The 144,179-nt window shown below is 38.9% G+C and overlaps 2 protein-coding genes across 2 annotated transcripts in view; one reads left to right on the forward strand and one right to left on the reverse strand.

Annotated features, from left to right (window-relative positions):
- USH2A (usherin) overlaps positions 1-5,856 on the forward strand; it is a 790,488-nt gene extending 784,632 nt beyond the window's left edge. The window contains exons 71-72 of the mRNA XM_060088664.1: positions 3,920-4,141; positions 5,767-5,856. Coding sequence (XP_059944647.1) covers positions 3,920-4,141; positions 5,767-5,856 — 312 coding nt within the window. The remainder of the gene's footprint in view (positions 1-3,919; positions 4,142-5,766) is intronic.
- Positions 5,857-12,773: 6,917 nt separating this feature from the next.
- On the reverse strand, positions 12,774-83,892 carry KCTD3 (potassium channel tetramerization domain containing 3). The gene is made up of 18 exons (XM_060091436.1): positions 83,721-83,892; positions 79,368-79,421; positions 79,080-79,125; positions 77,358-77,431; positions 71,945-72,003; positions 71,590-71,670; positions 70,471-70,611; positions 69,922-70,012; positions 57,666-57,856; positions 47,418-47,533; positions 38,449-38,536; positions 38,199-38,315; positions 36,130-36,300; positions 32,057-32,212; positions 19,763-19,859; positions 15,813-15,997; positions 15,595-15,733; positions 12,774-14,838 (listed from the first exon to the last, which is right to left on the reverse strand). Exons 1-18 carry the CDS (start codon positions 83,801-83,803, stop codon positions 14,277-14,279), a joined length of 2,451 nt encoding a protein of 816 aa, XP_059947419.1. The 5' UTR covers positions 83,804-83,892; the 3' UTR covers positions 12,774-14,276.
- Positions 83,893-144,179: the final 60,287 nt, after the last annotated feature.

Here is a 144,179-nt window from a genome sequence, read left to right on the forward strand (position 1 = left end):
TTTTATTTGAGTCTTCTCTCTTTTCTTCTTGGTGAGCCTAGCCAGAGGTTCGTCAATTATGTTTACCCTTTCTAAGAACCAGCTCTTGATTTTATTGATTTTTTTCTATTTTTAAAAAAAATCTCTATTTTATTTCCTCGCTGATCTTTATTATTTCCTTATTTCTGCTGACTTTAGGTTTTGTTTATTCTTTTTTTTTTCTAATTCTTTTAGGTGGTAGGTTAGGTTTTTTTCAACTTTTCTTGTTTTATGAAGAAGGCCTGTGTCACTATGAACTTCTCTCTAAGAACTTCTTTTGCTGCATGTCATAGATTTTGCATGGTTGTGTTTCCATTGTCATTTGCCTCAAGGTATTTTAAATTTTTTTCTTTGTTTTCATTGTTGGCCCATTGGCTTTTTAATAGCATGTTGTTTAGTCTTCATGTAATTGTTTTTCTTTTTTCCTCATTTCTTTTTCTGTGGTTGATTTCTAGTTTCATGCCATTGTGGTCAGAAAAGATGCTTGAAATAATTTCTGTTCTCTTAAATTTGTTGAGTGTTTTGTGCCCTTGTATGTGGTCCGTCCTAGGCAATGTTCCATGTGCACTTGAAAAGAATGTGTATTCTGCTTTTTTAAGATGTAATGTCCTGAAAATATCAATTAAGTCTAACTGTTTTATTGTATCATTTCAGAACTCTGTTGCCTTATTGATTTTCTGTCTAAAAAATCTTTCTATTGATGTGAGTGAGGTGTTAAAGTCTCCTACTATTATTGTATCCCCATCAGTTTCTCTCTTTATGTCTGTTAGTATTTGTTTTATGTATTTGGGTCCTCCTATACTGGGTGCATATATGTTGACAAGTGTAATGTCCTCTTATATTGATCCCTTTACCATTATATAGTGTCCTTCTTTATCTTTCTTTTTAGACTTTGTTTTTAATGTCTATTTTGTCTGATATGAGTACTGCGACCCCCACTTTCTTGTCATTTATGTTTGCGTGAAATACCTTTTTGCATTCCCTCAGTTTCCACCTGTGTGTGTCCTTTGCCTGAAAGTGGGTCTCTTGTAGGCAGCATATTGTAGACTCTTGTTTTTTATCCAATCTGCTACTCTGTGTCTTTTGATTGGAGCATTTTGTCCATTGACATTTAAGATAATTATTGATATTTTATTGCCATTTTAAACCTTGTTTTCCCATTGATATTGTATTTCTTCTTTATTTTTCTTTTTCTTTTTCTTCTGTTTTTCCTTTTGTGGTTTGATGATTTTCTTTTGTATTATTCTTGTGTTCTTTTTGGTTTTTGTGAATTTATTGTATGTTTTTTATTTCTGGTTACCTTGTTTTTCAAGTATATTAGCCCCTTCCTGTATCTACTGGTTTTAGACTGGTAGTCATATAGTCTCAAACACATTCTGGAAAAAAAAATCTACATTTTCATACTCTCCTCTCCCACATTTTATGATTTTGATGCCTTCTTTTAATCTTCATGTTCATCCTTTTGGTTATCATTGCTTTCACAGAAATGTTTTCTTTTAATATGTGTACTGGCTTATGTAAGTGATTTAGTTTCAAACTGAGATTTTCTGTTTCCTATAGATTCTTGTTTCTTTTCTATTTAGAGAAGACGTTTTGATATTTCCTTTAGGATAGGCTTAGTATTGCTGTATTTTTTTAGTTTTTGCTTGTTTGAGAAATTCTTTATCTCTACTTCTATTCCAAATGATAAGCTGGCAGGCTAGAGTATTCTAGGTTACGTGTTTTTCCCTTTCAGGACTTTGAATATATCTTGCCACTCCCTTCTGGTCTGCAGCATTTCTGTAGAGAAAGCAGCTGATAGCCTTATGGAGGTTTGCTTGTAATTAACTCTTTGTTTTTCTCTTGCTGCCTTTAGATATTTAGCAGGCCTCCTCTTTGCTCTGTGGTTGTCACTGCCCTGTCAGCGGCAGAGTCTGCTCCTGAGTTGTTGGAGTAGAAGCCCTCAGAACGGTTTCTGAGCTGCAGTGTGAGGTAGACAGGAGTGGAGTGTTCCGCTGGGAGAGGGGCCACTGAGTCTTCCTTTGCTGGAGCTGTCTACCAGGGAGTGTGCTCTGTGGTGTCACCTGTGCAGGCTCACAAAGTACACTGTGGTTGGCACTGCCCTTGGCACCACCTCCACTGTGGGAATTCAGGCAGTTGTCCCTGTTGTCCCTCAGGCACTGTTTTCACAAAGCCACCGTTTTCACAAAGCCACCAGCACAGATCCTTAGATGCCAATCCACTGAAGTTGGGTACCAGGGCCGCAGTAGTCACACACCTGGACCTGCCATGGGAGCTATGGAAACATCCCAGACCCCAGCCCCGCCTCCAAGCATATGTGACCGCAAAACCCACAGCTGCTGAGGCCGGACTTGTCTGAGCCATGGGAGCACCCACTGTCCTGCTCCCAGAGCTCGTAGAGGCAGCAGGCAGAAAGAGGCTGTTATGGCAGGCTTCACCCCTCCCTTCACACGCCCTTTAGCAATGGCACTTTGCCTCTATGGCAGACCCAGGCTTCTTCTGCGTACACCCCAGTTGTGGCCCATACCACACTCCAGCCCCTTCAGGCTGTCTCCATGCTGCCAACCCCAGTCCTCTCCCTGGGTCTGTCCTCTGAAGCCTGAGTTTCATCACCCAGCCCTGCACATACTAGTAGGCATGCATCTTGGGCTGGGGATTGCAACAAGGTAGCACCGATCCTCTGTGCCCATCTCTTTCTGTTCTGCCTGCTGCCAACCAGTTGTTGCACTCTCTTCCGAGCCTCTGAAGCTCCCTTTCTGTCCCAGCTGATCTCCCCACCAGTGAAGGTGCTTCCTAGGATGTAGGAACATTTCCTCTTTCACAGCTCCCTCCTAGGGGCACAGGTCCATCCCAATTTCTTTTTTTTTTTTTCCTTTGCCCTACGCAGTTATGTGGAGTTCTTTCTTGTACTTCTGGGTGTCTGATATCTATTGCCCTAATTCAGTAAGGTATTACATGAGAATTATTCTACATGTAGATGTATTTTTGAGTATTTGTGGGAGGAGGTGAGCCCCACGTCCTTCTATTCTGCCATCTTGATTCCTCCCTCCAAAGAATTTGTTTTAAAATATTCCAAACGCTGATACCCCACTTTTGTTTTCAGTTTGACTCCGTGGCTGATGTATCTGATGTGTCAAGCAATGTTACCCTAAAAAGTTACACCATGCACTTCGAGGTACCTCTGTGTGCTGCATGAATGCACGATCTTTGCATGGTGTGTCGATGGCACGGTGAAAAGCAGAACACTTCACTGATTGGTTAAATCAGCTAAATCAGAATCCTCAGATGTTTAGAGCAGCTACACTTCCTAATGGCACATTCTAGATCCTAATCATAAAGTGCCTTTGTCTTTCTGATGTCTTTGCGTGTCCTCTTTATTTTGGAGTCTGGAATCCTATAACAAGGGGAACAGCACGGAATGAGAAAAGAGGGAGGGAGGAGTCAGGTTCCCTACATAAATCCAGGAATTTTAAAGTGAAATACAATTGTGCTCACTTAGTGACTGACCATGAGAGAACATTGCTCATTTTGCTCTGGGGAAGGGCTGTTCTCAAGAAGGAGGCTCTGTGCTGACACCCATGAAGAGACTACCTTGCTAACCCGACCCCTCACCCTACTGCTTTGCGATGCAGCAGCCTTAGTCCGTGGGGAACAATAGCCAAAGCACCAGTATGTGAACTCTTGGGACACTAAGAATGCTGGCCATCTAACGTGACCATCAGCTTATTGTCTCACCTTCACCAAGAATCCAGGGGCCACAGGATTCCACAGGAGCTAAGTTCCATAGGAGGAGATGGGGACAGCATTGCCTTCATTGATGACATGTGACACATGATTTTCTATCCTACTTCAAGACTATTTTCTTTAGACCTTAGTCACCAACAGTAACTTTTTTTTTCAGGGCTTAGCTGATACCAAAATCCCCCGGTCTGGGACACCTGTGAGTATTAGGAGCAACCGGAGCCTGTCTGTACTGCGCATCCCAAGTCAGAGCCAAGTCAGCCAGACCTACTCCCAAGGCTCTCTCCACCGCAGTGTCAGTCAGCTCATAGACATTCAAGACAAGAAGGTCTTGATTGATGACTCGCTGTGGGAAACCATCGTGGGCCATGATAGCGGACTGGTGAGTCAATTTCCTCATCCAGAGCCTTTGCTAAACATTCCAGAAGTATATTGATAAAGAGGTGGCATGGAGCTTCCTGTACCTCATTGAAGGATGGCCGCACAGCACTCAGTGCATCCCTCTGACCATTTACCCAATTATTTTGCAACAACTTGTTTACCTGCTTGATGAGCAGGGTAGAAACTTTGTCTTGTTCTTCTGGCACAAAATAGATGCTCAAAAAATAAATTCATGCGTAAGTGAATACACAAACAGGCTCTACTTCATTATCTTGGGCAGAACATGACTGAAAACATTGGAACTGGCCTAAAAGAGGCATAAAGTACAAGCACCTGTTTTACTAAAGAAAAAAAAAAAGAAAAGGAAGTGTGTTTTCCTTCTGGTTTATGGTTAGAGGAGAAAAACAGTCTCTCAATAGGATCAATAGTTCCTTTCCAAGAAACTCAGAAAATTATGATAAATAAGGGCATTACTATTTATGAACTTTGTTTTTCATAATTTCAGTCCAGGGGGTACAAAAGAGGTAACGTCATCATTATGTAATATTTATTTTGAGCCCCTAGTGGCTGAAATGAATAAAGTCGTAGAGTTTTTAGCAACCATCACACTTCATTGTGTCAACTACCTCCATGTCTGAGGGAGTACCATTCCTTTGGAATAGTTGGACAATAAACAGACGGCCAACTAAGAACTTAGCGCCTCTGCTTACTCCTCTGAGTCAGAAGTCATCACCTCCATTTCTTTCAACTATCTGCTTCTGCATTTGGACTCTGACTCATGTCTCTCTCCCCACTTCTCACTTTTCTTTCACTGAAAAGTTGATGACTTCCATGAAACCTTAACTAATGGCAAGGAATAAAGCAAGTTTCCTGGCTCCAGGTTCCAATCACAACAAAAAATAAAGTTTACAGTCCTTCTGGTTTGCTTAGAATGATGATAAGTAATAAGCATTTAAAAATCATGGGGCTGTTTGCAGTTGTTACAACTATTGAATTCCATGATTCCATTTTGGATCTAAAGTTTCTAAATATCAGGAATAATTATATTAGGTTGAAACATAAATAATTGTTAATTGATCATATTTGACATGCAAAATGGAAGTTCCACATAGTTCAGCATAATACATTGAGGGCTTAGATGAATGTGTGCCCTTACCCAAGAACACACAGCTAGTAATTTTTTTGTGGAATTGGGATCTTAGAAACATTGTCTGATTACACTGCCCCCATTCTTCACTATTATACTGTATTGCCATTTTGCTTACTTTTGACCATACTGGTAATAGGCAGTATGCAAAGTGATTCAGTGAAAGCTTTTCAAGATGCCCATACGCAGCAAATTATCTGTTCATTATAACATTATAATCAATATTACTAGCCCTATTCAATAAATATAAAATACAGTAAGAGAGTGAGACACAATGGAGCATAACAGCTTGCATTCTGGCTCTTCTGTTTAATTTTGAACGAATTCATATAAAACGTCCCCACTTTACAGATGAGGAAACTGAGGCTTGAAAGGTTAAGATATGGTAAAATGTAACGCTCAAATTATATATTAATACATTTTGCATAAGACTATTGCCAGCAAACATCCTAACCAGTGATGATTGGTTTCTTTTTCAGTATGTGGATGAAGAGGACCTGATGAATGCCATCAAGGGTTTCAGCTCTGTGACTAAGGAACACACCACATTCACCGACACCCACCTGTAAAGGATGGAAACCTGTAAGCTGGATGAGGGCTCCACACCCCATCCCCACTGGGTTATCACACATCATAAATGCTAAAAAGCCATTGCTTGTTATCCTATAATCCTTTAAAGAAATGAGGAGTGTTTTTTGAAATTGTTCCTCCCTAATAGAGGTCTAAGAACTATTATTTGTCTGGCTGTCTGAAATGTGGGGTTTCTGAGATTTTATGTCTGTATGAAAATACTTATTTTGCTCTCCTTATTTTGTGGAAGCTAAATAAGCATATAACTTTTACTTGGCTCATTTGGCAGTGACGCCATTGTTTAAATGAATAATCAGTGGCAATTTCGAGTTGGCCCACAGTTGCTACCGGTAAATGAAGTTACTAATTTAAAAACTAAGGATCCTTCTGAGGGGATGTCATTGCTGCTTCTTTGAGCAGCACAGCACGGCTTCTGCTTTCATTCCCCTATTTTCATGAAAGTTGACATGATCCTGTGAGGAACAGTTCTAATAATAGCTGCAAAATCAAGTCCCAATTCCAGATCAAGCTGAAACACTTAAGAGAAAAACAAACTCTGCATTGAGGCTACACATTTGGCTGTAGGTTCTATTTGATTACAATGTTTAGGGATAAATATTTACCAAACCACATAAACTTGTAAATCAATGTCCGTTCTTACATTTATGAATCTTCTAAAAAACTAAGGAATAAACAGCTAATTTATAGATTTCAAGGAGAAAAATGAAGGGTTTTGATAGATATTTTACATAGTTTTGAAACTGCAATCAGTACTTTACATAAAATTCTCTCAATTCACTGAATACCCAGGAATATTGATATCTTCAACTTGGCACATTTCACATGGAAACTACTGTTTTATTTGCATTTTTTAACTAGCCTACGTGAAATTAAAAAAGGAAAAATTTTGTGTTCCTTCCAGCCTTGAAATTATAAAATTAACATTTATATGTAAATACAGGATTACATATATGAATATGTATCATATATCTGTACTATATCCCTTCATTTCAGAGAACTACTAGAATCACTAAGAGCAGATGATATTTAACAGTACCAATTTCCATGGGTCAAAAGTTTTTGCTATTTACTCTATTTGGATTATAAAGCTATTGGTAAGTCCTACATCAAGAAGCATTTTTTTCCCCAAGTCAACATAAAATGAAATGTATTTAAGTTTGTTCTTTGTGGAAAACAATGGAAGAAAAGCCCTTCTTCATTCCTAAAGGTCTTAATGACTCCAGGAAGTTATTTTGAATATGTATGTCTAAAACACAACTGTCGGACATATTTTGTGAATTACATTCAGAAATAGGTGGATTTCCCCAAAGCTGAGATGGCAGAAACTTGTAAAACAAGGAATAACCTTACTTACTCTGCCTGAAAATGATGAATTACCCTAAATGTCAACAGTCAAAGATCATGAACTTTGGGGGCACTGAGACTTTATCCAAATCTTCAGAAGAGCAGCTCCTCAGCATGACCAACTCCTGGACAAGCCTTGCCAACCGTAAGTGTCAAAAGCACAGACCAGTATTAAGCAGAAGTTCTGCCCCCTTGTTAGAAATGCTACAAGCAAACAAATCTGAAATAATTGTGCACATTTGGCAGTGGATGTTCAAAGTATATTGTCTCCTCGCCAAAAGTTTTATACTTTCTGAAATGGAAACAGGATTGGCTAATTTAGTTTACAGGTTTTAATTCCCACTTGCTGATTCAGTCTTAGCTATTTAAAGCTGGCATAGATGAGCCTTGACCAACCAAGGCTGAGTTTCTGATGCATGTGAGCTACTTAAGGTATATACAGAAAAGTGTTCCTTCCCAGTCCGGTGCTTGCATCCTTATCCTTGGTCTACTCCTCTGCAAATATGACTGGCTAGTCATGGGTGGATTCAGGAGAATGAGCACATCTCACTGTTGAAAAATTAACTAGACACTATTATCACATTCTAAAGCTTCAAAGGAACATAAAAAGAAAATTGCAGGGGGTTTTAAGTTTTTCTCTACTTAATCATCTATTTAGACATCCGGTTATTGCATGAATTCATTTAGCTGAATCATTTACATTTTGATCCCATGGCTCAGAGTAGACAGAAGCCTGCACAGCTTCCACCCACAACACCACCCTTGTAACACTCTGAACTCTACTTGTATTTACTTCAGAGAAGCCCAAGATGTTGTCTTGCTAGTTTTAAATGGTAATGTGTGCCAAGCCCCTGTTCAACAGTTGGACTCACCCCTGGAGATTCTGATTCAGTTGGTCTCAGGTGGTGCTGAGGCATCAGTATCTTTAAAAGCTTCCAGATATTCCTAATGTTGAGACCCAGTTTTGTAAAGAACCTGGAAGAATACATGCTGTGCACAGGGACTCCAGTACTCGCCCACTTCTCCTTTACAGAGACCACAACAGGTGGCTCTCTCTAAATCTGACTCGTGTCCCCTCAACTTGAAGAGGCCACATACTCAGCTTAAATTTTAAGAACTGCTTTGTTATGCCTGATATTAACTGTTTGGTAAGAGTACACACCTATGCTTTTATAAGCTCTACCAAGAATTGTACTTATAGATGATCTATTGCCATTTCTACTAAATGGAAAACCTAAATATGAATCTGTTATAGTACCTTATGCTGATCTAAAAACCATGTTGGCATCAATATAATTCAATCTGAACAACCTGTAAATAAAACATAGGCCAGGTGGAATAATTCAGTGAGAAGGAATTAATTATGTCACACATGAATAGTTTATTTCCAATGCACAAATATCATGTAAATTAATCTAAAGATGGTTTGCTTAATAAATATTTAAATGTGAGCCGTTTGATTTAATATATTTATGAAAAAATACTAACAACTCTGAGTTGTATTTACAGTTTACACATAAATGATAAAGGTGAGTCCACTTAAGAAAAAAGGAGGTTCTGAATAATCTCTCAACCATCGATGAATTAGGTGAACGTTAGAATCAACTGTTAAGACTTTTTTTCAAAACATGAGTCCCAACGACCAGAGATTCAAATTTAGCAGGTAACCTCAGGTGACTCTGATATAGAAGCTTGGATGGGAAAGCCAGGAAAAGACCATAGGCTACTGAAACAGATGTGGGTTCAGAAGGTGGCTCAGTAGCTAAGGAGTCTTATGGTGAAATTATTTATCCTCAGTGAGTCTTGGTGATCTCATTTTGAATGAGGATAACAATACTTATCCTAGTGACATGAAAATACTTGAGTGTTGTTTTGAAGTAATTTCAGAATTCCTGGAAAAACTTTTCATCATGATAATTATAATTCTGTTGTTTTTCATCAATCACACGAAGTATATACGTATTTCTTTTTTTTTTTCTCAATGTATTTGTTTTTTGAAGTTTTTTCTTGTAGTTGATTTCTAATCTCATAGTGTTGTGGTCAGAAAAGATACTTACGATTTCAATTTTTTAAAATTTACCGAGGCTTGCTTTGTGGCCCACCATGTGATCTATCCTGGAGAATGTTCCATGTGCACTTGAGAAGAATGTGTACTCTGCTGTTTTTGGATGGAATGCTCTATAAATATCAATTAAGTCCATCTGGTCTAATGCATCATTTAAGGCCTGTGTTTCTTATTGCTTTTCTGTCTGGATGATTTGTCCATTTAGGTAAGTGGGGTGTTCAGTTCACCCTGTATTATTGTGTTACTGTCGATTTCTCCTTTTATTTTTGTTAACATTTGCCCCATATATTGAAGGGCTCCTGTGTTGGGTGCACATATATTTACAGTTGTTGTATCTTCTTGGAATCATCCCTTGATCATTATGTAGTGTCCTTTGTTGTCTCTTGTAACAGTCTTTATTTTAAAGTCTATTTTTCTGATATGATTATTGCTACTCCTGCTTTCTTTTGACTTCCATCTGCATGGAATACCTTTTTCCAACCCCTCACTTTCAGTCTATGTGTCTCTAGATCTGAAATGGGTCTCTTGTAGACAGCATATATACAGGTCTTGTGTTTGTGTCCATTCAGCCAGTCTATGTCTTTTGGTTGGAGCATCTACTCCATTTATATTTAAGGTTATTTTCTATATGTATATTCTTATTGCCATTTTGTTAATTGTTTTGGACTTGTTTTTGTAGATCTTTTTTCTTCCTTTCCTCTTTTGTCTTCTTGTGATTTAATGACTATCTTTAGTGTTGCGTTTGGATTTCTTTTTCATGTGTATATTATAGAGTTTTCTTTGGTGGTTACCATGAGGTTTTGATATAGCAGTCTATATATGTGTACATGATTGTTTTAAGCTGCTGGTCTCTTAATTTCAAATGCATTTCCAATATCCTGCACTTGCACTCTCCTTCTCTCACAATTTTTGGTTTTGATGTTACATCTGTGTGTGAGTGATTTCCTACCTTTACTCTATTTTTGCCTTTACCGGTGAGCTTTCCCACTTCATAATTTTCTTGTTTCTAGTTGTGGCCTTTTCGCTTCCACTTACAGAAGTTCCTTTAGCATTTGTTGTAAAGCTGGTTTGGTGGTGCTGAATTCTTTTAGCTTTTGCTTGTCTGTAAAGCTTTTTATTTCTCTGTCAAATATGAAGAAGAGCATTGCTGGGTAGAGTATTCTTGGTTGTACGTTTTCCCCTTTCATCACTTTAAATATATTGTACCTTCTGGCCTACAGTTTCCACCGAAATATCAGTTGATAGTCTTATGGGGATTCCCTTGTATGTTATTTGCTGCTTTTCCCTTTGTTGCTTTTAATATATATATATATTTTTTTTGTCTTTCAGTTTTATCAGTTTGATTACTATGTCTTGGCATGTTCCTCCTTGGGTTTATCCTTTATGGCACCCTCTGTGCTGGGTGACTGTTTCCTTTCCTGTGTTAGGGAAATTTTCAGCTATTATCTCTTCAAATATTTTCTCAGGCCCTTTCCCTCTTCGCCTTCTGGGACCCCTATAATGCAAATATTGGTGCATTTAATGTTGTCCCAGAGGTCTCTTAGACTGTCCTCTTTTCATTCTGTTATTTATTCTGTTCCATGGCAGTGATTTCCACCATTCTGCCTTCCAGCTCACTTATCCATTCTTCTTTCTCATTTATTCTGCTATTGATTCCTTCTAGTCCATCTGTTTATTCTTTAGATTTTTCTAGCTCTTTGTTAAACATTTCTTGTGTCTTCTCGGTCTGTGCTTCCATTCTTTTCCTGAGTTCTTGGATCATCTTTACAGTCATTACTCTGAACTCTTTCTCAGGCAGATTGGCTATCTCCACTTCACTCAGTTGTTCTTCAGGGATTTTATCTTGTTCCTTTGGTACATATTCCTTTGCTGTCTCATTTTGTTTAAATTTCTATTTGTATTTTTATGTATGTAGTAGCTTAGTTACGTTTCTCTATCTTGGAGAAGTGGCCCTTGTAGGGGATGTACTATGTGTCCCAGCAGTACACTCCCCTCTTGTCACCCAAGGGCCAGGGGCTAGTTGGTCCCAGGGTAGGTTCTCATCTGTGCTGTGGACTCAGTTCTACAGGCTGCAAGACTGTAGTTTCCTTGCTTCTGGTGTCTGCTCCCTAGCGGGTTAGAATGGTAGAGAGGTTTGTGCAGGCTTCCTGGTGGGAAGGGCTGGTGCCTCCCCACTGGTGGGTGGAGCTGGGTCTTGGCCCTCTGGTGGGCTGAGCCCTGTCAAGCGGTGTGTCTAGAGGTGGCTGTGAGTCCAGAAGTCTTCAGGCAACGCATCTGCTGATAGGTGGGGCTGTTTCCCACCCTGTTGGTTGTTTGGCCTGAGGCATCCCAGCACTGGAGCTTACAGGCTGTTGGGTGGGGCAGGGTCTTGGTGCCAAGGACTCAAAACGTCTGACTCCATCTAGAGTTCACACAGGTCCCCACATCTGCCACCAGCTTTTATGACCCCCGAGAGCCACAGCTGCCCCTGCCTCCCCAGGAGTTGCTCCAAGACTAGCAGGTAGGTCTGGCCCAGGTTCCTACGGAGTCACAGCTTTTGCCCTGGGACCTGGTGAGTGTGGGACCTTGTGTGCACCCTCCAAGCCTGGAGTGCCTATTGCCCCCAGTCCTGTGGAGCTCCTGCAGTCAAGCCCCACAGGCCTTCAAAGGGAAATGCTCTAGAGGCTCCTCCTCCCAATGACTGACCCCTAGGCTGGGGAGCCTGGTGTGGGGCTCAGAGCTCTCACTCCTGCAGGAGAAGTTCTGTGATATAATTATTCTCCAGTTTGTGGGTTGTCCACCTGGGTGGTATGGGATTTGATTATATTGTGAGTGCACCCCTCCTACGGTCTCATGATTTCTTCTTTATGTCTTTGGATGTAGAATTTTGGGGTGGGGGGCGTTGGGGGAAGATTCTAGTCTTTTTTACTGATGGTTTTTCAGCAGTTAGTTAGTTGTGATTTTGGTGTGCCCAGGAGGGGAGGGTGAGCTCAAGGTCCTCCAACTCCACCATCTTGTCTGAAAATCTCTGTTCACGGTTCTGGAGGCTGTAAGTCTGAAATCAAGGTGCTGTCAGGGTTGGTTTCTGGTGAGAGTGCTCTTTGTAGGTGGCCATCTTCTGAGTCCTCATATGGCCTTTTTTCTAAAATCTTCCTATTCTTCCTTACAACGATGGACAGTGTTAAAGATGTTCCTGTTCTCCTAAGAAGTGAAAGAAGTTCACACAGCAGAGGTGAGGAAGAGAGGAGGTTGTGGTGTGCAGGTGGCTGTGGAGGTTTTTCCCCTTTCGGTCTCAAAAACTCTAATAAGGTAATTATCCCTGCTATGCCTAAGTTTTTTCATTATAATCTGCTCAAGGTTACAAGTTAAGTGCCAGAGTAGACTCAAGTTCCTGCTATAACATCAATGTTCAAGCTCTTGTTATGTGAAAGAGAAAAGATTTGTAGTATAATGCAAATATAGTACAGAATAATGGTATAGTGAATTGCCTTTTTATAAGATTTTATTATATAATTCTTTAAAAAAACTTCCAGTGGCCTTTTACTCTTGGAAAAGATTGGGTGAAAACACTCATTTGTAAAGTTTTCTTACTTGCCCACCCAACTTTTACATGAGTATGATAATGAGAAAGAAGGGTGTAAGAGAGAATTACAATCCTTAGTAATAATGAAATTATGCTTTGCCTAACAATATTTCCCCTCATTGGTAATACAAGTTAGCTTTCATACATATAAATTGCTCCCTCTCCCCTTCCCCTTTTTTATTATGGGAAAAAGTAAAGACATGAACAAACTCATAGTAGGTGCACTTTAAACAGGATAACTGTTCCTTAAATAACTTGAAAACACAGTCTTAATCACTTTTATTTGACTTAATTGACAAATACAAGAGAATGGCTGTGAAACCACTCGCAATATAGTAAACTTTAAAGAATTTATTTTGACTTGATCCACTTATACTTCTCAGAATGGGAATATATACATTATTCACCAATAAATGCTTAATGCTTTAAATTTACAATTACCTTATTTGCAGAAACTTGGAAATCATTCCAATTAAATGGAAAAAAATACAAAAATTTTTTTGTTCTTATAATTCAAAATATATTTAAAATATTTCTACAGCAGCCAAAACCTTTAACTAAAAAATTCAGAACTGCAGTCTCAAGCTTAACAAAATGGCCACATTCTAATTTAATTATCTTGATTATTAACACAGGAAAAAAATATGGTGGCTCCTAAAACAAGGGAGACTAGCAACTGGTACAGTTTTCCTTTGTGGGCACTCAAAGCTGTCTTTATTATTTTTATTTCATCTGTTCAAACACAGACAATTGCTCCAACTTTAAGAAAGTTTAAACTGACTTTCGACCAATTTAATATTGGTGATGCTTGCTAAGATTTAAGAACTCCAACAATGAGACTCAGAAAATGACCACAATTAAAATTATCCTAAAGGACTTCCTACTACACAGAGTAATCTGGTATTCAATAGTGTTTTTGAATTACATACTTTTTCACAAACATAGCACCTCATTAAATAACTGGTAAACCACTTTGCAATCACAATAAGGGTTGGGAGACTAAGCTCCAAAGAGAATTATGTAATTCACTTAATATAACATTGCAAGACAAATCTCAGGCATAATCAATCAACATTAGGAATGCAGTCTGTTGGTTCCCACACTCTAAGGGGATGCTCATCTATATGGGCACCATCTTATTAAGACATGGTACTATGCTTTCAAAATCCACAGGGTAAACACTGAAATAGACTCCTGCTTTACAAATGATCTATTAAATGTGCCTGTAAAACTAAAAAAAAATTTCCAAAAGATCTGAAGAGATGATATGCTTATTTTATCTCCTTACCCCAGGTAATTCTGTCAAAAAGATACTGAATGAAGTCCAATCTTAATTTGTAAAGTTTTGGTGTAAAAGCTAATGTGCTGAAATCCAGTAAAGTTTAACTCTCATCTAAATTAATGAAACTACTCATTTTGCTGAGTTTTCACAAGCTGTACTCTTGACCTGAAGAATCACTTTTTTTGTGCCGAGGAGATGGAGTAGTCTTCGTAGGAGATGGGGATGCAGTACCAGGTGAGTCAGTTCCTCCATCAGAGGTACTTGGTGATGATGCCAGGTGGGGGACTTTCTTTCTTCCAAGGAATCCTCCTCCTTCAAATCCTCCTTTCTTCCGTAACTCCACTTTATTTTCATTTTCATCTTCTGATGACCTTTTCTTGGATTCTAGAAAACCTTCAGCTATTTTATGCACCTCCACTCCACTATCAGATTCTCTCAAACTTTTAACTTCGGTTCCAGGAGACTTTCTCTCATACACATTACATTCCCCTGTTGCCCGCTTCACTTCAGCTTGTACTGGACCCAAGTTACCATCTTCAGGGACAGCTCTTTCTACATTTCTGTTCAAGTTCACAGTCTGGAAGTCCCTGTAACTGTGAAAGCTCTCAGTCCTCCTTGCTCTTGCTAACAAGGGACTTTCTCTGTAAGGCCTCATGGAACCATAAGTAGCTGCTTCATGGATGGCTTCATGGTGCTGGAGCTGAAGACTGAAATACAGTTAATAATTACAGCTCACATTTCTTTCTTTCTGGGATTTTTCAGGGGCACATCTCATTAATTAAACTACCAGTTAAAACATGTAAGTTTTATAATGAATACTATATCCTTATTTATATATATAAAAATGTATTTTAAGCACACTATATACTGTATGTGTGTGTAGAAAATTAACAATGCAAATAATACACCATACATATATATTTGCAATGAAGCTAGATTTTTGAATAGCTGAAAAAAGCTGGGGAAAACACCTTTAAAACCAATGTGGAACCAACACAGTTTCAGTATTTGGCCCTTAATTCAGATTTTGGGATTTTTTAAAAAATATGGTTAACTAAAACAATATACTAAGGCATTATGTGCTTTTAATACAATGACAAAGTAAGATTAGACAAGATAATGTTATTATTTTTATTAATATGTCCCTAGGCAATAGGAACACCAGTTCCACATACCATCTAAGGGGACATGTGATTTTTCTAATTTCCTTTGAATGAATTCTTGATCACATAATAATCCAAATTGGCAGCAATTCACAAAATAAGTAAAAGGGTAAAAAATGTTTTTTTATGAAAAGAAACATGCATATAGTTGAGAAATTTAGTAAAAAAAATTAAAAAATTGAATAGCAACATAAAGTATGAATTTAAAATGTACTTTGAAAAATTTGGCTTTAAAGAACTATGTGATTACAATAGCTCAGCCAATTTTCCCAAAGCAATCAATTCAGCTCTTTAACCTACCTAGAATTTGATTCACGAAGACGGCTATGCTGAACCACAGAAGTTGCTGGACTGATATTAGGAGTAGCACAGCGAGATGTGCTCAGATCACATTGATCCAGTAATTTGAGTAGCTCCTCTTCAGTCGGACCACCTACATCTTAGGAAAACATACATCACTATAATCACTTATGTCAAAAGCCTACCCTGTGCCAAACACCTTTCCATATGGAACCTACCCTTATCCTCACTTTTGTTAACCATATCCATGGCAGTGGTCAGATCCCACATCTGAATGCTGCCGTTTGTGTGGCCTGTGAACAAGTAGCGCCTTGGCCTTGAGCCCATCCTACTGGAGCCCTCACATTCTCTCACTGTAAATGAGGATATTGTAGTACAGTCAACAGCTTGGATCTCACAGATTCTGCAAAAGATATTGTACAGTTGTAAACCATGAGGAACAAATTACATTTTATAATTCAGATTTTTAAATTAATTAATTGTCTCTTTGCAAAGTTACAGTTGACTCTTCCACACATATAAAACAGATTTAAAGGAGTCAAAGAAAGTCAACAGGAATAAAATTCAAGCCTGTATTCTCCAATATATTAATATTCAACTTTTTCAAAGCATTTTTATAGCTATCTTCATTGATTTTTTTCATAAAGGATAAAAGAACCTGACAAAGCAATTATCCACATTTGACAAATGAGGAGACCAAGCAATGTCAGTAAATGGTGTCCCAAAGCCATAGAAGGGTTAATAGAATTGTACTTGATTGAAACATTTATCCCAGCCTACTTCAAAACAAAGTTGAGGAAGCTTATTTAAAAAAAAAAAAAAAAAGATTATTAACAATTAGTGCCAGGCAAATGCAAGCTCTGAAAATAAAGGAGGAAGAGGAAAAACAACTCATATTAATGTGAGAAACACAGGAGCAGAATATGAAGCTTAGCTGAGCTTCCTAGCAGGCGGGGAAAAGGATGGTGGAAGGTAAGGGGTGAGTTCATTCCTGCAATGCCCACATATAGCAAGTGACAGAGCCCATCCCAGTCTCATTCCCAATCTCAAGGCAAAAGCTAGTATTTCACCATTCAGTATGAGGTTTGCTACAATTACTTTTGCAGATATTATTTATCAGATTAATGAATTTGCCCTTTATTAAGTGCTAGGATTCTTTTTTAAAAATCATAAATGGTTGCTGAACTGTCAAATGTTTTTTGTGTTTATCAAGATGATCACTTTTCTATTTTTGTTAATGTAGTTAATTATTTTTCAATAATATCTGTGAATTGACAAAATATTTTTAAAAATCTAGATTCCTGTTTCTGTTTAAAACTACAGTCAGCCCTCCATAATGTGGAACCCACAGACACAGAGGGCTGACTGTACTATACCAGTTCATATAAGGGACTTAAGTATCAGGGGATTGTGGTATCCACCTGCAGGGGGGAAGTCCTGGATAAGGATGTCCCACTGTAAATAATAATTAAGAAAACAGTTGGACAGCCCCATGCAAATCAATGACAGTAAAACACGCCCTCACATCATACACAAAAATAAACTCAAAATGGCTTAAAGACTTAAAAATAAGACATGATACCATCACATTCCTAGAAGAGAACACAGGCTAAGCATTCTCTAGCATAATTCATACCAGTGTTTTCTGAGGTCAGTCTCCCAAGGCAATAGAAATAAAAGCAAAAATAAATAAATGTGACCTAATCAAACTTACAAGCTTTAGTACAGCAAAGGAAACCATGAACAAAATGAAAACACAACCTACAGACTGGGAGAAAACATTTGCAAATGATGCACCCAACAAGGGTTTAATTTCCAAAATATACAAACAGCTCATACAACTTAATACAAAAAAACAACCCAATCAAAAAATGGGCAGAAGACCAAAAAGGGAACCCTCCTACACTGAAGGCAGGAATGTAAATTGGTACAGCCACTATGGAGAACAGTATGGAGATTCCTTAAACTAAAAACAGAGTTGCCATATGATCCAGCAATCCTACTCCTGGGCGTATATCCAGACAAAACTCTAATTCGAAAAGATACAAGCACCTCTATTTCACAGCATCACTATTCACAATAGCCAAGACATGGAAACAACCTAAATGTCCATCGACAGTTGAATGGATAAAGAAGATAACCTGTCTACAATGGAATACTACTCAGCCATAAAAAAAGAATGAAATAATGCCATTTGTACCAACATGGATGGACATAGAGATTATCATAAGTGAAGTCAAAGACAAATATCATGTATCACTTTTATGTGGAATCTAAAATATGACACAAATGAACTTATTTATGAACTAGAAGTAGACTCACAGACATAGAGAACAGACTTGTGGTTGCCAAGGGAGAGGAGGGATGGATTGGGAGTTTGGGATTAGCAGATGCAAACGATTATATACAGGATGGATAAATAAGGTCCCACTGTATAGCACAGGGAACTATATTCAGTATCCTGTGACAAACCATAGTGGAAAAGAATATGAAAAAGAATATGTGTGTGTGTGTATGTGTGTGTGTGTGTATATATATATATATATATATATATAAAAAACCAAATCACATTGCTGTACAGCAGAAATAAATACAACATTGTAAATCAACCAAACTTCAATAAAATTAAACAATTAAAACAAGCCTAAGTGCATGAAAACAAACATATGAATATGATTTGGCTCTTTTAATTTTTCCTATGGGATAGACTCCTTAGAATTACTTCTTCCTTTAAAAGTTTTTACAAGTTTTTTTCCCTGCCTACTTATAAAGCCCTTTCATTTCACTTCTCACTATTAAGAACCTGAACTGTCTTTAAACAAAAAGCTTTGCTTCACATTAGCTTCATAAGGGGCTGATTTCCTATTTAATATTACAAAGTAATTTGTACAATTAGTTTTTTTTTATGGAGGGGAGGGGAATAAAGCCTAAGGGCCTGGATTTTAAATGAGAGAAAAAAACATTTCCAACCTGGCTCCTTGGCTTATTATCTTTACAACTATAGCTTTTCCTCTGGAATCATAAACTTAAAAACTATATAAAACTTGTTTTATCATGCAGAAATTGTAGTTGATTACAACACTCTGCTATTGTTTGAAGTGACAGAACAATACTTACGGAAAGAACAACACTGGAGAGGACATGAGCACTGACAAAGAATATGAAAGACTACATTGTTAGAGAACGCTGTTATAACAGCAGCTTTAAACCATTTGGCAGCTTCTTCACCTAACATGTACACCAACACTAAAGCGCAGTGATGCATTTATCCAGATAAAAATCTGGCCTCTAACTACACTGTAGGTTCCTAATAATATTTTCTTAAAAAAATAAAAAACAAGTTTAGAACACAAAAATCATTTTCTGGAATCAATTCATTTAACAATCACTGATGACTACATGCAATGAACTTTGATGGAAAGAAAATTTATCATTCAAAGACTTTTATCATTAAAATATTAAGACATCAGCGATCACATGCTGAAGAAAAGATAATAGAGAAATTCTTTAAAATATCACTAGCATTAGTAACATTAATATAAAAATTTGTAACCTACTTAGTAACTACTAATAGGAATTTTACTTTTTTCACTTTCTTGACATGCAAAAAATTTGTTTTTAAAGAGGAGAAATGTTACAGTGCAATATGTTTGAGGCTGTAAATAATAACTTTAAGTGAAGTACAATTTTAGTCAAATGAAAAAGAGGAAGAAACTAACTCCTACTGAGCATCAATTATAGGGACTATGCAAGGTATTTTGCATGTTTTTCACTCAGTGAAATCTTGGCAAGGTAGTTAAACTTTAAAAGAAACTGAGGCTCACAGAAACAAAGTAAGTTAAGTTGAATTTACATAGCTAGTAAGAGGAAGTGCCAGAATTAGAATTTCACTTGTCTACCATCCAATTCACTGTGTATCTGTTCTACTATCATATCGCTCGTCCTTCCTAAATGTCCACAGCATTAGTGAAAATCATAAGTAGATTCTAGAGAATAAGCACTAAGTATACTGTCTTAATTTTAAGTTAAAACGACCACAAGATAAAGAATAGACGTCTCTCTCAAAGATCTGTTTCTGATACCACTATTTATCAGTGTCAAATGACTTCACATGTTTTGCAACACAAATGTGACTTCTGAATATAATAGCTTTACAGTAAAGTGTTACCTCTTTCCAGTAGATGAGAGTCTTACAAACAGTTTGTTAGTGATGGGAACAACTTTCTGGATAAACACCTGTTGATCATCTCTCTCTCCAAAAGGCCCTTGGGTCAGAAAACAAAATGGCAAAAGTTAATTAAAATTCAACAGGTTTCATTTAAAAAAAGGAACATTAATTTTGAAAAAAAAGAATTCTTCATGTCTGTCAATGTGGCATTGCATTCCATGTCAAAATCAGACACAAAGTGCAACACTACAAGTAGTTCATATTGCATCAGAAATTAAAAAAAAAAAAAACTCAAAATGGATTAGAGACCTAAATTTAAGACCAGACACTATAAAACTCTTAGAGGAAAACATAGGAAGAACACTCTTTGACATAAATCACAGCAAGATCTTTTTTGATCCACCTCCTAGAGTAAAGGAAAAAAAAGCAAAAACAAAAACAAGTGGGATCTAATGAAACAAAAGCTTTTGCACAGCAAAGGAAACTACAAACAAGACAAAAAGACAATCCTCAGAATGGGAGAAAACATTTGCAAACAAATCAACGGACAAAGGATTAATCTCCAAAATATATAAACAGCTCATGCAGCTCAATATTAAAAAAAAAAAAAACCAATCCAAAAGTTGGCTGAACACCTAAACAGACATTTCTCCAAAGAAGAGATACAGATAGCCAAAAAGCACATGAAAAGCTGTTCAACATCACTAATTATTAGAGAAATGCAAATCAAAACTACAATGAGGGCTTCCCTGGTGGCGCAGTGGTTGAGAGTCCACTTGCCAATGCAGGAGAAACGGGTTCATGCCCCGGTCCGGGAGGATCCCACATGCTGCGGAGCAACTGGTCCCGTGAGCCATGGCCACTGGGCCTGCACGTCCGGAGCCTGTGCTCCGCAATGGGAGAGGCCACAACAGTGAGGGGCCCGCGTACCGCAAAAAAAAAAAAAAAAAAAACCTACAATGAGGTATCACCTCAAACCAGTTAGAATGGACATCATCAGAAAACCTACAAACAACAAATGCTGGAAAGGGTGTGGAGAAAAGGGAACCCTCTTGCACTGTTGGTGGGAATGTAAACTGATACAGCCACTATGGAGAACAGTATGGAGGCTCCTTAAAAAACTAATAGAATAGAATTACCTTATGACCCAGCAATCCCACTACTGGGCATATACCCAGAGAAAACCATAATTCAAAAAGACACATGCACCCCATTGTTCATTGCAGCACTATTTACAATAGCCAGGTCATGGAAGCAACCTAAATGCCCATAGACAGACGAATGGATAAAGATGCGGTACATATATACAATGGTATATTACTCAGCCATTAAAAGGAAGGAAATTGGGTCATTTGTAGAGATGTGGATGGAACCAGACACTGTCATACAGAGTGAAGTAAGTCAGAAGAGAAAAACATCATGTATTAATGCATTTATGTGGAACCTAGAAAAATGGTACAGATGAACCAGTTTGCAGGGCAAAAACTGAGACCCAGATAAACATATGGACACCAAGGGGGGAAAGAGGCGAGGGGGTGCTGGTGTGATGAATTGGGAAATTGGGATTGACATATATACACTAATAAGTATAAAATGGATAACTAATAAGAACCTGCTGGGGCGTCATTCAAGATGGTGGAGGAGTAAGACGTGGAGATCACCCTCCTCCCCACAAATACATCAGAAATACATCTACATATGGAACAACTCCTACAGAACACCTACTGAACGCTGGGAGGAGACCTCAGACCTCCCAAAAGGCAAGAAACTCCCCACATACCTGGGTATGGCAAAAGAAAAAACAGAGACAAAAGAATAGGGACTGGACCTGCACCAATGGGAGGGAGCCGTGAAGGAGGAAAAGTTTCCACACACTAGGAAGCCCCTTCACTGGTGGAGACTGCAGGTGGCAGAGGGGGGGAGCTTCGGAGCCACAGAAGAGAGAGCACAGCAACAGGGGTGCGGAGGGCAAAGCGGAGAGATTCCTGCACAGAGGATCAGTGCCAACCAGCACTCACCAGCCCGAGAGGCTTGTCTGCTCACCCGCCGGGGCGGGCGGGGCTGGGAGCTGAGGCTTGGGCTTCGGTTGGAGCGCAGGGAGAGGACTGGCGGCATGAACACAGCCTGAAGGAGTTAGTGCGCCACAGCTGGCCGGGAGGGAGTCCGGGAAAAAGTCTGGAGCTGCCGAAGAGGCAAGAGGCTTTTTCTTGCCTCTTTGTTTCCTGGTGCGCGAGGAGAGGGGATTAAGAGCCCTGCTTAAAGGAGCTCCAGAGACGGCTGTGAGCCGTGGCTATCAGCGCGGACACCAGAGACTGGCATGAAATGCTAAGGCTGCTGCTGCAGCCACCAAGAAGCCTGTGTGCAAGCACAGGTCACTATCCACACCTCCCCTAACGGGAGCCTGCGCAGCGCGCCACTGCCAGGCTCCCATGCTGCAGGGACAACTTCCCCGGGAGAACACATGGCGCACCTCAGGCTGGTGCAACGTCACGCTGGCCTCTGCCGCCACAGGCTCGCCCCGCACTCCATACCGCTCCCTCCCCCCAGCCTGAGTGAGCCAGAGCCCCCGAATCAGCTGCTCCTTTAACCCCGTCCTGTCTGAGCGAAGAACAGACGCCCTCAGGCGACCTACATGCAGAGGCGAGTCCACTTCCAAAGCCGAACCCCAGGAGCTGTATGAACAAAGAAGAGAAAGGGAAATCTCTCCCAGCAGCCTCAAGAGCAGCGGATTAAATCTCCACAATCAACGTGATGTACCCTGCATCTGTGGAATACCTGAATAGACTATGAATCATCACAAAATGAGGGGGTGGACTTTGGGAGCAACGATATATATTTTTTCCCTTTTTCTCTTTTTGTGAGTGTCTATGTGTAGGCTTCTGTGTGTGATTCTGTCTGTATAGCTTTGCTTTTTTACCATTTGCAGTAGGGTTATGTCTGTCCTTTTATTTATTTATTTATTTTAGTATAGTTTTTAGCACTTCTTATCACTGGTGGATTTCTGTTTTGGTTTAGCTGCTCTTCTGTTTTTTTAAATTACTTTTTAATTTTTTAAATTTTTAATCATTTTTAAAAATAACTTTATTTTATTTTGTTTATTTATTTATTTACTTTCTTTTTTTTCTCCCTTTTATTCTGAGCCACGTAGATGACAGGGTCTTGGTGCTCTGGTCGGGTGTCAGGCCTGTGCCTCTGAGATGGGAGAGCCGAGTTCCAGACACTGGTCCACCAGAGACCTCCCAGCTCCATGTACTATCTAACGGCAAACATCTCCCATAGATCTCCATCTCAATGCCAAGACCCAGCTCCACTCAACGACCAGCAAGCTACAGTGCATGACACCCTATGCCAAACAACTAGCAAGACAGGAACACAACCCCACCAACTAGCAAAAAGGCTGCTTAAAATTAAAACAAGGTCACAGACACCACAAAACACGCCACCGTATGCGGACCTGCCCACCAGAAAGACAAGATCCAGCCTCATCCACCAGAACACAGGCACTAGTCCCCTCCACCAGGAAGCCTACACAACCCACTGAACCAACCTTTGCCACTGGGGACAGACACCAAAAACAACAGGAACTACGAACCTGCAGCCTGCGAAAAGGAGACCCCAAACACATTAAGATAAGCAAAATGAGAAGACAGAAAAACACACAGCAGATGAAGGAGCAAGGTAAAAACCCACCAGACCAAATAAATGAGAGGAAACAGGCAGTCTACCTGAAAAAGAATTCAGAATGATAGTAAAGTGATCCAAAATCTTGTAAACAGAAGAACTAAAGAGCAAACAAACAATGATGAAGAACACAATAAATGAAATTAAAAATTCTCTAGAAGGAATCAATAGCAGAATAACTGAGGCAGAACAACAGATAAGTCACCTGGAAGATAAAATAGTGGAAATAACTACTGCAGAGCATAATAAAGAAAAAAGAATGAAAAGAATTGAGGGCAGTCTCAGAGACCTCTGAGACAACATTAAATGCACCAACATTTGAATTACAGAGGTCCTAGAAGAATAAGAGAAAAAGAAAGGGACTGAGAAAATATTTGAAGAGACTATAGTTGAAAATTCCCTAATATGGGAAAGAAAATAGTTAATCAACTCCCAGAAGCACAGAGAGTCCCATACAGGATAAATCCAAGGAGAAATATGCCAGGACGCATATTGATCAAATTATCAAAAATTAAATACAAAGAAAAAATATTGAAAGCAGCAAGGGAAAAACAACAAATAACACACAAGGGAATCCCCATAAGGTTAACAGCTGATCTTTCAGCAGAAACTCTGCAAGCCAGAAGGGAGTGGCAGGACATATTTAAAGTGATGAAAGGGAAAAACCTCCAATGAAGATCACTCTACCCAGCAAGGATCTCATTCAGATTCGATGGAGAAATTAAAACCTTTACAGACAAGCAAAAGCTAAGAGAATTCAGCACCACCAAACCAGCTTTCACTAGGCAGGAAACAGAAGAGAAGGAAAAGATCTACAATAACAAACCCAAAACAATTAAGAAAATGGTAATAGGAACATACATATCGATAATTACCTTAAATGTAAATGGATTAAATGCTCCAACCAAAAGACTTAGACTGGCTGAATGGATACAAAAACAACACCCGTATATATGCTGTCTACAAGAGACCCACTTCAGACCTAGGGACGCATACAAACTGAAAGTGAGGGTTTGGAAAAAGACATTCCATGCAAATGGAAATCAAAAGAAAGCTGGAGTAGCAATTCTCGTATCAGACAAAATAAACTTTAAAACAAAGACTATTACAAAAGACAAAGAAGGATACTACATAATGATAAAGGGATCAATTCAAGAAGAAGATATAACAATGGTAAATATTTATGCACCCAACATAGGAGCACCTCAATACATAAGGCAAATGTTAACAGCCATAAAAGGGGAAATCAACAGTAACTCATAGTAGGGGACTTTAGCACCCCACTTTCACCAACGGACAGATCATCAAAATGAAAATAAATAAGGAAACACAAGCTTTAAATGATACATTAAACAAGATAGGCTTAATTGATATTTTAGAATATTCCATCCAAAAACAACAGAATACACTTTCTTCTCAAGTGGTCATGGAACATTCTCAAGGATAGACCATACCCTGGCTCACAAATCAAGCCTTGGTAAATTGAAGAAAACTGAAATCGTATCAAGTATCTTTTTGGACCACAACGCTATGAAACTAGATATCAACTACAGGAAACAGTCTGTAAGAAATACAAACACATGGAGACTAAACAACACACTACTTAATAACCAAGAGATCACTGAAGAAATTAAAGAGGAAATCAAAAACTACCAAGAAACAAATGACAATGAAAACACGGTGGCCCAAAACCTATTGGATGCAGCAAAAGCAGTTCTAAGAGGGAAGTTTATAGCAATACAATCCTACCTTAAGAAACAAGAAACATCTCAAACAACCTAACGTTTCACCTAAAACAATTATAAAAAGAACAAAAAAACCCTAAGTTGGCAGAAGGAAAGAAATCATAAAGATCAGATCAGAAATAAGTGAAAAAGAAATGAAGGAAACAATAGCAAAGATCAATAAAACTAAAATCTGGTTCTTTGACAAGATGAACAAAATTGATAAACCATCAGCCAGACTCATGAAGCAAAAAAGGGAGAAGACTCAAATCAGTAGAATTAGAAATGAAAAAGGAGAAGTAACAACTGACACTGCAGAAATACAAAGGATCATGAGAGATTACTACAAGCAACTATATGCCAATAAAATGGACAACCTGAAAGAACTGGACAAATTCTTAGAAAAGCACAACCTTCCGAGACTGAACCAGGAAGAAATAGAAAATATAAACAGACAAATGACAAGCACTGAAATTGAAACTGTGACTAAAAACCTTCCAACAAACAAAAGCCCAGGACGAGATGGCTTCACAGTCGAATTCTATCAAACATTTAGAGAAGAGCGAACACCTACCCTTCTCAAACTCTTCCAAAATATAGCAGAGGGAGGAACACTCCCAAACTCATTCTACGAGGCTACCATCACCCAGATACCAAAAACAGACAAAGATGTCACAAAGAAAACTACAGGCCAATATCACTGATGAACATAGATACAAAAATCCTCAACAAAATACTAGCAAACAATCCAACAGCACATTAAAAGGATCATACACCATGATCAAGTAGGGTTTATCACAGGAATGCAAGGATTCTTCAATATACACAAACCAATTAATGTGATACACCATATTAACAAACTGAAGAATAAAAACCACACAATAGGGCTTCCCTGGTGACGCAGTGGTTGAGAGTCCGCCTGCTGATGCAGGGGACACGGGTTCGTGCCCCGGTCCGGGAAGATCCCACATGCCGCAGAGTGGCTAGGCCCGTGAGCCACGGCCGCTCAGCCTGCGCGTTCAGAGCCTGTGCTCCGCAATGGGAGAGGCCACAACAGTGAGAGGCCCGTGTACCGCAAAAAAACCCCACGATATCTCAATAGCTGCAGAAAAAGCTTTCGATAAAATTCAACACCCATTTATGATAAAATCCCTGCAGAAAGTAGGCATGGAGGGAACTTACCTCAATATAATAAAAACCGTATATGACAAACCCACAGCCAACATCGTCCTCAATGGTGAAAAACGGAAACCATTTCCACTAAGATCAGGAACAAGACAAGGTTGCCCACTCTCACCACTATTATTCAACATAGTTTTGGAAGTTTTAGCCACAGGAATCAGAGAAGAAAAAGAAATAAAAGGATTCCCAACTGGAAAAGAAGAAGTAAAGCTGTCACTGTGTGCAGATGACATGATACTATACATAGAGAATCCTACAGATGCTAGCAGAAAACTAATAGAGCTAATCAGTGAATTTGGTAAAGTAGCAGGATACAAAATTAATGCACAGAAATCTCTTGAATTCCTATGCACTAATGATGAAAAATCTGAAAGAAAATTAAGGAAATACTACTATTTACCACTGCAACAAAAAGAATAAAATATCTAGGAATAAACCTACCTAAGGAGACAAAAGACCTGTATGCAGAAAACTATAAGACACCAATGAAAGAAATTAAAGATGATATAAACAGGTGGAGAGACATACCATGTTCTTGGATTGGAAGAATCAACATTGTGAAAATGACTATACTACCCACAGCAATCTAGGGATTCAATGCAATCCCTATCAAACTACCACTGGCATTTTCCACAGAAGTAGAGCAAAAAACTTCACAATTTGTATGGAAACACAGAAGACCCCAAACAGCCAAAGCAATAATCTTGAGAAAGACAAACAGAGCTGGAGGAATCAGGCTCCCCAACTTCAGACTATACTACAAAGCTATAGTAATGAAGACAATATGGTACTGGCACAAAAAAAGAAATATCCATCAATGGAACAGGATAGAAAGCCCAGAGATAAACCCATGCACATATGGTTACCTTATCTTTGATAAAGGAGGCAAGACTATACAATGGAGAAAAGACAGCCTCTTCATTAAGTGGTGCTGGGAAAAGTGGACAGGTACATGTAAAAGAATGAAAGTAGAACACTCCCCAACACCATACACAAAGATAAACTCAAAATGGATTAAAAACCTAAATGTAAGGCCAGACACTATAAAACTCGTAGAGGAAAACATAGGCAGAACACTCCATGACATAAATCACAGCAAGATCCTTTTTGACCCACCTCCTCGAGAAATGGAAATAAAAACAAAAATAAAGAAATGGGACCTAATGAAACTTAAAAGCTTTTGCACAGCAAAGGAAACCATAAACAAGACGAGGAGACAACCCTCTGGGCTTCCCTGATGGCCCGGTGGTTGAGAGTCCACCTGCCGATGCAGGGGACAAGGTTCGTGCCCCGGTCTGGGAAGATCCCACATGCCGCGGAGTGGCTAGGCCCATGAGCCATGGCTGCTGAGCCTGCGCGTCCGGAGCCTGTGCTCCACAACGGGAGAGGCCACAACAGTGAGAGGCCCGCGTAGCGCAAAAAAAAAAAAAGATAACCCTCAGAATGGGAGAAAATATTTGCAAATGAAGCAACTGACAAATGATTAATCTCCAAAATTTACAAGCAGCTCATGCAGCTCAATATCAAAAAAACAACCCAATCCAAAAATGGGCAGAAGACCTAAATAGACATTTCTCCAAAGAAGATATACAGATTGTCAACAAACACATGAAAGAACGGTCAACGTCATTAATCATTAGAGAAATGCAAATCAAAACTACAATGAGGGCTTCCCTGGTGGTGCAGTGGTTGAGAGTCCGCCTGCCGATGCACGGGACACGGGTTCGTGTCCCGGTCCGGGAAGATCCCACATGCCGCGGGGCGGCTGGGCCCGTAGCCCTGGTCTCTGAGCCTGCGACCATGAGTTATCACAATGAGTTATCACCTCACACCAGTCAGAATGGCCATCATCAAAAAATCTACAAATAAATGCTGGAGAGGGTTTGGAGAAAAGGGAACCCTCTTGCACTGTTGGTGGGAATGTAAATTGATACAGCCAATATGGAGAACAGCATGGAGGTTCCTTCAAAAACTAAAAACAGAACTACCATATGACCCAGCTATCCCACTACTGGGCATATACCCTGAGAAAACCATAATTCAAAAAGAGTCATGTACCACAATGTTCACTGCAGCAGTATTTACAATAGCGAGGACATGGAAACAACCTAAGTGTCCATCGACAGATGAATGGATAAAGAAGTGGCACATATACACAATGGAATATTACTCAGCCATAAAAAGAAACGAAATTGAGTTATTTGTAGTGAGGTGGATGGACTTAGAGTCTGTCATATAGAGTGAAGTAAGTCAGAAAGAGAAAAACAAATACCGTATGCTAACACATATATATGGAATCTAAAAAAACAAACAAACAAACAAAAATGGTTATGAAGAACCTAGGGGCATGACAGGAATAAAGATGCAGACCTACTACAGAATGGACTTAAGGACATGGGGAGGGAGAAGGGTAAGCTGGGACAAAGTGAGAGAGTGGCATGGACATATATACACTACCAAATGTAAAACCTATAGCTAGTGGGAAGCAGCCGCATAGCACAGGGAGGTCAGTTTGGTGCATTTTGACCACCTAGAGCGGTGGGATAGGGAAGGTGGGAGGGAGGGAGACCCAAGAGGGAAGAGATATGGAGATATATGTATATGTATAGCTGATTCACTTTGTTATAAAGCAAAAACTAACACACCACTGTAAAGCAATTATACTCCAGTAAAGATGTTAAAAAAAGAACCTGCTGTATAAAAAAATAAATAATTCAAAAATTCAAAAAAATTTATATAACATTTCAAAATTATATTTTATGCACTAAGCCTGTAAAAACTGAAGGCAATTTGCTTGAGATTATACATTAAGAGTACTAGAAGGAGATCTGTTAAAATATAAGCTCTACATTTACTATCTTTCAGAGTGTGCTCAGTTTCTTATCACTTCAAGAAAGGGATGTATACATGAAGTTACTTTATGTATTGATGTTACTTTTTTGGAGAGCTTAACATGCAAAATCTTAAAAAATAAAGTACAACTTCATTAAGTAGAATTTCATTTATCAGAGCCTGCTGTACCCTTCAAGGATTTCAATCTAAATGGTAAATTCAATTATTTTTACTTTATTGTACTTGGCAAGGTAGGAAAATGGCTCATGTGTTTTAGAAAGAATGTGAACAATATAAAGTGTTTTTATGCAAAACTTACACATAAAATTTTAATAATTCTTTCCCGATACTCATTAGCTAAATAAACTCATCATTCACAAAAAGTATGTGATGTACAACACATTTTTTAAAGATAGTATATCCCAAGTTATCTTATGTGAATCATACCTAATTAACAAACAGAATAACACTCTTATTAGTTAGCAAATACTTATGCTTACTATGTACACTACATGCTTTACAAATCACTCATTTGAATCATCATAACAACCACATAAAGGATGCACTATTATCATCTCCATTTTACAAACGAGAAAAGTAAGGCACCAACCAATTAGTTAGTTAGGTTCTACTTGATGGAACTAGAATCCAAACCCAAGCTGTCTGGCTTTTCACTAAGCTATGCAGTTGCCCAATTTCTGCACAACTCTCTGAAGTCTAATTCTATTGAAATGAAAAGACAGTCCTCACTCAATAACCCATAAACAAAGTCAAAATATTGATGACGGGTGAAATAACCAGGAAAGAGGATTACGGGACTATATCTTCCCTCTCCCTCAAACTTTATTACTGATGTGAGATTCTCACATCACTTCATACCTTAAGTAATTATCCATACCTCCCCTCTTATAGTTTCTCCAACACTTTTGCCCAAATTAGCACTTTTCCTTCAGAGAACACAAAAAAATATCCTTACATCTCTGTTATCTTCAATGGGGAAGAAAGGAAGAGGACTCAAACCTATGACCTTTGAATGTGCTCACCTTCTAACTAGCTCCATTTCTTTCTGGCACAGCTGTTTCCAGTATCTGTTACTCCATTCCCCTTTACCATCTACACTCCACCCCTACCACCCCCACCGACACTGGACTTTCTATTCTGTTCCACTAGTCTACATGTCTACCTCTTAGGATATTTTTTTTAAACAAAACTATGAACAGAAAAGAAAAAACATCTCCCTGGCCCCTTTAAACATTTTACATATGACTGTCTTAAGTAATTTACAGGGCTGCTTCTATATATCTTTTATTCACATTACACATGTGCTCCCTGATCTGACGCCTGCCTATCTACCTAGTCTCATGTCCTACTATTCTCAGCTACATACCAACAATTAATGACGTTCTTGACATCTGCCAAACCTGCCAGGTTCTATTGGCCTCTATCCTTTTAACATGCTGTTTTCCCTTCCAGGAATGTCCCCATCCTGGAACTTACACCTTCACATCTCAGTTCAAACTCCTAGCATCACCCCCCGCCGCCTCTCTCAGTTCAAACATTCAGACCTCTGTGAAGTGCTCTGCCTGAACACTGGTTTCTGTCAAAGTTAAGTGGGGGTAAGATCTACCTCATAAAATTGTCAGAAAGATTAAATGTGAGTGTATGTTACAACACCTAGCACACAGACTAGCACCCTCTCCTGGGGGCTTTCCATCCTATGCACTTGAGCAGTGTGCAAAATACAATCGTTTGCTTTTTATTCCCACCGCTCACTATAGTATGAGTTGATGTTCACTGCAATTTTTTAGATTTCTAATGCCTGGAGCAAAAGTACTCAATATCTGTTGATGCTACACCTTTAACTTACATATAACTATGTTATATGTCAATTATATCTCAATAAAGCTGGAAAAAAAATTGTTGTCGAAATAAAACTTTCAGTGCCTATCATCACACTGGGAACTGGGATCACACAGCAATTGATAAAAGTGACAACACTGAGCAGTTCTCTTTCTAAAAATGCTAAGACTGTGGTACTACGATTCTCTTCAGAAGCTTACATTTTTTAAAGATAACTATTTTTGGGGCTTCCCTGGTGGCGCAGTGGTTGAGAGTCCGCCTGCCGATGCAGGGGACACGGGTTCGTGCCCCGGTCCGGGAAGATCCCACATGCCGCGGAGCGGCTGGGCCCATGAGCCATGGATGCTGAGCCTGTGCGTCCGGAGCCTGTGCTCCACAGCAGGAGGGGCCACAACAGTGAGGGGCCCGCGTACCGCAAAAAAAAAAAAAAAAAAAAAAATGCGTTTAGTACACCTAAGCTACCAAACATCATAGCTTACCCTAGCCTACCTTAAGTGTGCTCAGAACACTCACATTAGCCTACAGTTGGGCAAAATCATCTAATACGGAGTCCATTTTATAGTAAAGTATTGAATATCTCATGTAATTTATTGAATACTGAAAGTGAAAAAGAGAATGGCTATGTGGGTACAGACTAATTCTAAGCACATCACTTGTTTACCTTTGTGATCACGTGGCTGACTGGGAACTTTGGCCTGCTGCTGCCTGACACCACGAGAGAATATGGTACCACATATCCCTAGCCCGGGAAAAGGTCAAAATTCAAAATTCAAAGTACTGTTTCTATTAAATGTGTATCACTTTTGTACCTTCATAAAATCAAAAAAATTGTATATTTTGTGACTTTATAGAACTTAATCAGAAAAACATTAAATTTCTGTTTTAAATGAGTTTCAAAGTGAAAATGAAAAATTTATATTTAAAACTCCTTTTTAGGTTTCTACTACAGATAATATACTTCTTCAGCATTGCCTACACAGTCCTTGAAACTGTCCCCCCGAAAGATCTAGCTCACCTATGTCGTTTCCAGAGGAATAGCTTCCATGGCTTTCTGTCTCCTCCAGGGACAGTATCTTGAACGATGCTAGAGGAGTAGAACCTGGCTGAGTAGAGATCATTCCTCTGAATCGTGTTACTGTCCATGTCCGGACATGATTATTATCTGCACAGACTAGGAAAGAAAGAGAGCACACAACAGGTGTTAAATATAGATTATGAGAGCACCAACAAAATCACTTTTATAAACATATTTTAACTTTTTTCACTATAATTTACAGTAAACAGATCGTAGCACATTTTGAGTGGCAAACAGCTTACTTGTCTTAAAATTACACTTAATTTGTACCTAGCCAACAAAAATGAGATAATTGAATATGGTTTACCTTACTGCAAATATAAGGTATATAAGTAAAATCTATGGATCCTTATAAAAGTAGCCTGGGTATGAATTTAGAGAAGGTTAAAAAAAAACAGTGTATGTAAGAGAGAAGATGCTGAATATTTTTCTGTTCTGTGGTTAAACTCCATTGTAAACAAGTTGCCTAGTTTATTTTTTCCAACCATATAAATTGTTTCTGCTTATGTTACTCCAATATTAAACAACCAAGATCAGGAGCTACTGAGAATTTATTGGCACAAATAACATTTGTCAAAAAGCTTATAGGAACCAGTTATCTATTGCTCATTCACAGTTGCATCAAGAAAAATTAAGATTTCAATACTAAAGCTGAGAATTATTTTTATATGAGAGTCTGAATTTAAGAAACATTCCAATTAGCTTTATTTTTTCACGGTAATATTAAGTGGGTATATATTGAGATATCTCCTAACAAGTAATCTATTTCTGCTGTTTTTTCTGTCTGAATAGATACTCTGCTAAAAAATATAAACCAAAAAATGATATCATTAATGTAAAAACTGTACTTTTGTGGCATGCCTTAATAAAAAATGTATTAATTTGCCATTTATTATGAACTCATCAGTATCTACTAGGAAAGTATCCAAAATTTCTTATACACACACATTTCCTACTGGGTAAAATGTCACAGTTGCATATTTTAAACAAAACTTTAGAAATTTAATTTTGGCAAACAGCAATAAGAATAAAAAGTGTACATATATTAGTTATACAACAAAATTCTCAGTTCTCAGGATGCCAGTTTTCTGGTGAAAAAGAAGACATTTACTTCTAGGCTACTGAATCAGCTTCACGGGAAATAATTTCCTAATTTCATTATTAAACTTACTAGGATTCAGAAAAATAACATACTTCTAGCTGACTCAAAAATGCAATTATGGATTGGGATTGACATATATACACTAATAAGTATAAAGCAGATAATAAGAACCTGCTGTATAAAAAATAAAATTCAGGAAAAAATGCAATTATGCAATTTTGTTAGTATTAATCATTATCTAACATTTCAAACCTACATGAAATACTTGTGTTAAAATGCAAATTTAACTATGTAGTTCTTTGACATCACATACAACAATAACATCATTACCATCAAAATAATATCAACTGCTACTGAGTATGGCATTGTCATTTAAACATCAAAACAATCTTGCAAAGAAATAGTCTATTTTCTCACAGGACCAAATTACCTCATTTTATACAACATTTATTCGTAAGGACTAAGCTAAGTGCTGACAATAGGGTGGAGAACAAAAGTTTCTGCTGCTGTAGAAACTTACTATATTCTAGGAGAGGGAAAGAGATGATAAATAAGAAACAAAGTGATAAGTCTGTGAAGAAAACAAATCAAGATACTGATAGCAGAAAGTGTCTGTAGACAGAGGGCTGGCTAGTTTAGACAGGGTGGCCAAGGAGGCCTCACTGAGGAGATATTTGAAATGGGACCTGAATGTCAAGGAGAGACAGCGAAACAAACATCTAAGAAAGAAGATGTCAAATGAAAAGAACAAGTGCAAAGGTTCTAAGGCAATTTTAAGAAATAGAAAAGCCAATGAGTTAGGTATCATGAGCAATAAGAAAAGTGACATGGGAGGCATGGAGAAGTGAGGTGAGCAGGTGAGCAGGATCCAGAACAGGAAGAACCATATTAATCTGTTTATTCTATATACAGTAAGAAGCCATCGGAAATAGATCTGCTTTGCATTTCTTTCTTTTTCTTTTTTTAAAATAAAATTTATTCATTTATTTTTGGCTGTGTTGGGTCTTCATTGATGCACACGGGCTTTCTCTAGTTGCGGTGAGCAGGGGCTACTCTTCGTTGCAGTGCGCGGGCTTCTCACTGCGGTGGCTTCTCTTGTTGTAGAGCATGGGCTCTAGGTGCACAGGCTTCAGTAGTTATGGCTTGCGGGCTCTAGAGCACAGGCTCAGTAGCTGTGGCATACATGGGCTTAGTTGCTCCGCGGCATGTGGGATTTTTCTGGACCAGGGCTCGAACCCGTGTCCCCTGCATTGGCAGGCGGATTCTTAACCATTGCGCCACCAGGGAAGTCCTGCTTTGCATTTCTAAAGATATTTCTGGCTGCTGTGTGGAACATGTACCATAGAGAGCCAAGACAGAAACAGGGAAATAATGGAGTAACCTAGGGGAGAAATGCTGATTTGAGCTAAGGGGCTGGCAGCAATGGACACAAAGTGAAGTAATCAGACTTGTGACGTATGTTGAAGCAGAGAAACGGGACTTACAGATGTATTACACGTATGCGGAGGGTGGGGGGAGGCGGGTGCAGTGAGGAAAAGGGAAGAATCAAGTGTGATTCCTAGATTTTCAGCTTGGGTAAATGAGTAGCAATATTGTGTACTAAGAGGGCTTTTGAGACAGAAATCAAAAGTACTATTTGATCTAGGTTAATTGAGAGATGCCTATTAAACATACAACCAAATACTAAGGACAAGCACTGGATATACAAGTTTGGAACTCTGTGGATGATCACAGGTAAAGGGAAAGTCTGGGAGTCACTGGCATGTAGATAATAATATTCAAATCACCAGGGAAAGTACAGACAAAGAATGGAAAATCTAGAAAGAGATTTGAGGCAATCCAATACTTAGTAACTGGGCAAAAGAGGAGGAACCAGCCATACAGAGTGAGAAAAACTCCTCAGCGAGGCAGATATTAGATGAGTACTGCTCTATGAAAGATTTAAAAAGAGACTGTTTCAGAAAGGCATAATTACATCCAAAATAATGAGACATTCAATAAAAGCATATTCATCCATCTATCCATCCATTCATATATGGACCAGGTATTTCAGCTCCATTTGGTGTTTAATTAGTGAAAGATGCATCACCTTTTTATATTAGGTAGTCTTCATATAAACAAAGCTGATATAGGAAAATGATGTTTATAAAAATTTAAGTTAGGCAGGAACTGATCTACAAAAGATTTAATGCAAGATTGTTTTAAAAAAGCAAACTACTGATACACCTGACTCAATTCAATTTTCATAAACTCTTTCAGAAATCATCTATCATAGACAATCAATCTCATGATGGAATTTTACTTTGTGATCATTTTATTTTGTGTCAGGCTAATTTTGCTTGGAAATCTGTAACTAATTTTTTAAGTATCAAATTAGTATCTAAATGTTAGAAACATCTATGACGATGAAGAACAACAAACCGACAAATGTTATTTTCTTCACATCTCTTTACACATTTTACTAATTTTTAACATTAGTAGTTGATGTTAGTTAGACTATTAACATTCTACTAACTTTAGCATTAAACCTTAAGACAACACAACCCAATTTATATTATATTCATACTTAAAAAATCTCTCTAATAAAAAATTCTTCAACAGGATTATGATAAATATTCTGAAGTAAAATATACCATAAAAACAAAAAATTAAAATAGAGTAAATAAAAGATATGATGCCTTCTAAATTTATGTATACTATAACCAGACAATATCAAAGAAACCTTAGAAGACAATCATAGTATTTCTTCAGTTATTAAACTTTTCTACCACTTTTTCTGGTATGTTTTTCTTACATAAAACACTGCTTTTGTATTCTTTTAATCTGTAGGAGTCTAAAAAATAACACCCAAGGCAAGGATTTACATTACATGAGGTAGACCTCCTTACGAGTACTAATAAAATCACTTTACCTGATACAAGATGCTTCTCTGAGAGCATGATTTTTGTGACGGGACTTCGGTGAACTGTGAAGGTCTGAAAAAGCTGAGGGCCTGACCCAACCGTCTCTGGGTGCTGCACAATTACTCGTACTGCTCCAGAGCTCGTACCATAGGCAATCTCAATCCAGTTACCACTGACACCTAACCAAAATCAAAAATTGAAAGGTGATATAATAGAAGACAATAAAAAGAAAGCTGCCCTTGCAAAGTGTTCCCTGTGACAGAAGAGGCAGAGCTGGATTCAGCACCTGTATCAGCCCCAAACCCAGCTCAGCAAAGAAATCTTAAGACTTCTCTGACCATCTTAAATTCATTATTTCCTTTACAAATCTTTTCCTAACACTCACTCCAATAGAGAATTGTTCACTCTCTCCCTTGTACTTTGTATTAGGTTCTATCAGAGCAACTGTAACACCCCAATTCTCTATTTCCACGTCTATCTACCTCTACTCTTTATTGAAGAGAGACTGAATCATAATCATTTTTTAATCTGTATCACCTTACAGAGTGCCTGAGACACAGTAGGTACTCATTAAATGTTTAAAGAATAAATCTGACATGCTAAGAACACCACTGACACAACACAGTATTCCTAAAGCAATACTCCATATTACTTCTAGCCTCGAATGACCATCTGTTTTACTTCTGCCACAAGACTGAATCCTCTCTTTGAATAATCAAGTAATCCATGTACTATTCAACAGTTTCAAAACTGTTAACTATGGGAAAATATACCCATTACATTGCTTACATCACACTTAGCTATGTTGTTCTCTTCTAATTATATACAACTAGCTCATGACGTCAGGTTCATCTGTGGCTTTGTTTTTTCAAACAAGTGCCCAGATTGCATCATATATTTAAGAAAGAATGGAGTTCAGTGACCTACATTCCTTAAAAGTGTCACAGAGAACCTCTTGGCTTTGATAGCTGTTCTTTCTGATTCACCTGAAAATACTGGAATCTAAGGAAAAGGGCATGCTATGGAAAACACTTCTCAAAACTTAAAAGGCAACTCCATTCTGGTGTCTTAAAAGAAGACACTGCCACCACAAAAGAAGTTTTATTCTCCCTTTTTAATTAGACTGTGGGGGAGGGGAGCATATCTCATTCTAGAGCAGGGTCAGCAAACTTTCTATAAAAAGCAAATAGTTTAAACTTTGCATGTCACACTGTCTCTGTGACAGCCACTCAACTCTGTCACAGTTGCAAAAAAGCAGCCAAAGACAATACATAAAACTATTAATAAAAAGAACATGGTTTGCTGACCTCTGTTCTGAAGCAACATAGTTTAAATCCTACAATTTCAATCAAAATCATCTGTGCACACCAGAATCTTTCTTTCTTTCATACCGAAGATAATGATTCATTACAATGCATTCAATGAAATGATTATTCAAGTAACATATTCAAACTATTAATATTACTAGCCACATGTAAATATTTCCTAGAATTCCTTTCATTACAGATAAATTTTGAATTCCCCATTTATGTTTATCTTTCACTCTAGAATATAAAAATTCTTAATAATTTACAGAGCTATTTTGTTAATTTCATTGCAATGGCCTTTGAAAAAGCAATAAGTTATGGATACTGAGGTTTTCCAAAACTTAAATTTAAAATTTCCCAGAGAAATAAGCTCATTTTTCAATAGAGATTTAAAGTCTAAAAGCTTTCGTTGTTGTTATTGTTGTGAAAAAAAAAATAAAGCTCTTAATTTCAAAATGAAATCAGCTGTCACAGGAAGGTAAATGTGCAGATAAGTTTTAAAAATAATTTTAGTTATTAGTGTAATAGTAGGGCTTAACAATACAATTCAGAAGAGGAAAAGTTCTAACTTCCCACCTCAGATTATGTTTACTGGTCATGTCTGACTTCAGTACAAAACCAAACATAAACTTTAGACTAAAAGAGATTAAATCCTCAGCACTGCAGTTCACCAAAACAAAGGGCTAGATTAGTGTTACAATAAACCAACGAATAAACATACATTCTCAAGAGAACTTCAACAATTTATAATAATTTTGCTATGCACTAACTTGTTTTGGGTGTGAGGTAAACACTCAGAGCAGTAATAGCATCATTTGAAGGATCATGATAAAGTTCAGTTACAAGAAGATCATTATCCTTCATTCGCAAAGGGAACTTCTGCATATCTAAAAAATAAAAAAAATTAAATAGCATTAAAATAAATAGTGAATCTATTTAAAACTAAAAAAGGTAATATTTTCTTGTTCTCATTTTAAAAATCATACTAAATAGGACCATACTAAGTGTCTGACCACTTACCTATATAATATATTGATCCATTGTTACATCCCAGTAGAAGGAACGACCCAGCAGTGTCATAACTAGTTATAGGAACAACGTCTTGAACCTGATGTAGTGAGAATATCGTTAGATGTCAGTTATTAATTACAATCTATATTTTCTGCTCAATTTCCTCAAAATTTTTGAGTCTTTTAATAAAAAGGATACTAATATCCGATTTAAGTAGGGCTTAGAAAATACTTTCTTTACACACACACACACACACACCTCCAAGGGAACTCTGACCTTTTAAAGCTTTTTAAAAAATTTTTTATTTCCAACAGCAGCACTTTCCTTTCAGAATTTACTCATCTCCTTTTTCTGCACATGACTGTGAGGTCACAGCACACTTTAGGACTGGAAAACCAAGTCTGACCAGGCCCCTTTCTCCCTTCTCTCTCACATAGAAGAGATGAAATGACCTGCCCAGAATCAGAACTAGAAAACAGATCAACCGACTTCCAGATAGCCCTCGCTCCCTTGGTAATTCATTACCATTTCTTTGAAAAGGTAGTCTTCTCTACTTTCATATTCCCCACTAAATACTTCACCTCTATTTCCTAGGAAATGGCCAAACAAGTTCTCAAATGCTTTTATTTTTTCAAGTACTAAAGTAAAAAAAATCAGTTTTCCAAGCAAATCAGTCTAGTTACAAATTAATGAATGCCTATGTGTGTGCTAAGAGAAAAGCAAAGGGCATGATTTATAGTAAAAACAAAACAAAAAACAAACAAAGAGTGTTATTGTACTGACGATGAGATCAAACTGAATCATCCCTGTGTACAGCCAGGCCAGACATGCATCTGAAAGTTTACACACAACATTTAAATGAAACACTTTTTATGTACCAGATATTATCCAGGTGAACAAGTACTGGAATGGATAAGGGATGTGAAATATCACTTTTGCTCTGTAGAAGCTCAGAAACTTGTGGGCAAAAAAGAAAAAAAAAGACAATTATAATGTGATAGGCACTAAAACAGGGTGTGCAATACAATCATAGAAGAGGGAGAAAGGATTCCCATCTCAACCCCAGTCCAGGGAGAAGCACAAAGATCAAGGAAAAGTTCAAAAAGAAAGTAAAGCTTGAAAACTAAAAAACTAACTAGGAGTTAGGTAGAGAAAGGGAAAAAGCACACTTCTGACAGAACAGCAAACATAGCAAGAGTCTAACTAAAACCACAAATTTAAAAACAGCTAAAACTTGGAAATAATGATTCCTAGAAGCTGTTCATGTCCATGACCCCAATTTCTGTGTGTGCCTTCTGGTGTCATGCATGGTTACAAGTTACACTAGAAATATATCTGCAAAGACTCAATGACCACCCCCAACCCCAGGTCAGGTTTCTGTCTCATCAGAGCCAACACGTTTTGTAGCAGGTAAACACCGACAACTTCTCAGTGATATGAGTAAAGATGTCTGAAAAATGGAGGGAAGGTTGCTTCACTGACTAATTTTCTTACACCAAGCGCATCGTTTTAGCTCCAGCACTCCAGGAAGAGCTTCAATTCTACCCAGAATCTTCACAGTCAGAGGCTGGGCATAGGTAAGGTCATGAGATTCCTCTCCCTCTGGACCCATTTTTCAGTGAAAGAGCAGCAGCAGCCTGGAGCTTTCCCAGGCATGTCCAAGACAGATATCTGACCTTTCAGTTCTCTGGGAGGATGGGCTCCAGGATTAGAGCCTTCCTACCTCTTTTCCTGCAACCCCTGAGCATGTCCTGCTTTTCTTCTCAAGTCTACCCCTCAGTAAAAGGAGAACAGGGAAAGCAGAGGATAAGTATAGTTAGGTTACAGAGGAGTTGGTACTAAGTTCTTCTCTCCCAGCATAAGCAAGGAGCCAGCCTCTTCTTTACCCCAACAGCTTCATGTCAGGAACCTGAGACACCATACTGATTAGTATATTTGGTTCAGTCATGGTGGTCACAAACCTAAGGCGGAAGTGGGTTTTCTCTCCTAATGTTGCATGCAGTGATTATCATTAACTCCTATGTAAAAATTTAAATGATTTACATTTTGAAAATCACTCTATCTTCCCAAGCAATAGAAGGCCCCTAGAATCCTTTAACCACAATCTCTACCTGGATGATGATCATTCTTTTTAACATCAGTATGTTTTAACCCATTACTTTTTTTTTTTTTTTGCAGTACACGGGCCTCTCACTGTTGTGGCCTCTCCCGCTGCGGAGCACAGGCTCCGGACACGCAGGCTCAGAGGCCATGGCTCACGGGCCCAGCCGCTCCGCGGCATGTGGGATCTTCCCAGACCGGGGCACGAACCCGTGTCCCCTGCATCGGCAGGGGGACTCTCGACACTGCGCCACCAGGGAAGTCCCACCCATTACTTTTTAAAGACTTATTTAGATTCACCAACACATCTACAAATTCTCTGGCTAGTCATGTTTATTGTATTCCACTACTTCCTCTTCTAAGTATAAATAACCTTATCAAAGGGCATTTCTATAGAGGTCCTTCCACTGAAGGTTGTAAGTGACAAACTTTGTCTGTATTATCTGAAAACATCTCTCATTCATGTTTGAATGATAGTTTTGCTGGATGTGAAATCCTAAGTTGAAAGTTATTTCCCCAACTAACTTGAGAATAGCCTGTTGTCTTCTGGATTCTACTGCTGGTGATGAAGAGTCTGTTTTAAGTCTAACTATAGTGTACCTCTCATTACTCTGTGGACACCTTTATGATACTTTTATCTTCTATTATTGGTTGGCCAAAAGGTTCGTTCAGGTTTTCCCATAAGATCCTATGGAAAAACCCTAACGAACTTTTTTGCCAACCCAACACATCACCATGTGTGTAAGTGTGAATCTCATTTTATTTAGCCTTGATGTATTTCTTTAATCAGTAGAGTCATGTCTTTCTTCAATTCTCCAAAATTGTTAGCAATTATCTTTTCTAAATTGCCCCATCTCCACTGTTCCTTTCTGAAAGTGATTTTCTCATTTTTTCTTTTCATATTTTCTCTCTCACTCTTTCTGCTTCAGTGTGAATGATTATTTTCAAATGTGTCTGTCAATTCATTGTCTTTTTAGCTGTCCTTCTATTTAACACATTAAGTAAGAGTTTTGTTTTGTTTTTTATTTTCAATGACCTTTAAATTTCTACTCTTTCACTTTGCTTCTTTTCTGACTGGTCCTATCCCTTCATTATAGTCTAGTCCTTCTTCTATCTCATTAAATAACTTCAGAAATTTATTCTACATTAGTTGTCTAATTGTTCAATTATTTTCAGCTTTGGGGTACATTTGTACTCTAACTGCTAACATTTGATGACTCTGCTAACATTTGATGACTTTCCCTCATTTGCTTTCATTTGCTTTCATGTTTCATGTGTAGTTTACAAATCTGGGGAGGTTATGGGCTCACTTTCAGTAGAAAATATTTCTTCTGCAGAGTCCTGTGCGCCATATCTTGTGAAAGTTCAGTTTCATGTCCACATCTGGAAATGCAAATGGCCCTAGACCAGCTTTTTACATTAATTTCTCAAATTGGAGTTCCCATACTTACCTTTGTGTTTTCAATTCACACATGTGTACTCCTAATTTGATTATTTTGGTGTCAATTTCTCATTGATGGTTTTCCCCTGCACCACCTCTCCCCAATCTAAGACACTAAACACAGGTCAAGCTTTCTTGTTCCAAAATTGTTGAGCAAAATTTTCCCCTTCTTCTTCTCAGGGACTGAAGCAGATCTTTAAAGCTTCAGCTTTTTGCAGGAGGCTGGTTTACACTGTCCCATGAAGCCATGCCTCCTATTCCTGGTAGAACCCCAGACCCCAGAGCCTTTACTCTGATACGTGACATGCAAATAAGTATAAACAAACAAATAAATGTAATTCAATACTTGATATAGATACAATATATGCTGTTTTAATATTTTTACCCAATATTTCTATATGTCAGCTGATTTAGCTATGTTACTGTAAATCCTAAGTAAGCAAATATAACATACTCAGGGTAGTGGTCAGTACATAATAGACACCAAAATGTCAAGTCTTCTTACCAATAATTGATCTAATTCAGCTACATTACTGTAAATCCCAAGTAAGAAATACAACGTACTTGGGATAGTGTTCAGGACATAATAAGACACCCAAATGTCAGTCCTCTCCAATGAATTCTGGGCCTAAGATTCCAATGCCCACCTTATTCTTGTTCCTAACTTGCAGGGGTTCATAAACCTATTACAAAAACATAAAACAAAAAAGTGAATCCCACCAAACCCTACTTGTGACATCAGTGCTACAAGTGCATCAGAGCACAAAAGAAGAGAAGCTACATCAAGTAAGCCTCCCTAGTTCTTGTCCAGCACAGCCCATAAGAGCACAGAAATTCACTTTGACTCCTTGTTCCCACAGCCAGTATTTCCTCCTCAAGCTCGTCCTCCACTGTTCATTTAGAGGCCAGGCTGTGACTCAGATGGTGACTCTGGCTGAAGATCTCCCGTCTTTCAGAATGAACACAGACAGAGCCCTCTGACGCTTTAGGAATCACAATACACAATGACTTTCTAGGACTAACTTCCAACACTGTCTCTCTGTTTTGATATGAGAATGAAATATGTATAATCTATGTTTCCAACATACATCTAAATTTAAACTTGAACTTGGGAAATAACGCCTAAAGTTACGATTCTGCCACGTAACTCAGCCTAGGCCATGTATGTGAAACACTAATTCCTTATTACTAATCTTCTGAAGTCTAATGAAGAGGAATCAAACAAAAAAAAAAGAAAACACTGACACTTTCTTTCTAAAAAATTATCTTCTTTTTTCTTACCCAAATCAGATACAATACTCTTATAAAATTTTCATTAACATTTTATTGAAGCTGTCCTAATAAGAAACTGCTACACCAAAATATCACAACGGCTTTTAGGCTCAAAAACGCTCGCTCTCTCGCTCTCAGGCTCGTTTGTCCGACTCAAATAGCCTCAAATCAATCTTGACTGTACAGCAAAAGTCACAAACCACACTAGCTGTCCTGTGTACCTTCTGTGTCACTCATGGGCAGAACTGTGGCTAAAGGCCAATCAGAACCGCTCATCCAGAGCCCCAGCAGCCAGCCTCAGGTCAGAACTGTCTGCTGAGGTTTGCAGATCAGACACTGAGATTTCATTACATCCTAGCTCTGCACTGCACTACCAAAAAAATACATCATCTATCTGGGCTAAAAGTTATAAGGCTTGTTTGCTGCATGAATGCTCGACTTACCCCAGGTCTTCCTGAAATGTAATAACAAACCTACTTTGTCAGCTATAGTTTTCAACTCATGCATATACCAAACAAGAAGCAACAGGTCATACATACAGGACTAAACGCTTAAGGATAAGTATCCACTTTGAGGATGCTAGTGTAGTTTTGGGGACCTCAAAATATGAAAACTTTTATATGCAGTTGTGACATTAGTAAAAAAAACAAAGAAGGTAATAAAGAAACATGTTCCTGTAGAAACCTAAATGCACCTTCCGAGTTTTATGGCACAGATAGCACAGCTTCTCAGAGGCACTAAAAGCTCACTTGACGTAATTAGCCAAGTAACTTACCTGAGAGCAGATCTTCCATAAATCATTAAAACGCACATTCCTCTTTACAGAAATATCACCAGCTTAAGAATCCCTCTAATCGACTTCCCTCCACCTCAACTTTAGATCAACCTACATCAATCCTTCCCCACATTCCCTGGCCCATCACTTTTATGGTAACAACCTGTATAATGCCTTTTCTGTGCCTATACGGAAGGTCCACTCTTGGCTAATATCTTTTTTCTACAAACATGACTTCCATGTCTCCATCTAGAATGAAATTTAACTTTCTCTGATTGTAATCTCTCTCATCGGAAGTCATTCATTCTCTCACCATTTCCCCAGCACCTCAGGCGCGGCCGTAAGACCTAAGAATGTCCCTCTACAAGCTCAGCCTGATCACGACATTCAATTACCCTATCTCCGCCCAGACTGCAGCTTCCAGATCAACACACCACTTCTGCTGAGGAGCTGGGCACCGGGATCAGTTAGCTTTTTGTTCCATTCTCCATTACTGCTCTGGCACCTAAATGTTCACCCTGATGACCCTTAAGAGTTCTCTGACCACTATTTCAACTACTTTCATCTTTAAGTCAGTTGAACACGATTTAAATGGCTACATCAATGAGAACTGCTCCAACTCCAAAACCTGAACTGCAGTCTTTGACCACAACAGTTCCCGCTCCTTGTGAGTCATCAACCTGCTTTCACTTCCCTCTAGTCCCTTGAATCCCTGCATCCTCCTCTGCTTACCTGGCACTCCTTCACTTCTTGATCTTACAGTTTCAATTACTTTGCCACTTTATGTTTTCTCATCCCTTTGTGTGTCACACCCATTTTATTACATCTCCAATCCTGAATCAGGCTGACCCTGTTTTCTTTTCTCTTGCTTCTGTTCCCAGGACTGAGGATTAAGGAAGAAACTCACACAACTGTACCAGCCAGGTCCACTATGAAGATTTACAATCTCTGCAGTCCTTGCAACACACTCCCAATGTCTTTCTTCTCCACAGTACGCCTTCCTCACTCTTCCGTCGCAGAGAAAGAAGTCTCTCTACTCTGTTGGGGCAACCCCTCCGGCTGTGTTCTAGACCCCATTTGCTTCTATGGCACTAGCAACCATCTCCATTCTTTCAACCTTCAAATGCTTTCTCTGTCAACTCCCCTCTCTGACTAACAAGCATGCTCAAACTTCTCCCGTCCTAGGGAAAAGGAAAATAAAGCACTGAATATCTTATCCTCCATCTAGCTTTGATCCTTAAACTATCACTTTGTTTCTCTGCTCTCCTTTACCACCAAACTTCTTGAAAGGCACTCTGAATTTGCTAACTCTAATCTCTGATCTTTTAATTCCTTAGTTCCTGCAATCTGCCCCCCCCAATCAAAACCTAATTAACTTATTAATACATCTGCAAATGATATCCTACTGACAAAACCAATGTCATTTCTCAATCGCATCATATATGTCACGTTGGCTCTTGGTTTCCTATCTTGTTCCCTTAAGAGCTATGCTCCTCAGGATTTTAACTTTGGCTTTTCTTTCGCTGCAGATACCCTCTCAATGGAAAATCTTACCAATTTCCATTTTTCAATTACCAAGTATTATGGTTTCCAAATACTTTTTTCTAGCTCTTTTCTTCTTCCCTAAATTCCAAAGGGGTGCTTCCAACTATACACTGAGCTCCTGCATATGGATACCCACAGCAATCTCAAAGTAAACATATTTAGTCATTCTAATTATTCCTCACACTATCTACCAGCATATATGATTCTCCTCCTCCATTCCCTATCAATGTAAAATATTACCAGCCACTCAACTGTCAGAATTAGAAATCCATCTCTCTCTCCTTTAATTTTTCTCGATCTAATCAGATACCAATCCTTATCGTTTTAGGAAGGCTTATGAAATGTTTTTCAGATAGTCTCATCTTTGCCGTCTACTCATTTTAGTTGAATCTCTGCCTCTTTTGCTGGATTACCTCCCTGATCTCCAGTCCACTTTTCATATTAGCTAGCACTGTTATCTTTCTAAAACATGGATCTGGTCAAGTCACTCTCTGCTTAAAGTCCTTTAATTTTTCCCCTCTCCTTCAGAATCAGGCAATAACCTTTTTTTTTAGTCTTATCTCCTTCCTGTTCCTCTCAAGTACTTGAAACCATTTAGCTTGCTATCTTTTCCTTGAACAGGCTATGTATTTTCACACAGAACTGTGCTCCCCACTCAGGAGATGAAGTTTGCCTGGACTACTATTCCCAAGGCATGAAACTTAAAACATTTCAAGGAAATAAAGAAATGTCAAACCAGTTTAAAAACTCACTCATTTTCCAAAATGACTTAAAATTCTTGAAAATGTAGTCAAACTTGTATCCAGAAGCAAATTTACCAGTAAATATATTCAATATTCTATACAGTAAGTCCCCTACATACGAACCTTCAACTTGCAAACTTTCAAGGAAGCAAACATGCGTTTGCATGTCCAATTACGTTAAGTTAGTTCACGTCTGGCGTGCACTGTCACGTGCATGCATCCTCTACAAGTGGTTGTGCTTTTGTGTATTTTACTGTACAGTACTGTACAGAGTACAGTAGTACAGTATCTTTATTTCAAGCCCAAGATATCTGGAAGCAAGCGTAAAGGCAGCAGTGATGTAGCTGGTACTGCTAAGAAGAGATTCACGACACAGGAAATGCCAAGGCGATTTTCTTTATTTGAGGAGGCACTGTTAGCTTCTGAGGCACAGGACCCGGAAGTAGAACAGTACACCAAAGTTGCAGCAGCCGTTCAGAATGCATCCAGTGCTACCGTGTCATCTATGAGGAGGAGAAAAGAGCTACTACCCAGACATCGCTGGATCGTTTTTTCGAGAGGGTAGACAGAATTGAATCCAGCAAGGAACCAGAACCTGTGCCATCAACGTCAGGCGTGAGTGAAACTGCAGCTTGCCCTCCATCGCCTATTACTGAGGATCCTTCAGCTCTACCATCTCCCACGTCCTCTCCCTCCTCCAGTCAGGAACTCTTCCTGCCTGTTCACTCGATGGCAGCCCCCGTACGCCAGCTGCTGTATTGTACTACTGTACTTTTCAAGGGACTGTACTGTAAGATTAAAAATGTTTTCCTTATTTTTTGTTTGTTTTTATGTATTATTTGTGTGAAAAGTATTATAAACCTATTACAGTACAGTATTATATTAGCAGATTGTGTTAGTTGGGTACCTAGGCTAACTTTACTGGACTTACAAACAAATTGGACTTAGAAACATGCTCTTGGAACTGAACTTGTTCATATGTAGGGGACTTACTGTATAATCAAAACAGAAACAATGTGAATTCCACAATAAAGCAGATACATAATCAGCGTGAGTTTCAGAAATAATTTCATTTCTGCAATATGCATTAGTTAAAACCAACCTGCCAGTGCTGGGTGACAGCATTCCACACTCCCACTTTCCCTGTATGACTCGTGGCCACCAACTGGTTACCGATGAAGAAGAGAGCGTCTACAGGAACACCAAGGCTGAACACGCCTTAAATGATAATAAAAAACAGAGGTTAATCAGTCACCATCTTTCGAATTAATCAAAACCCAGATTAAAAGCATCTTTTAAAGGCATCTCATTTCTAGAAATTATGTTCCAGACACTTTGGGAACCAGAAATAAGAAACTTGAAAGCTCTTAAGCGGCAGATAAAAGTCTACCCCAAGTAATCTCACTCTGATTGAACAGCTTGTTGTCTGAAGCTGTGGCTCCCAAACCTAGCTGATCATCAAAACAACCGTGTAGATTTAAAGTGAACAAAATAAAACAGAAAGACTCCTGGGATTCCTGGATTCATGTCAGACTCACTAAATCAGAAAACCCACTGCATGTCTATAAAATCCATAGGAGATTTAGCTACAGCCTGCTCATGGACCCGATATCTGAGAATCACTAATCTGAAGACACAGACTTGGCAACCTCAACTATCCAGAATGTATCTAGAAATCTGGGAATAGGCAAAAAAGAGAAAAGAACGAAACAAAACAGCAAGAAGTCACACTGTATTCAAAACAAACATTCAGGCCTTTATCAGAGCTTATTTTAAACCTCCTGTTTCCCAACACTGCAGATCTCAAGTTAATTCACTCCAAAGACACTAACTATACTAGGCCATGGGATTAAAAAATATAAGATAAACAACAGGGATTTACTGTACAGCACGGGGAATTATATTCAATATCTTGTAACAACCTATAATGGAAAAGAATCAAAAACAAGTATATATACATATATATATATATATATGTATATGTATATATCCGAATCACTCTGCTGTACGCCTGAAACTAACACAATATTGTAAATCAACTAAACTTCAATTAAAAAAACAAACGTAAGAAGACTGGATATTACTAGGAACTTAAGATTTAAAAGAAAAAAATACAAACAACCAATTTTAATGCAATAATAATAGAAGGATACACAGAGTACAGTAATAACCAGAGGAGTAAAAGAGGGCAGGAAAAGGAGTTTGAGAATATTTCTTAGAAAAGAAGCCATTTGAGTTGGGTTTTTTAAAAAGGTGAAAAGGAATTCATCAAATTGGGGGATCAGGAATGGGTAAGCCCAGGGAACCTGAGAAAAAAGGGAAGAGGGGTTGCAGGTGAGGGACCTTGTAAGGATAGCCCACATTAATAGCAAAAGAGCCAAGAATGTCTCGGCTCACCTTGGTATATAGCATGTATGGCCCTACATCGTTGTCTCTCTTTAGCTGAGTCCTACACCAGCAGGGAGGAGATTCTGGGCCAGAATCCTGGCTCTGACAGTACCTTTCTTTGCCACCTTCAGGTTCCTACTTCGCCACCTTCAGGTTCTTACTTATCTGATCTATAAAACTGAGTCCAAGCTAAATGTCTCAAGGCTCACTTTCACCTTAAAAATGTTATAATCCAATTTTGACATTTAAATAGTATTCTATTACTTGAAAAGCACCTTATGAGAAATACTTTTTACCTAATTATGCTAGAAAATAAGCCTCACTATAAAATATTGTTTTATGTGGATCTTTAGCTGTTTCAAGTATCAGTTTTATTTTTTAAAAAGTACCTAATGTGTGGCAACAGGAACAATTTTCTCAGCATCTAGCTGAGAAAAACAAGGATTCACAAGGCTTTGAAGAACTCACGGGGAGAAACAAACCAATTAAATGCGACTGTAATATGTTGAAAAGCATAAGCCAGAAAAGATAACTGATTTCTTTTGAATCTTACACAAATGAGGGATATTTCTTTATGTTCAGAAGTGTACTATATACAAGACAAGACCAGTGGCAATAAACAACACCTTGAAAATTCTTAACCCATCTTGAAAAAGCCAGGCATCTAGCAGAAAGAAAAATGATATACACTGGACAAAAATGAAAAACAAACAAATCTGGAAAGTATTGCTAAGAATGTCTTCCATATATACATTTTAACTTTTATGTACTCATAAATACATATTTATACACATGAATAGATCATCTCAGCCCAATCTGTCAACCAAAAAAACCAGAGCAAAATAAAACACAACACACATACAAAAGCTAATAAGCTCTCTGATCAGAACTGGCTGAGAAATTAACTTGCCACTTCAAAGCAGAGAGTAATCATTTCACACACAACTTCAGGAACTCTCATGTATTAGTACTTTAATCTTGATGCTAGACAATTTTTCAGAACATGTTAAGATAACTATATTCAGTACTATGGGCCATGTGAGAGGTAGAAATAAAAACAGGAAAACCAACAAACACTGATTACTCGAGAGAAGAATGAGATTCTAGGAAATCAAGGAAGACATTTTGAATGATCTCAAGAAATTTCAAGTGTCACCCCTGCTTAGACTCAACAATGCTGACCCCTATCCACAAGGAGGACACCGGTATAAGTCATGACGAGCTCCTGTCTTAAGGGGCCCTGCTTATGGCACTAATCCAGCAGCAATGTCTTATGTAAGTTATAATGAAGGCACTCAGCCTCTGGGGAAGCTCTATCACAGATACACCAGCCCTAACAATTTTCTTCCGATGGTGCCGTCAGGTTCTAAAGGATATTTGTAACAACAAATAATCTCTTTTACATGAACAAATTACCATCTACCATCTCATAAGGTAGCTACTGACCACACCCTTTTTTGGGGGGAAAAAAAAAAGCAAGGCATAAAATCTCCTTCACTAATTGGTATGTTACAAGCGGCAATTTGAAAAAACAAACAAACAAAAAGAACCACAACTGATTTCTTTTCTGTATACTTACCAGTATATTATAATTTCAAAATTTTTAAAGTATTTTTTTTCCTAAAGTTTTAGGGGGGACTTTCACTGCCAGTCATGATGGAATAAATGGCATCAGACTATTCCTCACCATAAAAAAAACCTGCCAAAATACATGGGGCAACTGTTTTTAGGCACCGGACAACAGGGAGCAGAAGACCTGAAGCACAGTAAACACACAAGACAAGCCCCACGGTCACACTGGCTTTCTGTATAAGCTCTCCTGACCACAGCGAGGTGAAACCCAAGGGAAAATCAAGTGAGGGTTTCTCTCAACTGAGAAAGCTGAGGTCAGAGTCTAGAGCTGTTGAGGCAGCTAGAATTTATGAACAAGGTATAAGAAAGACAGAAGGGAAATGCACCAGTGTGGGAGTAGAGATGGCGCAGAATTTGTATAGGGGTTTTCCAATGCCTTGGCTGAGACCAGGCTGCACCTGGGCTGGGTGAGAATCCCCGAGGAATAAAAGAGAGAGGCTGGGGCTTCCCTGGTGGCGCAGTGGTTGAGAGTCCGCCTGCCGATGCAGGGGACATGGGTTCGTGCCCCGGTCTGGGAGGATCCCACATGCCGCGGAGTGGCTAGGCCCGTGAGCCATGGCCGCTGAGCCTGCGCGTCCGGAGCCTGTGCTCCGCAATGGGAGAGGCCGCAGCAGTGAGAGGCCCGAGCACTGCAAAAAAAAAAAAAAAGAGAGAGAGAGAGAGGCTGCTGTAGGCCTGGGAGCTAAGTGGAAACAGCAGAGGTCATTTGTGGGTGGATTCAATAGTTCCAGCTCAGTAAGACTCACTCTTCAGGCATTCCGTTAAGACTCCAAAAAGATAACACCACACCCTGAGTAGGAGCCATGCCCTAAAATAAAATATAAAGGTGAAAAAGGCTACCTAGCCTTAACAAAGCAAAAAAAGCAAGGCTAGCAGGATAAAGATCCTCTGGTAATTTAATTGCCTGCCAGAACAAAACTCACATCTTTTAAAAGAAGACAGCATTGTTACTCCCTACATAATAATAATAATTCATACTCCCTACATAATGTATCATGCACAAGCCCAACATATAATAACAACTTCCTAGACATGTGAAGCAGGAAAATGTAACTCAAAATAAATGAGATGGTGCAGATAGTGGAATTAGCAGACAAAAACTAATAAAACAGCTATAATGAATATGTTGCATTTAGCAAAAAATGAGACATAATGAGTGAACAGACAAGAAATCTCAGCTGAGAAACAAACTAAAGCAGAATCAAAAAAGGCAACCTTAGAGCTGAAAAGTCCAGCGTCTCAAATAAAAAACTTACTAGATGGGCTTAACTGCAGATTAAATGAATTCCGCAGCAAAAGGGCAAAAGACAGTAAAGATATTGATCTAAACTGAAGAAGGGGGAGAAAAGAAATTGGAAAAAAAAAACGCTTCAGTGCCGTCTAGGCCAACATGAAGTGGCCTAAAATGTAACTGAATTTCAAAAAGAGGAAGAGAGAAGAGGGAATGAGGGAGGGATGTTAGGGAGAGGGAGTGAGGTGGGGGGAGTTGGAGAGAAAGAGAGAAGAGTCCTCCCTCAGTGGGGTCAACCAAAAATGTCTCCAGACATTTCCACGGGTCCCCTGGAGGACGACACTATCCCTCGTTGCAAACCACTAATCTATGTACAGACCTATTACAAATCAATAATAGGATGACAATCTCATAAAAAGAGGGCAATGATTTTAAGACACGTCTCAAAAACACAGTACAAATGGTCAATAAGGACAGGAAAAGATGCTCAATATCATTAGTAGTTATGGAAATGAAATTAAAACCAACATTAAAATCACTGCACACCCATTAGAATGGCTCAAATTAAGACTGACAATAAAAAAGTGTTGGTAAGGGTGCGGAGCAACCAGAACTCTCACATGTTGCTGGCAGAAATGTAAAATGGTAATAACCACTTGGAAGACAGTGGCCCATTTTCTCATAACATAAACCATACACTTTTCATAGGTCCCAGAAATTCCACTCCTAGATAATTAAGAAACGTCCAAAGACGCAGACGTAGAGAATGGACTTGAGGACACGGGGAGGGGGAAGGGTAAGCTGGGACGAAGTGAGAGAGTGGCATGGACATATATACACTACCAAATGTAAAACAGATAGCTAGTGGGAAGTAGCCGCATAGCACAGGGAGATCAGCTCGGTGCTTTGTGACCACCTAAGAGGGGTGGGATAGGGAGGGTGGGAGGGAGGGAGACGCAACAGGGAGGAGATATGGGGATATACGTGTATGTATAGCTGATTCACTTTGTTATAAAGCAGAAACTAACACACCATTGTAAAGCAATTATACTCCAATAAAGATGTTTAAAAAAAAAATGTCCAAAGAAAGATTGCTACCTTCATAGCAGCTTTATTCCTAATATCTCCAAACTGGAAATAAACCAAATGTCTACCAACAGATGAATGGATAAACAAATTCTGGAATATTAATTCAATGGAATACCACTCAACAATAAAAAGGGATGAACCACCGATACACTCAACACCATGGATGAATCTCAAAAGCATTATGTAGAATGAAAGAAGCCAGAGACAAAAGGACACATACTAACTACGTAACTCCACTCATGAAATTCTAGACAAAAGAAATCTAATCTAGGCTGACAAAAAGCCTAAACTGCTGTGTAAACAATGGCCTTTATGCTGAACATCTGCTTCCTTTTGGGAACCTGGAGTCTTGGTACAGGCTAGGCAGAGGGTACCTAAGTGACTAGCCTCTAGTAATAACCTTGGGTACCAAGTCTCTAGTGAGCTTCTTCCCTGGCAGATGTCTCACAACTTTGTCACAATTCACTGCTGGAGGATTAAGCATGTCCTATGAGATACCACTGGAAGGGAACTCTTGAAAGCTTGTACCTGGTTTCCACTGAACTTCACCCCATGTGTCTTTTCTCTTGTCAATTTTGCTTTGCATGCTTTCACTGTAATAAACCATAGCTCTAAGTACCTCTATGTGCTGAGTCCTCTAAGTCCTCCTAGCAAATCACTGAACCTGGGAATGATCTTGAGGACCAGACACAGATATAAAGGAATGAAGTCCAAGGACTGAGCCCTGGGGCATGCCAAGATTTTGAAATTAGGCAAATAAGGAAGAACTATCAAAAGGAACTGAGAAGAAACAAAGAGCTATAAAAAAAGTCAAGACAATAAGGTGTCCTAGAAGCCAAAGAAAGAAAGTCTTCAATAGGAAAAGAGTAGTCAACTGTATCAAATATTATCAAATGACAGTTCTAACCAGATGAAGACTATAAACTGATCCTAGGATATAGCAGAGTACAGATCATGGGTCCCACTAAGAGGAATAGTTTTATAGAGTGGTTGGGGGCACAATTAGAGCAACTTCTAAAGAGAAGAGGAGGATATAGAAACAAGATCAGATAACTACTCTCTCTTGCTTTAAGAGGAACAGAAAAATGAAGTAAAAACTGGAAAAGACCATAGGGTAGTTTTTGCTGCTGATTTTAAGGCGGAATTAAAGCACAGCTGTATGATGATGGAAATGATCCAACAGAGTGGAATAACTTCTAGGGCAATGTCTCCAGTAGGTAGAAGGAAATAGAACATAGTACACAGCTGGAATATAAGGAGTTGGCCTTAGATAAGATCAGAGAGAATTTAACCACAGTAATAAATGTGGTAATAGATTATATGAGCACAGATACACGTAGATGGGCAGATGTGATTGAAGGAATTTAGGAGAAGTCTCTCCTGGTTTTCTCTATTCTCTCAATGAGAATGGCAGAAGATGTTGGAAGTTTAAGGAAAAAGAAGAAGGTAAGAAACAGTCATCTAGGAGAGTGGCAGAGCTGACAAGGGTAATGTAGTGGGATTTCTGGGTAGCCTTCAAAGGCCCACCTGAGAGTAGAGGTCACGGACTGAGACTATTGTTTTGTGTGCATATGCATTTCTTTTTCCTCACCGCCTTTAATATTCAGGGGGAAAGGTCGATTTGGCCAGGGATGTGGTTTCTCCAGGTAGGTAAGGCAAAGGGAAAGATACAAGAAAACTGAGGCTCTATGCTAGAGTGATTATAATGATGGAATCCAAGTCTATAAAAAGGGAAGTAATAAGGGAAGTTCCCAGTGGAGCTAAAGAATTTTTGAGTTGGAAAATCAGAGTTAGTAATTTCAAAGGCATGAAGGATAGTAATCTAGAGGGAAGCTGAGGACTCCATCAAGCGTAAATTCGGATGGCATGAGATTCGAAATGTGGGCAGGCGTGGGGATTGGGGGAGTAGCTGGGAGAGAAGGGAAGGAAAATGGTCTAGAACAATGATTCTGTTTAAGTATGGTCTAGGAATCCTTGGTCTCTGAGAACCCTCTGGAAGTCTGAAGTCAAGACTATTTTCATGGTGATATTAAAGCACTACTTGCCTTTTTTTTAAACAAACTCTCATTATCTCAAGAATGTACAGAGGAGTTTTCCAGAGGCTACATGACATGTGATGAGGTCACCATTTAGACAATGGCATCTGCATGTGTTCTTATATTCTCTAGAATGGTTTATGATGGTAGGCTAGGGTATAACTAAGTTTCCCAAGACTAACTTAGTTTGGCCTAAATACTTCCACTATGCTTTCATTAGTTGTCTTCAGTTACATGTGCTATAATTATTTTAAAATACAAGTTTTCCTTGTGCCTACAAAGAAACACAAGAAGTACACTTTGTTGTTTTGCAATATTAGTTTTTAAAATGTTCTGAAAACCTTTCTTAATTTTTAAATTTTACCTAAAACTGCTTAAAATATTTTATTCTAAAATAATTTTTTTTTTTTTTTTTTTTTTTTTTGCGGTATGCGGGCCTCTCACTGTTGTGGCCTCCCCCGCTGCGGAGCACAGGCTCCGGACGCGCAGGCTCCGGACGCACAGGCTCAGCGGCCATGGCCCACGGGCCCAGCCGCTCCGCGGCATATGGGATCCTCCCAGACCGGGGCACGAACCCGTATCCCCTGCATTGGCAGGCGGACTCTCAACCACTTGCGCCACCAGGGAGGCCCTAAAATAAATTATTTTTAATGTATTTTTCTTATACTTAAATTGCCTTTCAATCCATAGCTGCACCATCTAAATCTAACAGTGCTGGGAAAGATACATATGACATAGTAGAGTTCTTTGATTCAAGGAAGGGAGGACTCTAAACAAACTGAGCAAAACTGTATATAAAAATTTTAAATAACAAAAGTAATCTTTCCCTCAACTTTACAGATATTAATAACTTGCCTTATTGTGCCTATGCAACAGAACAATTTTGAACAGTATTATAAAGCCAGCTGTGGGTTCCTTGAGACCAAATACTCAGAGTTTAAAGAAATATTTTAAATGAAGATGGAAAAAGTGCTTTAAAAGCCACAAATTGTTACAGATTTTCAAACCAGAAATGAAAAAGCCACTAATCATCCTACAGTGTAAGATATGGCATTGCACTGGCTAGAGGAGGGCACACAATCACTGGGAGACTAGGAAAGCTAGGACAGATGGCGATGGTGAATGCCTGCTAGATGAAATGTCAGTAAAAGAAACCACAACACTGGCACTTTTCAATGACACAGTAAGTCCTCGAATTAAAGACTGGTGCAGACAGTAGGTTGTCTGCAAAATTGCATTTTTGTCTTACAAAAATGAATACACAGATGTGGCTGGACCTGGTGTTCTGTTTCTGTTCATCCAGTATCAGTACCAGACAGTCATCAGAGATCTTTTACCTGAGTATCTGGCCACAAACACACATGGTGCTGAAACATTCAAAGTCTTGAAAACTTATGAATATCACACTTTATCCTAGAATGTTACTGTTGATCTTTGCACTAATGGTGCAAAGCAATGTTGGGTAAAAAGAGCAAGCACCTTAGCATGAATCAAAGCAGTGGCAGTAAACTGTACTGGTAGTGATGAAATTCTTCTCTGCCGCACACTTTCAATGAAAGAAAAAAGGCCAGTTTAACTTAAGAATTTCCTGGATGAAGCAATCTGTGTAAGAATATGTATTGACTGAGTGTCAATTTTGAGTGTATGTCTTCTGAATACTCTGTGTGACTAAGTACCATGACTGTGTCGAGGAGAAGCATCTCCCCAATTGCTGGAGCTGAAAGGAAACCAGCTGCTCTCCTCATAGCGTAACATTTTCATGTGAAAGCACGACTAACAAACTATGGTAATTCAGATTTGGTTATTTGGTAGACTTTCCTAAAAGCGAGAAAAGTGGATCTGTTACTTTAATGATACAAACTCAGTGTTTCAAGTGAATATCAGAATTCTGGAAAACGTTTATCTGCCACAGTGAGCATGACAACTTCCTAACACAACAGAGTTCAGAGATGTGATCAGTGGTTATAGTAATAAATGTGATTTTTTTTTTTTTTACTCTATTGTACAATGAAAGGTATCAACACTTGGAAGATCTACATGACTCAGAATAAACCAACACTTTCCAAATGACCAATGCATCATGTTATAAAATTATGTAAGGACAAAAGATCCATTCAAAGTACAAAACAGATTGATGGATTTTAATTTAACAGAGTATGATCTGTATGAACAGAGTTCACCGATATCATTTCAAAATTTTGGGATAGAAGCAAACACTATCCACAATTATCTGAAAAGACTATATAAAAATATGTTTTTTTCAACTGTGTATCTGTGTGAAGCCAAATTCTCTTCATGTAGTTCAACCAGAGTAACAAAACGTAGCAGACTGAAAGCAGAAATAGGTATCAGAATTCAATAAAACATTAAAGAGGTTTACAAAATTGTAAACCATTGCTACTCTTCCCACAAAAAATTTTGGAAATATAGTTATTCTTCATTAAAAATGTTATTCATGTTACCATGCAATGGGCTTATTTATGTTATTTTTTAAATTAATAAGCAGTTATTAAAATTTCAGTTTTAACTGCTATTATGGTAAATATCATTAGATAAAACCTATACAAACAAAAACTCTTAATGGTCCTGAACTAGAATGTCACGTGAAATTTAGAAGAGATTTAAAAGCTTGAGACTTTCTGGCCTAGAAGCAACAAATGAGGAGGAACAACAAGGTTATTCACCCAATCCTCAGGCCCAGTGGTATGAAAGAGGTGGAGAGAAAGCAGCCACCACTAAACAGGATTCAGGAAAAGCACATTCTTGTAGAGCAGTCCGGTTTCAGTTCTTTTCCCTCCTTACCAGATCATTCCTCTCACAATGAGCAGCACTGTATATTACTGGACCCCGAAAATAAGATGCAGCAGCTCTAGCTAACTAATAACTAGTCCAATAACTAGTTTTGATATTTACGGGCAATCCCTCTTAAACTTCAGAATATTATATGTAACAGCGTACACAAGATTTTTCCTACCGATTTCACTTCCACTTCCTCCATCTTGGACACTCCATAAGATGATGCTACTCTCTGAGGCAACGGCGACCATTTTGTCTTTGTCTCCATGTGGACCTCCAACCACTTTTGCATTTAGAGCTACTCGTTCAATAGTCCAATCCAAATATGGGCTTGTAAACACTTGTTGCCATCCTGAAGATTCTTTGATTCTGTTAAGTAAGAACAGACACATAAGTGAGACTCAGCAGCACTTATGCAAAAAAAAAAACCCACAAATGAATGTTCCAAAATAAACTGAATCACAGCTATTTATCTACCTTTATACTCATTAAATATAAAATTCTGTTGATCTATATCCTCTACAAAGCCAGATTACTCCTGAGGTACCTTATATTTACATACATAGAACATACAAACCACTTAAAAGGAGCCTAGAGTTCTATACTTCTCCAAAGAATAATTTAGCCAAGTTCTTCAAATTGTAAAAACTTTAGTAACTTAAAAAAAAAAAAGGTAGTACCTTTCACTTTTCTACACAAAAATTTGGAACTGTGATTATCTATGGATAGAAATAGTCAACAAAAATCAGAGGTTCAGACTAATTATTATTCCTTTCAGTTACTGATCAGTTATTCAGTTACTCTTATTAACTGACACTCAACCAATCATTTTTTTTTGAAACTTCAGATGATAGTCTATTCATGGAAACTAAGATAATGGAGTGATCTGGTATACGATATATACTCCAACATCTTGGCACAATCAAGTGAATAAAATGTGGGGCTTTGGAAACCATTCTCTGAGGACTGGATTTTAAAGGTTTTATTCTAAATGAAAAAAGTCTCATGAGACTATTCATTCCCCATATGTAAAGACTTATTATCATGATTCACATTTGCAGTTGACTGAATAAAAATGCTTTAATATTTAACTTCTGATAAACACACCTGTAAATTTTTAATAATTTTTTCTGTTCTAACTGAATTTAAGTCTTTCGGACATGTATTCTCTGTGATTATACAGTAAGTTTTCATACACTTAAAACCTACAGTTAAGCAATCATGACAATAAATGACCTGAACTTTAACTATGGAGTATCTATTTTTTAAAGTTATACCAAACAAGTGATACAAACAAAACTGTAAAGATTCTCTTTGCCTTACCTAAAGAGAACAAATAAATGTGAAGAAAATAAGTGCTCCTTTATATACTACAATGACATATTAACCACAAAAATCAAACTTTAGTATTCATAAATGATGATCACCTAACAACCTAAATAAAATCACTTTAGCTTCATTTGTTTAAAAATTACAATAAAGTAATACAACTATAATTCACAAAAATATGCAATTCAACCTTCTTATTAATTTCAACAACTAATGATTTCCTTAAACTTAAAAGCAATACACAGAAATATGTATTATTTTTTCCTAGGCAATGGATGGTCTGTAATTACCCACTTCAGCCACCAGATGGGATTAATGTGTTGAAATACACAAATGGAAATAATTATCTAATAAACTCTAAATACTGACAAACATTGAGAAATGAAATAGAGATGGTTCTCAGAAACTGTCAGACTGGACACAAAGCAAGAATTGCCAGCACTTCAAGCATAATGATAATATGCTGCTATGTGGATGCAGACATATACTAGGCTCATACACTGTTCAAGAAAGAGATGCTGTATCTATTTAATGAGGTGAATGATGTAATCTTGTGATCATTAATTGAGGAATATAAATAATAAAACTAAATACGATCTAATCTTTATAAAAATACGATCTAATCTTTTACGAAGAGTGTACTTCTAAATAATTTTTCTCTAGAAAAATTAGGGGATTATAAAATAAAGAGATGCCAAAAAAGAGTAAAACAATCAGGACAGCATATTTGAGAGGGATTATAACAATTACATAATTTAACTCAATAAGATATGTGAATTTACTTCTATTTTTAAGTTAAAATTAAGTACAAAGAAAAAGCAATATTTGCTCTATAATTTTCCATACATGTAATACGAAATTTCACATAAGTAAAACAAGACAGAACAAGCTCTGATATTATAGCATTCCATCTCCTTACTGCTGCCTAGTGAACCAATGCTCTGAAATCGGAAAAGCTATGCAAAGAATATGGTTATCTTCCACATTAAGATCTCAAAGAAACAGAGTGGAGGGGACATGCCTTACAAGATTTTGAAACTTACTATAAGCATACTGAACTGCAAACTGTATGACAACAGATATATATGTCAAAGAACCTAAGTGTCTAAAATGGCAATAAGAACATACATACCAATAATTACCTTAGATGTAAATGGATTAAATGCTCCAAACAAAAGACACAGACTGGCTGAATGGATACAAAACAAAACCCATATACATCCTGTCAACAAGAGACCCACCTCAGATCTAGGAACACATTCAGACTGAAACTGAGGGGACAGAAAAAGGTATTCCATGCAAATGCACATCAAAAGAAAGCTGGAGTAGTAATACTCGTATCACACAAAATAGAGTTTAAAATGAAGACTGTTACAAGTGTCAAAGAAGAACACTACAAAATGATCAAGGGATCAATCCAAGAAGATATAACAATTGTAAATACATATGCACCCAACATAGGAGTTCCTCAATATATAAGGCAGATGTTAACACCCATGAAAGGAGAAATCGACAGTAACACAATAATAGTGGGGACTTTAACACCCCACTTACATCAACGGACAGATCATCCAGACAGAAAATCAATAAGGAAACACAGGCCTTAAATGACACATTAGAACACATGGACTTAATTGATATTTATGGAACACGCCATCCAAAAGCAGCAGAATACATATTCTTCTCAAGTACACATGGAACATTCTCCAGGACAGATCACATGCTGGGTGACAAAGCAAGCCTCAGTAAATTTAAGAAAACTGAAATCATATCAAGCATCTTTTTCTGACCATGCTATAACGTTAGAAATCAATTATAAGAACAAAACTGTAAAAAACCCCGCAAACATGTGGATGTGGAGGCTAAACAATATGCTACTAAACAACCAATGGATCACTGAAGAAATCAAGGAAGAAATCAAAAAAATACCTAGAGACAAATGACAATGAAACCATGACAATCCAAAACCTACGGGATACAGCAAAAGCAGTTAAGAGGGAAGTTTATAGCAATACATCTTACCTCAGGAAACAAGAAAAATCTCAAATAAACAACTTAACCTTACACCTAAAGTAATATGAGAAAGAAGAACAAACAAAACCCAAAGTTAGTAGAAGGAAAGAAATCATAAAGATCAGAGAGCACAAATAAATGAAATAGAGACAAAGGAAACAACAGCAAAGATCAGTGAAACTAAAAGCTAGTTCTCTGAAAAAATAAACAAAACTGATAAACCTTTAGCCAGACTCATCAAGAAAAAAAAAAGGGCTCAAATCAATAAAATTAGAAATGAAAAAGAAGTTACAACTTACATCACAGAAATACAGAGGATCACACGAGACTACTATAAGCAACTACATGCCAATAAAATGGACAACCTAGAAGAAATGGACAAATTCTTAGAAAGGTACAACCTTCCAAGACTGAGCCAGGAAGAAGCAAAAAATAAGGACAGACCAATCACAAATACTGAAATTGGAACTGTGATGAAAAAACTTCCAACGAAAATCCAGAACCAGATGGCTTCACAGGTGAATTCTATCAAAATTTAGAGAAGAGTTAACACCTAGCCTTCTGAAACTCTTCCAAAAAATTGCAGAGGAAGGAACACTCCCAAACTCGTTCTATGAGGCAACCATCACCTTGATACCAAAACCAGACAAAGATACAACAAATAAAGAACATTACAGGCCAGTATCACTGATGAACATAGACACAAAAATCCTCAACACAATACTAGCAAACCAAATCCAACAATACATTAAAAGGATCATACACCAAAAGTAAGTGGGATTTATCACAGGGATGCAAGGATTCTTCAATATCTGCAAATCAATCAGTGTAATACACCACATTAACAAACTGAAGACTAAAAACCATATGATCACCTCAACAAATGCAGAAAAAGCTTTTGACAAAATTGAACACCCATTTATGATAAAAACTCTCCAGAAAGTGGGCATAGAGAGAACATACCTCAACATGATAAAGGCCCTATATGACAAACCCACAGCTAACATCATTCTCCAACAGTGAGAAGCTGAAAGCATTCCCTCTAAGATCAGGAACAAGACAAGGTTGTCCACTTTCACCACTTTTATTCAACAGTTTTGGAAGTCCTAGCCGCGGCAATCAGAAAAGAAAAAGAAATAAAAGGAATCCAAATTGGAAAAGAAGTAAAACTATCACTGTTTGCAGATGACACGATACTATACATAGAAAATCCTAAAGATGCTACCAGAAAACTACTAGAGCTCATCAATGAATTCAGTAAATTAGCAGGATACAAAATTAATGCACAGAAACCTCTTGCATTCCTACATACTAACAATGAAAGATCAGAAAGAGAAATTAAGGAAACAATCCCATTTACCATTGCAACAAAAAGAAACAATCCCATTTGTCATTGCAACAAAAGTAATAAACCTACCTAAAGAGGCAAAAGACCAGTACTCAGAAAACTATAAAACACGGATGAAAGAAATCAAAGACAATACAAACAGATGGAGAGATATACCATGTTCTTGGATTGGAAGAATCAATATTGTGAAAATGACTATACTACCCAAAGCAATCTACAGATTCAATGCAATCCCTATCAAAATTCCACTGGCATTTTTCATAGAATTAGAACAAAAATTTTACAATTTGTATGGAAACACGAAAGACCCTGAAAAGCCAAAGCAACCCTGAGAAAGAAAAATGGAGCTGGAGGAATCAGACTTCCTGACTTCAGACTCTGCTACAAAGCTGCAGTAATCAAAACCTTATGGTACTGGCACAAAAACAGAAATACAGATCAATGGAACAGATAGAAAGTCCAGAGATAAACCCATACACCTATGGTCACCTAACCTATGACAAAGGAGGCAAGAATACACAATGGAGAAAAGACAGTCTCTTCAATAAGTGGTGCTGGGAAAACTGGATAGTTACTTGTAAAAGAATGAAATTAGAACATTCTCTAACACCATACACAAAAACAAACTCAAAATGGATTAAAGACCTAAATGTAAGGGCAGATACTATAAAAGTCTTAGAAGAAAACAAAGGCACTACACTCTGATATAAATCGTAGCAGTATCTTTTTGGATCCATCTCCTAGAGTAATGGAAACAAAAACAAAAATAAACAAATGGGACCTAATTAAACTTAAAAGCTTTTGAACAGCAAAGGAAATGATAATCAAAATGAAAAGACAACCCACAGAATGTGAGAAAATATTTGCAAACAAAGTGACTGACAAGGGATTAATCTCCACAATTTACAAACAGAGCATGCAGCTCTATATATATATAAAAAAAAAACCAATCATAAAATCGGCAGAAGATCTAAACAGACATTTCTCCAAAGACATACAGATGGCCAAAAAGCACATGAAAAGATGCTCAACATCACTAATTATCAGAGAAATGCAAATCAAAACTACAGTGAGTTATCCCCTCACACCAGTTAGAATGGCCATCATCAAAACGTCTACATACAATAAATGCTGGAGAGGGCGTGGAGAAAAGGGAACCCTCCTACACCCCTGGTGGGAATGTAAACTGGTACAGCCACTATGGAGAACAGTATGGAGGTTCCTTAAAAACCTGAAAATAGAACTACCATATGATTCAGCAATCCCACTCTTGGGCATATATCTGGAGAAAACCATAATTCAAAAAGATACATGCACCACAGCATTCACTGCAGCACTATTTACAATAGCCAAGACATGGAAGCAACCTAAATGTCCACTGACAGAGGAATGGGTAAAGATGTGGTACTTATATACAAGGGAATATTACTCAGCCATTAAAAAGAATGAAATAATGCCATTTGTAGCAATATGGATATACCTACAAATTATCATACTAAGTGAAGTCAGAGAAAGTATCATACGATATCACTTACATGTGGAATCTAAAAAAAAATAGTAATAATACAAATGAACTTATTTACAAAACAGAAAGAGACTCACAGACTTTGAAAACAAACATGGTTACCAAAGTGGAAATGCAGCAGGGGAGGGATAAATTAGTAGTTTAGGATTAACATATACTCAATACTATATATAAAATAGATAATCAACAAGGACCTACTGTAAAGCATAGGGAACTCTACTCAGTATTCTGTGATGACCTAAATGGGAAAAGAATCTGAAAAAGAATAGATATATGTATGTGTATGACTGAATCAACTCTGCTATACACCTGAAACTAACAGAACATTGTAAATCAACTATACTCCAAAAAAAAAAAAAAGACCTGTCTCAGTAGGTGTCTTGTACAAGCTAATTAAAATCCAAACTAGAAGAGTAATATTCACCTCCAAGTTGATGTCTGTCCTATCCATCTGAACTATGGCACTCCTCACCAAATGTAGTAAGCAGAATAATGGCTCCCCAAACATGTCTTCATCCAAACTGTTGAAACCGGTGAATATGTTACCTTATATGGCAAAGGGGTTTCGCAGTTGTGATTAAATTAAGGAGATGGAAGGATGATCCAGGTGCAACCAATGTAATCATAAACGTCCTTATAAGCAGAGGTAGGACAGTGGGAGTTAGGGAAGAGATCTGAAGATGCTATGCTGCTGGTTTTAAAGACAGAAAAAGGAACTGTGATCCAAGGAACACAGACGGCCTCTAGAAGCCAGAAAGGGCAAAGAAACAGATTCTCTGCTGGAGCCTCCAAAAGGAACCCAGCCCTGCCAATACCTTGATTTTAGCCCAGCAAGATTTAGTTTGAACTCTTCTGAACTCCAGAACTGAGTGATGATAACTGTGTTGTTTTAAGAAACTAAATGTGTGGTAATTTGTTAGAACAGCAGTTAAGAAACTAATACAAGTCACCTATGTTATTTTCTTCTCCTAAGTCTCTGCAGCTGAAACTTTGCTGTTCAGTTGATTTGTTTGTTAGATGTTTCCACCCCATTCCACTCCCTTAGGAATAGAAACCATAAGGTGAGGAGGGGTAGCTCTCAGACTGAGCCCACTCACTGCCTGTCCCACTGAGTTAAAGAATTACTAATAATGTTGTCAAAATTGTTTGACGTTACTAACACCAGAGACCAGGAACACAGCATTTATTCTGATGCATTCTTAGGTATCTTCTGTGTGCCAGGGACATGGGAAGCATTGGGATGGAGAGAGGTATTAACAGCTCCTGACACCCAGATCTCAATACAATCACATGGAGCAACAAGGTAATATTGATTGTAAGATGTTCTTGAGCAATTAAAATGCAAATGGAATAGCAATGTTTTGGAAGGCTGTAATTTAAAAGAAAGGCATGGTGGGCACAGTGGTGAAGAGCAGTGGCTTTAGACTCAAGATTTAGTTGAGAATCCTGTCACTTCTTTCCCCAGGATGACCTGGGGTACTTTTTTCTCCAAACTGATTTCCTCACTAGTAAAATGGGGACGATGAGATCCATGCCACAGGTTGTTGCAATAATTAAATGAGAACATGTGTACAAGAGCCTTTGGTGTAATGCCTGGCATAAAATAATACCCCAATAAATCATAACTTAAAAGTCCAATTCATTTCTCAATATTCAGAAGCAATTTTTATGGAACTAGATCGTTTCCCAACCTTTTCTCATCAGGAACCTCTAGAGCTGAGTTATTATTTGTTTTTTAATTGGAGTAAAATTGCTTTACAATGTTGTGTTAGTTTCTGCTGTACAATGAAGTGAATCAGCTATATGTATACCTATATACCCTCCCGTTTGGACCTCCCTCCAATGCCCCCCCATCCCACCCATCTAGGTCATCACAGAGCACCAAGCTGAGCACCCTGTGCTATATACAGCAGGTTCCCACTAGCTATCTATTTTACACATGGTAGTGTATTTATGTAAAACCAAATCTCCCAATTCATCCCACCCTCCCCTTCCCCCTGTGTACACATGTCCGTTCTCTACTTCTACGTCTCTATTCCTGCCCTACTTCTAGATTCCACATATATGCATTAATATACAATATTTGTTGTTCTCTTTCTGGCTTATTTCACTCTGTGTGACAGACTCTAGGTCGATCCACATCTCTACAACAAATGACCTAATTTCGTTCCTTTTTATGGCTGAGTAATATTCCATTGTATATATGTACCGCATCTTCTTTATCCATTCATCTATCGTTGGACATTTAGGTTGTTTCCATGTCCTGGCTATTGTAAATAGTGCTGCAATGAACATTGGGGTAGATGTGTCCTTCTGAATTATGGTTTTCTCAGGGTATATGCCTAGTGTTGGGATTACTGGGTCATATGGTAGTTCTATTTTTAGTTTTTTAGGGAACTGCCATACTGTTCTCCATAGTGGCTGTATCAATTTACATTCCCACCAACAGTGCAAGAGGGTTCCCTTTTCTCCACACCCTCTCCAGCGTTTACTGTTTGTAGATTTTTTGATGATGGGCATTCTGACAAGTGTGAGGGGATACCTCATAACTCTAGAGCTGAGTTATCTTATTTTGAAGAGCTCTCCCTCCTTCCCACATCTCCCCACTCCTTTTCCCACTCCCAAATCCATAATTTCTGCTCAGGGCTGAAATGATTTGTCACACCAGATTCTGTGAATTAGGGTTTCCCTTTGCCTATTTTCCTTCAAGAGATGGACCCCAGCCAGATAGAGGGATTTGGAGGTTAGTTAGGAGACCCTCCAACTAAAAACACAACTGTGGTTTGGAGAGGGTACCATAAGAAGGCAGAAATATAAGGACACAATGATTCTTTCTTTGTGGTCAAGATGGATGAGCTACATTTGTTAGAGCAATTTTGTTTGCCTATGTTGTTCTTCTTTTTTTTTTTTTGTAAAAAACACACTGTATATCAGCATAAAATCCCTCATTGTTTATTTTCTACTGGACCTTTCTCGATATAACTTTCACTGTTTTCTTTCCAACACCTCACTGCCAAGTTGATTAGAAAGGCAGTTGACTTTACCTCTCAAAGGTTAAACTGTGAAGTTAAACATATATGCAAGTCTTTCTCTTTAACACATAAAAATGCTTTATCTTGTTTCTCTTCCATCTAACCCAACACACAAAAATATTCAGTCTCCTATTCTGAATTCTCAGCAGATAATGAAGGGAATAATTAAGATGATCAGCAAATAGGCCTATGAAACAGAATCAAGAGCCCAGAAATAAACCCAAGCATATATAGTCATCTAGTATTTGACAAGGGAGCCAAGAATAGTGTATGGAGAAAAGGCATTTTCTCTTCAATTAATGGTGCGAGGAAAATTGGATATTCACCTGTAAAAGAATGAAATTTGACCTGTATCTTACACCACTCACAAAAATAAACTCAAAATGGATTAAAGACTTAAATGTAAGACCTAAAACCATGAAACTCCTAGAAGAAAACACAGGAAAAATGCTCCTTGATATGTGTCTTGGTAATAATTTTTTTTTTGAAAACGACACCTAAAGCACAAGCAACAAAATCAAAAATAAACAAGTAGGACTACATCAAACGAAAAAAGCATCTGCACAGAAAAAGAAACTATCAACAAAGTGAAAAAATAACCTATGGAATAGGAAAAATATTTGCAAACCATATATCTGATAAGGGGGTCAATATCCAAAATATATAAAGAACTCATACAACTCAACAGCAAAAAACCAAATAATCCAATTAAAAAATGGGGCAAAGGACTTGAATAGACATTTTTCCAAAGATATACAAACAGCCAACAAGTACATAAAAAGATGCTCAGCATCACTTGTCATCAGGGAGATGCAAATTAAAACCACAGTAAGATATCCCTTCACACCTGTCAGAATGGCCATCATCAAAAAGATACAAGATAACAAATGCTGCTGTGGATGTGGAGAAAAGGGAACCCTTGTGCACTGTTGGTGGGATTGTAAACTGGTACAGTCACTATGGAAAACAGTATAGAGTTTCCTCAAAAATATTAAGTATAGCTCTACCCTATGATCCAGCAATTCCAATTCTGGGAATATATTCAAAGGAAATGAAAACACTAGTTTGAAAAGATATCTACACCCCCGTGTTCATAGCAGCATTGTTTACAATAACCAAGACAGGGAAACAACCTAAATGTCCATCAATGGAAAAAAAAAGTCTAAAATTAGATTCAAGTATATAAAAATAAATATAAAGCAAGATAAAGGGGGCTTTCATATTCAATGAGAAAGGATGATTTATGTAATAATCAGAACATAATTAGCCACCCACTTGGAAGAAAATAAAACAGATTCCTAAATCTAACACCATATACAAAAAGTAAATTCCACATGGATTAAAGATCTAAAGTGTAATATAAGCTCCAAAAGGGAAGCAATCTACACAAATACTCTTCATTAATACAAGTAACAGGTTGTAAACTGAGCAAGAAAAAAGAAATATAGAAGTAAAACCTAACAAGGTAGAAAATTAATGAATATAGGTGAAAAATATTTCACTGTGCTATTCTTTCCTTTTTTAAGGTTTTACATTTATTGATATAAAAAGCTGTGGAGAAACAATTTATTAAAATGATTACACTCTTAAAATAATTTGAATATTTTCCTTCCTTCTGAAATCTTTTTATTGGCATTGTGTTGAATGATTTAACTGTACATGAGAAAATCTAATATGTCCTTAATTCTTTCCCTTTGTCACTCTGCATGGGCATATTGCTCTGAAATCATCAACACTCAGTGAAAGCAAAGAAAAGTCATGGTCAAAAGCAAAAACAAAGAATGGAAAATGTAACAGCATCATCTTGTTTACATTAGTTGCTCAATGAGTGAAATTTTGTGCAATACCATGTGTCCCTGTCTGGCAAGTCACAATCCTTAGCACTGCTGTGCAGTAACATAAATTATGCTGTTACACCTGGATAACTTGGTATAATCGTTATACAACTCCTTTGGAATCCCCTATCCAAAAGTGTACATAATATTTAAACAAACAAAGCAAAATATAAAACCATTTCTCAATTTAGATCCATAAGCTGGTAAGTTCAAAACAACACTCTTAAAAAAAAAATTCCCTTTTTCAAATCAGTCTTGCTTCATATAAAATCATCCCTGAAACAAATCATCCAAAAAATATTTTTCATACTACTCAATAAATAATATTAAAAATACATATCAATAGAATGCTCTCAAAATGAAAAGTGTGCACCAAATCTCTACTGCAATGAAAATATAAAGTGCAGATTACTGATATAAGAGGTCTTTTTTTTTTCCTTTAACACATACGACAAATCTCTCATAAACTGAGGGTTTTTCTTTTATTCAATACATCTGAGATCCTTTAAATGTATCTGTAAACTTTAGAAGACATTTTAAATATTTTTAATCTATTGTGGCTACTTTTTCTTAACTAAATTCAATAGTGACAAAATATTTATATGTTTTTTGATATTTTGGCAATTAAATTCAATAGGATCATAGTCTAAGTTAGTATATCCCAACCATTTTTGTTCTTCTACGCCATTCCCTGTCATCAACATTTCCCATTGCATATAGTGATTTTGAACTAATAATCCTACCATTTTTCCAATTAAAAAAGAGAAATCACTGGTGTACACTTTTCCTTGCTCCCTGTTAGTTTCTGAGAATGCAAGAATTAGTAAAACCAAACTACCTCTGTGTAAAGCTCACACATTATAGATGTTAAACTACATCACTTCTGCCTACAACTGTCCTGCTTCACTACCTCGCTCCCAAACATATGGCAGTCATGACCAATGTAGGGTCCTATTCTCCCCTACTGTAGAGTACAAAAGACTCAATCATTATAGACAAAAAACACAGGGCTCACATTAACAATCCTGCCTCATCATTTAATACAATAGTTAAATGATTGAGAAGCTGGATAAAGTAAGCAAGATGTAACTTCAAGATAGTCTCAGTTATATCACAATTCACACTGTATGTGCAATATTTAAGACATACTGAGGCTATCAATAATATTTACCAAATTAGTTGTGAGAATAAAAGCAAACTAAATCTAATCAGGAGATACAGAAGTGGGCAAAATATGAAGGAAAAAAATTTGATGACTAAAATAAATAGCTCTTAAATCTGTAAAAATAAAATCACAATATTAAAAAATACCCCCCAAAATAAAAAGCAAACCATTATTAATTATACAATACCTGTAACACACAGCAAAATGGGCATACGCAGCTACAATCCAGTTGTGATGGCCAGCTACTATTAGTACCTTTCGTGGATCCACAGGAAATCCTGTTGATATTAGCAAAAGAAATCTTTTATGTTCTAAAGAAGGGGTTGGCAGAACTATGACTAACAGGCCAATTCCAGTCCTCTGCCTCTTTTGATAAAGAAAGCTTGGTTGGAACACAGCCATTCACATCTGTGCATACATCGTCATCACTGCTTTCGTGCCACAATGAAAGTTGAGCAGTTCCAACAGAGACCCTTCGGCTCATGAAGCCCAACATGTTCACTGTCTGGCCCTTTCCAGAAAAAGTCTGCCAACCTCTGTTCTAAAGATTTAGAGCTAACAGAAGGTCATGAACTTTCTAAATAAAAATTATGTTAGGTGAGATTCTTCAAGATATAAATGGTAGATCTAGATAAAAAAGAGATAAAGCAAAAATCACATCTTTAAAAATAATTACTCAGTATCATCTAGAACTAAAAACATACATACTTTTTAAATTTATCTACTCTTTGCTTACCTAGCCTAACAGTCTCTTCTCCAGTTCCAGAGAGAACAGGCTGTGTACCATTTCCTCGAGCTTCACCTTCTGTAAAATTTAGTCCATTTCTAGAATCAGCAGAGGATCTAGTAGTGTTGTTTATTTTACGACTAGGAATACCTATAAAAGGAAAGAAAAAGATAAGTTTATTTCTAAGTTCACTTACCAAAAATTTAAAATTTCACATTATGGCTAAGAAACAAACAAATGTGAATTTCATTATAGCCAAAATTTATCTTCCAATATACCAATTTACTGCAAATAATTAACTGCCATAGAAAACAAGATGAGATTTTTTAAAAATAAAATTCATTCAACAGATTTCTGATACTTATCATGTTATATATATAAAAAGTAAGACTAAGATTTATCATATTATACTCTGTATTTACCTAGCTCTAGGTTACCAAATCAATCAATCACTAACTCATTCATTCTGTCGCTACTCTTCACATTTATGGAACAGTTACTATGCGTTAGGTACTATTTACTAATATAAACCGCTCTAGAGCTGAATTGCCTTGTACTTTCAAACATCTCTTATTTGGCAGGAGAGCCTTTTTCAAAATGAAATCTTGTTCAAAAGCCTGCTACAACACAGGTAAAGACCGAACTCTTCTAACTCACTGAAGAGGGGCAGAGATGACATGCACCTCACACTCCTCTGCCCTGTACACTGCTAAATCTCTAAAAAGCTCCTGGGGTCCCACAAAGGAGAACGACAACCAGTTCTCAAACACAGGAGTCAGCAAATCTGGCCATGGCCAAGTCCAGCCTGATGGCTGTTTACGTAAATAAAGCTGTTATTAGACAGTCTCACCCATGCATTTCTGTAGCATTTATGGCAGAGCTGAAGAGTTGCCACAGAGATCTTTTAGCTCACAAACCCATCTGGCCCTTTACAGAAAAAGTTTGGCAAATCCCTACCCTAATACACAGTACGACTTAACTTCTGTTAATATTAAAGGTCTCACTTTTTCTAGCAGATTTACAAAGGAAACTCAATAATCAAGAAACAGATTTTCCTACTCACACATCTGTACTTACTTAATGATAAAAAGACTTAAAAAAAGAACTAAATAGATAAAGCAGAAGTACCTGGTGGAGGCAAGTAACCATGAAAAAGGACACTGCCACAAGATGAACGCTCCAGTTCTTCACATAAGAGAAGCCTTCTTACTAAAAACATTTCAAAGCAAACTTGTCAAGAGTACATGCAAACACAAAAATAGTACTCCACTTTTATTTTCTCTAGTTAAAGAGGATAAGGAAAGAAAAGGAAAATGTTTAAGTTAAATCAGCTGACAACACCTTTTTACTATGAAAATCCACAAAAACCAAGCACTGACTACTAGTCCATCAAAAATTAGAACCTGATATAAAACACATTTCATTTGGGCAAGTTTAGTGCTCAAGGGGTCAAATCATAAATAAAAAATACTAGGATACATACCTAATGGAGTGATTCCATAAAATTCTGCTTCATGCCTGAGAACATTAATACTCACTCCCCTACAAAGAAACCAATGAATGATGTGAATCCTCTAACACTGGCAACTCGGATTATCATCTGAAGCAGAAAGAAAAAGTACTAGGTTCTTAATGTTCTTAATGAACAAAGTCATAGGGCTTTAAAACTTACTTTTTTTCCTAAGATCCTTAATTATCTGAAATATAGATAAAAAAAACTGCACACCACCAAGAACGTTTTCTTACTAAAAAAACCATTTATATACAGATGAATTGGATGACTAAATGAGAGATTAGGGCTTTATAGGGTTAATACAAGTAATTATCAGTAAGTATCTAATAAGGCAAACAAGAGTGGAAATCATTCCTATGGTATTAATTGCTTTTAAGCATAATTTCTATACATATTTTAACCTCCCCAATTATCCTATAAGCTCCCTGCAAGCATGTTCTCCTCTGATCCATGTTTGTATGCCTCATGCAGTGCCTACCACAGTGCTTGTGTGTAACAGTTATGCAATCCATACTTACTGAACAAATAAATTCAGATAAATGACTCTTCCCAACAGAAACCAAAAACAAAAGCAAAACAGAAGGCAGAGGAAAACAAAGATCAGCCTTAAGAAGGGCTGTTACCCAGATAAAGATGTTACAATAAAGTAATATGAAAATAAGAAGTAAAAACGAATAGAAGCTTAAGAGTTTTAAATGATTCATTTTAGGTTTCAGTTATAATCTGTCCTTGCTTTAAAAATATTGCCTGGGCAGAAAAGAGAGGGGACATCACTACAAATTCCATGAAAACTAAAAGAATAAAGGAATACTATGAACAACTCTATGCCTACAAACTTGATAACCAAGGTGAAATGGACAACTCCTTGAAAGACACAATCTGCCAGAACTCACACAAGAAAGACTATCTCAATCGGTCTACATGTATTAAAGAAACTGAATCAATAATAACCTTCCGGGCTTCCCTGGTGGCGCAGTGGTTGAGAGTCCGCCTGCCGATGCAGGGGACACGGGTTCGTGCCCCGATCCCGGAAGATCCCACATGCCGCGGAGTGGCTGGGCCCGCGAGCCATGGCCGCGGAGCCTGTGTGTCCGGAGCCTGTGCTCCGCAACGGGAGAGGCCACAGCAGTGAGAGGCCCGCGTACAGCAAAAAAAATAAATAAATAAATAAATAATAACCTTCCAAAACAGAAAGTACCGTGCCCAGGATTCACTGGTGAATGCCACCAAACACTGAAGGAAGAAATTATACCAATCCTCTACACTCTCTTTCAGAGAAAGAAGCAGAGAGAACACTTCCTAACTCATTTTATAAGGCCCTCACTACCTTAATACCAAAACCAGACAAAGACATTACAAGAAAACTACAGACCAATATCTCTCATGAACACAGATGCAAAAATTCTCAACAAAATATTAGCAAACCGAATCCAACAATGTCTAAAAAGAAATATACACTACAACCAAGTGGGTTTTATCTCAGGTATGCAAGGCTGGTTCAATATTCTAAAATCAATTAATGTAATCTATCACATTAACAGACTCACCTGATCATATCAATAGGTGCAAAAAAAGCATGTGACAAAATCCAACACCCATTCATAATAAAAGCTCTCACTAAAATAGGAATAGAGGGGAACTTTCTCAACTTGATAAGACTACTTTAAAAAAAATCCTATAGCTAACATTATATTTAATGGTAAGAAATTTGAAACTTCCCACTAACATCTGGTTACAAGACAAGGATATTCCCTCTCACCACTTCTTTTCAACTTCATACTGGAAATCCTTATTTACACAAGTCAAGAAAAGAAAAGAAAAGGCATACAGACTGGGAAGAAATATATAAAACTGATGACCACAGATGACATGATTGTCTATATAGAAAATCCAAAGGAATGGACAAAAATCTCCTGGAACTAATAAGCAATTATAGCAAGGTTGCAGAATACAAGGTTAATGTACAAAAGTCAATTGCTTTTCAATATACCAACAGTGAACAAGAGAAACTTGAAATTAAAAACACAATACCATTTACATTAACACCCCCCCAAAAGAAATACTTAGGTATAAATCTAACAAAATATATACAAAATCTATATGAAGAAAACTACAAAACTCTGATGACTTAAATCAAAGAACTGAAAAAATGGACAGATATTCCTAGTTCATGGATAGGAAGACGTAGTATTGTTAAGACATTAGTTCTTCCCAATTTGATCTGATTCAATGTAATCCTAATCAAAAGTCTAGCTAGTTATTTTATGGATATCAACAAATTGATTATAAAGTTTACATGGAAAGGCAAAAGATCCAGAATAGCCAACACAATATTGAAGGAGAAGAACAAAGTTAGAGCACTACCACTACCCAACTTCAAGCTTTATTATAAAGCTAGAAAAATCAAGATAGCGTAGTACTGGTGAAAAGAATCAACAACAGATCAATGGAATAGAACAGAAAGCCCAGAAATAGATCCCATACACATAGTCAACTGATCTATGACAAAGGAGCAAAAGCAAAACAATAGAGTAACAAATAGTGCTGAAACAACTGGACATCTGCATGCAAAAAAAAAACAAGAGAGAAATTAGTCTAGACACAGACCTTACACCCTTCACAAAAATTAACTCAAAATTATTCACAGACCTAAAGGTAAAATGCAAAACTAAAAAACTCAAAGAAGATAACATTTAGGAGAAAACCTCAATGACAGTGGGTATGGTGATACCTTTTTAGATACAACCAAAAGACATAATCCATAAGAGGAGTAAGGATAAGCTAGATTTCATTAAAATTAAAAACTTCTGCTCTACGAAAGACAATGTCAAGGAAATAAGACAAGCCACAGAATGAGAGAAAATATTTGCAAAAAACAAATTTGATAAGGGACTGCCATCCAAAATATACAAAGAACTCTTAAAACTCAACAATAAGGAAACAAATTCAATTAAAAAATGGGCCAAAGACCTTAACCAAGGAAGATACAGAGGTAGCAAATAAGCCTATGAAAAGATGCTCCACATCATATGTCATTAAGCATATGCAAGTTAAAACAATGAGTTACTACTACACATTAGTTAACATGGCCAAAATCCAGAATCCTAACACCAAATGCTGGCAAGGATGTGAAGCAAGAACTGTGTCATACATTGCTGGTGGAAAAGTAAAATGCTACAGCCACTCTGAAAGACAGTCTGAGGTTCCTATAAAACTCTTACCATACGATCCAGCAACGGCACTCCTTGGTATTTACCCAAAGGAGTTGAAAACTTACAACCACACGAAAACCTGCACATGGATGGTTTATAGCAGCTTTATTCCTAACAGCCAAAACTTGGAAGCAACCAAAATGTCCTCTTTAGTAGGTGAGTGGAAAAATAAACTGGCATATTCAGATAATGAAATATTATCAGCATTAAAAAGAAATAACATGAATAGACATGGAGGAAAGTTAACTGCATAATATTAAGTGAAAGAAGTCCATCAGAAAAGGCTACATACTGTGTGATTCCAACTATGACATTCTGGAAAAGGCCAAATTATGGAAATAATACTTTGTACAGTATTATAAAGATGAACATGTGTCATTATACATTTGTGCTAACTCATAAAATGTACAACACCAAGTGAACCAAAGGTAAGCTATGGACTTTGGGTGATTATGATGTCAATGTAGGTTCACATCAGTTGTTAAAAAAACAAAAAACAAAAAACAAAAGTATCATTCTGGTGAATGATGTTGACAGTGGAGGAGGCTGATAATGAAGGCAGGGGGCACATGGGAAATCTCTGTACCTCCCTCTCAATTTTGTTGTAAACCTAAAACTGCTATTAAAAAAAGAAGTCTTAAAAAACAACAGACAAAAAAAATTCTGTAGGCCTAATGAATACATGTAATTGCAATATTAAATTACTTTTATTTGTGAAATTGGTTGTAACTAGTTTAATAAGAACAGTTAAAACTTTCTTATTCTATTTCAAAACTACTTGTGTTAACATTAGAGTAGCACTGGCTAATTATTTGTCTGGGGAAGACAGACAAATATGATAATACAGTGTGATAAGTGCAATACAAGAATTTTATGCAAAAAACAGAAGTAGAACATAGTATTCTTTTTTCAATTCCTTCCCACCTTCTTTTAGAAGGTACTACTCAGAGAACTTAAGTTTGCTAGCCTTCCCTAAATGAAATAAAGAAGCAAGTTGAAAGAAAAGCAGTGAATACAAATATTTAAACTATTATAGTTCTGCCATTCGTGGGTGATTTAGTCGTGGATTAGTCACAAGGACACTGACTAGAAGTAAATTTAGGCTTTAATCAAATGCTAAAAATAATTTTACCCAGAAGTTAAGTAGTTAGTAATATACTTCCCACTTCCACCCCAGGCCAAGAAATAGACAAACAAAAAGCCCCAACAAACTCTTTTATTCATTCAATAAATATCTATTGAGCAGCTACTATACATGCCATTTTAACAACACTGGGAACACAGCAGGGAACAAACCAAACAAAAAAATCTTTGCTTTCAAGGAGCGCATATTCTAGTGAATATAAGCCAAAAATTATATAATATTATAAAGAAGCAGCTTAAAGAAACAATTAGAATTCTAAAAGCTGTTATCTAAAGAAGTATTAATAGGTCCTTAAGTGAAAGTTCATTAGGAATATATGAAATAAAAGAACAATAAAATACAAATTAGATTGTAGCTTCCATTGTAGATTGTAGACTATGGCAAAGTTAAAGAAATAGTTTAAATGGTCATTCATTTACCCACCAAAAAAAAATGTATCACTATGCGTCAAGCACAATGCTCGATCCTACAGGTATACAGTAAACAACTTGTCCTTTTAGAATTTAAAGTCTAATGGAAGATAGACTACTGGGGTAGCGGCAGTACAGGAAACTCTGAACACCTGTATGAGGCAGACACAGCAGGGATCATTGAAGTGATCAGAATCAAGCTGAGAGCAGAAAGGGTTGAAAGTGCTGAAGCAACAGAAATCAAGCAAGAGCTAGATTAGAGAGAGCCTTAAGAAACAACAGGAAATCCAAAATCCTTAGCCATTAATCCAGTAACACATAAGAGTTTTAAGCAGAGGAATAACCAGATTAGATTTATATTTTCAGAAGTTAATTTTGGCTACAGTGTGAAAAATGAATGGAAGGGATATAAGAATGAAGACAGGGAAATTGGTAAGAAGGCTATTAGAGTAATCCAGAGGAAGGGATGATGGTGGCCTGTATTTATGACAGTTTAATTCTGATGAAACTTTTACACAAAAATAATCTTGGGGCGGGGAAAAATACTTTTCTTCATAAAATATACCCAAAACCATACCTTTGAATAAAAATTTACTTTAAAAAGATACATTTCTTACCTTAAGTCTAGTTCTTTTGTCCGAAGAAAATTTAAAATGGGTGCAAACGCTGCTGGATCTCTATCAATAAATATCTGTAAATAAAGAATTACAAATTTTACTTTCAAATTATAAATTAAACTTCTAACTTTAATATCTGTAACACTAACTTAGGGAACAAATACTGAATTATTTAAATACTATATCTCCTTGATTCCACTCTTATTAAATTTTAATGTTTCTAAAATTGAAATGTAGTTATAACCGTGTGCATTTATGTGGTAGTAGTGGTGTCTTTTCTCCACCCGAAAAGCTGTTGTTAGATTATATTTTAAGGTGCAGGAAAAATGGTATCAAATAAGTCCACTTTCTCATTTCTATTTAATTGATATCTTTGGTGAAAGGGACACCAAAGGGAAAATTTTTATCTGAAATATTCTAGAATTCAATAAATACTTTGAAAACATTATGCATGAATAATACTTTCTTACATCATCTGATCACTAATTATTGGTGACAGTGATTGTGATTTACATAGTCTGTGATTCATAAGTGAATAATTAAAACAACAATGTACTTTTATAATACACACCAGGCAATCAAGAAAAGTAAAACTGCACACTGCTGTCCAAACTGGACAACAGTAGCACTTTTACATACCACTATCTCAATTTCCTCAAGGGCTGGGTGCAGGGTGAAGGGGAGGGTGACAACAACAACAACAACAACATTTTTTAAAATAACAAACAGCACCACAGAATACATATGGGGAAAATAAAATGCTTAAAAAATATGAAATACATAATCGATAACTTTTTACAGGAACGTATGCCAACACTATTCTGGACCAATTACAAAAGCTCTAACCATAAAATTGAACACCTTGTAAAGCTTGTGTAAGTCAATTACACAGCAGAATGGTAGCAAATAATAAACCTTCTTATATTATAATCAGTTACTATATACAATGAATGAGGTTCTTCTGGCTTCATAAATTCTTGCTTTTGTTTTTATTAGAATCAATCAGAAGTTGAAGAAAACACCAGAGAATTGTAGAGATCTAATTACTGATGTCCTTTTTATAATCTCACATGGACATATCTGCTTGTGCTGCTTTATTCCATCTGCAAATCTCATCACAACAAATAAACACCTCTGGTCTCTTTGTTGCCTCCCAAATGAAAGTCTTACTTGCTTTTGTGAGCCCTAGACATTTATTTTACATGTTATTGTTCATATTACAACTGCTTTTTAAATTTATAAACCAATTTTTTAACTGAAATTTAATAGTTCTTTACTTCCCTCACTACACCGTTGCTGCACAAGTTCATAAGGTTATTCTCCACAATAAAAAATTGTAGAACTCTACTAATTTGCAACATCTTACCATTATAATATTGAAATATTTTAGTATTTACATTCATCTATTTACTGTTCAAGTTTCAATTATTGATTAAAAGAAATATTTCCTCTCTTGACAATGTAAGCTCAGATCCTACAATCCCTCTAATCATGATTATTTAAATTGCTATATGCAGTATTCCCAGTTTCAAGTTCTCTTCTATAATTACAGAAACACTATTCATGACAAGAAATAAAAATCTTTAAGTACATATACTTTCATTTAGTAGTTTAGTAGTACTTTCATAGAGTAGTTTCCCTGTCTTCTTAGAGTATAAGGATCAAACATTATAAGCATTTTTTAATCTAATTTAGAGCATACATCAACATTGTTATACTCACAGCACCAGTTTCATCTCGAAGTGTTGAAATTCTTCCACTCAGCAAACTAGAAGTCATTAAGACAGAGTTAGTTTTTAAAATCTGAGTATGAATAAAATGCTCTAAGTCTTTCAAACATCAAAGACCAATACAAATGAATCATCCTATCTCCAAGGTAAAATAACAATTTAAAAATTATATTTTAAGAGTTAAGTTTTTTTATTCAATACATAAAAATATTTATTTTTATTGTTTTAATAAATAATCAACTGTATTTAAGAAAAGGTACTAAAGAATTATATGAAATACCTGGAAAAAAAAGAATCTGGAATCCACATAAGTGTTTGTCTTGAGGTACTAAACCTGCAATTAAAAAGTATCTGGTATTATAAGAGAGGACATGATTTGAAATTTCCATGTTAGTTAACTTGCTTTAACATGCTGGCTAATGATTTACAAGTTGCTGCATAGCTATAGCTGTATCAATTATATTCATTACTTTTAATACCTTTAAATTTTGCTACTTTCAATTCAGAGTTAAGATTATTCCAAGAGCTGTCAATAAAATCAAATAATTAATTTGCTTACATATAAAGCTTCCTAAAACACTACTTTCTAGCATGCCAATCTACTGAAGAATCAATAATTAGCGCACCACACCAAGTCTAAAATTCTCAACATAACATACTATCTTCAGGTCACGTTTCATCTCTCCAACACAAACTGTTTTCCCCCTCTAATAAGACAGTACTTCTTAATATCCCCAAACAATCCATGCTTATACCACTTCAGAATCTCCATCCCAGCTGCATCAACCTCATGTTCAATTATCCAAGTTCCAGCCATCTTTTTTTTTTTTTTTTTTTTTTTTTTGCGGTACATGGGCCTCTCACTGTTGTGGCCTCTCCCGTTGCAGAGCACAGGCTCCGGACGCGCAGGCTCAGAGGCCATGGCTCACGGGCCCAGGCGCTCCGCGGCATGTGGGATCTTCCCGGACCAGGGCACGAACCCGTGTCCCCTGCATCGGCAGGCAGACTCTCAACCACTGCGCCACCAGGGAAGCCCCATCTTTTTTTTTAAAATAAATTTATGTTTTGATTTTATTTTTGGCTGCGTTGGGTCTTCGTTGCTGCGTGTGGCCTCTCTCTAGTTGCAGCGAGCGGGGGCTACTCTTCGTTGTGGTGCACGGGCTTCTCATTGCGGTGGCTTCTCTTGTTGCGGAGCACGGGCTCTAGGCGCACGTGCTCATTAGTTGTGGCTCGCAGGCTCCAGAGCGCACGCTCAGTAGTTGCGGCTCACGGGCTTAGCTGCTTCGCGGCATGTGGGATCTTCCTGGACCAGGGCTCAAACTCGTGGCCCCTGCACTGCCAGGCGGATTCTTAACCACTGCACCACCAGGGAAGCCCCGTCCATCTTTCTTGATACCATCCAGGTTCTACCTTCTCTTTAATGGCTTTTCCAAATACACTATCCTATATTATCTTTCTGAGCTCATATTAATCCCACTGCACATAATGCATTTAACATTTCCTTTATAGTCTTGGGCTATTCACAACTGTTGCATTCACTCATTCAAAAATCACTCAGTAAACACTGTTTAGAGGTTAACTGCCATTTGATCAAGTCTGCTTATTACCACCAATTTGAGGGGAACTTTATCAAAGCCTCGTGTAGCAGACCGAGGCAAAACAATCAGTAACTGATGTAAACTGGCATGACAAAGAATTCGATATAGGGCTCATCCAGTCCAGCACCTGATGTCTGAATATTTTCATTTTAAGACTCATCACACTGCACTATGTATTTCTGACTCGCTGCCCCATCACCACGTGTCCTCACACAGAAGAGAGCCCAACAGACCTTTACTTTCCCTCCACATTCATTTTCTAGCATTACATGACTGTTTTAAAGTAGCTCCTGTGCCCATTAATCAGGCTAAGAAAGGAGCCAGTTTACTCAAGAAAATATGGCAAATTTTCCCAAGCATATTTCTTACCAGAAAAAAATGAGAAGTAGATTACAACTAGTTAGAGGAAACTGACTTGGTCAAATCAATAGAAGCAAACCCAGTAAATGGTAAACTGAAATTTCTAAGGATCCACAGCAAAAATGAGTCACTGTGTTTTAGAGGCAATCAAATTAATTCCAAATAAGGATCACTTCTAACTTGTGACCTTTCACATTCACTGCTTATTCAGCAAATTGTTTGCCAAATAACTTAAATTTTGTGTTACTTAGAAAATTACCCAGGTCTGCTTAAAGTCATATTAGCAATTTCAATTAAAATCAGCAGTTCGGGGTGCGTTTAGTAATCTGGAATTTCTGGGCAAAGGGATTAGACTCTCATCCCCACCAATTTTTTTTTTCTCCAAACAAGTGGAAGATAGGGGGGGAAAATCCCAAGCTCTCACTGGTTCCAAATATGACTTCATGAAAACTACAACATTTAAAATTACATATGACAAGCATAATTCTCTGAAATGTATATATATGAAAAGCCTTTTCTATGTTTTTATCTCATATCTACAGTATGCCAAGAAAAAGATCACGTGCATTTGGCCTCAGCAAAACATATCCACATTTATACTCCATGCTACTTGCCTCCTACTAAATTTACTTGGAAACAATCTAGTTAAAATTATTTATTCTGGGCCACCCTGGTGGCGCAGTGGTTGAGAGTCTGCCTGCCGATGCAGGGGACATGGGTTCGTGCCCCGGTCCAGGAAGATCCCACAAGACGCGGAGCGGCTGGGCCCGTGAGCCATGGCCGCTGAGCCTGCGCGTCCAGAGCCTGTGCTCCGCAACGGGAGAGGCCACAACAGTGAGAGGCCCACGTACCGCAAAAAAAAAAAATAATAATAAAATTATTTATTCTGCAAAGTTACTATTGATAGATAATGCCACTAACCCTTGTATTTCCCATTTATTGCTTCAAATTTTTTTATCAATCCTGGAAGGCTGGTACTATTATTGTCATTACACATTTTAGGAAACGAAGCACTAAAAAATAATTTGCCTAAGGTTGCTGAGCTAGTCTCCCACTGGCTGGTCCCAGACTTCTCTCCTGAGGCCTCAAATCATACTCATTCAAACAGAATTAATCACAAATGGAGCCACACTGGTTTTCTTTCACTTCATTAGGGTTTTTCTGGTAAATAATAATAATATTAACAATTCTAAATGAAACCTCATCTTCTCTACTTTCTGAATCATCCATGAAGTGTTAAATAAATGATAAAATTTCGTCATTTTTTTTATTAGACCCTACCTATACCATGTGCTTCTCTGCTCATAAGAAACTCTCCTTTGACTTTCACTCTATCACTCCACAGCTGAGTTCAATTCTATGCCACAGGTGGTTCTCCCAGTGGCTATTACTCAACTTCAAGGAAATTAGAAACTAGGGCAGGGATTTTAAATGACTACAGTGCTACTCTTTTGAAGGCCAGCTCTTGCAGGGTATTACATTTTTGCATCCATAAGTTATCAGAGCAGCAAAATTTTCAGGTGATTTTAGGAAAATATCCATGTCTTGCATTAGGAGACACCAATCTTCCCCTCCATAAAACCGGAATCTATATAGCAGCAATAACATTGTAAACTAATAAACAGTTTTGCTTGGGGGATAAGAGGGAAAAAAAGAGTGAGCAGAGAAAGCATTACTGTTTCCTGTGTTGAATTCTCCAGCACACTCAGAAAACTATTCAAACACTATACATTTTTATCACTATGGTTCACAGTGCTGCCGTTGTGCGTTTTTAAAAATACTAGTTAAAAAGTCCTAGGTGTTGAGCATAGCAAAATACACTAACTCCCAGGGCGCTTCATCGTTTATCTCCCACCTAGCCTAAAACTCAACTACCCCTTCCTTGAAACAGCTGGCAAACTCCCATTTCCGAGAGGAGTGACTCATAAACCATAGCAAATCCACAGAAGTATGATTCCCCCCCCCCCCCGCAACAAGCTTATTAAAAGACACAGTAAGGGAGTGGAAGGCCAGAGAGAGATCAGAGAAGAGCTTTCGGTCTGTTTACTAGGAGAGCGCCACAGGGTGCCACTACCCAAAGCTTCCCAGAACCAACTCTTCAAACTGCAGTTTCTGGACTCGCTGCCCTACAAGTTGAACAGATCCTTCAGAGCCACGCACCAAGAAACTCTGAAAATAAATAACAACGTACCGCGCAACTACGGCACTCCCTCCACCGAAATTCTTGGAGATTTCAAACAGCCCTTACTGAGGCATTATCGCCCGAGCAAATCGATTTACCTTGTTGACCAAAGAGAAAGGGAGGCAGGTGCACCTGCAACAGTCAAACCACAAGGCCCGGCTTCCACAAAATAAATTCCTCAAGTACGCGCCAGGGTTAGGTAAGGAAGGCTATAGAATGTTCCTCTCGGCCTGATCCCCTAGAAATGGGGAGGGACGTAGCTGATATTCTAGGAAGGCGGCAGCGCGGCCAGATGAACCCTGGTTTCGGTGATTCCCAAGGCCGCCTGCCCCTCGAGATCCGCGGACCTGCTCCCGCCCGGAGGGCCCTGCGCTCCCCGCCGACTCGGCGCCCATGCTCGCCCGCTATCCCGCCCCCCACCCCGGGGCCCGGCCTCCCCCGGAGGTCGCCCGCCCGCTATCCCCCCACCCCGAGCCCCTTCTCCCCGACTCACCTGGTGCCCCCCACGTTCAGCTGCACTATCTCGCCGCTGCCGGCCGCCGCCGCGGCGAAGCTGCCGCAGTGCCCTCCCGACATGTCCGGCGGCTCCGGCAGCACCCGCCGCCCTCCCTCCCCGGCCGGGGCCGTCGAGCCCGCGGCGGGAGCCCGAGGCGGAGGCAGCGGCGGCGGCGGCGGCGGCGGCGGCGGCTGCAGAGCCAGCAGGGCTGCGGGCGCCGGGGGGCGAGCGGCGCGCGGAGCCTCCCCCACGTTCTCGGCGACCGGGCGGGGCTGGCGGGCGTCCGCCTCTTCCCCTCCGCTCCCGTGGCGCGGGAAGGCGGCCGGGCCTCCACCTCTCGTAGCCTCCAGGCCGCCCAGCCGTGGCCTGCCGTCAGCTCTCCGCTGCCCCCCTCGCAGCCGCTGCGGCCGCAGCGCCGGCGGGAGGAGGGGTCGCCGCGTGGGACAAAATACCGCAGCGTTCTGCCCTTCGCCCGCCAAGGCCACAGAGCTTGAGGCGGAGGAAGGAAACGGGGAGGAGGAGCTTCCCAGCCCAGCGGCCGGCGTGGAGGGGGGGGGGGGGTGGCGGAATGCGCTCCTGGACCAAAGCCGGGTCCCATGGGATCCTGTTTCTTCCCTCCTACTCCCGCAATCCCAGCACGTTTCTCTTTTACATTTCAGATTTTCCAGCCCCGGGACTCAGATTTGCTCAGACTTGAGGGCAAGTCTGGGCAAGCTGTTCTAAGCATCCTTATTGTCTCCCTTCTCCACGTGGATCTGGGAGATGAAAGGAAAATTTCTTAGAGGAAGTTATGCCTAAATGTTTACATTGCTATTTATGGTGGAAATGCGGTGAAAATTTGGGGATTTTAAAACTTTATAGCGCTTATCTCAGCAAACTCGTTACCTTACCCTTTTCCATCTCATCCCTACTCTCCCAAGCAGTTTGATTTCGTTAAGCAGGGAAGAAAACAAAAGACAAAAACAAGGAAAAAAAAAAAACCCCTAGGCAGTGTAGTGCCACACGTTTCTGGACTATAGTAAGTACTCAACTAATGTTACACACACACAAATACATTTTTTTAAAGTTTATTTATTTTTGCTTTAAACAGTATATATTGGAACTGGAAACCTTAATGGCTACTAAAATATATTTTTTAAATGGTAGTACTATAATACCTGGTGAAGTAAAATTCATATTTTATGGCAAGAGGGAAAAAAATTTAAACATAAAATTTTTCTTGGCTTCCTTCGTCCCTTTGGGGCGGAATGAGCATCTGCATTCCCCGGACCTCCTTAGGAGGTAACGTTCCTTCTTAATCTCATCAAGGGTCACAATTCTTTAGGAGATAATCTTCCTTCTTAATCTTGGGGCCGCTCACTTTGTACTTGTACATCTGGATTGTGTAACTGTCAGTAATACATCATTTAATGTACAACCCTCTGTCTCAAAAACTTGTATAGCTGTGCTTTGACCTCATAGGCAGAACAGACCTCGAAGCTTTCCGAAAGGCTGTTCCTGGGTTATAATTTTCAATTTGGCTCGAATAAAATTTTTCATTTCTTTCTATTTTATCTTTGGAGATTTTCTAAATGCTTTTTTATTTAATGTTTTTACTGTAGTATAGTTGATGTATCCATTTCTTTCTTTTATCGACTAATTTCTTTTGTTAACCTGATGGCTCCATGAGCTAACAAAGACAGTATATTATGTTTCAGAAGTCGTTTGTGGTACTAAAGCCTTAGCATGAATCCTGTTTTGCTATAATTTTACCATAAAAATTCAAAATGAAGACCTACATGATAGTATATTTTAAATTTTCATTGTCATAATAATTTTTTTTAATCCTCTGCTGGCAAATATGCCAGTGAGATGATATCCAAATTTGACTTAAAAGAGGATAGCAGTACTTACAGATATAAGATAAATATTATTTACCCCAGTTGATGATAATAATAATAGCTAATCTGTATTTAAGGATTTATCATATGCTAGGTGGTTTAGATATTTTCTGTCATTTTTTTTCTTCACAACTATTGTTTCACTATTTTAAAAATAGAAACGTGGGACTTAAAATGATCAGAAAACTTGCTCAAAATTATGTAGGTGGCATATAGCATAGCAAGAATTTGAAGACAGGCAGTTTGAAATCAGTGCACTATAACTCACTATATCTCACATATTCACTTGATACTAAGAAGATCAGATTAATGGAGAATTGAACTAATAATTTTTCACACTTTTTAAACAGTATTAGCTGTCTTTGTTCTAACCCTTAATATCTATTTCTATAAGGATTTGAAATTTTGCTTTCAAATTTGCAGGATAGAATTAGATGGTAAAAAAGGCCATTTAATTATCCCTGGGCGTTTAATTTTCCATTGGAAGAATGTAAAAGAGCACTTATTAACAGATTTTTGCCTTTAATGAATTCAAAAGGCAACATAGAGTTATTTGTGACAAGGCTTCTTATCCTTCCTGAAATAAATAAATGAAACCACATTCATCTCAATGCATAGTAATTATTAACTATCAGCAAGACATCTCATCAGGAGAGGGGAGAGGACTCTATTTTATAAACCAAAATGGTCAGAGCTTCTTGATGTATCCAGACCAATGTGAGTCTGAAGGGATTTCTTACTCATAAAACTTAAAGTTAGGATATTATTTACTTCTTAAGAGTACATTGAAACATTAACAAAGACAGCAGAAAGGGAAAAAATATTTACAATATCTATCAGACAAATGATTAAAAATCCACAGCACTTGGTTGTATGTGTATCACTTTACAAATCAACTGAGGAGACAAAAAGGGAAAAATATGGAAAGTATATCAACAGGCAAGTGACGGGATGATAACTAATGAAAACACTGAAATGCTTGCTCAAACAACAGAAAAGGATGTAATTTTCACTCACGAGGTTGGCAAAAATTAAGAGGTTTGGTAAAAATCCAGTGTTGAAATGGTCACACTCATGCATAGTTGAATTTAAAGGGTATAGAGTTTTTGAAGACAGCCTGAGAGTATCAACTTTTGAAATGTATATACCCTTGACTCAGCTCTTGTCTTCTAGGAATAGATCCTACAGACATATCGTAGAGATGCACAATGTGCAGATCAAGAAGTGCACATTCATTGTAGCAGTGTTTAGAACCAACTAGACTGTTCAACAATAGGGGGATGATTTTTAGAAGTGTTGCATATTATGATTATTATGGGGCAAATCTATATGAACTGACCAGAAAAGGTCTCCAAGTATATTAGTGGGAAAAAAATCAGGTCACAGAATAATGCATTATGAGTGCAACCTCATTTATTAAAAAAAAAAAAGCAAAACAAATTGTCTGTGTCTACTAATTTCTATCTAAAGGTGCATGTATTAAACTGGGAAGAAACATTAACTCTAGAACAGTCATTAGAATCAGAAGGGGGAAGTCAGCAGTGATAAATAGAGTTAGAACCTTTCAACTCTGTGGACTTTCACATTGTTTAAAGTGTTTACAGTGGGTTTTCAGTCATGTATGTATGTATATGTGTATGTACGTATGTGTAAATAGAGTAGATTCAAGGTTGTCTGCATGACAGTTTTTTAAATTTATTTATATTATTTAAAGACTTATGCATGTAAAAATATAAATTAAATGTTCTTTAAATACCATTACTTTTTTTGTAGATGTGTTGAATTTGAGATGTCTACTAAACCAGTACTTCTCAAACTGTTTTAGGTGAAGGACAAGTTTACTTCATTTCCAATTCATTGGAGATCAATGTTTGTTTCTACTGCACATGATTGGAACTCACCTCACACCACATGCAACTTATCAAGCAAATTTGACAACATCTGAACTGGTCTACACCCTGTGCAATGAGATAAGACCACTGCTGGCATCAAATTGCTGTAAATGTTGTTAAACTCTTTCTCTTATTTTTATACTTAGTTTGTTGCAGACTGATGACAAATGATTTGTGGATGGACCACACTTAAGGTGGCACTGTATTCAATATTGAAGCGAGATGTTAAGTGGGCAGTTATATATAGGAGTCAGAAGTTTGGGAGGGAGACCCAAACTGAAACTACTGTTATCTTTACTAAAATAAAAATTTGGAAATTAGCAATATATAGATGGTTTTTAGAGCCATGAGGCTTCCTGAGATCATAAGGGGGTGAGTGTAATATAAAGAGACAAGAATAGGAATTAGGAGGGAGCCCTTGACTATACAATATTAGGATATTGGGAGGAGAAGGAGATACAGCCAGGGAGACAGAAAGGAGTACCAATAAGAGGAGGAAAACCAAAGGAGTATGGGATCCTGTGAGATAAGAAGTCTAGTAAAATAAAGACTGAGAATTGACAATTGGTTTTAGCAACATGAAGGAAATTGGTGACCTTGTACATAAGGGTAGTTCTAGTGCAATGATGGGAGAAACAGCATGATTGGTGGGATTTTGCTGTAAAGAACAGTAAGGAGATGGATGGTAGCAAACAGATGAGTAAGGTCAAGAGAAGGCTTCATAAGATGATAAAAAAATAATAGTAATAACCACAGCCAATGGAAACCATTCAATAGAGAGCAAAAAAACAGGTAATTCAAGAGAGGCAGAAGATAATTATTGGACTTATGTCTTTGAATAGATGAAAGGAGACAACTTCTAGTTAACAAGATAAAGAAACTGAGCCAGAAGGAGAATGGGTAATTTGCCCAGTGTTTGCAGTTGCCATTATTATTATTATCTCCTAACCCACTCTAAGTGTAGACACACCCCTTATTTGGGGTATGACCCTAATGATATACACTATATATCACATTTTAAAACAACAGCTTTTAGATTACAAACAATGATAGGGAAAACTTCCTCAAACAGATTTGTCAATATCCAAAACATGCCTTAAGAAAGGGGTAAAGGACTTGAAGTTTCACTGGGTCTCATCGATCAAAGCTAGAAAAATACACATTCCTAGCCTGATGGTATACTCATCAAAGATGTTAGTTTAAGGGAAATGAAGGACAGTAATTTGGAGGCAGTAGTGAAGGGCCAGGATAACATCTACCCTCCAGCCCCATGGTATGAAGATTACAGGGAAGAAACTAGCCTACATTTGAGAGAACAGCAATGGAATCAGCGCCCCCAAGGCAGCCACCTTTCAGTCTGTTCTAGGAACATTCAGAAAAGAGGGTGAGGCTAAAAGGGGATTTTCCTGATGAGTGACCATGAATTCCAAAGGACACATTGGAAAAGTTATATTTTGGAGGAAGACAATAGAAAATGAGCAATGATCTGTGCTAGATTTTTGCAGAACAATATAAAATGGGAAAATAGGTGTGAACAGATTATTCCTGAAGTTCCCTTATGCAGATTACAGTAATGATCCAAAGAAGGTTTTGTTTAATTTGGAGATGGGAATGACAGTAAAGGCTTTTGCCTAGAGCAGTCAGAGTTCAATGAACACTCCGAGAAAACTCTTCCTCCAAAAAATTTATTAAAGGTCTGCAAGGTCTGAGATGATCTCATACCCCACCTATCAACTCTCAATATCCCTCTGCAGTCTTCTCGCCATGCTCCTTCCTACCTCTCTACTCAAATCCAGGTACAAAGCCCACCTTGCTATTATTCCAACATGTCAAATAGGCTCTTGCTTCAGGACCCTGCACCTGCTTTTCTCTCTGCTTGTAAAGTTTTTCCTTGAAACAGACAATGGGCTCACTCCTTCACTTTCTTCAGAACTCTACTCAGTCATCACTTACCAGAGAGGCTCTCACTCTTATAAGCCAGCAAGGGAAACAAAAAAACAAAAAAAAAACAAAAAAATACTCAATTAATTAAAAAGAAGGCATGAAAAGAAGGCAAGGACAAAGAATAGATGAGACAAATAGAAAACAATTAGCAAGATGATAGGTTAAAATCCAGCCATATCAATCATCTTATTAAATGTAAATGGTCTAGGGACTTCCCTGGTGGTCCAATGGGTAAGATTCTGGGGCTCTCTGTGGCAGGAGAGGCCACAACAGTGAGAGGCCCGCGTACCGCAAAAAAAAAAAAAAAGAATATAACAATTGAAAACATTTATGCAACTAATATCTAAACTTAAAAATACAGGAAGAAAAAACTGATAGAACTGCAAAGAGAAATAGACAAATCCACAATTACAGATAAATATTTCAATATCCTTCTTCCAATAATTAATTGAACAAGTAGATGAAAAGTCAGTAAAGATATAGAAGATTTGAACAGCACCATCAACCAACATAACCTGTTGATATTTTTAGAACATGGCACTCTACAACAGCAAAATGCAAATTCTTTTCAGGCACTCACAGAACATTTACCAAGATAGAACTTATTCTGGGCCACAACACAAGTCTCAATAAATTTTAAAATATTCAAGTTATACAAATTATGGTCTCTGGGCACAATGCAATCCAATAAGAAATAAATAAAAGAAAGATTTTTGGACTATCCCCAAATATTTGGAAACTGCATAACACAGTTCTAAATAATGTAGAGATTGTGGAGAAATTAGGAATTGTCTAAAGTGAAAGTGTTTTGAAACTGAATATAAAAATTTATGGGATGCTACTAAAGCAATACTTGGAAGAACTATTTAACACTCAACTTGTATATTAGAAAAGAAGAAAGGTCTAAAATCAGTGATCTCAAGGTCAACCTTAAGAAACTAGGAAAAGAAGAGCAAAGTAAATTCAAAGTAAGCAGAAGAAAAGAAATAATAAAAATCAAAGTGGAGGGACTTCCCTGGTGGGTAAGATTCTGTGCTCACAATGCAGGGGGCCTCGGTTCTATCCCTGGTCAGGGAACCAGATGCCCTGTGCATGCCACAACTAAGGAGCTGGTGAGCTGCAACCAAGGAGCCCGAGAGCTGCAACTAAGGAGCCTGCCTGCCGCGACAAAGATAAAAATATCTAGTGCCATGAAATAAATTAAAAAAAATTTTTTTTAAAAAGATAACTTCTATTAAAAAAATCAAAGTGGAAATAGAAAACAGAAAAACAGCATAACCAAAACCCAGTTCTTTGGAAAGATCAATTAAACTGGTGACCCTCTAGCCAGACAAATCAGGATAAAAGAGAGATGACATAAATGACGAATTTCAGGAATGAGAGAGGGGCATCACTACTGACTATACAGATATTAAAGGAAAATAAGATGTTATGAACAACTTTATGCCAATGAATTTGACAACTTAGATGAAACAGACAAATTCCTTGAAAGGCACAGATTACCAAGTTTCAAGAAGAAAGAGGTAACATGAACTGCTCTATTTCTTTTTTTTCTTCCAGTTTTATTGAGATATAATTGAAATACAACACAGTATAAGTTTAAAGTATAGAGCATAATAATTTGACTTACATACATCTTGAAATGATTACCACAATAAATATAGTGAACATCCATCATCTCATATAGATATAAAAATAAAAGAAAGAAAAATTTTTTTCCTTGTGATGAGAACTTTTAGGATTTACCCTCAACAATTTTCATACACAATATACATGATTTCATATATAGTCAATAATCTACATGATTGGTTTGTTTTTGAAATATAGTTGACCTACAACACTATGTTAGTTCCACATGCACAACATAGTGATTTGATATTTCTATACATTACAAAATGATCACCACTGAATAGCTCTACAACTATACATTAGAAAATGATCACTGCTGAATAGCTCTATTTCTATAAAAGAGTTTGAATTTGTAGTTTCAGATCTTCCCACAAAGAAAACTCCAGGCACAGTTGGCTTCACTGGTGAATTCTTCTAATATTTAAGAAATAAATAATATTAATTCTATATAACTCATCTACAAGTCATAAGGATAAAGAATTTCCAACTCATCTGCTGAGGCCAGAATTACCCTGATACCAGAATCAAAAAAAAAAAGACATTACAAATAAACTACAGACCAATATTCTTCATTTACATAGATGCATAAATGTTTAAAAAAATATTAGCACACTGAATCCAACAAAATGCAAAAAGAATAATATTTTCTATGATGAAGTGGGATTTATCCTGGGAGGGTAAGTTTAGCTTAACATTTGAAAATCAGTCAATGTAATTCACCATGTTAAGAAATTAAAAATTAAAACCACTGTTTATGGGACTTCCCTGGTGGCACAGTCATTAGGAATCCAACTGCCAATGCAGGGGACACGAGTTCAATCCCTGGTCTGGGAAGATCCCACATGCTGCGGAGCAACTAAGCCCGTGCACTACAGCTACTGAGCCTGTGCTCTAGAGCCCGTGAGCCACAATTACTGAAGCCCACGTGCCTAGAGCCCGTGTTCAGCAGCAAGAGAAGCCACCGCAATGAGAAGTCTGCACACTGCAACAAAGAGTAGCCCCTGCTCACCTCAACTAGAGAAAGCAAAGCAATGAAGACCCAACACAGACAAAAAATAAATAAATTAATTAATTTAAAAAAAACCAACACTGTTTATGACAGAAAAAACATTTGGAAAAAATCCAATATAGATTCCTGATTAAAAAAAAAAAAACCTCTCAGCAAACTATTAGTAGAAGGATACACCCTTGAAGGACATTTGTGAAAACCCAGCTATTATCATACTAGTGGTTAAAGAGTGACTGAATGCTTTTCTCCTAAGACCAAGGACAAGATGAGTATTATCTTTCCGCACCAACTGTACTCAACATTGAACTAGAGATTTTAGTCAGTGCAATAATGGAAGAAAAACACACAAAAGACTCCAGATTGGAGAGAAAGAAACAAATTATCCTTACTTAAAAATGACACAATCATCTATAGAGAAAATCCAAAGGAATCTATTTTTTTTAAAGCTACTAGAAAGTGCAAGTGAGTATAACAGGTTGGCAGGATACAAGATCAGTATACAAAATTCAATGAATTTTTTTTTTTTTTTTTTTTTTGCGGTATGCGGGCCTCTCACTGCTGTGGCCTCCCCCGTTGCGGAGCACAGGCTCCGGACGCGCAGGCTCCGGACGCGCAGGCTCAGCGGCCATGGCTCACGGGCCCAGCCGCTCCGCGGCATATGGGATCCTCCCAGACCGGGGCACGAACCCGTATCCCCTGCAGCGGCAGGCGGACTCTCAACCACTTGCGCCACCAGGGAGGCCCAATGAATTTTTTATATACTAATAACAGAAAAAAATTTTAAGGCACTACTATTTTCAATAGCATGAAACAATACTTAGAAATACATTTGGAAAAAGATGTCAAAGACTTGTACACTGGCCATCATAAAACACTGTTGAAAGAAATTGAAGAGGACCAAAAAAATGGACGATGTACTAATCTGTCTCACTATATCAATTATCCAGAAATTCACCAATAGATTCAATGCATCAAAATTCCAAAAAAAAAAAATTCCAGCACACTTTTTAAGTAAAAATTGACAAGCTGATTCTAAAATTCATATTGATATACAAAGTCCTAGAATAGCTAAAATTACTTTTAAAAAGTAGAACAAAGTTCTACTACCTGACTTTAGGACTGATTTAAAAACTATAGAAATCAAGATCATGTGGTATTGGTGTAAAGATAGACAATTGATTCAACGGAACAGAATAGAGTCCAAAAATAGAACCACAGATTTCAACAATGGTGCAAGGGTAATTCAGTTTAAAAAAATCAGTTTTTCAACAAATTTTACTAAGCAATTTGATACTTTAAAAAAGATATTTGATCCAGAATTCACAGTTCATACAAAAAAATAACTGAAAATTGACTACACCTAAATATAACTAAAAATATAAAACTTTTACAAGAAAACATAGGAGAAAAATTTGTGACCTCCATTTAGGCAAAGATTCCTAAATACAAGACCAAAAGTGCTATCCATAAGGTACAAGTTGATAAACTTCATCAAAATTAAAAACTTCTGAAATTTGAAATATACTTTTAAGACAATGAAAAGACAAACTATAGATTGGGAGAACCCATTGCAAGTCATAGAGCTGATAAAGGACTTTTAATCATAATATATAAAGAACCCAAAAAATCAATAATAAGAAAACAAATAATTAATAAAATATGTGCAAAAAATTTAATAACATACTTTAATGAAGAAAATATACAGTAGGCAAAATAAGCAAAGGAAAAGATGCTTCACAACATTAATCATTAAAAATGAAAATTAAGGGCTTCCCTCGTGGCGCAGTGGTTTGAGAGTCCGCCTGCCGAGGCAGGGGACACGGGCTCGTGTCCCGGTCTGGGAGGATCCCACATGCAGCGGAGCGGCTGCGCCCGTGAGCCATGGCCGCTGGGCCTGCGCGTCCGGAGCCTGTGCTCCGCAATGGGAGAGGCCACAGCAGTGAGAGTCCCGCGTAATGCAAAGAAAAAAAAAAGAAAATTAAAACCTCAATTAGTTTTCTATATACCCATAATATACTGGCTGAAATTTTAAAAACTGACCATACTACATGTTGGCAAAAATGTGGAACAGCTAGAACTCTCACACAATGCTGATGAAAGTGTAAAATGGTACCACTTTGTAAAAAACAGTTGGGCAATTTCTTGGATAGTTAAGCACACACCTACCATATGATCCATTCATTTCACTCCTAGGTATTTACCCCAAAGTAATGAAAGCATATTATATTAACTTCTATATATAGAAGGCTGCTATAACAAACTACCACAAGAGTGGTGACTTAACAGAAATTTATTTTCACAGTTTGGAGACTAGAAGTCCAAGATCAAGGTGTCAACAAAATTGCTTCTGAGGGCTGTAAGAAAGAATCTGTTCCATGCCTCTCTCCTAGCAGCTGGTGGCTGCAATAATTCTTGGCATTCCTTAGCTTGTAGATGCATTACTCCAATCTCGGACTCTGCCTTCACATGGCCTTTGCTTCTGTGTCTTTGTGTGTCAAATCTCCTCCTTTCTCTTATAAGAACACCAGTCATTGGATTTATGTCCCATAAATCCTAAATACAAGATGATCTCATCTCAAAATCCTTAATTACATCTCCAAAAAAATCTATATCCAAACAGGATCACATTCACAGGTTTCAGGGATTAGGACTTGCACATATCTTTTGGTGACCACCATTCAACTCACTCTTCATATGTCCCTACAAAAACTTTCACACAAATATTCAGAGCAGCTTTATTTGTAATAGCCAAAATCCAGAAACAATCCAACTATTCATCATCAGGTGAATAAATAAACAGTTCCACTCCTTATAAAGGAAAACTTCTCAGCAATAAAAATGAATGAACTATTGCTATACACAAGAACCTGCATGAGTGTCAAAATAATTACACTCAGTATAAAAAGCCAAATGAATAAGAGTATGTACTATGTGATTCCATTTATATAAAATGCTAGAAAATGTAAACCAGTCTTTAGTCTTAGAAAGCAGATAGATCAGTGGTTTTCTGGGGGAGGGAGATGGAAAGAGAAGGGGATTACAAAAGCACACAAGGATAATGAATATGTTCGGTATCTTTTTTTTTTTTTTTTTTTTTGCGGTACGTAGGCCTCCCATGTTGTGGCCTCTCCCGTTGTGGAGCGCAGGCTCCGGACGCGCAGGCTCAGCGGCCATGGCTCACAGGCCCAGCCGCTCCGCGCCATGTGGGATCATCCCGGACCGCGGCACGAATCCGTGTCCCCTGCATCGGCAGGTGGACTCAACCACTGCGCCACCAGGGAAGCCCCAGTTCTCCTTTCTTTATCTTCTTATTTCTAGACCAGTCATTGGTAATCTATGGCCCACAGGCCAAATCTGACCCACCACCTGTCTTTGTAAATAAAGTTTACAGGCACATAAAGTTTTATTGGGACACAGCCACACCTATTTGTTTCTGGCTGCTTTTGCACTACAATGGCAGGGATAAGTAGTCACGACAGAGACCATATGGCTTGAGAAGCTTAAATTACTTGCTATCTAGCCTCTTATAGGAAAAGTTTATCAACTAGGCCATGGCCAGTGCCTACCAATGCTTAAGAGATCAGTCCTATTTTTGTAACTTTCCAAGGGATAGTTATATCATCACCCTTAGACAAACAATTGGACAAAGTTTTGAAATAAAATTTTCTTTAGCTTCAATCAAGTTCTTAGGACTTTTCTTCCCACATTTTCACCATAGGTAGAAAAGAAGCAATATAATGATTTCACATTGTCCAGAGGAAATTCCCATGGTTGGGGTTGTTCTTCCCATTTACTCCTGATGTTGTGCAACACATTTAATTTAAATTTCTGATTTACAGAAATGTGGGTTATTGAAATAGGACACAGTAGATTGGGATACCCCATAAAGTTTGAAATCTTAAATACAACCAGATATAAATATGTGGTTCCTTTTTATACAAAACTGAATACCAATAGTTCCTTTAAATGTAGCAAGAACTAAAACTTAGACTACATTGGTGATAATGTGTCTATTTTGGAACAATTTCTCTGATGATGCTATTGATTAATATATTCAGTCGAGTACTTTTAAAAAATCTTATTAATGAGTAAAGGTCTCTTATAACCATTAGTCAATATATATTGAATTTTCACTAAAGGTTAATAAATCATTATATAAAAGTGTTTGAAAACTATAAATCCAAATCCCATTCCATTATCACAAGGTTTGGGAAAAAAGGGAAGGAATCAGAACAATTCTTCAAGTGTTCAAACTGTAACATTATGCCCCATGATCTGGTTTGTCCCTATAAAAACACAAAATATAGAAGCATTTCCCCTATAATTGATACTATTTTCTTTATATCATTTAAGAGAGCATTAGTTCTGCCTCACATTCTTGGAAGAAATATTCATGAATTTCGTTATTTCAGAGGTACCACATTTTCTTTATAGCTTTGCTAAAAGTCCAAGAATCTAAGTGTAGTGGACATCTTAATAAAAAGAATATAGAATAACTTGGGGGACTTCATTTCAGTAAGATTTTTAATTGGTACTTAAAAAAAAGTACCACCATCTTATACTTAATTTAGTAGAAAATATGTGGACAAAGAAATCTGTACCATTATACATGAAATTTTGAGAAAGCACTTCTTAACTATGTTTTAAAGAAGAAATAATATCACTGTAGTTTGAAACTGTGATCTCCTTTATCTAAATCAGAAATAGTCTTTCTTCAAGTCTCAGATTGAGCTCACATGATGAAAAGAAAAAGTTAGTAAAAGATTTTGTTAACATATCAGCCAAAGTATTAGACTACTTAAATGAATAAATATATCAATGCTAAATATAATTTGAATATTAAAAATTCCCAAAGAATCTGAAAGGTTGGTCTAGGAAAAATTTCATCCTATTTTATAACCATTATTTTGAGAACAATTAGGTAGAGAGAAGAGTATTACTCCAAACCTGTCTCCATTCAGCACATCCTAATTATTCTTTTCTGGTTGACCAATAGCTCAGGCTTAATATCATTTTATAATAAGTTATTATAACATGAGAGCTAAAGCTTCTTTTTTTGTGGTTTCTAAAAGCCACTAAAGAGCCATTTTGCAGAGAACATGTAAAGAAACTTTTCTCAAATTTTTCTATAAGTATTAGTAAGTGGTAGATTTTAATCTGAATAATATTTTTTTTCATGGTGGTCACTGTTTACATAAGTCTGATATTCATTTAATTCTACCAATGAAATAAAAATTCTTTGTCCACCATACAGCTGTGGCAGAGATTAAAATAATAAATGACACATCAAGCCTATCATCGTTTAAATTACACCATAAGCCTCCATTCCTTCTCGACAGAAAAGATCTTTTTCATATACCACACACCCTCACTGACTGGGTTGTTACTAGAGACAGCCATGGTTCAGTGAATTCTGTATCACATCCGGTTTGTGGACAGACCATATTCCAGATATTGGAGTAAAGGTTTTACACACATCACGTTCCAGGTTTAATTAGATAATACTATCTATCTACTTCCATAGGGGTGTCATATTGTTTCTTTATCTGTCCAATTCCAATACCTTGCACCTCCCTTGCACAAGGGACGATAATCCTCTTGTTATCAATTATAGTTAGTTCATTAGAGAATATTACTGAAGGCCTCACCATCCAGTCATATGTCCTGCTACATTTAGTGTTCATCATAGTTTACACACAAACTCATTTATTTACCTTGATTTCTACCAAACCTGGTAACTGACCTTTAAAGACAGAAGATCCACGAGTGACTAGAATATCCAGTAGTCTTTCCTGGGTGAGGGGGTAATAAGCTCATTGTCAGCATTATTGAAGGGGATGGTGCTCCATTAGAGTCATTATTCAGTTAACTGTTCAATTAGAGATTTTCTGTCTTCCCAAGCTGATTTCCAGACACATTCAACCTCTGGGCAGAAGTTGGCCACTTTCTACCATCACAATCTGCTTTCCATTATACCCAGATAGCTGTTTTAGCAACGTATCATCTTGATTTATGGTCACATAGAGCGCAAACCTCTGCTGTTCAGCATCATCTCCCTTATTAGATAAATTGGTAGCAATTCTCTCATGCCATCTGAAAAATAACCAGGTGGTAATGTGGTCTTCACATTGTGAATAGAGTAAGAGCTGTAATTGATAATCTGTAAATTGAGCAGCTGTCTTCACAACTTGAGGGAGAAGGAGGTGACCATTTACGGGGTGGGGGGGATTGATGTCAGGTGGGCTCATCAATTACCAGGGGCTAATTCAGCCCTATAATTAGGATGATTGGATAGTCATATGAGAGAAGCAGGGCCTCGAACTAAACAGTTCGAGCAGGGGAGGCACAGAGAGCAAGAGAACAGCCATCTTGAGTGGTGGCATGACCACGCACCAGGTCACTCACAACTTCTGTCCACCTTGGCTACAAATCTAAGGTTTCCATAACCCCGCCCTTGGGTTTGATTAATTTGCTAGATTGGCTCACAGAACTCAGGGAAACACTACTTGTATTTACCAGTTTATTACAGGATGTGGTAAAGGATACAGATAAACAGCCAGATGAAGAGATACATAGGGTGAGGTCCGGGAGGTTCCCAAGACAGGAGTATCTGTCCCTGTGAAGTTGGGGTGAGGTGCATACCTTCCAGGTACATGAATGTGTTCACCTACCTGCAAGCTGTCCGAACCCCATACTATTGAGATTTTTATGGAGGCTTCATTATGGAGGCATGGTCAATCGATTCCATTTCCGACCCTTCTCCCTTTTTGAGAAAATGGGGGGCAGGGCTGAAAATTTCAAGCTTCTAATCATAGCTTGGTCTTCCTGGTGACCACCCCTCATGCAGGACCCATTCCAGGGCCCATGAAAGTCACCTCATTAGAACAAAAGGCACTCCTATTACTCAGGAAATTACAAGGGTTTCAGGAGTTCTATGCCAGGAACTGGGAGCAGAGACTAATATGTGTATATTTTCTATTATTACACACATGGTGATTGCCTTGGGTTGGGAGGCGCTGGGGGTAAGAACTAAGGGAATAGATGGGTATGGTAAGAAGGAAAAATAGAGAAATCAGATGCACATTACAAAGGGCCGTGTATGCCATGCTGGAGAGTTGTGACTTAGTGTTATATTTTATAGGGAAGAAAAGGAATTTGTTCCAAATTAGAACTGCTAAAAGCTTTGTGGCTACCACATTTCAGACTAAACTTTTTGAATTTTCTTTGCTCTTAGAAAACTTTCTTAGTTGAGAGAATAAAAACCCAAAATGAATCTTAAAAGCAGTTTGAAATTGGAACAGCTTTTACTAAATGATGTTTTGATGAATTAAGATTAAGCAAATCAGAAATATATGTGTTAAATTTTCCTTGGAATGTACATAAGTACCACAACAGCACAGTTTATTATAAATCTGGAAGTTTTTTGACTTAAACACAATAAGTGGCTAATCACAATAAGCAACGTATCTTCATGCATACATCACACACAAATTCACACACGCATTTACACATACACACACATGCATCCACACACACATATTTACACACAGAAACCATCTCTTAGTTCTATAATGCAATATTGTGTCATTACCACCTTCAGCTAAAATATATTTGTAAGAAACTCCCTCTGATACTAGGATTGTGTCACCATATTGAATCAACACCTTGAAAAATTAATGAATTGAACATCCAAAATAGAATATTGGACTTTATAAACTTGTTATTCTCCAAGATATATGTACAGACTTCAGAAACTGTGCCCTTGTATCAGTGTCTGTCTTTTTAAAATTTATTTATTTATTTATTTATTATTGATTTTTGGCTGCGTTGGGTCTTCACTGCTGTGTGTGGGCTTTACTCTAGTTGCAGTGAGCGGGGGCTACTCTTGGTTGAGGTGCGTGGGCTTCTCATTGCGGTGGCTTCTCTTTTTGCTGAGCACGGGCTCCAGGCACATGTGCTTCAGTAGTTGTGGCACTAAAGCTCAGTAGTTGTGGCTCACGGGCTCCAGAGCTCAGGCTCAGTAGTTGTGGCCCATGGGCTTAGTTGCTCTGTGGCATGTGGGATCTTCCTGGACCAGGGCTCAAACCCGTGTCCCCTGCATTGGCAGGTGCCTTCTTAACCACTGTGCCACCAGGGAAGTCCCTATCAGTGTCTGTCTTGAAGCTACATACCATGAATTTGTTCACATCAGCTCTGTCAGCAATGTATAGTGACTGAATAAAAGAGTAAGGGTAATTTCTTATGTTCTCACATATGTTCAAACAATACCTTTCTTTAAAGAAATATATTGCTTTGCCAGTACTACTTCATTAAAATTAGAATCATCACTATAGGAAAATAATTCACATTGTCCCACCAAAGAAAAAGGCCTAAAGTTCACCAAACAAGTTTCCTGGGACTTACTGTGAGTTCTGATTTTGACGCTGCTGTTTTATTAGCTCTGTAACTTCGTGCACGTTTCTTTCACTTTCTGAGTCTCGGCTTTTTTGTTTGTTTGTTTTTTTGCGGTACGCGGGCCTCTCACTGCTGTGGCCTCTCCCGTTGCAGAGCACAGGCTCCGGACACGCAGGCTCAGCAGCCATGGCTCACGGGCCCAGCCACTCCGCGGCATGTGGGATCTTCCCCGACCGGGCACGAACCCGTGTCCCCTGCATTGGCAGGCGGACTCTCAACCACTGCGCCACCAGGGAAGCCCAGTTCCTGCGGTTTTATGAAATCTGGGGCAGGAGGAGGGGAACCATCACCCTGAAGACACATAACTTGGGAACTCTGAAACTTTGCATGGTGGAACCACAGCATCCTGGATGAGAGACACCTTGAAACCTGGTTCTTGGAGAGGCCTGGGACTCATTAAGCAGCAAAATCCAATGGGATTGACTGTCACCACCCCTGCAGCCAAAGCTTCATATAATATTGCCAGGGTGGCCCCCTCCAGCCAGGAGGATATCTGCACAGCGGGGCCTGGCCATGGTCCCACAGGACTGTGTGTGTGGGAGGCCCAGCTGCCCAAGGCCTGGGGAGAGGGTCATACTCTGCATGCTAGTGAAGCCAGGGTTCTGGGATGGGTCACCAGTCAGGAGAGGCCAGGGCAACTGAGCAGGGTATTGGGGGAACAAGGCATCCGCCTGATGCAAAGTCCTAAGCTGCTCCAGTGCTGGCAGGAACTAGACTACCTTGCCAGAGTGGGTCGGGCTCAGGCTGGCTGGGGTATCTCAAACTTAACCGCAAGGTCTAAGCTACCACATAAAGAATATTCCTCCTGAAGACGAAACAAAAGGGCACTAAACTGCCTTGCCTGGGTGGGGCTTAGCGGGCTGGTCAATATTTTCTCCAGTAAGAGACACTCGGAGCCCTCTTTGTTGGAAAGCCTGGGACCCTATCAGGCAGCAAACCGAAACGGGGACTGACGGTCGCCAATTTGCACCTGCCGCCTCAAGAGTGATTCTGCAGGGTGGGTGCGCTCCAGAGTGGAAGCTCTACGGGTGTTTGGGGCCTGGAGAGTTACAACGGCCGGTGGAGGCAGTCCCGAAGGCCCAAGGAGTGCTGAAAGGATGCGTAATGCGCATGCACCTGCAGCACAGTCCTGGGTAGCCAGGGCCCTGCAATTGGGCAGAAGTCGGCAGAAGCCCGGTCACGGTAGCCGGCGTCAGGGGTTCAAGAGGTAAGCCTAATCGTAGGTCTAAACTAACCAATGGGGAATATTCCCCCTAAAGGTAAAACGCAAGGTTACTTGACGGTCTTGGCTGACTAGAATATTCTCTAATAAGAAACACCTGGGAGGCTTATTTACTAGAGAAGCTCGGGATCCAATCAGAAGCAAGTCCAGATGGGGGCTGGGGGTAATCTGCCACTGCCATCTGAGAGTGATATTCTAGGGGGTGGGCTCACTCATCCTGGAGGTTATGCAGGCGTTTGGAGCTTGGAGTTCGCTCCAAAGGCTTGGAGCGCGGGTCGCCAAAAAGGCAGGCTGAAGTGGTGCGTACTGCGCAAGCGCGTCCAGCCCGGTTCAGCCTCGCCGGGGAACTGGAGACGTCAGGTCACAGGACCCGGATCTTTTTTTTTTTTTTTTTAACAACTTTATTGGGGTATAATTGCTTCACAATGGTGTATTAGTTTCTGCTTTATAACAAAGTGAATCAGTTATACATATACATCTGTTCCCATATCCCTTCCCTCTTGCGTCTCCCTCCCTCCCACCCTCCCTATCCCACCCCTCCAGGCAGTCACAAAGCACCGAGCTGATCTCCCTGTGCTATGCGGCTGCTTCCCACTAGCTATCTACCTTACGTTTGGTAGTGTATATATGTCCATGCCTCTCTCTCGCTTTGTCACAGTTTACCCTTCCCCCTCCCCATATCCTCAAGTCCATTCTCAAGTAGGTCTTGAAGCACAAGGAGCATGTGTAATCTCAAACCCAGACCTCTCAACCCATTCCCCCTGAAGGCAAAATGCAAGTTTACTCAACTTCCTTGCCGGGGTGAGCCTGTCGGGAGACTGCGGTATTCTCCAATCAGAGACTCATGGGGGCTCTGGTTGCTGGGAAGCCCAGGACCACGTCAGGCAGCAAGTCCAAACGGGGACTGATCGTGGCCAGCCTGCCACTGCCGCATCAGAGTGATTTTGCCTGGTGGGTGCCCTCCACTTGGTAGCTATGCAGGAGGTTGGGGCCGGGCTCTGGCTCCACAGTCCCGGAGGGCCACAGCTGCCAAGGCTGGCTCAAAAGGTGCACGCTGCCCGTCCCAGGGTAGCCTGGGACCTGGAACGGGGCCGGGGACTGGAGAGGCCGGCGCACAGGAGCGGAGTATTGAGGGAAACAAGGCTTCTGCCTAATTCCAAACCCTCATCTACACAAGTGCGCATAATCATCCTTAAGGCAGAGCAGGTGGGCACCGTGCTGCCTTGATGGAAAACACCTGGCCAGGTATCCAAGCGACCGCTGGGAGGGAGCACGAGTTGCTGGAGAAGCCCGGAGCCCAATCAGGCGGGGAGTTCAATTGGGAACTGAAGGTCGCCAATTTGCATCTGAGCTTCACAGTGATTTTCACTTACCCAATGGAGCGTATTCCCCCTCCGGGCAAAACGCCAGGGTACTCGAGTTCCGTTTGAGGGAGGGGCCGCGCAGGCTCACCAGGGTTTGACCCATAAGAGACTGCTTGGAGCCGTGATTTCTCGAGAAGCCTCAGCCCTGGTCCGGCAGCAGGTCTAAATGAGGACTGTCGGTTGTCAGTTTGTAGCTGCAGCCTCAGAATGATTTTCGGGGTGTTTGTGGCCGTCACCGTGGAGGCTCTGCCGGTGTTTGGAACCTGAACCGAGCTCCACAGGCCTGGAGGGCCCCGCTGCCCGAGGACCGCTAACCAGGTAAGTCCTGCGGATGCGCGTGCAGGGCAGGCCAGGGTAGCCGGGGACTTTTAGAAAGCAAAGCAAAGGTCGCGAGAAAAGGAACAGGAACAGGCTCTTGGGGGACAAGAGGAGAGATGGTCGCCAATTGTTTTCTGCTGCTTCAGAGTGATTTTCCTTGGGTGGACTCCCTCCACTCTGGAGTCTGTGCTGGAGTTTGGGCCGCGACCTACCTTCAGAAGCTGGAGGGCCTGGGGTGCCCTTGGCCTGCAGAAGGGGTGCTACTGCCCCTGAGCGTGCAGAGCAGGTCAGGGCGCCAGAACCTGGAACAGGGCAAACGTAGGGAGACGCTGGGTCCCAGGAGCGGGCTCTCGGGAACAAGGTGCACGTGTAGCCACAAGCGCTAACCTACCCAGTGGGGCCTATTCCTCCGAAAGGCAAAACGCAAGGGAACTCGACTTCTTTGCCAGGGCAGAGTCGAGCGTTCGCTCCACAGGCCTGAAGGGCCCGGGTGCCAAAGGCCTCCAGGAGGGGTGCGTACTGCGCATGCGTTTGCAGCTCATTTCGGGATACCCAGGGACTTGGAATGGAACAAGTGGCAGGAGCTGGGTCAGTAGTGGGCATTTGCTGGAAAAGAGGTGTAAGCCTAATCGCAAAGCCTAACCTACCCAGTGGGGAGTGTTCCCCCGGAAGCAATAACGCGAGGTTACTCCACTGCCCTGAAAGGGCTGGGGCGGGCGTGCTGGCATGCACCTGGGAGCCATTCAGGCAGCAAGTCCAGGTGGGGACTTACGGCTGCTAATTTGCATCTGCCGCCTCAGCGAGGGCTCCCTCCACCCTGCAGGCTGTGCAGGTGTGGGCCGGGACCTGGCTCCGCAGGCCTAGATCAGGGCTACATCATCCAAGGACTGCTGAAGGGGCGTGTACTGTGCATGAGCATGCGGTGCAGTTGCGGGGAGCCCGGGACTTGCAAAGGCAGGGAGATGCCGGGTCACCGAAGCAATCCCTTGAGGAACAAGGCATATGCCTAATCACAAGACCTAATTTACCTGTGGGGACTGTTCCCTCCGAAGGCAAAACGGAGGGTTGCTCCACTGCCTTTGCAGGGCGGGGTCCGGCGGGCGGGCCGTGATATTCCGTTAGATGCTCCTGGTTGCTGGAGAAGCCTGGGACCTGCTCAGGCAGCAAGTCCTAGTAGGGATGACGGTGGGCAATTTGTTACTTGTGCTTCAGAGTGATTTTCGCGGTCTGGGCTCTCTTACCCTAGAGGGTGTGTAAATTTGGGGGCCCGGCCCTCTTTCTACAGGCCTGGAGGGCCCTGGCTGCCTAAAAGCTGCTGAAGGGGGTGCGTACTGCATATGCGCGTGCAGCGCAGTTCGGGGTGGCCAGCGACCTGGAACAGGTCGCCCGTTTGCAGCTGCAGCCTCAAAGTGATTTTTGTAGAGTGGGTGCCCTCCATCTTGGAGGCTCTGCAGGGGTTTGGAGCCTGGACTTAGCTCCACAGGCCTGCCCAGGGCCCTCAGTTCGCATGACTGGCGGTCAGGGAAGCCAGGCACCTAGAACAAGGCGAGGGCTGACTGTAGCCCATTTGCGGATGCTGCTTTGCAACCATTGGAAGGAATTGGCTCCCATCTCTCTTGAGGCTGTGCAAGAGGTTGGGGCCTGGTTGCCCAGTGTGTGCAACGTCTGCCTGTTCCAGACAGTTCAGGGCAGCCAGGGACCTGGAATAGGGCAAAGGTCAGCAGTGGTCAGGTCACAGGAGCACGATCTGAGGGAACAAGGTGTCTCTCTATTTCTGAGCCCGAACCTATGCAAATGGGCATGTTGACCTTGAAGGCAGAGCTTAGGGATTCTGTACTGCCTTGCCAGGTTTCGTGGGGCAGATTGGGTTGGTTATTTCCCATAAGAGAAATGTGGGAGTCCTGGTTGCTGGACAGTCTGGTTGCCTGCGCCTTGATGTTGGAGGTCTAACTGCTCTGGTGGGCTAGTGAAGCTCTCCATGTAAGAATAAGAGGATCCGACCCTGATACCTATACAGGGCCAGGGCCCATTCAGGTGTGGTGAGGTTTTTTTTTTTTTTTTGGTGGTGAGTTTTTTTTTTTAACTTGTTCATTTCCTGTGAGATATGCTGTTTGTGTTTTCCAGTATCCATTTCGTCATGTTTAAGTAGCAGGTACCCAACTTGCAAACATATCTCACACATATACCCCAAATTGCCCCGACAGCCTTTAGATGCTGTATGTTGTCTGCTTCCATGTCAATAGGTTATTACTGGAAATAGCACATGTGCTACTCTGCAGTTTTAAATTTCTCACAAAATTGAACACAATCAGAGCCTAATTCTTAAAAATGAGTTATTGGCAACACAGTGAATGTTACCTTTGTGTGAATTATAGTAGCTTTTGTTAATTGCCTAAAATCTGCAAACCTGCGGGAAACATTTGCAATGAACTGATTTTTCCACATGTTGTCTCAGTAATAAGTAAGTCGGTGGTGATTAATAGGCGCCCCTCCTTTTGATTTTGTTCCCTTGTAATTAAAAAAACCTGAAGACAATCAAGAGAAATCTCAAAACTACATCCATCAAAATATCACAATAAGAACACCAACCAGGGCTGAGGTCTGAACTTGTTCTTAACCTTAACTTCCACTGTTGAGACTCTTTCATTTGCAAATGACAGGAACAGCATTTATATAAAGTAAGCAAATAAATCTTAGGGCTGTGCAACTGGGATTTTTAAAGGAGATTTTGTTTAATTGGAGTATAGTTGGTTTACAGTGTTAATTCCTGCTATAGAACAAAGTGATTCAGTTATATATATATATATTCTTTTTATATTCTTTTCCATTATGGTTTATTACAGGATATTGAATATAGTTCCCTGTGCTATACAATAGGACCTTGTTGTTTATCCATTCTATATATAATAGTTTGCATCTGCTAACCCCAAACTCCCACTCCATCCCTCCCCCTTGGCAACCACCCACAAGTCTATTCTCTGTGTCTGTGAGTCTGTTTCATAGTTTCATTTGTGTCATATTTTAGATTCCACATGTAAGTGGTATCATATGGTATTTGTTTTTCTCTTTCTGACTTGACTTCATTTAATATGATAATCTCTAGTTCCATCTCTGTTGCTGCAAATGGCATTATTTCATTCTTTTTTATGGCTCAGTAGTATTCCATTGTATATATGTACCACATCTTCTTTATCCATTCATCTGTTGATGGACATTTAGGTTGTTTCCATGTCTTGGCTATTGTGAACAGCACTGCTATGAACATAGGGGTGCCTGTATCTTTTTGAATTAGTTTTCTCTGGATATATGCCCAGGAGTGGGATTGCTGGATCATATGGTAATTCTGTTTTTAGCAACTGGGAATTAATACAGTTTCAGGTTTGGTTGGATCAGAGATGTGAAGGAAACCAGAATATGTCACCCCAAAGTATTCCTCTTTGACATAAAACTATTTTGAACAGCAAACCCAGGAAAAGCTCCCCCTTTTCTGCAGGAAATAAATTCTCCTTTTACTGGGGGCACATTTATCAGCCCAGAGACCTTCCGGAGGAATCTGCAGACAAACCTTCCTTTAGTAGTTGCTCCCATGTATTTATCTCCCTTCAGTATGCCACCCTTGGAAGCCTGAAACTGCTGTGCTTTGTCCTATCACTTCTCTATAAAGTATTGTTCTGTGTTAAGGATGTTATGTAAGCTGGAATCTAAGCAGCACTTTGAGTTACTTTTCCTTTAGTTTTTGTCCACGTGATAGGCACAGCTGCATGTTGATACACTGCTTGCTCTTCTCTTGTTAATGTCTTTTTGTTAACAAGTTGCAGCTGAAAACTGAAGCAGGGTAAAATTTTGTCTCCCCTGCATACCTTTCTTCCCCTTGGTTTCTTGGTTCTTACCTTTCCTTGGAATCTTTCTCATGTTTTCCTTTTAGTTGGCAAAGAGCTAACCTCAGACTAGCCCTGCCCACATCATTCCTATAACTCGTGGACCTAGACAAGGAAAGATTATCTTTCTCCTAGATTCCACATATCAACTTTCAGGGCTGAACACTGAAGTCCAAGTTGTATATGCCCACTTAGGATGTGGGCCAAGGTGGGGTTAGTGTTCCTGAGCGTCTGAAATATGCCAGGTATTGTCCCAGGTACTGGCAATGTGATGTGAACAAGAGAAATGCAGCCCCTACTCTCCTGAGGTTTACATTCCTGGTGGGGGTGATGGGACATAAACTAAACAACCAGCCAACCAATTTCCAATAACAATAATAATTTTATATCATAAATGTGCTTTGAAGGAAATGAAAGCAGGTAAAAGGGATGAAAGATCATGTGGTATTTCGGTGGTGGTATCGGTGGCTAATTTTAGATTGTGGGGTCAGGAGAGAACTTGGTGAAGAGGTGACATCTGAGTGGCAACAGAGCACGGCTTCACATACTGTGGTGTGACTTTTTGTTTACTCTGGGTGAAAACCCAGGAGGGAGATATTTGTCCCCTGGGCTCCCGGGAATATACATGGTAAGAAATCTCTCAGACACATAGGGTTGGGTGTATAAAAATACAGAGTCAGGGACTTCGCTGGTGGTGCAGTGGTTAAGAATCCTCCTGACAGCACAGGGGACACGGGTTCGAGCCCTGGTCTGAGAAGATCCCACATGCCGCGGAGCAACTAAGCCCGTGCGCCACAACTACTGAAGCCCGCGTGCGACACCTACTGAGGCTGTGCTCTAAGAGCCTGTGCTCGGCAGCGAGAGAAGCCACTGCAACAAGAAGCCCGTGCACCACAAGGAAGGGTAGCCCACCACTCGCCGCAACTAGAGAAAGCCCACATGCAGCAGTGAAGACCCAACACAGCCAAAAATAAATATAAATAAATTTATTTTAAAAAAAGACAGAGTCAGATGTAGGAAGGACTATTTCCTCTTCTTGGAGATGTAGCACCTTACCCAAGACACATGGCTTCTCTAGATGGAAGTGTGTATGATTCCCAAGGTCTCTTTCAGCTCTAAATCCAATGATTCTGAAGTCATTCTACAAGTAATTCGTTTTCATATTTTCCTTTAACATTCAATAATATCAGAATGAATGATGCAAGCAGGACAAAATTGAATTGGAGAATCATCATTGAAATTCATCAATTTCTAGAAGGACATTATAAATAACCTTACCTAAAAAAGATAAAAGTTCTATTCTTTAATGACTCTATGTCACTATTTGTAAATTCTATTAAATAACTTTAAAAATGCCTAGTGACAGTCATTACTTTCTAGCTTCCAAGCAACTGTGATTAGCTTCACATCTTTTTGATCAGTAAACAGCCTCTAAGTATAGTTGATATAACCTCGGCAGCCAGTAGAACAAATATGTTAAGAGAAACAGTCGTAAGTATTATATTTTGTGCCTATACCTATTAGTACTACATGATTTAATAAGACTAAAAGAACTCCCCAGAGAAATGTTACCTATAAGAAGTGCTTCTTTTTAATTTTTTAATGTTTTATTTTTACAGTGTTTCACATTTACAGCAAAGTGATTCAATTACATATGTGTGTGTGTGTATATATATATATGCTTTTTCAGATTCTTTTCCATTATAGGTTATTACAAGATATTGAATATAGTTCCCTGTGCTATACACTAGGTCCTTGTTTATTTTATATGTAGTAGTGTGCATCTGTTAATCCCCAATTCCCAATTAATCCCTGCCCCCCGTTCCCTTTTGGTAAACATAAATTTGTTTTCTTTGTGAATCTATTTCTTTTGTAAATAAGTCCATCTGTATCATATTTTAGACTGTACATGTGATATGCCATGATGTTTGTCTTTCTCTGACTTACCTCATTTAGTATGATAATCTCTAGGTCCATCCATGTTGCTGCAAATGACATTATTTCATTCTTATGGCTGAGTAATATTCCATCGTATATATTGTACCATATCTTTATCCACTCATCTGTCGATGGACATTTAGGTTGCTTTCATGTCTTGGCTATTGTAAATAGTGCTGCAGTGAACATTGGGGTGCATGAGAAGCTCTTCCTTTTATTGACCAATCATGCTTACAAAATAACGATAATAATATCTAAATAATTATTGTGTTAAGTAATAACAACAACAATAGTAGTAGCTAACACTTATCAAGCACTTACTGTATCTCAGGCACTTTTCTAGAAGCTTTACATGTTTAATCTCAGCAACCCTATGAAATGCTGCTATTGTTAACCTATTCAGATGAGGGAATTGAAACGTGGAGCGGCACTTGCCCTTGTTCACACCTGGTTGATAGCAGAGCAGGGTTTCAAATCCAGGTGCTCTGAATCTTCATTTAAGTTCTTAACCACATATGATACTTTAGGTATGTTTTAAATCTGAATGGGAAATGTTATTTTGTCTGGGGTGGCAAATTATATTCAGAGACTGAGATTGTCTTTGCCATAGGTTGTCTATGCCATAGGTTGACATAGCATAGGCTCGGTCATTCCTAGTAGAATTAGGAATTCTACTAATTTCACAAGCCAGTAGCATGCGGGATAATATCTCTTACTAAGCCAATAAAGAAATAACATACTCTTATACTAATCAAACAGGGAAATTATTGTTCTAGGACAATGTGAATGTTTTAAAGTAATAAGTAAATGTAACACAAGTAACAAATATGGAGACACGGGGGCAGGTGGAAAGGGTGAGACACATTAGGGGTGAATGTTTTCATGCTTCATAGAGGGGCCTTCAATACAAGATTGAAATTTTAAGCCTTCATGTTAAAATAGTATCTTTGGAATGATCCTTTTTTTTTTTTTTTTCCTCTGTATGCGGGCCTCTCACTGTTGTGGCCTCCCCCGCTGCGGAGCACAGGCTCCGGACGCGCAGGCCCAGCGGCCATGGCTCATGGGCCCAGCCGCTCTGCGGCATGTGGGATCCTCCTTGACCGGGGCACGAACCCATGTCCCCTGCATTGGCAGGCGGACTCTCAACAACTGCGCCACCAGGGAAGCCCGAGGAATGATCCTATTTTTATAAAACTATTTTTAATCCTTCTATCTGTATTTATATCTGCATGTATGCTTAGAAGTATATTTAGAATGTCATTAACCCGATGTTCATGATGGTTATTTCTGGGTGTTAGGATTTCAGCAGATTTGTTTTTATACTTGATTTTTGACCTATTTTCATTATCTGACATACAAATATACATACACACATACATGAATATATGTGTGTGTGCATTATAAAAACAATGCCATGCTTTAAAAAAAGACTGAAAGTAAATATGGAAAGTTGTCTTAAAAAAAAAAAAAAAGTACTCCAAACCAATACTAGATTAATCACATTATAGTTCCAGGTCAGGGGCAGAGGAAAAGAATTAAAGTCCAGATTTAATTGAGATGTATCTTTGGCGAGCTGATGTCCAGCTGCTAGCACAAAAGTGAAAGTCCTTTGTTGCTAGGGCACGTTGCTAGGGAACGAAGATGCCAGGGTTGGCAGGCAAGATGCTCTCCTTGGGCTGCTGCACGGCTTTCACCACTACCTGGCAAAGAGTCGTCTTGCCCAGGCAGGAGCTAATGCCCCAAGGTCTCTGGCTCAGCAAACCCGGATGGAACACTTTTGGGTTGTTGGTCAAACCTCTTGGCATTTGGAGCTTAATGTCCCCCAGCCATAGTTGCACCCCTACGTGTTCTTGTCCCTCTGTGCCCATCAGTGCTGATCTGCTCAGTGCTTGACCACAGGTGTGGGCGGTGACATCCTGACACCGCTTCCTCAATGTAAACAATTTCGCTCAGAACAAAATGACTTCATTCTTAGATTTAAAAAAATCAACCCCCAAAACAAGTGGATTTGAAATAATATAAACCCGTATTCAACAGTGTTTAAATCTAGTTTAGGAAAAATTGGGCCCTAAGTGACATTTACATCCTGCCATTTTCTCTTTTCATCTCTACTCAGTTGCCCACTGCTCATTTCCCTCCTGTAACTCCCAGGGCTCTTCTGCTCTGTTCTATCACCCTTAAAATGTGTGAACCCACAAAGAAGCTAGTAGTAGTTGATTGTAATTTAGTATCACTTTAAGTAAATGGTTTGCATCTTTCAGGGGGACTTAAAATTTATACTATATCTTATGTAAGAACAAAAGGCTTTTTTTTTCTGCTAAAGGGATTTCAAATTGAAGCCAGGGGACGGGAGAGAGATTTGGAGGGTCAGGTTGCTTCTGCAGTATGGTTTCAGAGCTTGGAAGTCCATCTTCTACCCTACCTACGTAAATTGTTTCCCAGTATTTGACACTGTAGGAAAGGGTATTTAAACTAATTATATTAAATATGCAAAAGTATGGACGGGCAAAGGATGGCACCATTCCTTTGACATCGTTCCCCAGGACGATTTTAGACTGCAGTGCATATCGAAAGGTCTTTGAAAAGAAATGGAAGAAAATGAAATAAAATTCTAATAGTTCAGTGGCCTTCTATTGCGATGAGACATAAAACGTTTTGCTCACGAAACAAGAGGGCTAAACACCTCGCCTCCTAGAGGAGTGTTTCTGGTTACGTTGATTGTTGGTCAGTCACATTTCCTTTCCCTGAGCAATTGTGTAGGTGCCTCGGATCTCCCCAGCTCCTATCCCACCTGGAGGGCAGGAGGGGCGATGTTGAGTTAGACCAGCCCTCGGACAATTAAGGACCCCTCAGTCATTGCATTTTTAACTCTGGTTTGTGGGGTCTCTGCCTGTGTATTTTCTATGTATTTTGCTTCCTTTATCTTCCGAACGCCATGTGCCTATCCAGGTGACTGTGTTTTCTAGTGGGGAACCGTTGCCTCAGATGCTGAACTTTGGGGGAGATCAGAGGCAAGCAGAACTGGCAGAGCTTCCACTCTCCCTCTTTTCCCAGTCCCTTTTTTCCTTTTTTTTTTTTTTTTTTTTTTTTTGCGGTACGCGGGCCTCTCACTGCTGTGGCCCCTCCCGCTGCGGAGCACAGGCTCCGGACGCACAGCCCCAGCAGCCATGGCTCACGGGCCCAGCCGCCCCACGGCATGCGGGACCCTCCCAGACCGGGCACGAACCGGCGTCCCCCGCATCGGCAGGCGGACTCTCAACCACTGCGCCACCAGGGAAGCCCCCCTTTTTTCCTTTTATGAGTCTTCTTTCGATCCTTCTCTCCCTTCCCTTTGACCTCCCTCTCTTCCTAACTAGTGCTCCGGACCCCAACTGCCTCCCTTTGATTTCTGGCTCTTACGCCTTCTTGTTGGGCGCCCTCGGGCAAGTTCCTGAACTTCCTCAGTATTTACCTCACAGGGTAGGTGAAAATATTAAAAGAACTTAAAAAGTGTAAAGCACTTCAGATAACGCCTGACACATAGTGAGTAGTCAAGTGTTAATCATTCTCATCAACATCACGATTACTATTCCCTTCCATAAACATGTACTGAGTCTTACCTATGTTTTAAATGCTGTGCTAAATGAGCAAATGAACAAAATATTTCAGCTGAGAACTCTTGGACTCAATGCTGAGTCCCCCAAGTCACACTGTCTGTTTCCTTAGAGCATCTTTACCCTTCTCCATGTCAAATCATACCTGTTCTGTTTCCATTCCTTAGAGAATCTCATTGCAAGTGGCAGTAGGTGGTAAAAATGTTAGTTTGAATCCAGTAAATATGCGTATGTTTCCAAAAGGCTTTCAAAGAACCAACCTTGTGGTCATAGTTTCAGATGTCACAGCTACTGTACTTTTAGGACTTAATTTTATTCATATCGGCCGTTCAATGACACTCAAGTCACATCGTAGTCTATTAATTATTTATTTTTAAAATTTTTTTGTGGTATGCGGGCCTCTCATTGTTGTGGCCTCTCCCGTTGAGGAGCACAGGCTCCGGACGCGCAGGCTCAGCGGCCATGGCTCACGGGCCCAGCCGCTCTGCGGCACGTGGGATCTTCCCGGACCGGGGCATGAACCCGTGTTCCCTGCATCGGCAGGCGGACTCTCAACCACTGCGCCACCAGGGAAGCCCTATTAATTATTTTGCGTGCACATTTGCACAGCTCTTGCTGCTAACTTACTTTTTCTTTGGCCATGCCCTGCGGCATGCAGGATCTTAGTTCCCTGACCTGGGATCAAACCTGTAGCCCCTGCAGTGGAAGCACAGAGTCTTAACCACTGGATCGCCAGGGAAGTCCCCCTGCTAACTTTCTTTTGTAATTGACGTAAAGCAGATAATATTGAGGAAGAAGGAGATGTTCTCTACTTGCTTTTCATGGTCTTTTTAACTCTTGGAGGTTCCCAAAGTTCTTTTTGAGGGTTCATTTTAATTCCTACTAAATAATAGTTCTTGCCACCATGCGTCAAACCCTTTTTATCATATTAATGAAAAAGAAAGTTTGTAATCCTAGGGCCATTTTCTGTGTCCTTTGTTAGGTTATTTATAATTCCCATGGTAAAAATGATCCCAATTACTGGTCTTCAGAAAACTACGTATATCTATACTTTACTAGTTCACTTTGGTTGAAGCACTCCCTAAAGGGAAAGTACATATTTTCATTTTTTTCTTTTATTGATTGGTTCATGGCTATGCAGTGAGGGTCTGAATGTACAGTCCACGTTGCAAGATACATGAGACCCTCATTGGGTTCATCCCTAGTGATGGCATTTATGCTGGAGGGTTTTCCCCTAACTCTGCTTTCCTTGTCAAACAACAGAATATCCAATTCTGGTCCCTGTTTTACTCAATTCACTAGAAGCAGCATTTAGGGAGGATGACTAATCTGGAAGCCAAAAGAAGCTTGTTCTACTCAACAGAAGCAGCCTCTGACAGAAAGTGTAGGGCAAAGTAAGAGGAAGATGACAAAACCTGCTCTACACACGTACTCTTGGTTTGAAGGCTGACACTTAGGTGATCTTCCTGCCTTTGGGGCTTCTGCCTGTAAAAATTTTAAACAATTAAAAAAAAAATACATTACCCTGAAAGTGGGTTATGCAGGCAAGTGGCTCTACGGAACACACACCCTCTCAGCTGCTCAGTTTAGATGGTGATTTCAGACGCTTCCTGAAATTGTATTACATCCCGTTTCACTGATTTTTTTTCCTTCGATTAACAATTCAGTTTTGTGTAACCTGCCAATGAGTCAGAAGTTTCAGCAAGAGAAGGGGCCTGCCAAGATGATGACAAATTACGAGCTATATGCTGATAGGGTCATTGTGGGGATTAAAATGCATAATCCGTAAAAACATTTACAACTGTGTTTGGCAGAATTTTAAGCGCTCACTGCTTGTTAGCTCCTAATAGTATTACTAGTCTTAGGAATTTCTCTGGGCTCATTTTACCCTGTGGCACTGCCTTGCAATTAAAGGGACAAAAACCAATACAAACACGGAGTAAGAGCCTGATTAAAAAATGATGATTTTAGTACGGACTCACATTGCTCCCTGGGATGTTTAGCAAGTTCTATCAATAGCATTGGAAAAGTCAATTTTAAATCATTTTGAATTCAATTATTACCAGTTTATTATGGTGACTGTATCAGGCAATCAGGTACGCATTCTACCTGTAACTATAATTAACTCCTTTTATAGCTGAGAAAACCAAAGCTCAAAGAGCCTTTAACTAAACTTCCCAAGTCACACAGCTAGAGAGTGGGTATTACATTACCACCCTGGTTTAAAAAATGTTTTGAAATAAACCCTTTATTATGGTATTTTGAGTTTCACCTTGTCTATTAATTTCCCTCTAGCTACTTCTGTGTGTGGTTTTAACTATTGATGATTTCCTTTAAGTACATCGTGAATTCACACTGTTTCCCAGGAGTCCAGATCACCTGTTACTCTTCTTGTTGTATATTGACATAGTTACCTCAGCGGGAGGGGTAACAGTGGTCCCTCACAGGTGTCCACCTCTAATCCCTGGAACCTGTAACCTTGTTACCTTACAAGGCAAAAGAGATTTTACAGATGTGAGAATAGAAAGAGGGAGGCAGGAGAATCAGATATGAGGACGGATGCAGAGGTCAGAGTGCTGCAGTTGATAGCTTTGAAGAGCCATGAGTCAGGGAATGGAAACCACCTTTAGAAGCTGCAAAAGGCAAGGAAACCAGTTCTCTCCTAGGGCTTCAAGAAGAAACACAGCCCTGCGGACACCTTGGTTTTAGCCCTGTGAGACCCATTCTAGACTTCTGATCTCCAGGTCAAATTTATGTGGTTTGTAGCCACTCAGTTTGTTACAGTGGCAATAGGAACCTTATGTACTCTCTTTGCAGTGTTTACAAAGTGTCCCACCTTTTATTTTAATGCTTCTATAAGTTAGGGCAGTTAGCTTTTTATTAGATCAGGTTTCTGATCAAGTTGTTTGCAGTGATACACCTGTATCAACCCTTTTTTTTTTAAATCGGTAAAGACCTTTGGGGTGGGTTGATTCAGTATGTGAGTCTGGGAGAAGGAAGGAAGGGAGATGGCAGCTTGACACACTAGGGATTGTAGGGGACCTTGAAGGGAGGAAATGGCTTCAATTTGAGAGTTTCTCAGGAAATCCTGATTAGGCCTGATGAGGACCTTGTCTCACCCAGTTGAAAATCATTGACCCAATGGGACTAGAGACAATTGAGCAATTCTGTGCTAATTGCAGTTCTAAGAGCTTTATATATTGACTTATTTTTTCCTTATACTGTAACAGCCCTGTGAGGTAGATACTATTGATAATATCTCCTTTTACAAATAAGGAAAGTGACATATAGGGACATAAGTTTTACTTAGACATTTTGCTTATAACAGAATTAATACTGAACTGGTTGCCAAATTGTAAAATACAAAAAAAAAATCACAGAATTATTATGTTCACATTTTAAGCCTTTAAGCTTTTTTTCCCTACCGCTTTGTAATTAACTAGCTATTGGGTTACTGGTTTGCCATTCAGCAAATAACTTAAAGGTAGTGTAAAAACAGCTGTTTTAAGCATCTTGTCCATCAAGGTATTAAGCAAGAAGCTGCCTTTGCATAAAATGTCCACTGGGTGGCAGTTTTTCATAAAAAGTACAGGGCATTAGATTTCACATCATAGTTTCCCCAGATTTATAAAGACCAAATGAATCATTTATTTTGGGTTGTTAAATAGCTAATTTTGGGGCTTCTTAAAGGGGGGGTGCCCTTGTACTGTATTTAATACCCTTTCAAAATAGAAACAGAGCCTTAGCAGCTCCACACATTTGAGATATATATCCCTTTAAGTAAGAACTTACTTTGAAATGCATTTTACACACAAACTAATTATAACATACTCAGATAGCACTTGAGCCCACGGGCAAACTTGTAAAACTGTTTTTGATTTTTTTAAAAATGAAACTATAATGATAAAAAGCCTATATATGGTCTTACATCTAGTAACTTTATACTAGAAAACATTATAATTTTTTAAGAAAGACTAGCAAAAGATTATACACTATGAGCTTCTTTATATTTAACTGCATGAATTTCTTTCCTGCATGCTTAAAGTTTTCACATTAAGGACAAATTTCCTCCCACTAAGAATTTTCAGGGTTACAATTTGAGGCCAGATCAAAGTTATTAGCTTGTTTAGTGATGTAATTCAGGAAAAAAAGGTACTTTAAAAGCTACTTAGCGTACCTTTAAATACTATTTCTATAAACGTGTGCTTGGTGCCATTGTCAGCAGACGCCCCCTGCCTGCCCCACATCCGCCACTGTAGGTAAAATATGGCCACCAGGGGGCGCTGTACCTGACATCAACGAGTGCCCACTTCCACATTCACCTACGCACAGCTTATTAACAAGTAGCTTTGTCCTCCTCCTCCTCCTCCTCTCCTGCTGCTGCTGCTTTAATCGGTTTTCTTTTGGACTGTGTATCAGGTTGTTAGCACAGTGGTCTAGGTGTTTCCAAGACATCACAGACTCTTCTGTCTTTGGTAGATGCTATAAGCTCTGGCTCACTAGCTTTTAACATGTAAATATGCCAATTTGTGAATTTTAAACTCTACTTTAAAGTGATCAGTTTAGTAGTTGGCCCTAATTATGAAAAAGAAAAAAATTCTGCCACTATGCCCTAATTTAAATGTCAGTGACTACACATTTCATGGCTCTTATCTATTGAGCTGAATTTGTGAACTTAATTTTTGAGGTAAAAATATTCAAATACAGTTGAACTTTGAGCCTATCATAGCACGTGTGACACCCAACACAAGTAACATGAAGCCAACCAGAGTATTTTCTACATCAATTAGCTGTGCTACACAGCTAAAAGGTGAATTCCCCTGTGGCAATTTATTCATATCGGTTTGGACAGTTCTCAAATCTGAAGCTTAAATGTAAACATCAGCACTTTATCTTACTTTATACTGGTACTAAATTTAAGCAATGTTTTAAGTTGAAATGTCATGATTTCCTTATCAGAAAAAATAAAGGAAATGAAAAAATCAATGACTGATGCCAGTTGACAGAAAACACCATAATCAATTAGGGGGATATTGGGTATCCATTCAATGTGGAAAATATAGAAGCTACTCAACTAATACTCCTCTGCTGGTTGATTGATAGTGCTTGTTTCTGTCCACTAGCCTGAGGCATTTGTTGTTGTTGTTGTTTTTAAAGTCACTGCAAGGGAAAATGTAAGCAAACAGCAGTAATCGACTCTTCTTTTTAAACTTTTAATTTTATATTGGAGTATAGATGATTAACAATGTTGTGTTAGTTTCAGGTGTACAGCAAAGTGATTCAGTTATACATATACATGTATCTATTTTTCAAATTCTTTTCCCAATTAGGTTGTTACAGAATACTGAGCAGAGTTCTCTGTGCTATACAGTAGGTCCTTGTTGGTTATCTATCTAATATATAGTAGTGTGTATATTTTAATCCCAAACTCCTAATTTATCCCTCCCTGCCCCCCTTTCCTCTTTGGTAACTACATGTTTGTTTTCTATGTCTGTGAGTCCATTTCTGTTTTGTATATAGATTCATTTGTATCAGTTTTTTAAGATTCCACATGTAAGTGATATCAGACAATATTTGTCTTTGTCTGACTCACTTCACTCAGTATGACAATCTCTAGGTCCTTCCATGTTGCTGGAAATGACATTATTTCATTCTTTTTAATGGCTGAGTAATATTCCATTGTATATGTATACCACATCTTCTTTATCCATTCATCTGTGGGTGGATATTTAGGTTGCTTCTATGTCCTGGCTATTGTAAACAGTGCTGCAATGAACATTGGGGTCTACGTATCCTTTCGGACCATGTTTTTCTCTGGATATATGCCCAGGAGTGGGATTGCAGGATCATATGGTAGCTCTGTGTTTCCTCAAATTGGCTATCATCAAAAAATCCACCAACAATAAATGCTGGAGAGGGTGTGGAGAGAGGGGAACCCTCCTACTCTGCTGGTGGGAAGTACATTGGTACAGCTGCTGTGGAGAACAGTATGGAGGTTCCTTAAAAAAACTAAAAACAGAGTAATCGACTCTTTTGTTTTTAGCTAACTATGTTGTCTCATTGCCTGGAATCCTAGAAAATATAGGTTAGCGTTAACTTTAAACACAACTGTAGGAAAACATTTAGTAGAGTCCTTTATGCATTGGGCAGTTATTGAGTTTTTTACTGTGCTGAGTTGTGCTTTTGCTTTTCTTTTTTTTAAATTACATGGCTCATTGACTACCATCAAATAACTCACAATTTTTGGCAAAATAAGACATATACGAACTGGACATCTGGCTAATGAAAGAGGACAAAATATAACTAAGTGTTAAAATGTATAATGTCCTAAAACTCACAGCGACAAGCATCACAATGTAAAGCAAATATCCAGGGAGACCACTTTGCTCTACAGAATAACTAGGTCTAATTTTCTTTAAATAAAACACTTATGTGTTGTCATTTTTTAAAACTCTAAATGAACGCAAGTTCTAAATGTAATTTTAATGCCTAAGTCTTTTCTACTTATGATTTTGAAGTACAGAATAATTAGCATTTTTCATTTTTTATAGCTCCTTGGAGACGTTACCACATCATATAATACATGGAAAATACATTTCAGAGAAATCCTCATTGAACTTACTAAGACTTCGACTTAATTTTACCCTGCAGACTGGTTATAATAATAATAAAAAAAGTCGGCATCTAAGGCCATATTTTATTTGGTCTAATTATTTTTTTCGCATTCTGTAACTCTCCTCCCTAGTTTTATTTGGTGCTTTGAGCTTTTCTCACCCGTTTTGTGGCTGGGCTGTAGGCCGAGGACTGGGGAGGCCTGGCAGGAGGCAGAGCTGGGCTGTCCTCACCCACCTCCTCGGGCAGTGCTCTCTCCCACTCTCCAGACGTGGCAGTAACATTACATAGAAACGACTGTCAGAGGCAGGATTCTGTTTCTTCCCTCAGGATTTAATGGAGAAGATTAGTACGTATTCTGTAGTTCCACAGCTTCAGGATGGAAGGCAAGTGGCAGAACCCCCAGTGTTGTCTGCTGGCCCACTCTGATGTTCCAGCACAGGATCAAAAGCATTAAATCAGATGTCCCCCGCCAAGTAATAAAGAAGAATTAATGAAACTCCCTACATTTGAATTATTTATTAATTTTTTTAGTTTTTGCGGTACGCGGGCCTCTCACTGTTGTGGCCTCTCCCGTTGCGGAGCACAGGCTCTGGACGCGCAGGCTCAGCAGCCATGGCTCACGGGCCCAGCTGCTCCGCGGCATGTGGGATCTTCCCGGACCGGGGCACGAACCCGTGTCCCCTGCATTGGCAGGCGGACTCTCAACCACTGTGCCACCAGGGAAGCCCCCCATTTGAATTATTTTAACTTGTGTTTAGAATCACCATGCAGTGTTACTGTTGCTCCAAACCCACAACATTTTATCTTCAAATGTGTGTATAAAATGCCACATAACACTAGAAAATAACCGATTATTCCATTTTCATAAGAGCTCAGTTGAGGTCCAACCCTACTGAGGCAAAATCAATACGCAAAGAACAAACTTGGTTCACACGTTCTATTTATACAGTCTTTGTTAACCTCATTCTCATTTATGCATCTAGCTATTTGGATACTACAAAGGTAGAATATCTTTGGATGTTATACTGGAAAAAAGCAAAAATGTTGGAGAAAGGCCAGCCGTGGTTAAATCCTGCCTCTTTCACCTGTTTAACTATGTGATCTTGGGCAAGTTGCTTGAATTCTTTTAACTTTTTTCCTAATCTGTAAAATGGGATCAACAAAATCTACCTTATGAAATTGTTGAGAATTAAGAGTAGATATTAAGTTCCTATATGGTATATACTCAACAAGGTAGTTTTCTCTTTTCTTTTATATAGTTAACTCCACTCATTAAAAATAGTGATACACATAGAATTATACATTAAGCAGAGAATCTCAGAATTGAAGTAAGCCTTTAATATTTTCTAATCAACTTCCATCTCAGTTTTCTCTGTAACATTACTGGAAATTTGTGTGCAGACATCAGGGGGGTCCCTGGATAGCATATTGTCAATGATATTTTCAGCTGGAAGACTCAAACTACTTTAAACAAAAATAAATATCACATTATGAAAAGTTCATTGGTCAGGCAGTTTGGTTAATTTAATAGGTAAGGACCCAGACTTTTCCCCATCTCCGCTTTGACTTCCTTGACCTGTGGATTTTACTCTGACCCATGATCTCAAGATGATTCAGCTATGCTCAGCATCACAGGCAGACAGTGACTACAGCCGGAAGAAAAAGACCTTTTCTCAATGTCTGTTAACTTATTAATTTAAGAATGAGGAATTCATTCCTGGAAAACCCCCTCCTCCCCCTCTCATTTTGACTGGCTGAAATATCCATTTCCAAATCAGTTACTTGCAAAACAAACAAACAAAATCAAATGAGTTTACTGTGACTATTGAGAACAATCATGTGGAGAGAAAGATTGATGATGAGCCAAACTTATTATTTTGCTGCTTTTCAAAGCAGCTCCCTGTCGAGAGTTTGGTAGTTGTCACCAAGTTGGCCTCCTTTGTTCCAGTTAAGACAAGCAAAAGGTCCTTTAGAAAGGCAAGGTCAGGGGCTTCCCAGGTGGCGCAGTGGTTGGGAGTCCGCCTGCCGATGCAGGGGCCACGGGTTCGTGCCCTGGTCCGGGAAGATCCCACATGCCACGGAGCGGCTGGGCCCGTGAGCCATGGCCGCTGAGCCTGCGCGTCCGGAGCCTGTGCTCCGCAACGGGAGAGGCCACAGCAGTGAGAGGCCCGCGTACCGCAAAAAAAAAAAAAAAAAAGGCAAGGTCAGCTTTGAATGATTGTTGTAAAGATTCTGTAATGAGCAGCACACAGATGTCATGGTGCACAGTCCAGACATCCTAAATGAAGGATGGTTCGCGTTGGTGCTGAACTTGTGATTTACTCTTAATTTCTTAAGTTTCATCAGTGAGCTCCCTCAACTTTAATTTAGAGGAAAATTCAGAAAGTTGCTAGAGTGAATTTTGGATCTTATCTTTCCATTGAACCATAACACATTATCTTCAAAATTATCTTTGGATCTTCTAATCATTTTTTGTAATGCGTAGGGGAAAGGGTAGTGAGAATTTAGGTATTAAAGAGTCAGCTTTATTTTTCAGGTAGACAGTGGCGGGCAGCAGGGTGTGCTTACTGTTCCTTTTCTACTGCCCAATCCTGTTCTGTTTCCTGGCAAAGGCAGCCCTTAACCGAAAAAAGAGCAGCATCACTTACACTTTCTTTTTAAAATTGAAGTTTAATTGATTTACAGTGGTGTTAATTACTGCTGTACAGCAAAATGACTCATTTATACATATATACAATATATAATAATATAATCTTTTTCATATTCTTTTCCATTATGGTTTATCACAGGATACTGACTGTAGTTCCCAGTGTATACAATAGGACCTTGTTGTTTATCCATTCTACATATACCAGTTTGCATCTGCTAATCCCAAACTCCCAGTCCATTCCTCCCCCACCCCCCTCCCCCTTGGCAACCACCAGTCTATTCTCTATGTCTGTGAGTCTGTTTCTGTTTCATAGGTAGGTTCATTTGTGTCATATTTTAGATTCCACATGTAAGTGATATCATATGGTATTTCCCTTTCTTTTTCTGACTTCACTGAGTATGATCTCTAGGTCCATCCATGTTGCTGCAAATGGCATTATTTCATTCTTTTTTATGGCTAAGTAGTATTCCATTGTATATATTTACCATATCTTCTTTATCCATTCATCTGTTGATGGACATTTTGGTTGTTCCTATGTCTTGGCTATTGTGGCTGCTACGAACATAGGGGTACATGTATCTTTTTGAATTAGAGTTTTGTGTGGATATATGCCCAGGAGTGGGATTGCAGGATCATATGGTATTTCTATTTTTAGTTTTCTGAGGAACCTCCGTACTGTTTTCCACAGTGGCTGCACCAACTTACATTCCCACCAACAGTGCAGGGGGGTTCCCTTTTCTCCACACCCTCTCCAGCATTTGTTATTTGTAGACTTTTTAATGATGGCGATTCTGACTGGCAGTGTGGCATCGCTTACACTTGAATGAAGGAATTACTGCACTCTGATGTGAGTCTTTACTCCGAGCTGTGAAACAGATTGAGGAATGAAGAGGGGGATTCTGCTGTTTGCTGTTTTTTTTTTTTTTCTTTTTGCGGTATGTGGGCCTCTCACTGTTGTGGCCCCTCCCGTTGCGGAGCACAGGCTCCGGATGCGCAGGCCCAGCGGCCATGGCTCACGGGCCCAGCCGCTCCGCGGCATATGGGATCCTCCCAGACCGGGGCACGAACCCGTATCCCCTGCATCGGCAGGCGGACTCTTAACCACTGCGCCACCAGGGAGGCCCTTTTTTTTTTTTTTTTTTTTTGTTTGCTGTTTTTTTTTTTTTTTGCTGTACGCGGGCCTCTTACTGCTGTGGCCTCTCCCGTTGCGGAGCACAGGCTCCGGACACACAGGCTCCGCGGCCACGGCTCGCGGGCCCAGCCGCTCCGCGGCATGTGGGATCTTCCGGGATCGGGGCACGAACCCGTGTCCCCTGCATCGGCAGGCGGACTCTCAACCACTGTGCCACCAGGGAAGCCCATTGTTTGCTGTTTTTAAACAGAAAAAAAAAACCAGGAAGAAAAAAATTACTTGAAGGAGAATTATATGTGGACTGTTTTCCCTTTAAATTTATTTTAAAATGGTAGTGATAATAGTGGTTATTATAATACCAGGAAATAGAAGGCTTCCATTCATAATTGCATAAATTCCTGAAAGAAGGGCCCACTTAAAATATTCACCTATATTTATATATCGTTTCCAAATAATAGTTAGTGTCCTGATTGTCTCTAAAGAAAAAGGTACCCCAAACACTGTATTTCCTTCATCAAAATGGCCCATTGAAGGCAGATCTGCATATTGTGCTCAATTAGTCAGTGGAGTGCATGCTGGTGGGGTTTTCATCCCCCAGTGTTCTTGCTTTACAACAATATGAAGTGACCCAGATTGCTGGTTAAATCAAGTGCCTGAACTTTCCAAGTTTTTTCTACCCACATTGTTGATTGAGTGAAGGAGGAAAGACCTAACGAGGAGATGAGAGGTTAGGCAGTGCTTATTAGACAAATACATGGCAATAGCATTTATTTAACACATGCTTCCCCGACAATATAAAGTTTGCACATAAAGTGAGACCATTGATGTCTTCACTAATTACATGCCACTATTAAAAAAAACCCACATAATTTAAAATGATGTGAATTAAGACCTTCTGTGTTAAGTGCCTGCATTCATGAGGGTGTCAAGAATTGCGAAGGGGTTGAAATGTCACCCTTCTTACAGTAAACAAGTAGCCTACCACTGTTTCCTAGGCGTGGGACGAATACACAAGACGGCTGGGGGAGAGATGAAGGATGTTATTACTCAGGGCACAGTGAGCTGCCTGAGCATCACCTATCCGTTGGGTTCCCCCTGACCTCCGATTCCCTGCGGTGGTGATGGTGGTACTGAGCAGACTCGGGGATGCTGTGCCGTCCGTCTGTGCCACCCTGAAGAGAACCAAGCTTAGGAAATTCCCAGCATTCTAAGGGGCCACGGACCAACCCACCAATCCCTTGCCCTGAAGGGAGGCTAGATTTTTACTATGGTCATCAGGAGACACGTGTCCTCGATCCCATAGGGAAATACTCTATTTTTCAAGGCTGTTTCCTCTACAAACATTCTTTGAAAGATAGTCTGGATAAAAGCTGTCACAAGGTGTGTGAAAATGGACAGACCCATGGAAAATTGTCTCCTAACACTGTATTACACGTCTGTATGTGGTATGTATGGTGTGTGTGCGTGTGTGTTATATATGTATACTACTTAAGTCTCTCAATAATTCTGTAAAGACAGCTCATAATTCTTGTTTTAGACATAAAGAAGCATTATCAGCTAAGCACCTTGCCTAATGTCACAGAGACTGTAAGGGACAAATTTGGATATTCAATCCTTTGTTCTGCTCAACAGCCCATAATCTTTCTGATCAACCAATACACCAACTGCCGTGAAAAACACAGACATACATATGTCTTCTGTGACACCGAGTTCTAGAAAGAAGTCCCTTTGGCTTTTTATATTACTTCTAGTAGAATTAAAGAAATACCCATGGTGCTGCTGTCCTCATAATTGGACTTATTATAAATTGTATCCTGTGCAGTACCATTCAAACAAGTATGTAAAATAGTGGTCAATGAAACAGTATGTTTTTTCCCCCCTTCAATCAAACCAGTTGCTCAATGTAATTATTATCTTGGAAGATATAGTTAAAAAGATGTTGAATTAAATTGAGCTTTTGAAAATTGCTCACCTCATGATTCCTTCTGATTACATTGTGGCATAATTCCACCAAGTTTCAATATGTAATTTAGGGATAATGTATAATTGGTATGGGAATCATTGCAGCTTCTCCACATTTAAATGAGAGGCCAATTTTATTAGTAATAACTATAATAACTCTGCTAAATAGGTTCTGTGACTTAGTCACTGATTAGGAAATTATTTCTCAGCAGGAACATATTACCTTTATATATTTAATACAGATTTTAAGTAGGAAATTTTTTAGCAATGCAGGTGTTTGCAGGGAGATAGTTTTTACAGATACTATATTCGGGTGCTAATCAATTATTTCGTATGGTGTTAAACTCAAGAGCTTATTTTTCATTAATTTTTATTCTTTAAAAAACTTTATATTCACTTGAGACATTTAAAAAAATAAGCAATGATGTTTAGACCCCTAGTATCAAAATGCCAGAGAGGTGACAAGACACCCTCCAATTTCATCACACAGTGTTCTGTTGATACTTTTTATTGGGGAAAAACTTTTTTTTTTTTTTTTTGCGGTACGCGGGCCTCGCACTGTTGTGGTCTCTCCCGTTGTGGAGCACAGGCTCCGGACGCACAGGCTCAGCAGCCATGGCTCACGGGCCCAGCTGCTCCGTGGCATGTGGGATCTTCCCGGACTGGGGCACGAGCCCATGTCCCCTGCATCGGCAGGCGGACTCTCAACCACTGTGCCACCACAGAAGCCCGAAAAACATTTTTGTATTAAAAAAAAAAAATGACAGGGACTTCCCTGGTGGTCCAGTGGTTAAGACTCCCCACTGCAGGGGGTGTGAGTTTGACTCCTGGTTGGGGAACTAAGATCCCACATGTCACATGGTGTGGCCAAGAAAAATTTAAACGAAAATTACTACAAATATGTAGCTAGACACCGGAATCCATCATATACTAACCTAAATGATGACTACTCTAAAAAGAGGCTCTCCAGTGAAATAAATTTGGAGAAAAGCTGGCTAAGTTTTTACAGGAATTATACTGCATATTAAACAATGGTGCTGAGAGGTCCTGCTCAGAAATTTGCTTTCTCATCATCTTTGAGATGTGTTTCATCACAGAGCCCTTTTACTTTGTAAGCCTCCCGAGATTTGAGGAAGTCCTGAACACTCTTTAATGATCTTTTTATCCCACTAGAATGACAGGGATCATAACCTTAGTTGTTTTGGGGTTCTCACATTATTGGGTAGAACTGTTTCTTCAGTCAAAAAAATTCAGTGAGTTTCTATCCGTTCCCAGGCCTCATGTGGACTTGAAGAGAGACGTGAAAAGATCATTATAGCAGGTGGAAGAGGTGACCTAGGACCCTGAGAGATTCAGAAAGTGCTAGGTTGATGCCAGGGAATGAATGATGGGGATTTATTGGTCACTGCCTCTAAGCTCTTATTCACTGTGTCTTGATTTCCTTATCTTTAAAATAAGAATAATGCCTTCTTGGTGTGTTTACTATAGATATTTGTAAAAGCATCTACTTTGGAATATTCGATAAATGGCAGCTATTATAATTACTCATTATTTCAGCTCTTAAAAAGTGACTCTGGAAGTTACATAACATGGAAACATGGAGTAATTTTTTTCCCTAAAAGTTACCTTCCTCTTAGGATTTCGTAATACTTGTATGAAGCAGTGTACATAACTCATCTAGCACTGTATCTAGCATGAAGTACGATACATGTGTACTTGAATTTCTTTGGAAATTAGCACTGAATTGTGTTACATTTTGCTAAGTAAATTCAGCAATATTTTTGAGCTACCATGGGGCAGACGCTTCTCTAGTCGCTACAGATACATCAGTAAATAGAAAGCAACAAAAAGTCCCTACTTTCATCCAGCTTATGTTTTCAATTGTAAGCAAGTTCTTACACTTGTAGTAACAGCAAAGAAAATTACAGAAAATTAGGAAAGCATCTTGACAATAGCATGTGAGAAAGACTTAAATTCAGTTGCACTAGGAATAAGCAAGACTTCATGTTAAAAGCAGCTTGATCAATTTCTTGACAGAGACCGTGTGCTTGGGTGTGGCAGATTATCCGTAACAATGCTCTTACAGCTCTGAGCTGCTGACTTTAAGATGGAATGTTTTTATATTTGTAAATTACTAGCTACTTATTTTTCCACCTAACTTTGCAGACTTTTTTAAATTTGATCTTTAAATCTCTTCTTAGATGATAGACTATGTAAGGCTCATTCCGTTTCGCAGATTTGAACCGCTCGGCTTAGAGAGGGGCTCCCTGAGTTCACCGAGACAAGCAGCTCAGTAGAGCACAGGGAGAACAGAAACCAGATCTGACTCCTGATGGAAGGGAAAGTGATAATACTGCCCTTTACAGACAGTTACAGCAGAGGATGACTGAGGCTGACTTTCAGCATGCATACAGTCTAATCATTCTTCAGAAATCATTTTTCCCTGAAGAGAGATAATTACATGTAAAGTGAAACCTTGAGAATGAGAAACAGGTTAAGGTTGTATCGCCTTTGGTTTTATGTTACTAATTATTCTAAATACAATTTGCAACTTTACGTGTTTTGAGTGAGCTCTAACAATTTGTTAATTTTTTCCTATACCGTGAAGGAGGGCTACTAGATCCATCACAAATATGGGTAAGCCCTGGGTTTGGAGTGGCATTCACACTGGAAAGGAATTACTCAGCTACAATGCTGGTTAGGAAAATCGACTTGGTAACGTTTCTCATTTGTATAATGTGACCCCTCTTTGGGAAGTATAGTGGTTAAAGCACCTGTGGACGGTCTCAAGACTGGGCTCAAGTCCTGCCTCTACTAATGGACATTATTTGACATCCCTAAGCCTCATTCTTCTCAGTGTATAGTAGACATACAGTGATGTCTACTTCATGGCATAATTTTAAGGTTTAAATGAGATAATGTATTTACCTGATAATTAGCGGTCACTTAGTCAAATATTAACTGTTAATATACCGCTTTGACGTTAATTGTTCAACTTATGTTCAACAAAATTACCAATCTGTTAGACATCCCATTCTAAGTTACTCTGCTCAGAAATTTACCTTGAAAGTGTTTAGTGCTTATGGAAATCTCAAATACTGATAATTTTAAGAAACTAAAAAAGAATTGTGTAAGACAGATAAAGAGGTGACACGCAGCCAGAAAAGGATAAGTCCATTTTGAACGTGACTTCTTATATTTGTCTCATGTTTATAAGTTTGATTTTATACTCATATGAGTAAGTTCTTGAAGTTTGTTTTTCATAGGTCCTCTTAAGAAGAATTTATGCCATCAATGAGAATGACAGTTAAACATAGCATTCCTTTTCCGATTTGTCTTAACATAACAGTCTTAATTTAATTCCTAAGGAGGTAGAAGTAGGAAGAAAAGAGAATCTGTAAAATGTTCCATGACTGGTTTTAGGCCTGAGCATGAAGGAAAGAAACATGTTATCCTGAGGATGCTACAGTGGCAAAGTACGGGATCCTAGTTGACAGCTTCGGTGAGGAAATTGCCCTGATGGCTCCTTGTCAAAAGATAAGAAGGCATTGACCCAGCAATCCCACTACTGGGCATATACCCTGAGAAAACCATAATTCAAAAAGAGCCATGTACCACAGTGTTCATTGCAGCACTATTTACAGTAGCCAGGACATGGAAGCAACCCAAGTGTCCATCGACAGATGAATGGATAAAGAAGATGTGACACATATATACAATATATGTGCTCAGCCATAAAAAGAAACGAAGTTGAGTTATTTGTAGTGAGGTGGATGGACCTAGAGTCTGTCATACAGAGTGAAGTAAGTCAGAAAGAGAAAAACAAATACCGTATGCTAACACATATATATGGAATCTAAAAAAAAAAAAAGGTTCTGAAGAACCTAGGGGCAGGACAGGAATAAAGACGCAGATGTAGAGAATGGACCTGAGGACACGGGGAGGGGGAAGGGTAAGCTGGGACGAAGTGAGAGAGTAGCACTGACATATATGCACTACCAAATGTAAAATAGATAGCTAGTGGGAAACAGGCACATAGCACAGGGAGATCAGCTCGGTGCTTTGTGACCACCTATAAGGGTGGGATAGGGAGGGTGGGAGGGAGATGCAAGAGGGAGGAGATACGGGGATGTATGTATATGTATAACTGATTTACTTTGTTATAAAGCAGAAACTAACACACCACTGTTAAGCAATTACACTCCAATAAAAACGTTAAAAACAACAAAAAAAGTTCAGGTGGGACCCTTCTCCCTGACAAACTAGCAAATTGAAATTCAAAGAAATCCAGTGACTTGCCCAAGTTACACAGTTATTAAATGAGAGGGTTGATTCTCTAATGAAATGTCCAGTCGGATAGACTTTCTCCTTTAACATCTTCTTTATCAGGTCATGCCTGCACCGTCATCACAAGTGATGATTTTACCACAGGATAGATATTTGACAGAGCTAACAGATGAATGACATAAACAGCAAAAGCTGTGGTTTCAAGGGAAGGTCAGGTAGAACAGCTAGACTGGAGAGCTGTGGAAAGACATCGGGGAATGAACTGCTAGAACTGGGTCTTGATAAAATCTTGGAAGGCATAAGAAACACACTGCAACATGGCTGGTACATGAATGCAGGCTGAAAATAAAGTATCAGCTAAAATCGTAAAATATTTTAACATGTGATTAAAAAAAGAAATAATAAATGGTACAGTATATTATATAATGATTAGTTTCCACATATCCAGAAACATCTAATTCTCTATCTTGTTCTTAGCTTTGTAAGTTTGAGAAGGAATCAGCCTTTATTCTAATATGTAAGTTGCCCCATCACTCAGTATAAATTGCATGCCTTCAACAATTATGGAAGATATTAAGCAAAGCAAGACAGGGAGAAAATTAAGTCAGTTCTGCAAAAGGAAATATTGCCTTTTCAGTAGCTTTTTACTAATGTCACTTTGAAAAATCTTGAATATCTGTTTTCCTGTTCAATTATTAAAAACAGTATGCTCGTGAGACTTAGTCCATTAGTTTCGAATTTTGTTTCATGCTGTTTTGTATAGTGAGATGCTACTCTATCCTGGGCAAAAACTTAGCCCTTCAACATTTTTCTTTTGACTTGTTACATGCTGCCAATGATTTATAAATATTCAAATATAGTTAATGAAATCTTTTTTTTTGGTATGTTTAAGAATAATTGAAAAGTGTGAAGCAATATCTGGAAAATTTGTGATTTAAACATAAAAGCTTTGTGTCCCAATTAAAATTTCTGCATATACCTAAAACTACAGGCATACAAACCTCTGGAAAAGGAGATGCAGTTTATAAACAAAGAATAAAATACTTGGCAACATGCATAATGCCATTTTTGAAATATTAAAATGGATCTAATAAAATAAAATTTACTGAAATTTTGGTCCAATTAAATTTTACTTAGTGATAATATTATTCAAGCAATGTTACTTAAAATTTATTTTTTAGCTTAACACTTCTAAGAAAACATAAAAGTTAAAGCCTTTTTTTTTTTTTTTTTTTTTTTTTTTTTGCGGTACGCGGGCCTCTCACTGTTGTGGCCTCTCCCGTTGTGGAGCACAGGCTCCGGACGCGCAGGCTCAGCAGCCATGGCTCACAGGCCCAGCCGCTCCGCGGCATGTGGGATCTTCCCGGACCTGGGCACGAACCCGTGTCCCCTGCATCGGCAGGCGGACTCTCAACCACTGCGCCACCAGGGAAGCCCTCAAAGCCTTTTTTTATCTCTAAAATAAAATTAGCATCTCAGAAAAAAGTTGTGATACTTTCATTACATACTATATTTCTGCCACCAGGTATCAGCTACCACAATGTCAGAGGTAACATTTCAGGAAGATAAATTCAATGTTAAAGAGAATCATTTCTAAGTATATTTAGATCATAAATCCTTTTGAGACCCTGATGGGAGCTATGGCACCTCTTTCCAAAAAAATGCACATATGCACTGTGCGTTTTAGGTTTACAGGTGAAATAACTTTTGCCAAAGGAAATTTGCCTTGTGATTTAACTTATTTGAGTCAATATATATTTTTAGTGTACTGGGTCTGGAAAATATGGAAGAGAAGGTTTACAGCTTTTGTTGGCTCGTGTGGCAGGACAGATAACATAGCCACCAAGATCATGGAAAAGAATTAAAAGAAGGGAATATTTAGAGATATAGGGAGGGTTTAAGAAACTAATAAAGGATGGTGGAGTTTCTTTGTTTTCTTAAGTAAAGAAAGTCCTGTAATTTGTCTTGGTATCTATTTGGTAAGAGAAGATATTGCATCCATTAAGTAGGACCTGGATGCCATCCAAATGAACAATCAGATTAAGAGAGAGCTCTTCAAAATTAAACTTCTAGTTAATATTTTTAAAACCATGAATAAAACTGAGCAAGAAAAAACTGAGTAAATCTCCTCAAATTAGAAAAAAGTACAAAAAAGAAAGACAATTAAAAAAACATTAAAGGACCAATCCAAGAGATACACTATCGAAGGCTCAACACAGTGGGAAATGCTGTCAGAATGCCAGGAGAAAGTAATATACAGTCTATAATTGCATACCAGGCAAAGTAGACACCAAGTATGGGGGTGGCATAAGATTATTTTTATTATGCAAAGCTTAAACTTATCTTCCATGTAGTGTACCCTTTTTTAAGGAAGTTGCTGGAGAATGTGAGCCATCAAATGAAGAAAACAGCAAAGACTTGGGGTTAAAAAGAAAGAAAAAAAAAAAAGGAATGACCATGGGTAAAGGTGAAGGTTTTGTCCAAAATGACAGCTCTTCAGAGGCTAGAAGGAAGCAGGAATTTTAGACTAGAGCAGAGTTCCACAGATCTGATTGTGTGGAAAAAGCATATTGAGGGGTGTGCTACAGAACTATGGCAGGATATGCAATGACTTAGCCAGAAGTACAAAGAACAGATTCTAAAAATGAGGCATATTGACTCTAGAAAAAGTGAAAAAAAATTCTATAAGAAAGGAAATATAGTCATTGTACTTGACTCAGCTATGATCAATAATTACGTAGTCATAAAAAATGAAAACACTAAAAACTGATTTAACCAAAAAGTGAGATGTAACTGTATTGGAGGTTGGGGGAACCATGAACTTGAGTAATAAGTTAATATACTTAACTTACTGTTCAGTATCTGTTTACTAGTGCTCTTTGGATGTGTCTGAGTTTTGAATTTATTGTTTTGACATTAATTCTCTGATACCACCTGGGCTTCTGTAGTTCCTAAAGTTAGCATAGATCACATAAGTTAAAAGCAAATTCTTCCACAAGACTGCCCCCACTTCAGACACCAGTGGCAAGTCTCAAATCCCACCCACACTTCTGACTGACCGGCTATAAATTCTGGAGTCCCATGACCCCCTCAGGTTCCCTCTTAGGTTCAATAATTTGCTAAATGACTAACATAACTCACTAAAAGCCCTGCACTTTCGATTATAGTTCTACTATAAAGGATAGAACTGAAGAACAGCCAAATGGAAGAGATGCTTAGGATAAGGTCTGGGGAGTAGAAGGGACACACAAAACTTTTATGCTCTCTCCTAGTGGAATTCAGATGAATAACCGTCCAAGCACATTAATGTGTTGACCAACTAGGAAGCCTTTCTGAGTCTTGGTGTCCAGGTATTTTACTGGTGTTTTCACTATGTAGCTGTGATTGATTAATTCATTGGCCGTGTGATCAAATTTGATCTCTGACCTCCCTGAGCCCTCCTCCAATCTCTCCCTGGAGATCTGGCTGGCCCAGAGTTCCAACCCTCTGATCACTGGTGGTTGGTCTTTCTGTTGACCAGCCCCTACTCTGAGCTCTCTAGGGACCCACCAAGAATCACTTCATTCACATAGCAAAGGCACTCCTGTCACTCAGGAAATTCCAAGGGTTTATGAAGCTCTGTGCTAGGAACCTGGGATGATATATTCTTTATTATACCACAAAAGTTAACCAGTTAAGCTCAGTAGATTCGGTTTCTAGAAATGCAAAACAGATGATAGAATTTAGGGTTGTACACTCACAGGTCCACCTCTTATAGTGCATATTTCTTTGTTCTGACACATATCTACAGTTTGAGAAGGAATGTTTTAAAAAGGCAATCCTGGATTTTGTCCCCCTTTGTAATGGAAAAAACAGTTAATTACCCTGAGAAAAAGTTGACGCTGTTTGTTACTCTTTAGGATGAAGGGAGGAAGAAAAGCCTCAGGAAATCTCTATCTCTTGGGTACCAGTCAGCCAGCTCTTCTTATCTGGGTAGGGCTTCAACCTCCCTTGTCTTGATAGGGATTTGATATGGTTGTCCACTCCTGTCCTCCTCTGAGCATCTCAGATTTGTGGGGACAAACTTGCGGTCCCTTAAGGACTATACAAATCATTTATCATGCTGATTCCAGGAACCAAGTGTTCATATTTTCTTCTAAATGATATATTACATAACACTTAATCTAGAAAATTATAACAGAGAGGTTAAGAGCTTGCTCTTTGGAAGCACACAGACCTATCTTCAAACCACAGTTCCACTACCTATTTTCTGTGGGACCAGGAATATTCAAATGATTATAAAGTAGAAAAAATATTATTTATAAAGTGGCCAACTTGATATAATGCTGTTTACTTTTTGTCATGCAGGCAGACCTCAGAGATATTGCAGGTCTGGTTCCAGACCACTGCAATAAAGCAAGTATCACGATAAAGTGGGTCACCAATTTTTTTTGGTTTTCCAGTGCATATAAAAGTTGCATTTACACTAGACTAGTCTATTAAGTATGCAATAACATATCTAAAAAATGTACATACCTTAAATAAAAAAATTATTGCTAAAAAATGCTAACTATCACCTGAGGCTTTAGCGAGTTCTAATCTTTTTGCTGATGGAGGGTCTTGCCTCAGTGTTGATGGCTGCTGACTGATCAGGGTGGTGGCTGCTCAAGGTTGGGGTGACGGTGACAGTTTCTTAAAGTAAGACCACAGTGGAGTTAGCTGCATCAGTTGACTTTGTCTTTCACGAACAGTTGCTCTGAGTGTGCAATGCTGTTTTGATAACATTTTACCCACAGTGGAACTTCTTTCAAAATTGGAGTCAAACCTCTCAAATTCTGCTGCTGTTTTATCAGCTAAGTTTATATAATATTCTAAATCCCTTGTTGTCATTTCATCAGTCTTCAAAGCATCTACACCAGGAGTGGATTCCACCTCAAGAAACCCCGTTTTGCTCAACCATAAGAAGCAACTCCTCATCTGTTAAGCTTTTATCATGAAGTTGCTTCAATTCAGTCACATCTTCAGGCTCCGCTTCTAATTCTCTTGCTATTTCTACCAAATCTGCAGTCACTTCCTCCACTGAAGTCTTGAGCCCCTCAGTCATCCGTGGGTTGCAATCAACTTCTTGCAGACCCCTGTTGATGTTGGTATTTTGGCCTTTTCCCATGAATCACAAATGTTCTTGATGGCATCTAGAATGGTGAATTCTTTCTGGAAGGTTTTCAATTTACTCTGCCCAGATCCATAAGAGTAATCACAATCTGTGCAGCTGTAGCCTTACAAAATATATTTCTTAAATAATGAGACTTGAAAGTTGAAATTACTCCTTGAAACATGGGCTGCGGAACGGACGTTGTGTTAGCAGGCATGAAAACAACATTAATCTCCTTGTACATCTCCATCCGAGCTCTTGGTGACCAGGTGTGTTGTCACTGAGCAGTAATATTTTGAAAGTAATCCTTCTGAGCAGTAGGTGTCAACAGTGGGCTTAAAATATTCAGTTAACCATGTTGTAAATAAATGTGCTGTGATCTAGGCTTTGTTGTTCCATTTAGGGAGCACAAGCAGAGCAGATATAGGGTAATTCTTAAGGACCCTGGGCTTTTCAGATGGTAAATGAACAGTGGCTTCCACTTAAAGTCACCAGCCACCCTAACCCCTGATAAGAGAGTCAACCTGTCCTTTGAAGCTTTCAAGCCAGGCGTTGAATTCTTCTCTTGAGCTATGAGAGTCTTAGATGGCAGTTTTTCCCAATATAAGGCTGTTTCATCTACATTGAAAATTTGTTGTTTAGTGTAGTGACTTTCATTAATTATCTCATTGAGATCTTCTGGATAACTTGCTGCAGCTTCTCCATCAGCACTTGCTGCTTCGCCTTACACTTTGATGTTATGTAGCAGTTTCTTTCCTTAAATCTCATGAACCAACCTCTGCTAGCCTCACACTTTTCTTCTGCAGCTCCCTCACCTCTCTCAGGTCATAGAATTGAGAGTTAGGGCTTTGTTCTGGATTAGGCTTTGCTTTAAGGGAATGTTGTGGCTGGTTTGGTCTTCTCTTCAGCCCGATAAAACTTTCTCCATAGCAACAATAAGCCTGTTTTGCTTTCTTATCATTTGTGTTTTTACTGGAATGGCACTTTTAATTTCCTTCAAGAACTTTTGCTTTGTTGTCACAACTGGGCTAACTGTTTGGTCCAAGAGGCCTAGCTTCCCACCTGTCTGTTTTCGACATGCCTTCTTCACTAAGCTTAATCATTTCTAGCTTTTGTTTCAAAGTGAGAGATGTGCGACTCTTCTTTTCCCTTGAACACTCAGGAATAAGTGTAGGGTTATTAACTGGCCAAATTTCAATGCTGTTGTGTCTCAGGGAATAGGGAGGCCCAAGGAGAGGGAGAGAGATGGGGGATGACGGGTTGGTGGAGCAGTCAGAACACACACATTCGTCCAGAACGATTCCAATAATAACATCAAAGATCACTGATCACAGGTCACCATGACAAAAATAACAGGAATGAAAAAGTTTTGAAATATTGTAAGAATTACCAAAATGCGACACAAAGACATGAAGTAAGCAAATGCTGTTGGAAAAATGGTGTCGATAGATTTGCGTGATGCAGGGTGGCCATAAAATTTCAATTTGTAAAAACAAAACAAAACAAAACAAAAAACAAAACCCTGCAGTACTACAAAGCACGGCAAAGCAAAGCGCACTAAAACAAGGTAAGCCTGTATGTATGTTCACATTTTGTTGAACAGTTTCTCTTTTCCTGTACTAGGGATAGAGGAAAGACAAAGATAAATCAAGAGGACAGTGAAGACAATCAGTAGATCCATGTACACACAGGCACGGACACAGGAAAGGCCAAAGACAGCAGCCACATTCTCAGATGCCTGTTAGAATAAGAACATCTTCAGAATCAAAATATCCTCAGGGTCAAAATGCTGAAGCAACCCACCTGCTTCAGGAGTCCTAAATATATGTGTAATTACACAGAGCAATAAGGCTGTGTGTACACAAAAAGTAGAGCCCAAGTAGCAAGTTGGCTTGAGAGGATGTGTTAGTCTGTATCTTTTTTTTTTTTTTTTTTTTGCGGTATGCAGGCCTCTCACTGTTGTGGCCTCTCCTGCTGCGGAGCACAGGCTCTGGACGCGCAGGCCCAGCGGCCATGGCTCACGGGCCCAGCCGCTGCGCGGCATGTGGTATCTTCCCGGACCGGGGCACGAACCCGTGTCCCCTGCATTGGCAGGTGGACTCTCAATCACTGCGCCACCATGGAAGCCCTAGTCTATATCTTTGAGTGCCTAACATGACACTCTACATACTTGGAAATCATGAGTTGATACACCTGGAGATACAGTTCACCTTGGGAAGCCAACGTTAAACATTTCAGGCTTTTGCCCCAAAGAGTCCTACGGAGAATACAGGAAATACCTTTGCCAAGAAGATTCTGCCTGTGATAGCAGATTGCGGGACTGTCAGAAAAACAGATTTCCCCTGATTGCTTACAAATGAGAAGACCAAGCAAATTACAGGACAGCTTGAAATGACATTTAATACACATTTTAAAAGAACCATTTAGTTGTGAATGAAACAAAACAGCTTTTGCTATATAGTTCTATACCTGATGCAGAGCTTTTAAAATCTTGTCGCTTTTCAGCTGTGCAGCATCTAAAGGAGAAGCAGTTTGGCTATTAGCTTGCCAAGTTTGGGTTCATTTTAGTCTGACTGAAGGATTTTCTGCTTTCAAAACATTAAAAATTGTTATGGATGTTTGGATCTCAGATATACAAAGGTCATTGTTCCTTTTCAGCTTCAAAATGTCTTTGCACTAGTGTAGACCCTTGAAAATGTGTCGGTTTTCAATATTTTATGTGTACTCTAAGGGGGAAGTTTTGAACAGTCTCAATTTGGAGATCAATTACAGAATGAATGGAATATTGGGAGTGTGGATACTTATGACTCTTGAATGCTTCATTGAGCCCATCTTCTGCTTGTTTGAGTATGAAAATGTTTATAATGAAAGGAATGATACACAAAAAAGAGCAACAGTGAAAGAATCAATGATTCCTTTCCTCTTGGATTCTAGATTGAGAGCTCAATTTGACTATTAAAGACTCAAGTGGCAATCTCATGCACAATTCACTCAAACCTAAGTTCCATAGCAGAGAGATTTTGACCTCTTCTCCTATAATATAACAAGCTGTAGGAGAGGTAAATATGGTGAGCTATCATAAGATCGATTGCAGAAGTTTTGCAAACAACTATGAGGCATTTGACAATTTCCCCTATGATGATACCTGCAACTTTCCTTCTCTTCCGTATATTGTTTGGATCCGTCAGAAATTCCTACAATTGGAAAGGGTCAAGGTGCTATCCATCTAATCTCACCATCCACACCCATAAAACCTGTCAAAGTCCCAAGCCTGAAACACATTTTAGGGGAGACAGATAGTCTTCACAGTGACTCATCTTTATTTATTTAGTTTTTGGTGAGCCTCAAGAGATATTTTGCAAACATGTTTCTGCATTTACAATTTTTTGTGTGTCCTTTAAAACAAAACAAAAAGAAGGAAAAAAAAAGACATCACAGAAGCTTTACAGTTCTGTGGTGCTGTAATAGAAAGTTATTTTTTGTGGGAAGAGTGTGATTCAGTTATGTAACAAAATTGAGTATGGATTATAGGGGAAAAATGAAGCTCTAGTCTTTTAGTCCTGCCTCTGGCATGAATTCATGATGTAACCTCAGGAAATCCCTCCTTGGTTTCAGCTTTTCGACTCCATAAAGTGAAAGGATTGGATGTAATAATTTCTAAAGTCTATTTTAGTCAAGTTAATTAAACAGTTCTAGTTATGCTGCTGTTTCTAGGAAAAGCAGTCGTGAGCTTGGCGGCTGTTAGTTCAATTGATGTGTATTTAATGTATCCTTTAGGAAAATGGGAGAAGAAAGCTAAACTGAACACTTGAGTGGCAGGGCCATTTCCTTGCAACCTGCAGTGACATGGCCATAGCTCCTGGGTGCCACTATTCACTGTTTTTCCTCCTGGTCCCAGTTCCAGGATAAATCTGTGAAGGACAGAGATATTCCTCACAATCTCCTTCCCAAGCCTCAGTTAATTACAGCTGATTAAAAGAGCCAATAGATTCCAAGTGGTAGTCATTTTTTCAAATAGATTTACCCTAGGCCTTTTGTATTATAGTACCAGGTCTTTGTCTATCAGGATGATAGAAAATAAAAAAGGGAAAAGAATAACTTCAAGCTTACTATCTCAGGTGTGATGGGAATTGCTGACACGTTGGTTGTGCTGGAAAACTAGAGCAGAAGGACACATGGTAGCAGCAGGGAACTTCTACAACTGTCTTGACAACTTGCTACTTTGACAGTATCTGCGGGAGTCCCAGCTGTGACCAAGTAAGTGGGATGGTGTCACTTTGACACTGCAGCTGCCCTGTTGGCAAATAGAGTTCTGTGGGATCCTTAGGAGGACAAAATATGTAACATTTCAAAGAGGGACCACTTTATTACTATAGCAATCCCTACAAGTCTTTAGTGACTTGACTGATGAAAACAAAGTCTTAACTCACTGTATGAAAGGGCTGGGCTCCCCAGGTGGCTATGAATTCCTCCTTAGTTTTACCAGAAGCAAGGAGACTAAAACTGAAAGACAGATGTTGAGCCAATTAGGTATGTCAGACTATTTCCTTCATTTTATGCCTTATGTGAGTTCATAGTTTTCCAAATCCATTCGAAGTTAATGGACAAAGAAGGTGATTTACACTCAACTGTTGAAAGGCATTAGATCAGAGCTGAACGGTTACTTTAGGCCAGTTTGGAGAGCATAATAATCTATAATTATTTGCAGCCTATAAATATTGAGGCAGGAGAGGAGACATTTAATAGGGCATTTAAAAAGAGTACAATAATGAGAAGTGAAATAATGCCTGGAGCCAGGGATAACTACATGACACTAAAAGCTCCTAAGAGAGGGGATATTCTCATAAAGAAGGCTGCCGTAATCCCGCTCTTGCCACGTTTGTTATTGAATTGGGGAAATGGAACAAATAAAGGACTAATACAAGAAAAGCAGATTTGTGGGTGGCGTCATAAACAGCACATTCATAATTTGCCTATAGACTTTACAATCGGTGTCTACTCTGGACAAATATTTGACTTCCCTGCTCTTTAAGAGGCTCTCTGTCTACTAGGACCATAACAGCAGGTAGCCTCCTCTCCCAGGCTGTCCCCATGATTGCTACATGTAGGGCACTGATTCTCTGAAAGGGAGCTGCAGACGCTGCCTGGTGAGCAGTAATTAGGGTCTTCTTGGCAACCTTCATAGGTGACCAGTTCTGCACATTGTTCCCTGTAAGGACTCAGATCAAAATCAACAAGGATCTACTGTAGAGCACAGGGAACTCTGCTCAATACGATGTAACAACCTAAATGGGAAAAGAATTTGTAAAAGAATAGATACGTGTATATGTATAACTGAATCACTGTTGTACACCTTGAAACTAACACAACGTCGTTAATCAACTATGCTCCAATATAAAATAAAAAGTTAAAGAAAATCTAGACTTTTCTGCTTTCCCTTCAGTTTACTGGATATGTTGATAAAGCTAAGCTTAGTGTTAATCGTAGGATTCCCCTATTGACAGAAAGAAATGTTAGGGCGGTACATATCAGTCGTACGCTAGGGATGGACAGTTTTTATTGTTTGCGAGTTTCCCATCTTACACACTCTGTGGTGATGGCTATTGAGGGGCAGAGTCCCATTCCCTTCCCCCATTTTTCTTCCCTTCTCTTAATTCTGAATTCAATATTCTGAAATAGAGTTTATATTAGAAGATACCAAGTTGCAGGAGTGAAATTCTCAAGAGACGTGGAAAGAAACTCCAGCTAAAATTATTGGATTTCTCATGTTATTATGGGGGAAACAATCATACCATCTTACTTTTACATTAGACTTCTGTGTCAAAATTTATATAAACTAAAATTCACCATGCCATTTTTAGACAAATGGCTAAGTTAATGATGACCCAATTTAAAGCCTAGTTCTGAAGTGACATAGATGAGATTATCCCAAGTTCCCCATTTGTTCTGCTAAAAATGGAAAAAGTAAATGCAGTTCATAATCCCAGGGACGGATATTTCATTGTCTCTGTCCCGACAGCTATGGGCTTGACAACTACCTGCTCATTTTGAGTAGAGGTTGGCTGATGGCCGGATGAGATGAAGCTCACTGAAGGAAGTTGGTAAGGGCAGCTCATGCATTTGAAGTTGTCTAAGAATAAGCTGGCATGTTAAAGGAGTTATAAAGAGATACTTTCTTTTGGGATTTAAAGAGTCATCAAAGAAAAATATGCACAAATTGTTTTAGGGCAAATAGTGATAGAAGAGTGAACATTATGAATATTGATAAAAAAGCTAAGTATAATAATAGCCATAGGTAAAGGATATGAACTTAGGAAAATACAAGAGGCTTTTAGGATTCATCAAAACGTAACACAACCTTGGAATTTGCTGCAACAGAGAAGTTCTGTACAAAACCAAGGTTCAGTTATTCCCAGGGAAATTGATGACAGGTATTCTAGAATTCAATTTTAACTTTTAGCATCTGTTTTACATAATTAAATCTGTTACCTGAAGAGTACCAGTCAATTTTGAAAAGCCGTCCTAAGGTTTTACTGGCATACTAGAGTACAAAGTTGAATGAGAATTGCTCAAGAATCTGCACCCTTGGAGAAAGCTGCTGTGGGCTTGATTTTGGAGTGTAAAGTGGTTTAGTAAGTCTCATCGAAGGGAGAGAATGTGTTCTTAAATGATCCTTCTGGGAAAGAGAAGAAAGAGAACAACATTTATAAGACTCCTTGCTATGACCTTGGAGTTTCCAGAGGAAGAAAGTGTGCCTCTCAGTGAGGATATTTGTCCCTTTCTTGGAATTGGTTGATCAGGACCCAAAAATGTACAACTTCTGTCATATCAATTCATGCCTTTTTTTTTTTTGCATGTTAGACATCTATAAGAGATCTAAGCTTTAGAAAGAGTATTTTCTTTTTCTTAGGCCTTGTATTAGCTTGCTTGGGCTGTTATATGAAAGTAGGGGCATACCTTGCTTTATTGTGCTTCGCAGATACTGCACTTTTTACAAATAGAAGCTTTGTGGCAACCCTGTGTCAAGCAAGTCTCTTGGCACCATTTTCCCAACATGTGCTTACTTTGTGTCTCTGTCACAGTTTGTTAATTTTTGCAATATTTCCAACTTTTTCATTATTATTAAACAGGATTTGTTATGGTGATCTGTGATCAGTAGTCTTTGCTGTTACTACCATGACTCACTGAAGACTCAGATGATCGTTGGCCTTTTTTAGCAATAAAGTATTTTTTAATTAAGGTATGTTCATTGTTTCTTTAGACATGATGCTATTGCACACTTAATAGACTACAGTCTAGTGTCAATGTGACTTTTATATGCACTGGGACACCAAAAAACTGGTGACTCACTTTGTTGTGATATTCGCTTCACTGTAGTGGTCTGGAACCAGGCCCACAATTATCTCTGAGGTGCACCTGAGCCACAGACAGTGTGGCTTAAACAGAAATTTGTTTTCTCACAGTTCTGGAGGCTAGAAGTCCAAGATCAACGCTTTGGCAGGTTAGGTTTTCCCGGAGGCTGCTCTCTGCTTGACTTACAGATGAATGTCTTTTTGCTGAGTCCTCACGTGGCCTTTGTGAGTGTGTGTGCCTGGTGTCTCTTGTGTGTCCTAATCTCCTCTGCTTAAAAAGACACCAGTCAGCTTGGGTCAGAGCCAACTGTAATGACCTTTTGTAAAAAACTTAATTACCTCTTAAAGGCTCTGTCTCCAAATTGACAGTCACATTCTGTGGTACTAGGGGTTCAACATATGAATTTTGGGGGACATAATTCATTCTATACCAGGCGCTTTGCCTAGTAACAGGGAAAAAGAAACGTGACTTTAGGTGCAGGTCAGTGGAGATTGATCTCTGATATGTGTCATATTCAGAAATATAGTCAAGAACTTCAGTCAACCTATTAGGAAAAAATTAGCTGTTTCATTTTTCCTCCTCATATTAGACTGATTATGCCTCTCCTAAATTTCCTTGAGGGGATAAAAATATTTTCCCTTAGGGAATATTTGAATAGTAAACTGTCCCAGACCTAGAGAAACCTAGAAACTTTAATGATTCTCATAGTGGTGTTAATGTAGCATTATAATCAGTTAGAAAAGGCACATGAGATAATCATTTTGTTTATTTGAGAAATACAAATATGAGGCTAAGAACTAAGGAGAGAAGAGTGAAAGAGGGAAATGAAGAACCAGGCATTCAGATGCTTATCCTAGGGAGGGGGATGGAGGCCGCCCTACGTGCAGGGTTGGGGTAACAGACCTAGAAAAAGACAATCTTGGGGCACATGACAATGCATGTTCTCACCAATGTGGTGAATATCTGCAAAGGCAGAGTACAGGGTAGGTATTAGTTATGGTGACAGGAATTAGCATGCAGATCTATGGTTCCTGTCTGTCCTAGTCCCACGTCAATAAAATACTCCCCAAGGAAGTAGTTAGGGGAATTGGACACTATGAATGTATAGGCCTACTCCCCATGGAGGTGTGGGCAACACTCAGGCTGCACCCAGAGTGCTTGTGTGTCATCAGGTGAGTTGTAACCTGGGAAGAGGGTGGGGTAAGGGAGAAAAGTGGAGAAAGGAAACTTAGCACAACATTGAGCTGTGGTGTGTGATTATGGAAGAGAACTCCTCAGCAATGTGGCCAGGGTGTCTCCACAGGCATTGGAATTTAGTGTGGAACTAGAGGAAATAACAGTGTGGTAGCATGTTGTACCACTTAGTCCAGTATCTGCGACAAAAATCGGTGAATGTTAGTCTTTGTTCTTAGGAAGATTCCATGTTGGCTGTAGTTATCTGAGGAAGCAGAGGACCTTAGAATTAAGCCTGTGTGTGTTTCCATTACTTAATAAATAATCACAGTTCAACTTTCTTTTCTAACTCAGTAGCAAATTCTCTTTCTACTATATGCAGAAAAAAGGAAAAAATGAAGGGATACAAGAAAAGAAAACTCCCCTATTCTGATTTTAAAGTGCCTATTCAGTTATTAAAGGGCATTTGACCCAATTTTAGGGGTTCAGATCTAATTTGCCTCTGATGTTTCTTTTGGAAACAGGGATGTTTTTCTTCCCCCATCCCATAAATTGTTTAGCAGTTTTTATTTCATTTATTTTTAAATGACCACACTAAACCTATTAATACAAGGTCTAGTATTCTACAAAAACCCATCAGTGGTTGGGGAATAGAATATTTTGGTAAAATACATGATTGTTTAAAATGTCAAGCTGAAAAATTAACCAAATTGAATTAAAGCCATAGAAATACACACACACACAAAACACAATGTGTGTGAGAGTGTGTGTGTGTGTGTGAGAGAGAGAGAGAGAGAGAGAGAGAGAGAGAGTCTTACCTTGCATCTCTCACCATCTTCCCAATAATACTTTTGCAAATAGAGTTCAGAGTCCAATAACTTTGAAACACTCCAACAGTCAACTTGTTACTCTTGGTGGGAAGTCTGTTTCTGAAACAGAATCTAGTTCCTGGCCTTTCACTTTGGCATCATAAAACTGAGGGAGGTTTGTTATGAGCCAGGCTTCAGTGCTGGCTAGATGGATTCCTCGAAT

This window comes from Mesoplodon densirostris, chromosome 2 (assembly GCF_025265405.1).
Source record: "Mesoplodon densirostris isolate mMesDen1 chromosome 2, mMesDen1 primary haplotype, whole genome shotgun sequence".
Classification (NCBI taxonomy): domain Eukaryota; kingdom Metazoa; phylum Chordata; class Mammalia; order Artiodactyla; family Ziphiidae; genus Mesoplodon; species Mesoplodon densirostris.

Coding starts and splice junctions, on each gene's coding strand:
- KCTD3 (XM_060091436.1), bottom strand. CDS start 83,803: ATGTCGGGAGGGCACTGCGGCAGCTTCGCCGCGGCGGCGGCCGGCAGC. Junction 79,126..79,367: donor CCAGATTCTTTTTTTTCCAG/GTATTTCATATA, acceptor AATGACTTCTAG/TTTGCTGAGTGGAAGAATTT. Junction 38,316..38,448: donor TGGATCAATATATTATATAG/GTAAGTGGTCAG, acceptor TTTATTTTTTAG/ATATGCAGAAGTTCCCTTTG.